General features: G+C 42.9%; 3 protein-coding genes across 3 annotated transcripts in view; 1 reads left to right on the top strand and 2 right to left on the bottom strand.

Annotated features, from left to right (window-relative positions):
• The first annotated feature begins 28,686 nt into the window (after positions 1-28,686).
• LOC114642121 (oocyte zinc finger protein XlCOF6-like) lies at positions 28,687-48,291 on the top strand. Its single transcript, XM_028791103.2, has 3 exons — positions 28,687-28,787; positions 39,493-39,861; positions 45,613-48,291. The coding sequence occupies exons 2-3, from the start codon at positions 39,567-39,569 to the stop codon at positions 47,472-47,474; spliced, it is 2,157 nt and encodes a 718-aa protein (XP_028646936.2). The 5' UTR covers positions 28,687-28,787; positions 39,493-39,566; the 3' UTR covers positions 47,475-48,291.
• Positions 48,292-76,900: 28,609 nt separating this feature from the next.
• Positions 76,901-131,304, bottom strand: LOC114642127 (zinc finger protein 91-like). Its single transcript, XM_051927793.1, has 8 exons — positions 131,192-131,304; positions 118,566-119,049; positions 110,005-112,271; positions 108,576-108,625; positions 103,803-103,988; positions 88,700-88,796; positions 87,506-88,067; positions 76,901-78,692 (listed from the first exon to the last, which is right to left on the bottom strand). Exons 2-8 carry the CDS (start codon positions 118,924-118,926, stop codon positions 76,921-76,923), a joined length of 5,295 nt encoding a protein of 1,764 aa, XP_051783753.1. The 5' UTR covers positions 118,927-119,049; positions 131,192-131,304; the 3' UTR covers positions 76,901-76,920.
• A 6,427-nt stretch (positions 131,305-137,731) lies between these two features.
• The window catches only part of LOC114642126 (oocyte zinc finger protein XlCOF6.1-like), a 12,801-nt gene continuing 6,353 nt past the window's right edge, over positions 137,732-144,179 (bottom strand). Inside the window, exon 3 of the mRNA XM_028791109.2 lies at positions 137,732-140,186. Within this exon, the coding sequence (XP_028646942.2) occupies positions 139,315-140,186 (872 nt within the window). The 3' untranslated portion in view covers positions 137,732-139,314. The remainder of the gene's footprint in view (positions 140,187-144,179) is intronic.

Genomic DNA, 144,179 nt, shown 5'->3' with positions numbered 1-144,179 from the left:
TTGTGTCCTGAGTCTGTCTGTGTCAGGTTTGAGTGGCAGGAGCACCCTCCTATATATATATATATATATATATATATATATATATCTCATATATAAATGTCTACACGTTGATATGTGTGTGTCTGTTTGTCCGGCTCAGAAGTGAGAGGTGGAGTCGGGGTAAGGGCTCCACCTCTGAGGATACGCAAGCGAGGTCAGCACATTGGCAAAACGAAACCACTGAAGAAAGACAAAGTTGCTTAGCCGCTAATGCACAAGCGATGTGAGCACATCGGCAAAATGAATCCTCTTAGGAGAGAGAGACGCCCAGAGGAGTTCCATTCAATTACCTGACATCTCGATATTTCGATTTTTCAATAGTTTCAAGGACCTGGGCTTTTTGTAGCAGGAGCTTACACAGCTTTACTGTATATATATATATATATATATATATATATATATATATATATGTGGATTTTTACCTGTGTGATGTGGTGTGGTGTGTCTTTGTGGGAGTAGGTGTGAGCTTTGGACCAGGCTAGATGGTGTCCTAAAGAAATAAATGCTTTAAACAATATAAATCTTGGCAACCCAGTATTGCTGTTCCCCGACAACTTTTATAAAACGTCTAAATGATGCAAAATGAAATAAACTTGACCCTAATGAATTTCTATTACTTATTTATTTCAAATCAGGATTGTGGAGGCCGGGAGCTCATTAATAAAATAGTGAATCGCACACTCGAGGACACGTGTGAGGATGTGTAATTCAAGAGTTTTTCAAACAAAGGTTATTGGAAATGTAAAAATTCGGAGCAGGTCCCCAGGCAACAATTAGAAAATATCTAAATTATGCAAAATGACACAAACTTGGTTCGAGTGAATTGACTCACTTGTGGACACTTGTGCATTCAAGAGTTTTTCACAAGAAGGTGCTTAGAAACTTTTGATTTGGAGCAGACACCCTGGCAACTTTTATCACATGCCCTGATGAGATTATTGGATAACTTAACTGTCATCTAACCAAATGAGCTCGATGGGTAGGACATTTTGTTATCACATTATCTTGTATTGTCATGTTTTATCCCAAATACAGAAGTTGTCGAGATTTGCCACACAGACATCTTCCCAGGGACCCTGACTAGATAAAGGAGACTTGGTAACCTACTTTCAGGTTAACCTCCAGGAATTGCTTTCTCAGACGTTTAAACTCCTCTTGATAAAACAGGGTTTCCTCTTTGAGTTTCTGAACTTCTCTTCTCAGCTCTCGTTTTTCCTAGTTGAAAGAAGCACATAGCACCAGAGAGGTCATCCTCTATTTATTCCAGCCCATCATCCTATTACAGGGTTAAATCCATCAAAGTGACAGCCTTACCAAAAGGTTCATTGTCAGTTTCACGGTGAGCTGCTTCACTTCCAGGCTTTGAACATCAACGTCAGACACAAAACCGTGAATATCAGAACGCAATCTGCAAAGTAAAAGGAAGAATTTCAAGAGACACACAATTAAATGTGGGGATTGAGAGGGGCAAACAGCACACTGAAGTGTGTAATGACTTAGGTGGACTATTAATGGGAACTTTGGTCAGGAGAAACTCATCGGTCAAACAGATGGCATCTCATTTCCCATTATCTTTAATTCAAGAGTTTAGAACAGAAAGCCATTTGAGAACATTTTTCTACTATTTAGGCACATTTGCATATAATGTGAAAAGCACCTACTGTCGTTGTCATGCCTGTCTGTGTGAAACAACTCCCAGCAAAAGAATTTTATTGAAATTTGGCACTTGCTCATCAAGAAAATTTGTCAGGACAGTTCCATTTTGGTTGAGGTATCTTGAAACAGAACACGTTGGAGAAATGGTGAATTGTCACACTACAATGTGTCACATTTGCATATAATGTAAAAAGCACCTACTGTTGTTGTCATATCTGTCTGTGTTAAACAATTCCCAGCAAATCGATTTTGTTGAAATTTGGCACGTATAAGAAAATTTGTCAGGACAGTTCAATTTTTGTTCAGATATCTTGATGCGGAACATATTGGACAAAGTTTTGAAAATTGGAACACATTGGCGAATTGTCACACTTCAATGTTTCACATTTGCATATAATGTAAAAAGCACTTACTGTCATTGTAATGTCTCTCTGTGTGAAACAACTCCCAGCAAACCAAATTTTGTTGAAATTTAGATAGACAGACAGACAGACAGATAGATAGATAGATAGATAGATAGATACTTTATTAATTCCAAGGGGATCTGACACTTATTCATCAAGAAGTTTTCAACAGAACACTTAGACAAAGTTTTGAAAATTGGAACACATTGGCAAATTGTCACACTTCAATATGTCACATTTTCATATAATGTAAAAAGCACCTACTGTTGTTGTCATGTCTGTCTGTGTTAAACAATTCCCAGCAAATCGATTTTGTTGAAATTTGGCACTTTTTCATGAAGAAAATTTGTCAGGACCATTCAATTTTTGTTTGGATATCTTGAAACAGAACAATTAGACAACGTTTTGTAGTTTGGAACACTCTGGCAAACTGTCACATTTCGATGCCTCACATTTGCAAATTATGTAAAAAGCACCTGCTGTTGTTGTCATGTCTGTCTGTGTGAAACAACTCCCAGTGAACCAAATTTTGTTGAAATTTGGCACTTATAAGAAAATTTGTCAGGACCGTTCACTTTTCGTTCAGTATATTTTGGTACAGAACACATTGAACAAAGTTTTGAAAACTGGAAAGCATTGACAAATTTTCACACTGTTGTTGTCATGTCTGTCTGTGTTAAACAATTCCCCGCAAATCAATTTTGTTGAATTTTGGCACTTATAAGAAAATTTCCAAGGACCGTTCGATTTTAGATGAGATATCTTGAAACAGAACACACTGGAGAGAGTTTTGTAGATTGGAACGCGTTGCTGAATTGTAACACTTCAATGTGTCACATTTGCATATAATGTATAAAGCACCTACTCATGTTGTCATGTCTGTCTGTGTTAAACAATTCTCAGCAAATCGATTTTGTTGAAACTTGGCACTTATTCGTGAAGAAAATTTGTCAGGACCATTCATTATTGGTTGAGATATCTTGAAACAGAACACACTGGAGAGAGTTTTGAAAATTGGAACACATTGGCAAATTGTCACACTTTAATGTGTCACGTTTTCATATGATGTTAAAAAGCAGCTACTGTTGTTGTCATGTCTGTCTGTGTCAAACAATTCCCAGCAAATCGATTTTGTTGAAATTTGGCACTTTTTCATGAAGAAAATTTGTCAGGACCGTTCAATTTTTGTTTGGATATCTTGAAACAGAACAATTGAACAAAGTTTTGTAGTTTGGAACACTCTGGCAAACTGTCACATTTGTAAATTTTGTAAAAAGCACCTACTGTCTTTGTCACGTCTGTCTGTGTGAAACAACTCCCAGTGATCCAAATTTTGTTGAAATTTGGCACTTATAAGAAAATCTGTCAGGACCGTTCACTTTTCGTTCAGTATATCTCGGTACAGAACACATTGGAAAACTGGAAAGCATTGACGAATTGTTACTTCAATGTGTCACATGTTCATATAATGTAAAAAGCACCTACTGTTGTTGTCATGTCTGTCTGTGTTAAACAATTCCCTGCAAATCGATTTTGTTGATATTTGGCACTTGCCACATTTGTTGAGATATCTTGAAACTGAACATGCTGGATAAAGTTTTGAAGTGTCACACACATACACATGGGAGGGAGCTAGAAGGACCAAAAGAAGGTAATTCCACATCAGGCCAGGGGGTGGCGGGGTGCAATAACCCTCTCTCTGTTATCCCTGCAGACTAATTCTGCCAGGAACTGCTGACATCACTTCCCCTGACCTGCCTTCAAACCCAGCTAACTCCTTTCTGTGAATCAGTTCTGTTTTGGACTCAATCTGTACACCACTGTGCAAGCAAATTTCCACTTCTGCAGCCTTTATTCAAGTATATGGGTGGCTGCCCCAAACCTTACAGAAGATTGGAACACATTGGTGAATTGTCACACTTCAATGTGTCTGGGACTTCAATGACGGATTAGCTTACTGCTTCAGATTTCCCTTGGTGAAGTTCACTTCAGCGTGTGTATTTTGTAGATTTTGATCTTTTACTTGTTTGATGGCAAAACATTGAAATGTCTACAGGGCTGCAGGCTGCAGTGTCTTGTGCGTGATGTGCAGCCCTCAGAAATGGCATCAATTATTTTATTCAAATGTATCACTAACTGCCTTGTTTTATGGTTTTACCTTGAAAATCATCCTTGAGCGTCTAGAAAGCTGTGATTAAATAAAATGTATTATTGTTATCTTCGTTATTAGCTGACTCAGTCCATGACAAATCATGGCTTACTGGTTTAGTGCAGAAGCACCAGTTCATTGAATTCAACAGAGTGGAACTGCAGCCTTCCATACTTGGGATGGCACTCGCCACACACTCACTACAGCAGCGGTTCTCAAACTGTGGGGGCGCAAATGTTGCCATATGTGGCATCATTTTGCTATTCGTAGGAAAATTTTAAACTTGTAGCGGTGTATCGGCAGCAAAAAATATAGGAATAAATTCTATTAGGGTTTCAAAAAAATGTTGGGGGGGGGGGGGGCGCGATTAAAACTGTTATGAAAACTCGGGTCGCAAATGCTTAAAAGGTTGAGAAACGCTGCACTAGAGGGTGTCATTCTCTACAACAGCCATTCCAAGATATTAGTTGCACATACTAATAACATGCATTGCAGTTTTCATTCCAACAGATGGCGCATACAACTGACTATAGATAACCTAATAAAGGAAATTTCAATGAAAAGAAAATGTTATGAAACAAAAAGGCTGATGGAGGAAGTACATTAACTGTCATAATGATGGCTTCAGCACAGTGGTCTCAAATTTGGGTTTACGGTGTCCAGGGTGCCCTCTTTAGAGCAGTTAATAGAATTAATCTATTTACACTTTCTTCATTTCTGCTTTCCTTTTGCAATATTAATGAGGGCGGATCACCGGAAAGTTTAGTGGACTCAACTAAGCTTTGTACTCCTATCAGTCTTTTTCATTCCCTATATTATTACTATTGACATTTGTCTTTGTTGAAGCAATACTCTACCCAAAAATGATCTTTTTATATGTCATATTGCTAATATATTATTAATCTAGGGGGCTCCGCCCCCTGCTTGCTTCGCTCATCCACCCCAGGGTTTGGTTTACCGGATATACAATTTAAAGAGATTGTTATTTTCATGGGAATTGTTACATATGCATTATTTTCACTTTTACTTTACAACTTTTGTAAAAACAATACTTTATTTCCAGCCCCGGGTGTGGTTAAATCTCTTCCTCAGAGGACGTATAACGCTGATCACGTTGTGAAGGGGGGTGCGGCTGAACACAAGCTAAGGAGATGCGGTCGGATCATCTGCTGGCTTGCTGCTGCTGGCGAGCTGCGTGTTCTGCTTGTCGCTTGTCGTAGTTTTAAGAGCTGGGAGCACATGAAGTGTGTCTGCCAAAAGCATTCCAACAACTGCGAGGTTAGATGTCCATGAACTTGTTTTAAATGTTGTCTCACTGCCTTGTCTCACGTGACTTTAAAGTGTCTCTCATGGGACTTCAAATTGTCTTCCGAGAAGATCAAATCTCGTCTCCCTCCCAAGATTTTTTTTATAATAGAGAGATAGATGCATCCAGAAAAGTCAGCACACATCATAAACAGGAAATACAAGTCATATGGGATTGATTTTCTAAAATGCTCAAGAGTCGAATCTTCAATTCAAAATCTCAGTCAGTGTAATATTGGTTTGTATGTGTCCACAGTTATACAGCATTTGCACCACCTGTTGGAATGTCATGTCATGTTGGTTGGTGAAGTCTATCCCAGGTAGCATAGGGGGCAAGACAGGGTCAAACCCCAGAAAGGGTGCCAGTCCGTTGCAGGGCAAACACACACACACCCACCCACACACCCGGGAGAATTTAGCATCACCAATTCATCTGACATGCATGCCTTTGGACAGTAGGAGAAAACCAGAGCACTCAGAGGAAACAGACACAGGGACAACATGCATGCTCCATGTAAGAAGGACCTGGGACATGGATACCACCATGCTGTCCACCTGTTGGAATGAAAAAATATGATGTATTTTATTACTACATGCAATACAATGCACTATACATTCCAACAGATGGTGCAGACATTAACAGTGAAACAGAGCATAACCAGAGAGAAATTGGGTATTTTATATAGTTAGTTTTTTTTTTCCTATTTACATTTCCTTTTACGTTATAGTGTCAATTAATCTGCTGCTTCAATGTTTCAGTGTTTGCTACAGGATTCTCAAGAGCAGTGCTAATGTTTGCAATGCACCATCTGTTGGAATTAAAAATGCAAACCATTTTATAACTACATGCATTCCAACATACTGTATATTCCAATAGATGGTACAGACATTAACACTGAAACACTGCATAACCACTGGGCAAACAGAAATTGGATATTTTATATATTTTCTTATAATTTATAGTGTCAGTTAATCTATTGGTTCAATATTTCACCATTTACTGCAAGATTCTTAAGAGCAGTGCTAATGTTTGCAATGCACCATCTGTTGGAATTAAAAATGCAAATTGTTTTATTAATACATGCACTACAATATACTGTACATTCCAACAGATGGTGCAGTCATTAACACTGAAACAGTGCATAACTACCAGGCAGAGAGAAACTGGGTATTTTATATAATTCGTTTTTTTCTATTTAAATTTTCTTTTAAGTTATAGTGTCAGTTTATCTGTTGCTTCAGTATTCCTGCATTTGCTGCAGGATTCTCAAGAGCAGTGCTAATATTTGCAATGCACCATCTGTTGGAATGAAAAACGCAAACCATTTTATAACTACATGCATTCCAACATACTGTATATTCCAATAGATGGTGCAGACATTAAAACTGAAACACTGCATAACCACCGGGCAAACAGAAATTGGATATTTTATATATTTTCTTATAATTTATAGTGTCAGTTAATCTATTGGGTCAATATTTCACCATTTACTGCAATATTCTTAAGAGCAGTGCTAATGTTTGCAATGCACCATATGTTGGAATGAAAAATGCAAAGCATATAACTACATGCATTCCAATATACTGTACATTCCAACAGATGGTGCAAGCTTTAACACTGAAACAGATTGTAACCACCGGACAGACAGAAATTTGGTATTTTATAGAGTTAGTTTGTTTTTCTATTTACATTTCCTTTTAAGGTATAGTGTGAGTTTATCTGTTGCTTCAGTATTCCAGCATTTGCTACAGGATTCTAAGAGCATTTGTTTATGCTAATGTAGTGCTAATGTTTGTAATGCACCATCTGTTGGAATGAAAAATTCAAAGCATTGTATTACCACATGTATTGCAATATACTGTACTTTCTAATAGATGGTGTATACATTAACACTGAAACACTGCATAACCATCGGACAGACAGAAACTTGGTGTTTAATATATTTTCTTTTAAGAAATTGGGCGTTTTATATATTTTCTTTTAAGTTATAGCATCAGTTTTTTAGTTGCTTCAATATTCCGCCATTTGCTACAGGATTCTCAAGAGCAGTGCTAATGTTTGCAACGCACCATCTGTTGGAATGAAAAATGAAAAGCATTTTATTACTACATGCATAGCAATATACTGTACATTCTAATAGAAACAGAGTGTAACCACCAGACAGACAGACAGAAATGGGGTATTTTATATAGTTAGTATTTTTCTATTTAAATTTTATTTTAAGTTATAGTGTCAGTTTATCTGTTGCTTCAATATTCCTACATTTGCTACAGGATTCTGAAGAGCAGTGCTAATGTTTACAATGCATCATCTGTTGGAATGTAAAATGCAAAGCATTTTAATACTACATGCGTACTACATGCATTCCAGTATACTGTGCATTCCAATAAATGGTGCAGACATTAACACTGAAACACTGCATAACCACCGGGCAGACCGAAATTGGGTATTTAATATATTTTCTTTTAAGTTATATTGTCAGTTTATCTCTTGCTTCAGTGTTCCTGCATTTGCTGCAGGAGTCTCAAGAGTATTGCTAATATTTGCAATGCACCATGTGTTGGAATGAAAAATGCAAAACATTTTATAACTACATGCATTCCAACAGACTGTACATTCCAATAGATGGTGCAGACATTAACATTGAAATTGGGTATTTTATATAGTTAGTCTTTTTTTCTATTTACATTTTCTTTAACGTTATAGTGTCAGTTGTATCTGTTGCTTCAATATTCTGGCATTAGCTACAGGTTTCTCAAGAGCAATACTAATGTTTACAATGCACCATCTGTTGGAATGAAAAATGCAAAGCATTTTATTACTACAGTACATGTATTACAAAATACATTCCAACAGATGGTGCATTGCAAATGACAATGCTGAATACAACAGACAGAGTGAAACTTCTGGATGGACAGAAATTGGCTTATATGATATAGATAGACTTTCTTCTATTTAAAGTTTTCCTTTTTTATGTTAGGGTAATTTTTTTTGTTGCATCAATGTTTACGGCATTTTTCTTCAGGATTCTCAGCAGCGGTGTAAACGTTTGTGATTGACTTTGTTTTGCCTTTTGATTTTGAGAGACGTCTTTTGCCCGTTTTATGTCGTGGTGACCTTGTTATTGTAATTTCACAGTTTTGACCCCTAGTTTCTCCAGTCCATGTCCGGGCCATTCTTGATCACCTCTTGTCTTGTTTTTGATAATCCTCAGACAATTCACATGTCCCCTAAACCATACCTTTTCATCAGACGTAGATAATATTGAAGACATTAGGTACTTGGAATGGTGGGGCTGGCCAGTGTTTTGGTCCTCAAACCCCTGCAAGTCTGTTTTCACCACCGTCGTCCTCAGCTGGAGGTTTTCCTTTCCACTGACTATTTTAACTATTAGATAATACGGGAATTCTATTATAATTTAATTTGATTTTTCCTACCTCTTATTAATACGACTGTCATTTTTCTTTCACTGCATGGAAACCTAGATGTGAAAATTCCTTACAGAAGTAAACATTGGCTGAGATGGTGCACCAAGCCGACTGAATCCTGGGCGGAGCCTTTGCAAAGTGGGCAGGGCAAAAATTGCCAAAGAGGAGGAGTCACAGTCAAGTCAGAAGTGGTCTTGATCAGTGACATCCTAATGAGGGACCATTGACTGGTAAGAGAAGAGCAACACACCTGAGGTCACTTTGAGGGTCTCACTGCTCTACTTGTGCCAGGACAGTCCCATGTTTGAAGACACTTGCAGCCACTTTACCACTTTATCTTTGGAAGTTCATTTTGGCCTTTTGTCTTGTGTCTTGAATTTATTCAGCCTGCCCCCAACCCCAAACTGGATGCCTTTAACTTAAGGTCCTCTCCCAGCTTTCATTTTGCCCACCGTTTTTTAATGCAATGCAGTTAATAGGAATATGCATTAGATTTACCCTACCGTTGGACCCACTCTTTTTGCAAGTCTCTCGCATTTTCCATTTCCTCCAATTTTAAATCGTGAGCCTCTTCTAGTGTCAACTCTTCCACAACCTGTGATAAGGCAAGCCAGAGAACACCATTGGGTTACAAAATTGATTTTAATATCCAAATAACCAGGATTTGAAATAAAACAATTACTAAATTAGTGGGCACTACCCCAAAACTGCAACAAGTGACAACAACTAAACAATGTAATGGATTAATCCAGGGGTGGGCAAAGTCATTCCTGGAGGGCCGCAGTGGCCGCGGGTTTTTGTTCCAATCCAGTTGCTTAATTAGAAAACTATCCTTGCCAATAATTACATTTCATGGCTTGTTAGTGCTTTAACTCTGCTATGTCAAGTCATTCTCATATCCTAGATTTTTTTTTCCATTCTAAGGATATCATCCAAATACTTTGAAGTGTAAAACGGACGGGTAATTCTCAATCCTTCACTTTTTTCTCTTCTCTTTCCTTCCAAGTATTTAATTAAACCAAATAGTGCAGGATAAATACACACAGGTGTAAAGGGTAACAAGCAAAATGGATAACTGCTGGTTTCTTTTGTCATTTGTATCTTATTGCTAATAAGGAGCAATTAAAAACCGAGAATGCAGCTGTTTAAGACTTAAATAAGCAATGAGGGTTCAAAATCTTAACGAGGGAGATAACTAAAATGAAGCAGAAGTGTTTCTAGAGCAATAAGTGCTTCTTATTAAACAATTGGGTTGGAACAAAAACCTACAGCCACTGCGGCCCTCCAGGAATGACTTTGTCCACCCCTGCGCTTAATCAAACAGTGGCATCTCCGCATTAAGAGCAAATGAGGCCACTGCCCCCATTCCCCAGTAGATGGCGATGTTGTGCTAAAATTAAAGCAGTTTTAAACTAATCACAAAAATGGAACCATATTGTTAAACTATTTTTTTTTTTAAACTTTATTAATCCCGAAGGAAATTACTTAATTTTCGCATACTCCTTGGGGTCAGAGTGCAGGGTCAGCCATTGTACAGCGCCCCTGGAGTAATTACAGGTTAAGGGTCTTCCTCAAGGGCCCAGCAGAGTAGGATTTCTTTTGGCAGTGACGGGGATTTGAACCCGGCAACTTTCTGGATGCCAGCGCAGATCCTTAGCCTGAACTTGTTATCATATTTGTCACAAAGCAGCACACAACTGAATGCAGGGATCCAAAGTCTCCCCCCCAAAAAAAAACAAAAAAAAAAAAACACACACACACACAAACAAACAAATGTCCAGAATAATCCCAACTCAAGAACAAGCCTCAGATCAGGCAGCCTAACCCCAGACTCTTCAGACAGGCTTTGGCATTCTTGGGCCCAAAATGGTGCAACGGCTGCTTTTAAACTTCAAAAAATTCTCATTTTTTTAGCTAGGGTCCCTCCCTTGGCAGGATTGTAATGTCTTGTTTCGTGTCTTTTTTGTGCCATTTATTTATGTTAATGCTGCTTTTGTTAGCACTGCTGCCTCGCAGCTGGGAGATCTGGGGACCTGGGTTCGCTTCCCGGGTCCTCCCTGCGTGGAGTTTGCATGTTCTCCCCGTGTCTGTGTGGGTTTCCTCCGGGCGCTCCGGTTTCCTCCCACAGTCCAAAGACATGCAGGTTAGGTGGATTGGCGATTCTAAATTGGTCCTAGTGTATGCTTGGTGTGTGCTTGGTGTTTGTGTGTGTGTGTCCTGCGGTGGGTTGGCACCCTGCCCGGGATTGGTTCCTGCCTTGTGCCCTGTGTTGGCTGGGATTGGCTCCAGCAGACCCCCGTGACCCTGTGTTCGGATTCAGAGGGTTGGAAAATGGATAGATGGATACTTTTGTTAATTATGTGCATTGTTCTTTCTTGCTGATCTTGTGTCATGTCCTGTGTGTGTTTTTTTTTTTTTTCGGTGGTCCCCCAAGAGGAGGAGCCACCTACCAATCACCACCAGTAGCTGCTCTCTATCCTATCAAATCCATATCCCCATAGTTCCTGCTGGTCCATTGTGAATGCACTCTGGAGTTCATTGTGTTTTGCTGTGCCTTGTGCTTTTCTTTTGATTTTCTAGATTGTTGAACCTCTGCTCTGTTTTCAAACTTGGCCGTTGGGTTGTGTATTAGGACTGCACAGGATTGCCTCTTGTGTCTTACGCTCCATGAAGCATCACTGTGTGACAGATCACCCTTTCTTTCTTTTTATACAGATGCTGTGTTTGCCTGAGGTTTGGTGTCGGTATTCGGCCCTCTAGTGGGCATTTTTATAAGTGCTTTACGTGCCTTGGAGCTCCTAGTCCACAGCAGGACGAGCACCGTTTAATTTCAGGCCCACACTAAGTTCCATTAGAATAAAAGTGCTTATTTTAAGGAAGAGCAAGGCCATGAAGGGAAACCACTATTAAAGATGAACAAAACGAAGAACAAAAATCTATTACTTTGAATGATAGCAGCGATCAAAACCCAGGAAATCCACAGGGAAGAGCAAAATTCACAGAAAGGTGAGTTTCAATCAGAAACATAAAGCTGAAGCTGCAGTTCAAACTGAAAGCTTCTCCTTCTGTAGAGCTGGGGCCGTTCCAGGCTGCATCATCTGCTGGCCCCGCCCAAAATATCAAATATCAGCAAGCAGAAAAGACTGGATTGCTCTGTTCAGGAAGTGGGTGGGGCGTTGGGGTGGAGTGGGTGGGGCGTTGGGTGAGGTGGGTGGTGCATTGGAGTGGAATGGGTGGGATATTGGGGAGTAGTGGGTGGGGCGATGGGGTGTTAGGGGTAGGTGGGTCATTTGGGGTCAACTGCCCTTATTGGAGGAGTTCAATTATCCTGGGACCTTGTTCACCAGAGGTGGAGAAAGGGAAATGGATTGACACAGAGGTTCTGGCCTGTGGTGTCAAATGGTAGCTGAGCACATACTGTACAGTTGTGGCCAAAAGTTTGGAGAATGACACAAACATTAATTTTCACAAAGTTTGCTTCCTCAGTTTTGATGATGGCAATTTGCATCGACTCCCAAATGTCATGAAGAGAGATCAGATGAATTCCAATTAATGGCAAATTCCCTCTTTGCCATGAAAATGAACTTCATTCCCCTCAAAAAAAACATTTCCACTGCTGTTGTGAAGAAGGCTACAGGACACCCAAGAAAGTCCAGCAAGCACCAGGACCATCTCCTAAAGTTGATTCATGGCTCGGGACTGGGGGGCACTACCAGGTCAGAGCTTACTCAGGAATGGCAGGGCAGCAGGCAGGTGGGAGGGAATCTGCACGCACAGTGAGGGAGGATGGCCTGGTGGGTGTCAAGAAGGGCAGTAAAGAAGCCATGAAAAACATCAGGGACAGACTGATATTCTATAAAAGGGACAGGGATTGGACTGCTGAGGACTGCTGGGGTGAAGTCATCTTCTCTGATGAATCCCCTTTCTGATTAAAAAAAGAAAAGATGAGCGGCGCTGCCATCAGTCCTGTGTCATGTGTGCCAACAGTGAAGCATCCTGACCATTCATGTCAGCCAAGGCAGTGGGCTCACTAAGAACACAGCCATGAATAAAGAATGGGAACCAAAACATCCTCTGAGAGCAACTTCTCCCAAACATCCAAGAGCAGTTTGGTGATCAATGATGGACAATCCAGCATGATGGAACATCGGGCCATAAGGCAAAAGTGACAACTAAGTAGCATGGGGGAACAAAACATTGAAATTTGGGGTCCATGGCCAGGAAACTCCCCACTGAGAACTTGTGGTCAATCCTCAAACAAAACCCACCAATTCTGACAAACTCCAAGCATTGATTATAAAGAATTGGCAGCTGCCATCAGTCAGGATTGGGCCCAGAAGTTGATTGCCAGCCTGCCAGGGTGAATTGCAGAGGTCTTGAAAAAGAAGGAAGGGCCAACACTGCAAATATGGACTCTGCACATAAACTTCATGGAATTGTCAATAAAAGCCTTTGAAACTTCTGAACTGCTTGTCATTCTACTTCAGTGGAGCACAGAAACATCTGACACAAAGATCTCAAAACACTGAAGCTTAGTGAAAACCAACACTTGTGTCATTCTCACAACTTTTGGCCACGACTGTAGACCAGTGTCCTCCCATATGGTCATGAGCTACAAATAACGACCTAAAGAATGAGATCACTGGCGCAAGCGGCAGAAACGAGAGGTCTTTGTCAGTGTGGCTGAGCATGAGAAGATCAGCGCACGGAGTACTGCAGAGTCGCTTCTCTTCCGGATCACAAAGGAGACAGCTGAGGTGTTTGTGGGTCTCTCATAATGATGGCCACCACTTTGTGGCTCCACCAGAACTGTCCCACTGGATGGAGACCCTGCAGCAAACCCGGGACATGCTGATGGGATGGTATCACTCAGCTGACTTGGGGATGCCGGGTAATTTCCCACGAAGAGCTGGAATCTGTAGCCAGTGAACAGAGATGTCTTGGCTGACCTGCTTGGCCTGCTGCCGCCATAACCCTCACCAGACAATGGGGTTTCAGATCAGATGAGATTAAGATCTTGAACAGCAACTGCCCAGTTATTACTTCATGGTCACTCATGTGGCGGTGCTGTTGTAAGTCATATTAAGACCAAATGAAGCCTGTTCTTAGCATTTGTGACATGGCACCTAACTGACCAATAGGTCTGCCCCAGTTCCAACGTGTCCTGGGTGCTTTCATGAACTTAAAAGACTTCATGCATCCTTTGTGAGACTCTTGTCCTACTGCAGTAACTGACCAACAGGCACATCAAGGTGTTCATTTTGGTGGATGTGTCATCTTCAGCTTTATAACTTATGACGGATGGCCGGATGCCCACCAGGAGAGAGGATGGTTGGAACATTATCTCCCCCAGGATGCTAGAGGGCTTGCTGAGGCACCATGGATTCCTGCAGGGCATGCTGGGAGTTGGAGTTTGGAGCAGCCCTGTTGGGTTCTGTGGGCACCGCAGCAGAAACAATGAAGCCCTTTGAGGCAGCGTTTCCACCACACCCGGAAGGCCTGCCGGAAGAAGGTCAAGGAACACATCCTGGAGCCATCTCACTCTAGTCAAAGAGCCGGAGTCGGGAGGTGGTGGACAAAGCTTGCTGAGGTGGAGTGGAGACAAAGATGGAGATGGAGAGAGAAAGAGACAAGAAGAGAAGGAGGGACTGTGCTGTTTTGGTGCTTGTATTGTGCTGTGTAGCGGAGAGCTTCCTCACTTAAATAAAAGTGTGCTGTGTGGCCAGAGTGGCCTCTGTGTCTATTGTGACTGGGTTTGGGGAGCTGTACGCCCCCTGGTGGTCCACAGGCTCTAAATACGACCAGCACACAGGCTTGGGCAAATAAAATATAATATCAGTAAATGTAAAGTGTTACATGTAGGAAGTAAAAATATGAGGTTTGAATACACAACGAGTGGTCTGAAAATCGAGAGTCCACCTTATGAGAAGGATTTAGGAGTCATAGTGGACTTGACGCTATCGACTGTCAGACAATGTTCAGTAGCCATTAAGAAGGCTAACAGAATGTCAGGTTATATAGCGCCTTGATGTGTGGAGTACAAGTCACAGGAGGTTCTGCTCAAGCTTTATAACATACTGGTGAGGTCTCATCTGGAGTCCTGGGTGCAAAAAGGACATAGCAGCACTAGAGAAGGTCCAGACTAGGCTGGTTCAGGGCTACAGGGGATGAGTGATGAGGAATGATTAAAAGAGCTGAGCCTTTACAGTCTAAGGAAAAAGAAGATTAAGAGGAGACCTGACTGAAGTGTTTAAAATGATGACGGGAATTAGTCCAGTGGGTCGAGAAGGTGACTTTAAAATGAGATCATCAAGAACACAGGGACACAGTTGGAAACTTGTGAAGGGGAAATTTCACACAAACATTAGGAAGTGTTTCTTCACACAGAGAACCACAGACACTTGGAGTAAGAGACCAAGTAGTGTGGTAGACAGGAGGACTTTAGGGACCTTCAAAACTGGACAGGATAGGCCTGGCGAGCTTTGTTCTTCTAGATTGTTCTAATGTTCAAATACAGTACAGCCTCCTTTAAAGACTTGCCTTGTAGCAGTAGGTGGCTGATAGATTAACTGCAGCCGCAGTCTAAAGTGCTCTTGAAGTGCTGTAAGCCTCAAGTAGACCACGTGAAGCCATTCCTGAGATCTTGCTAAGAGGTAGTAAGGCATCACCTGTAGGCAGCCCCATTGTAAAGTGTCTGTGGGGTCTTGCAAGTCCCAATAAGTTCAAGCAAAGCCTTTGTTGGGGTCTTGTTACACAATGCAGCAGTGACTGACTGACACACTATAGGTAGCCGTATTCTGAAATGTCATTGGTGCTTTAAAAATCTTCTTAAAATGAAATAAAGCTTACATTAAGGTCTTGCTGCAGTGGGTTGGCACCCTGCCCGGGATTGGTTCCTGCCTTGTGCCCTGTGTTGGCTGGGATTGGCTCCAGCAGACCCCCGTGACCCTGTGTTTGGATTCAGCGGGTTGGAAAATGGATGGATGGATGGATTAAGGTCTTTTTAAATAACAGCAACTGGCCACTAGGAGCGCTGCAGGTAGCCCTGTGGTGTTGCTGTTAGTGATGGATTGTAAGTCCCGTTAAGAACAAGTAAAGCCTTTTCATTACACAGCAGTCACCAACCAATGGATGTGCCAAAGTAGCCCCCATTCCAAAGTGTCAGGACCTAACATGGCCTCAGGTTAAGATCTTGATATATTTCCCCCAGTGTGGTAGCCCTAATTGAGTTGTGAAAGGGTTCGTTATCAATTTACATGGTTCTCTTTTGTAATTTAAGAGGTTGAGTACTTGGTTTTGGGGTTTCCAAAGCCCCAGGTTCTGAAGCTCTAGTTTTTTGACTGAAAGCTTAACTTTCCATTTTCCATCCATCCATCCAACTTCCAAGCCCGCATTATCGTGAGTAGGGCCATGAAGAAGCTTACTTTTCTCATTTTGTGCCGTTTTCACCACTACTGTTCGGAAAGCTGCATGTTATCATGGGGGGCTGTCAGCCAGAGGTTGTGAACTTTTATAATGACGTGAACACGTTTTGGGGTTTTTTTGATGCCCCAGATTCTGAACCTCTAAATAGTTTTTTGATTGAAAGCTTAACTTTCCATCCATCAGTCTACCCTTCCATCCATCCACCTACCCACCCATTCATCCATCCATCCATCTTCCAAGCCTGCAATATCCTGAGTAGGGTCATGAAGAAGCTTACTTTTCTTATTTTGTACTGTTCTCAGCACCATTATTAGGAAACCTCCACATTGTAACGGTGTGTATCAGCCAGAGGTTGTGAACAGTAGCAATGACTTGAGCACAATTTGGGGGTCTCTGAAGCCCAAGATTCTGAATCTCTAACTAGTTTTTTGATAGAAAGCTTAACTTTCCATCCATCCATCCATCCATCCATCCATCCATGCATCCATCCATCCATCCATCCATCCATCCATCCATCCATTCATCTTCCAAACCTGCATGATCCTGAGTAGGTCATGAGGAAGCTTACTTTTCATCCATCCATCCATCCCATCCATCCATCCATCTTCCAAACCTGCATGATCCTGAGTAGGTCATGAGGAAGCTTACTTTCCATCCATCCATCCATCCATCCATCCATCCATCCATCTTCCAAACCTGCATGATCCTGAGTAGGTCATGAGGAAGTTTACTTTTCATCCATCCATCCATCCATCCATCTTCCAAACCTGCATGATCCTGAGTAGGTCATGAGGAAGCTTACTTTTCATCCATCCATCCATCCATCCATCCATCCATCCATCCATCCATCTTCCAAACCTGCATGATCCTGAGTAGGTCATGAGGAAGTTTACTTTCCATCCATCCATCCATCCATCCATCCATCCATCCATCCATCCATCTTCCAAACCTGCATGATCCTGAGTAGGTCATGAGGAAGCTTACTTTTCATCCATCCATCCATCCATCCATCCATCCATCCATCCATCCATCTTCCAAACCTGCATGATCCTGAGTAGGTCATGAGGAAGTTTACTTTTCATCCATCCATCCATCCATCCATCTTCCAAACCTGCATGATCCTGAGTAGGTCATGAGGGAGCTTACTTTTCATCCATCCATCCATCCATCCATCCATCTTCCAAACCTGCATGATCCTGAGTAGGTCATGAGGAAGCTTACTTTCCATCCATCCATCCATCCATCCATCCATCTTCCAAACCTGCATGGTCCTGAGTAGGTCATGAGGAAGTTTACTTTTCATCCATCCATCCATCCATCCATCCATCCATCCATCCATCCATCCATCCATCCATCCATCCATCTTCCAAACCTGCATGATCCTGAGTAGGTCATGAGGAAGCTTACTTTTCTTGTGAATTTTTTTGTACCATTTTCACCACCATTCTTAGGAAAGCTCCATGTTGTCATGGGGGGCTGTCAGCCAGACGTCATGAATTCTAATAATGACTTGAGCACATTTTGGGGGTTTCTGAAGCCCCAGATTCTGAATCTGAAATTAGTTTTTCAATTGAAAGCTTAACTAACCATTCAACTCATCCACCCATCCATCCTTCTACCCTTCCATCCATCTTCCAAGCCTGCATTATCCTGAGTAGGGTGATGAAGAAGCTTACTTTTCTTATTTTGTACCGTTTTCACCACCATTGTTAGGAATGCCCCATGTTATCATGGGGGGCTGTCAGCCAGAGGTCGTGAACTCTTGTAATGACCTGAGCACGTTTTGGGGGGTTTCTGAAGTCCCAGATTCTGAATCTCTAATTACTTTTTTGATTGAAAGCTTACCTTTCCATCCAACCCATTCATCCATCCATCCATCTCCCAAACCTGCATTATCATGTATAGGTCATGAGGAAGCTTACTTTTCTTGTTGTGAATTATTTTGTGTTGTTTTCACTGCCATTGGTAGGAAAGTTCCATGTTATCATGGGGTGTGTCAGTCAGAGGTCATGAACTCTTCTTGTAATGACATGAACAAATTTTGGAGTTTCTGAAGCCCCTGATTGTGAATCTTTAGTTTTTTGATTGAAAGCTTAACTTTCCATCCATCAATCCACCCATCCATCCATCTTCCAGCCTGCATTATCCTGAATAGGGTCATGAAGAAGGTTACTCTTCTTTTTTTGTACCATTTTCACTGCCATTGTTAGGAAAGCTCCATTTTGTCACGGCTTGGGTATCAGAGGTCGTGAACTCTTGTAGTAATGTGAGCACATTTTGGGGGTTTCTTAAGCCCCACATTCTGAATCTCTAATTAGTTTTTTAGATAGATAGATAGATAGATAGATAGATAGATAGATAGATAGATAGATAGATAGATAGATAGATAGATAGATAGATAGATAGATAGATACTTTATTAATCCCAGGGGGAAATTCACAAATTTTTGATTGAAAGCTTAACTTTCCATCCATCAATCCACCCATCCATCCATTCATTCTTCTTCCAAGCATACAGTATCCTAAGTAGGGTGATGAGGAAGCTTACTTTTCCAATTCTGTACCACCATTGTTAGGAAATCTCCACTTTGTCATGGGAGGAGGGGTGTCAAAGGTCGTGAATTGCAGGAATGAGGTGATGGGTTAAAAAAAGGCTGCCATTCCAGGCTTTCCTTCATCTGAGTTTGCAGATTCCAAAACCTTTTATGACCATCGGTCTTTTGTATAGAGCAACCGTTTTTCTAAAACTGCTTTTTTTTTGTGACTTTGACTTGTGCCTTGACCAAGATTTAATAGTGTGGCAGTCTTCTTGGTTTAACACCCTTTCTTTTCCCTGGCTGTGATTACGTCTTTTCTCCTAATCTCTGTTTAAGAAAACCTTCCTAGCTTGTGCATAGTAATTTGAAGTGTTTATGTTCATACACCTCAATGAAGGCTGAGTTACACAGCAGTTACGTGACTCAGAGCTGTAGGAAGCCCCCATAGTAAAGCTTCGCTGGAGCGTTGTGAGCCTTATTGAGATTGGAGAACTTTCCTTGCTATATGACAGCACCTGTCTAAACACTCTGGTAGCCCCACGTTAAGGTGTCTCTTGTGTTTTATACATCTTAATTAGAGCAAATAAGGACATCTTACACAGCAGTAAGTGTTTATCACAGGTTGACTGTATGTAGGTCCATCATAAAGCTTCACTGCAGTGTTGTGAGCCTTATTGAGATTGAAGAACTTCCCTTGCTATATGAGGGCACCTGTCTAAACAGTTTGGTAGCCCCACGTTAAGGTGTCTCTTGTGTTTTATACATCTTAATTAGAGCAAATAAGGACATCTTATACAGCAGTAAGTGTTTATTACAGGTTGACTGTATGTAGGTCCATCATAAAGCTTCATTGGAGTGTTGTGAGCCTTATTAAGATCGCCGAACATTCCTTGCTATATGACGGCACCTGTCTAAACACTTTGGTAGCTCCATATTAAGGTGTCTGTTGTGTTTTATACATCTTAATTAGAACAAATAAGGACGTCTTACACAGCAGTAAGTGTTTATCACAGGTTGGCTGTATGTAGGTCCATCATAAAGCTTCATTGGAGTGTTGTGAGCCTTATTAAGATCGCCGAACATTCCTTGCTATATGACGGCACCTGTCTAAACACTTTGGTAGCTCCATATTAAGGTGTCTGTTGTGTTTTATACATCTTAATTAGAACAAATAAGGACGTCTTACACAGCAGTAAGTGTTTATCACAGGTTGACTGTATGTAGCCCCATCATAAAGTGATCACACAAAGCCTTTGCTGAGGTTTTGTTCCATTGCCTAACAAATGCCTCAGGTTAGACCCAACCACCCCCCCAAGTGACATCTGATTTTTCCAAACTTTGCCCAGGCCTGATATTCAGACACTGCTCTCCAGACAGACCACCTCCAAACCAATGCTTCTCTGATGCCAGGCTGTTCCTCAAGATCAGAAAGCCCCCTCACACCCCCCAAGCTGTACTGCGGTTTAAACAGTAGGAGGAATCCCCACATCACTGGCCAACATGCTGTAGGAGTTGAATCCCATTTAAGCTCCACGGGGAGAAAGAACAGAGCCTCACCTTTTTGGTGTCTTGATTTTGGGCAGTGATCTTCATGCTGTCTCCAACCATGGAGACCTCATGCAGCTTCTGTGTACCCTCTCTCTGCAATACAGCTTCATCCACCATGTTCTGCAGAATAGGCCTGAAGTGGTCACCGCAGTACTAGGAGGAAAAACATGAAGGGGTGGGGTGGGGGGAGAACATGCTAGAAACTACAGGTGCTGGGATGGTAATGTGACCACACTGCTGGTCAGAGGGATCTGTAACATTGAGTAGCCAGAGAGAGAGAGAGAGAGAATATACTATAACTTTCTCAAAGCCCCTTAATTGATTTGAGGGACAGAGGGACCATTCAAAGTCCAACTTGGGATCACCGTATGCAGAGCACTGGGAGAAAACCCCAAAAACTCAAAGGAAGAACATGCAAAGTTCATATAGATAACACCCTGCAGTTATGCTGGATCAGTGAAGCAGCAGTGCACCAAGTGTTAGAAAATGAGCAAAACTCTATTTCCACTCCTTGTGGCCCAATTATTGAAAGCACATAACAAGTCTTGATGCACATGTGAGCGGGCAACCAACCTTCTTTGTAACGGACATCGACTGCTATTCTAACCTTTGCATGCTTGGATCTGCTGACCATTTCCTCCAAGGTGAGTTGGGCTCCTGTGCCAGGCTTCAGTCACGTCTGGGGGGGGGGGGGGGGGGGGGGGGGGGGGGGGGTTTGGCACCTAGCCTGGTTTGTGCTCCTCGATGCAGCTGGCCCACAGACTAGTAGTACCATGCTAGTAGCTTCTTGAACCGTATCCACCCAAGCTCCCACAGTGTAAGCTGACTCACCTGTGCAGTCATCTGCTCGTAGAACTGTCTCGACGCCTCCTGCTGGTCCATGATGTAGGTGCAGATGTCACTGCGGAGTGCCGTAAGCTGATGATGGAGACGGAGAGCCACCTCCCTTCGAGCCATTGTGGCTTCAACTAGGCCTTTGACCAGGGTCTCCATTTGGATTAACGAGTTCTGAAATAAAACAAAGAGTGAAATGAGGGCATCAAGTGAAACATATTAGGGGGTCTGATCAATAGGGTTAGGGTTGGGGTGAGATAGATTTTAAGTAAAGTACATGGTGAAGAGGACTTGGACTTTAGAAACAAAATCCAGATTGGATTCAGGGACTCCTCTCAACCAGCTTTTAAAAGCTAATTACAAGTCTATGGTGGTCTAGGTTTGACCATGGAACTTTCAGTTATATTGAGAATCGATTATAAACTAATATGCAGTATGCTTAAAAAATATAATTATGGACATATGCATTTTCTGGAAAATCATTTTTACATATCTATCCTTTGATCGATAGTGGCATTTATGGAAGTGATGTTATAATTTGGGACTGACTGGAGAAAAATGAAAATTTGACTTTCACGTAATCAATGAACTGATTTGAAAATAATAATCATAATCATAATAATAATAATAATTATTATTATTATGATTATTATTATTATTAATATATAAACTGATTTTTGATGCATCAGCAACACATTTGGTAATGATCTGAAGAACTGAATAATCTAAAGTCCATGGGAAGGGACTTGAGGAAATTAAAATTTGTTCTTCATATGAGAGACACATATTAGATGGTGTTTAGGAAAAAACGTCTTTTTGAAATTAAAGCAACATACTGGATCGTGATTTGAGGAAGAGTTACCGAAAACTCTTAAGTTTAGTGGTCGAAATTATTAAGAAAATGAAAATGAAATGTTATATTTGTGATACAGCATCTGCCAAATAATACAAAGAGTACACGACACGTCAGTCAGTCAGTTATTACCCAACCCGCGATTTCCTAACACAGGGTCACGGGGGTCCGCTGGAGCCAATCCTAGGGCACAAGGCAGGAACAAATCCCGGGCTGGGCGCCAACCCACCGCAGGACACACAAACACACACACTAGGGACCTAACCTGCATGACTTTGGACCGTGGGAGGAAACCCACGCAGACACGGGGAGAACATGCAAACTCCACGCAGGGAGGACCCGGGAAGCCAGGTCTCCTCACTGCGAGGCAGCAGCGCTACTACTGCACCACCGTGCTACCCTAGACGACACTTGTTTCGCCCTAATTGAGGCTTATCAGTTGTTCGCTCTTATGGGGATCGAATATCGGACATCAGCGCCTGAGGCGAAACCTCTGATGTTGCGCCACAGCGGCTGGTTCGCTTATTTCACATAGTGAAGATCGGAGAATTACATTCTTCTGATTATTTAGGTGATTATCTACCTGGTAACGCTCGTGGTTGCTGATTGCCAGAGATATCACTGCAACATTGTTTTCTCCCGACTCAGGGGACGCAGATGGTTAAGGAGTAACACTTGACGTTTTTGAGAGAGAGAGAGAGATCAGAGCTACGTCTGTTTTAGGGGGTCGCTGCTGATTGGCAGAGATATCACGAGGTTTTCTCCCCACGCAGGGGATGCTTTCCAGTCAGAGCTGAACACGATCAGATACAGTGACAACGTTTGACATTGGAGCGTACCTACCTTCCGCTTGGCCAGAATTACTGTTTTTTATTGATTTTTAAAGTGTTTCCTGAATCACTAATACGTGGGCGGAGTCGCATTCTGATTATTTCAGTGATCATCTACCAGGTAACGCCTGTGGTTGGTTGGTCACTGCGCCGACCAATAAATAATCCGATTATTTAGGGGGTAACCTACCTGTTAACGCTTGGCCATAAGGCAACCATCCGCCACGTCCTTTCAGTTGTGAGAAGCAGTTCATAGATATGTGATACAGTACCTGCCAAATAATACAAAGAGTACACGACTCGAGTTTCGACGTAATTGGTGCACCTTTGCTTTCCCTTATGGGGATCGAACCTCGGATGTCGGCGCCTGTGGCGCAGCCTCTGTCACTGTGCCACGGCAGCTAGCTTGCTTATTTTGATTTTGTGACGAGTCCCTAGTAGGGTAAAACATGTGTCGTGTACTCTGTGTATTACTTGGCAGATGCTGTATCACATATATATGAACTGCTTCTCGGAACTGAGAGGACGTGGCGGATGTTTGCCTTATGGCCAACAGGTAGGTTACCACCTAAATAATCAAATTGCGATTCAGACCTAAGAACTCCGCCCACGAAATAGTGATTCAGGAAAAACTTTAAAAACAAAAGTAATTCTGGCCCCGCGGAAGGTAAGTACGCTCCAATGTCAAACGTTGTCACTGTATCTGAGCGTGTTCAGCTCTGACTGGAAAGCATCCCCTGCGTGGGGAGAAAACCTCGTGATATCTCTGCCAATCAGCAGCCCCTAAAACAGACGTAGCTCTGATCTCTCTCTCTCTCTCTCAAAAACGTCAAGCGTTACGCTTTAACCATCTGTAGATTATAATGTCTGCCGATCAAACAGGTATCACTAGCCAAGCGGAGGCAAGATGCACTCCAACACATGGCGAGAGGGACAGCGACTCGGACGGAGGAGAGCTCCGCCCCCTTCCCTTTGGTCCACAGCTGCTCTCTGGGATTTGCACAAATAAATCGCTGCCGCAAGCGAACTATGATACTTAGCGCGATTAGAGAAGTCACAGAATCAACCGGAATGTTCAGGCAAATTATTAAAAAAAAAAAAAAAAAACCCGATCTAAATCCGTTAAGTAGAGCTCTCATGAAAATCGGAGGAAATTTGACAAATTATCTTTAATATGCTTTGGACATGTTATTGAGTTGATAACAATACATTGGAAGTTAATGCAATTATTTTGGAAGAGTAGTGAAGTAAAAAATATTTGTAGACCACTACAATAGATGAACCTGCGTGTTTAGCAAGATGCAAAGCTATGTGCACACAGTACTGGAAAATTAAAATGTGCCTTTCGCATAATACAAACAGACAAACACATGTCGGAACTACTGTACTGTGCATTGTCAGGAAGGAAGGAATCCATTATTGTCATTGTACTAGTACAATGAAATTGTAGAATATGTGGAGAAAAAAAAAGCATTTTTTGGGGGGGGGGGTCTTAGTGCCAGTTTCATAAATCCTCCCCATTAATGATTTTTAGATTCCCCACACTTATCAGGTCTGATTGCACCCTCACCCTGGTTGTTGTGGTGCCAACCACCATCATAACTTGCAAGGTTTGGAGGCAGAGATGCATTTGGGTGAAAATTGCATTCTCGTACAGGTTTTATGATGCCAAGGGCATAATTTTGGGTGGAAATCGCATCCTTATACTTGCTTTGTGGTGTCAAGGCTGTGACTGTAAGATTCAGAGGCAGAGAGAGATAAAGACTTCTAGGTAAAAAAAAACAAATCCCTACAATGGTGTTGGAGTGCCAAAGCCAACTACAAGCTTCAGAAGCAGAAACACGTTTGGGTGGAAAACACATCCTCCTAATGATTTTGTGGTGCCAATGCCATGACTAGAAGGGTAAAGGCAGAGGCATATTTGGGTGGAAACTGCATCGTCTTACAGGTTTTGTAATACCAAGGCATAATAATAACCAGAGACATTTGGGTGGAAATCGCATCCTTATACTTGCTTTGTGGTGTCAAGGCTGTGACTAGAAGGTTCAGAGGCAGAGAGAGACTTCTAGGTAAAAAGCCAAATCCCTACATTGGTGCTATAGTGCCAAAGCCAACTACAAGCTTCAGGAGCCGCAAGACCTTTGGGTGGAAATCATGTTCTTATGCTGATTTTGTGGTGCCAAGGCCATGAGTAGAAGGCGTAAAGTCAGAGGCACATTCGGGTGGAAATGGCATCATCTTACAGGTTTTATAATGCCAAGGCAGTAACCAGAGGCCTTTGAATGGAAACAGCATCCTTATACTGGTTTGGTGTTGTCAAGGCTGTGATTGTATGATGCAGAGGCAGTGAGAGAGACGTCTAGCTAAAATTCTGAATCCCTATAATGGTGTTGGAGTGCCAAAGCCAACTACAAGCTTCAGAAGCAGAAAGACATTTGGGTGGAAAACACATCCTTCTACTGATTTTGTGGTGCCAATGCCATGACTAGAAGGGGTAAAGGCAGAAGCATATTTGGGTGGAAACTGCATCCTCTTACAGGTTTTGTAATACCAAGGCAATAACAACCAGAGACATTTGGGTGGAAATCGCTTCTTTATACTGGTTTTGTGGTGTCAAGGCTGTGACTACAAGGTTCAGAGGCAGACAGAGGGATTTCTTGGCAAAAAAACTGAATCCCTACAATGATGTTGAAGTGCCAAATCCAACTACAAGCTTCAGATGCAGATTAAGACATTTGGGTGGAAATCGCATCTCCGCACTAGCTCTTTGGTGCCAAGGCCATGCTTACAAGGTGCAGAAGCAGAGGCACGTTTGGGTGCAAACTGTATCCTCTTACAGATGTTGCAGTAGTGTGGCTCTAACTAAAAGGGTTAGAAGCAGGGAAACTTTTGGATGAAAATGTGCATCCTCACTTTGGTTTTGAGTGCATGGCTACAAGGAGTAGAGGCAGAGACATGTTTGTGTGCAAACCGAATCTTCTTGCAGGTTTTGTGCTCCCAAGGCCATAACAAAACATTTCAGAAACAAGGGAGACTATTGGGTGGAAATCACATCCTCATACTGATTTTTTGGTGCCAAGGCAAAGACTACAAGGAGTAAAGCCAGAGACACATTTGGGTGGAAATTGCATCTTCATATGGGTTTTGTGGCTCCAAGGCCGTAAATGAAAAGCTCAGAAACAAAGAGACCTTTAGGTGGAAATCGCATCCTCACACAGGTTTTGTGGAGTCAAGACCATGGCAAAGACACATTTTCGGGGCAAACTGCACTGTTGTGTATGCTTGGTTTTGCCACAGCCATAACCAAATTGCCAAAAGGCTTAGAAAGACTTGGGTGAAAGACAGCCATACTAAGTTTTACATCTGCCTGGCATAAGCAAAGAAGTCATCCATACAGAACATCCATCCATCTGTCCATCTTTTCTTTTGTAAGCTGGCCATTTAGTTCAGAGTCATGGGCTGCTAGTCCAACTCACTAGCACAGTAAGCTACATGTCTTTGGTTTATTCAGTAGGAAACCCACCCAACCCCTGGCAAGACTGTGCAAATGCCACACTGGTAGTTCCTCAACCTGAATTTGAACCTAAATCTGGGTGACAGCAGAAATGGTCACATCACTGTGCCACCCAGAAGACTTCATTACTGAATGTAAACTTTGTACATTTTAATTTAATAAACAGCTGTCTAGCTATTGGCCACATTTGCCAACTATCTTAAGCACTGGACACATGTATTTTAATGGGAAAACACTACCGATGGGTCTTCCGGATTCCTCCTCCTCTTCCTTGTCACTCGTATTGTCTTTAGCTTTTTCTGTAAGTAAAGAGAAAAACAGTCACAGCTTGCAGGCAGTAAAGCCTAGAGAAGCACGTGGCACAACTGGCACAGGTGCCTGTCCTTCCTAGAGTTAATCGGGATGATGGTCTATGGGGCCACAAGGTGGCAGCCTCACCAGTAATCCCATTTTAATCACTTCAGGCTTGATGGTTGTCGTTGTCCACAGACTCAAATGCTTGTCCTACTGTCTCTCTGATGCATGTGACCATGAAGGCCATGGAGACTGACCTGTCTGGTTAAGTTTAAATGGGCCACTACCAATGGCAGGATATGGGACCTTGTTCAAAGGGGGACTCATCTACTGGACATCCCATTCATACCACACACAGAGGAACCCACGTCACATTAACCTTTATGGTTAAAAAGGTGGAGTGGGGTGTAATTGTGCTGAGGTAGCAGAGGAGGGGATTCACCACATGCACCCCCAATCCAACCCCCCCCCCCCCTTCTATGAGATGAGTTCTGCTCTTCCAGATCATCCACACAGCATTAACTCTTTGATTAGCAGAAGGTGAGGGGTGGATGAACCTCCATGAAGCGTTTGCAGTTTCTCCCTCTTTGAGATGATTTGCTGTTTTTAACCTGTGATGGGCAGTGGGGCAGTAGAAGCATCTGCTCAGTTCAGGGCATTATGTGTCCCCATCATCTGTCATCGCCACTGTTACCCCAAAATCCCAGGGACCAGACCCTCCAAAGACACCCCTGCCCAAGTGGACTGCACTGATGGCAGCTGCTGCCCTAATTTACCAGTCAGTCTCACTGTTAATTGTCAGCATTTGAATACTTTGTTCAGAGATTTAAAAGAACTTGGAAATCAACGCGTTATTAGAACATCAGAGCAATCTAGACGAGAACAGTTTAATTTACTTGGGATCAACAGTACACAGTAATGGAGACTGTGGAAGAGAGGTGAAGAAGAGAGTGCAGGCAGGGTGGAGAAGAGTGTCAGGAGTGATTTGTGACAGACGGGTATCAGCAAGAGTGTCTACAGGACGGCAGTGAGATCAGCTATGTTATATGGGCTGGAGATGGTGGCACTGACCAGAAATCAGGAGACAGAGCTGGAGGTGGCAGATGTTAAGATTTGCATTGGGGGTGACGAGGATGGACAGGATTAGAAATGAGGACATTAGAGGGTCAGAGAGGCGAGATTGTGTTGGTTTGGACATGTGAAGAGGAGAGAGGCTGGGTATATTGGGAGAAGGATGTTAAGGATAGAGCTGCTAGGGAAGGGGAACAGAGGAAGGCCTAAGAGAAGGTTTATAGATGTGGTGAGAGGGGACATGCAGGTGATGGGGGTGACAGAGCAAGATGTAGAGGACAGAAAGAGATGGAAAAGATGATCTGCTGTGTCAACAATGCATTTTATTTATGCATAGCTTTGCTGTGATTTTCCTGGAAAGAAAAACAATTGCTATTGTGTGCTTGTCTGTGACTGTACATTCACTTCCAGATGTGCCCACAGATGTACTGAGATAAACGATTTTCTTGCTAAACTGTTTTCAACTTATTTGCTTAGTAATAAAAGTAATATATACTATTAATAAAAGGTAATGTTTTGAACACTTATTATTGTTTTTTTAAGTAATAATAATGAAAAGGATACACTGAAACCATTGCTTGCAAATTAACAGGAAGTAGAGCTGCTCGTCAATCTTCTGAGTTTTATGAAACGAGCCTATGAGCGATCAGCAAGCGTTGCACGGGCTGCTGGGAAATGAAGTTCTTTTTTGACGGAAGCGCGTATAGAGACGGAGAGTTCAAACCCCCCCCCCCCCCAAAATATAACACAATTATGACGCAGCCGGAAATCGACAGGGGAACTTTTTTTTTTTTGGTAAAGTGCCGGTGGAGTCCATCACAAGTCTTGTTAATCGCGTGGCTGCCAGCCGAGTGAGGCACTGAGTCTGAAAATCGTTACGTCTACAACTTTGGGTCCATGGTAAGTATGCTCCGTGCCTCTGAAATGTAATCTCTTCGGTTCAATTCGTTGTTTGGACACCCAGACTGTATCGATCTGCCAAACTGTTTATTCAGTATTTTAGTTACATTTATTTATTTTCTGTTCGCCGTGTTGGGCACGCCACATGGTTTGCGCTTGCACCGTGACCTCTGTCTTTCTTAAACCCATGATATATGACTGCCTGGCTCGATTGTTAGTCTTGATAAGAGTATTTCGAGTCGACGTCTCCAACCCATGCTTTATTTGTGGTGTGGCATGTGAATATACCGTCGCCTCTCCAGGCAGCAGAAACGAGCTGGCCAGTCTCGGCTTAACACAGAATGACAAAGCGCGTCATTATCGCGGCCCTTGCCAGCGCTGACCCAATGACTTCACGCCGTTTACATCGCTTTTCTAAGGCAGCTCGTTATATTCGGGAGAATCACGCGCTATAGACACGCGGAGACCAGGCGACTGTGACGGGCTTTTCCGGTTTTGTAGACAACTCTGCGGCTGCTAATTTGTACGCTAGAATGCCACACTGCTGGTGACACTTCTCCAGGGTGCCATTTCACTGCCATCCTGGAGACAGACTGAAAGCTCTTCTATAGGGTCCGGCTTGTACGTTTTTGTAGGCACATCTGCGACTGCCACTTTGTACACTATGCCAGCTCACACTGCTGGTGACACATGTCCAGGGTGCCATTTCACCGCCCTCCTGGAAACAGAGCGCAAACTCGCGATAGGGTCCTCATGTCCGCTGCGGTGGTCTTCAGCGCTGTATTTTCAGGAGGCGTAGCAGGGTTGTGTTTGACGCTGCACTTCCAGGCGGTCATCTGTCTGTTATACAGTATGTGGGCAGCAAACTCATACGGGACACGTTTGTTCCGTTCCATTTCCGAGCACCCCTCTGCCTACTCCCCTGCTGGCCTGCACTCACACTGCGCTTAACGCTCTGGGCCCGGGCAGGCTATCGCCATGACCATGCGACTTTGTGTAAAAGCAAAATAAGATTCGAACACGGAGTGACGGGAGGAGGGGGAGGTCGTTGCATGTATGTCAAAATATTTCTGCTTATTTTGTGTGCGTCGTGTAGGCAGGATAGCGCTGTACCCTCGTACAGTTATTAGATGTGCAGCACAGCAGGTAAGGTTAGGGAGCATGCACTGGTACAACGCGTCATTGTACCCACTACACAACGAAACAGCACGGGATCCCGGTTGGCATCCCCGCAGGCAGACACGCGGTCTAGTCGCACCCATTTATCTGCCCCATAGAGGTGTTACGTGGGTGTCCCCTTGGCCTGGACCAGCCGTTCAGTTGCGAGCCAAGTCACCCTTGGGTGAATCGCGCCGTATAGTGCAGTAACTGACGCTCCCTCACAAAACCCCACTTTGAGCGTTTTATGGCCTTTATTTAGCTTATCTTTTTATTTTATCATTTGTTCCAAAAGAGATTTTTGATTGTTATTTGTTTTGTTTTATTTTCTGTTATTATGAGGATGCATCGTTTCCCACGAGGTACTGCATCCTGAATCCCGTATTGCAGTATTGTGTGTGGTTCAAGTGTAGTGTCTCTGGATGTATCTGCAGCATGGTAATGTGATAAAAATGGTATAGCATTATATTTCACATTCCACTCTGCCTCCAATAACTTAGAAACGCCCAGAAAGTCCGTTTTGGGGTCTAAACAGCATGTGGTGCTTTCCGAGTTGGATCCCAGGTCTGTTCCTTGTGCTGCTCCTCATACCAATGTAGCTCACCTTGGTGCTTGCCAGTGCTGAACCAATGTATTCAAATGAAATCAAATTTGTCACATACAAATTATACACACTGTACTATATGTAATGGAATGCTTAGTGGTTAAAAACAATTTAAAAAGACAATAAACTAATATATTATAAAAAAAGAAGAAATTTCAGAATATTAGAAATAAGACTTCTTCCTGATAGGTTACAACCTGCAGATGTTCTGCAGCAATTATATATAGAATAATATATAGTACTAGCCGATGCCCACCGTAGCATACGGCGGTGTAAGAATAGGAACGAAAAACAATGAGAAAGGAATTCAGAAATCAAGAAGAAATTAATACTTCTTGAAAGACTCAGTTGTGAATAGGTGTTTTGGTGGAGAAGACAGATGATCAGTGGAAACATCTAACCCTAGAAAAAGCCACGTACAACTGACCGTGGCTGAAGACTGGTATCAGGTCTGTGCTCTGGTGTTTGGGTATTCGATAGTGCGTGTAGAATTTCCGGCCAAGCAGGATTACATGTGAAAGTGATAAATAAATCAGGCTTTCTGAATTTACGTACTATGGCCATGGCATCCTGATAGTTTTGTTGCATGCATCTTGGACTTCCTGGATATGTGGACGGTAATATGATCATTTTGCCTACATTTTGCCTATTTTCAGTCTTTGCTTGCAGTGCGTCTGATAGTCCTTTGTATTGTTCCACGTGCAGATCTTGTTGATGTAATCTGAGATAGTTGAGACGCATGCCCTCTGTTTTAACATTCGCATCTACAACGTACTGTTGGAATAGTTTGCCACTGGAGTGCAAAATACTAAATGTATTCCTCGTTGCTAATCTGTACGCGTAAAATTGGCATTGAGTAAGCCTGATTCGCTTGGCGGTTCTTTTACCGGGAACATGTTGTAAATCTTTGTGCCAGCCAATGTTTCCATAAGGGAATAAAAAGTGGGAAAACCATAGGATCGCAATTCATATTGAGCGTGGAAATCTGTTTACAGGAGTTGCCTCTGGGATAGATGCAAATGTCCCTTTCGGCAGGCAGTACGCCATGTTCTCCGACTAAAATCGGTGTGACATGTCGGGGCATTGTATCATCGTAAATCCTGCCGAGGATGCTGTTGGATTGGACTGAGCAATTTCATACATGTGTTTGTATGATTTAGCGAAGGGGTTGATGGTTCTGAGCATGGAATCTAGCTGGAGAAGTACATTTTCACTGCATGCAGAGTTTGCTTTATTTTGTAAGCGTACTTCAGTAGCTTGCGCTGTGTCAAAAAACATACAACTGTCCATATCCTGGAAAGGTAGAAGTGTTAGCGTATAGTGGAGAGATTTGTTGATAAATTTGCCCGTATATTTTAAAACAGTATGGTCCGCGGCCAGGAGGTTGAGTTATCTGTGCACCCATGGAAGCAAACGCTAGAGAAGGGTTGTATTCTCAAATGTGTTCACAATAATTTTTAGCTTCTGATGTTTGCTGTGTAAGAAGCTGTTGTAAAGACACAGGAGCCGCAGGCAGCGTGGGGAAGGGTTTGGAGGAGGACGAATAGGAATCAAGAAATGCCGTGTGGGCGGGACTGGTTTTGAAGTGAAAGCAGGACGAACCAGAAGAGAAATTAATATAAGAGATATGAAGCCTTGCAAGATGAAGCATACAATTTGCTCAGGTGTCCCAACTTGTGTAGATTATTTAACCCCTTAACCGCCCTCTGCCGGATATATCCGGCATCGTTGTTTTATTGCTAACGCCATACTGCCGGAATTATCCGGCACATTTGCCTATGGTTCTATGAATGCCTGGCGCGTAGTATAACTGACGGTTTGGCATGGGTATTATTACTACATTGTATTTCGACAACTCTGTGATTGTTTTGGCTGGTTATGTGACATGATTCGGAAGTGACAGCTGTGAATATGGCGAAACGTAAACTGACTTCAAGTGAGGCTTTGCAGGCGATTTTGGACAATTCTGATCATGATTGTAGCAGTTCTGAAGAAGATTTTAGCGACAGTGATGAGCAGCAACGTGCGCTGCATGATACTGTGAATGAAGACGCATCGGATGACGGCGATGAGTGGGTGTATCCCCAGTATCTCAACTGGACTGCTGCCCGAGGTGAACTACCTTTTCTGCATCCGTTTGAGGCAACGTCTGGCTTTACTGTTGATGTAAACAATTGCACTGCTGAGCAGTTTTATGAGCTGTTTGTGTCACCTGATTTGATCAGACATTTTGTTCATCAGACAAATCTGTATGCAGCACAGTTTATTGAGAAAAATCCCAATTTACCTCCACATTCCCGTGTTCGTGCTTGGTTTGACACTGATGAAAACGAAATGAAAAAATTCATTGGGATTTTGATGTTGATGGGAATAATCAGAAAACCAGATATTGAGATGTACTGGTCTACAGATCCTATGTATGCAACACCTATTTTTGCAGCTGTCATGACACGTAACCGATTCTCTTTGCTGCTGAAATTCTTTCATTTGAATGACAACAGAAATGAGCCAGATAAGAAAGATCCAAACCGTGACCGCTTGTTCAAGCTACGTCCTTTGATTGATCATTTATTTGAAGCATTTCAGTTGCCCTACATGCCAGGACCGTCAGTTGCAGTTGATGAAAGTTTATTGTTGTGGAAGGGCCGCTTACAGTTTCGACAGTATCTACCATTGAAAAGGGCACGGTTTGGTATCAAGATGTTTTGCTTAGCTGAGAATTCAGGTTACATTTATAGATTTTGTGTATACACTGGCAAAGAGGATCCTATGAGTAGTATTTCAGCAGTGTTGCCAGATGAATGTAAGGACTTTGGACTTTCAGAGAAAATTGTTGTGTACCTTGCCCTACCACTATTGGACAATGGGTACACCATTTGGATGGATAACTGGTACTCCAGTTGTATGTGTTTGCCCATTTCTAGAACTTGCACAACATTTAGTGGTCAATACTGTTTGAATAAATGTAAAAAAGTAAAAAAACGAAAATTGTTTAGATTTCGCCTGGTGTGGGGAATATTTAGGGAGTTGGCGATTAAAGGGTTAAATACCTTCTGTCTCTGTTAAAGCAGACGCCCTCTGAAAGTGCTACTTGGACAAAATCTTTCGAGACTCCAATTGGTTCAAAATGCGGCTGCAAGGCTTTTAACTGGAAGCAGCAGAAGCCAACACATTACACCAATTTTAAAAACCCTACACTGGCTGCCGGTTAGCTTCAGAATTGATTTTAAGATACTCCTCTTAACCTATAAGGCACTAAATGGTCTAGCCCCTGCCTACTTGAGTGTCTTGCTCCATCGTCACAATCCCCCTCGTGTTCTTAGATCCGCAGATCAGCTGCTCCTAACCGTTCCCAAGGCACATTTTAAAGTTCGTGGTGAAAGGGCTTTTTCCGTCTGTGCACCCAGATTCTGGAACTCCTTACCTTTAGTGGTTAGGCAAGCCACTTCAGTCACCACATTCAAATCAAACCTAAAAACGCACTTCTTCACATTGGCTTTTAATTCTTAACCTGTCTTATTTCCACTTGCTTTTTGCTATTTCTCTGTTTTATTGGGTCCCCTGCCCTGTTTTTTAGTGTCTCTGTTTTAATTCTCTCTTAATGTTTGTTTTTAATATTTTGCTTTTAGTCTTGCTTGTTTTAACTGTACAGCGCTTCGGTCAGTTGTAATGCTGTGTTTTTAAGCGCTTAACAAATAAAAATGGTATGGTATGGTAAAATTTCACAGTAGAATGACAACGAAATGGCAATTAACACATGAAGAGAGACACAACAGCAACATTTATTTCTATCGCACATTTTCATACAAGCAATGCAGCTCAAAGTGCTTTACATGACGAAGAAAGAGAAAAAAGACAAAATAAATAATTCAAATTAGGGAACACTAATTAACATAGAATAAAAGTCAGGTCCGATGCCCAGGGAGGACAGAAAAAACAAACAAAAAAAAAAACTCCAGACGGCTGGAGAAAAAATAAAATCTGCAGGGGTTCCGAGGCCATGAGACCACCCGGCCCCCTCTAGGCATTCTACCCAACATAAATGACCTCAGTCAGTCCTCATTGTATTCAGGGTTCATGTGGAAGAATTTGATGATGACGGTCAATCCAGCAATGGACAGACATCACGGTGCTTTGATCAGGTGGTGGGGGCGCAGATCAGCATCACAGAAAACTGGAAAAAGAACAGCAGAGAGAGTAGGGGAGGGCGGCACGGTGGCGCAGTGGTAGCGCTGCTGCCTCGCACTTAGGAGACCCGGGTTCGCTTCCCGGGTCCTCCCTGCGTGGAGTATGCATGTTCTCCCCGTGTCTGCGTGGGTTTCCTCCGGGCGCTCCGGTTTCCTCCCACAGTCCAAAGACATGCAGGTTAGGTGGATTGGTGATTCTAAATTGGCCCTAGTGTGTGCTTGGTGTGTGGGTGTGTTTGTGTGTGTCCTGCGGTGGGTTGGCACCCTGCCCGGGATTGGTTCCCTGCCTTGTGCCTTGTGTTGGCTGGGATTGGCTCCAGCAGACCCCCGTGTTCGGATTCAGCGGGTTGGAACATGGATGGATGGATGGAGTAGGGGTTAGTATGGATTTTGGTGCCACCATGAATAGTCATGATAATTAATTGAATATACAATACAATACAATACAATGCAGTTTATTTTTTGTATAGCCCAAAATCACACAAGAAGTTCCGCAATGGGCTTTAACAGGCCCTGCCTCTTGACAGCCCCCCAGCCTTGACTCTCTAAGAAGACAAGAAAAAACTCCCAAAAGAAACCTTGTAGGGAAAAAATGGAAGAAACCTTGGGAAAGGCAGTTCAAAGAGAGACCCCTTTCCAGGTAGGCTGGGCGTGCAGTGGGTGTCGAAAGAAGGGGGTCAATACAATACAATACAGTACACAGAACAGAACAATTTCTCAATATAGTTAAGAAATAAAAAATATAAATTTTTGACGTACAGAGCAGAATTTAACAGTAGATGATATATCCCATAATAAGATTTGGATTTGTGTAGAGTCCTGGAGACCTCATCCTTCAAGCTGCCTCCCCCAATTGGCCATTCCACGGCTGAAACAGTGCTGGGCCAGCCAATCCGATGAAAGGACCCCTATATACAGAGTATCAGGATTAAACTAAGATGAAGTTTTGAGAAGGTCATGTTAAAGTAATGAGTGTTTATCAGTTTTTTAAAGTGCTCCACCATATTAGTCTGATGAATTTCTTTCGGTCAGCTATTCCAGATTTTAGGTGCCTAACAGCAGAAGGCCACCCGCCTCACCACTTCTTTTAAGTTTAGCTCTCGGAATTCTAAGCAGACACTCATTTGAAGATCTAAGGTTACGATTTGGAGTGTAAGGTGTAAGACATTCTGAAATATAAGATTAAGCGAGATTATTGAAGGCTTTGTAAACATTAAGCAGGATTTTAAAGTCAATTCTAAATGGCACTGGTAACCAGTGTAGTGACGCTAAGACTGGGGTGATGTGCTCAGATTTTCTTTTCCGAGTTAAGATTCTTGCAGCTGCATTCTGCACTCATTGTAATCGATTGATGTCTTTTTTTTGGGTGGTCCTGAGAGGAGTGCGTTACAGTAATCTAGCCGACTGAAAACAAAAGTGTGAACTAATTTCTCAGCATCTTGCAATGTTATAAGAGGTCTAACTTTTGCTCTGTTTCTTAAGTGGAAAAAAATGCTGTCCTAGTGATCTGATTAATATGTGATTTAAAATTCAGGTCAGAGTCAATAGTTACCCCTAAACTCTTTACCTCCGTCTTGACTTTTAATCCTAATGCATCAAGTTTATTACAACATTATTACCCTTAGAAGTGTAGGCCTTTCATTGTGAGGACTTACAAACAAATGAGAGTGTCAGTAAGCACCATGGTGTCCAACACAATCCAAAGGCAACTGGGAGAAGCTCTGATAGGAGGAGATCTAGCAGAACCACAAAGCCACCAGCCAATCAGAAGTCAAGTTTCTGAGGGTCACCAGCAGGTGTGGTCACAGGTGCCTCACAGCACCACAGCTTCAAGCACAGCTCAAGTCCTTCAAGTCCATATTTAGTAAATGGCAACCTTGTGTCTGTGCTCACCACTCTCTCGTTCTCCGATCTGCCATCAAACTCCCCCCCACATTTCTTCTGCTTGGTAAAACTGTTCCAGCTCTGCCTGGGGTCATGTCGATTGTGACAGTCACAAATTCTCCATTGGTTTGAGATCCAGACTCTGACTTGGCCACCCCAGGACATCCACGTTGTTGTTTTGAACCCATTCCAGTATCTCTTTGGCTTTCTACTTCCAGGGTCTGCTGCAGAGAGTTGCCTGATGTCACCACCAAACTTCACATTAGGGGTCAATTTTTGGCAATGTACCGTGTTCTAACATGAGATTTAGCCTGATGGCCGGAAAGCTCAAAGCTTTGTTTTTTTTTTTTTTATTAGACCTTAGCACCTTCTTCCAGCATACCTCCGAGTGTCCCGTGTGCCTTCAGCCAAGATCTCCATTTATGGTTTCTCTCTTTGCCCCTCTGCATAAAGCTGGCACTGGTGGAGCACCCACCCAACACTTTTTATATGCCCAGTATCTCCAGTCTCTGAAGCGGGTGACTCTTTGGAGGTCTCTTGGTGGTCTCCCTCACCCTTCTTCTTGGGTTGTTGTGGATGGCCTGCTCTAGCAGATTTACGGCTGTGCCACACGCTTTCCATTTTTAAACGGTGACTTGGATTTCTTTCTTGTCTCCCTCTCCTGGCTTGTGCTTTTCATGGAGTTGCTTGGAGTGTTCTTTTGTCTTCATTGTGTGGGTTTGACCACCATAACGAATCCCCACAAGCTGGTCCTTCCAAGTTGAGCTCATGAAGTGAATTTTAAAACCAGTGGGCTGCACTAGCGATGATTTAGGGGTGTCCTAATAGGAGGAGAATATTTATTCTATTAATTGTTGTGTGTTTTATATTTGGTAATCATTTTGAGAACTTGCAGAGCTCTGTTTTCACTTTGACATTAAATTCAGTGGTTCAGTGTTGTATGACAAGAAAATGTGAAGGGGTGAATACTTTTTATAGGTTGTGACCCCCCAGGGGGTGCTGCAGCCCCCCAAACCCCCGACACAACAGGCTCTGGTACAAGTTCCAATGAAACAACAAGGTTTTTATTGTGTGAAACTCTTACTAGTAAAGTTTCCCACGACCACAACTCTGTTTCTTCCACTCTCTGTAACTCTTCCTCCGCTCCTCTCGGCAAGCCTCCATGTCCCGATTCTGGCTCCTTGAGTTGAGGCAGGCTGTGCCCCTCGTCTACAAAACCCAGAAGTACTTCCGGTGTCCCAAGACTGCAGCTTGGGGTTACTTGTGGGAGGGGTTGGAGCCTGACAAAGCAGGGCTCGCTATTCCCCTCTGTGCACCCATGAGGCACCCACAGAACCAATCAAGGGCTGAGCCAATGAACTCCAGTTCTCAACGTGCCCTGTGGGAATCCAAGATGGTACCGTATCACGGGAGGAAAGTGGGGTGCTAGTGTTTCGGGGGGAGACAATGCTCCATGCAAAATGTCTGCACCTGTCATTCCATGTCCTGTGCAATCCCAGCTGGGTAAGGATTCTCTATTCAGCTCTGGCCGGGATGCCAGTCTCCATGTGGCATTCCTTACAAGGCACTATAAATGAGTCAATTGTGAAAAAGCATAATTAAGTCCCCTCATTATTATGGAATACAATCTCTCCATTTTGTTTCAAATCAATAGTACATTTACCCCAGTTTTGGCTACAGTAAATGTTATGTCAAAATGGGGTGACTGTTAAAAGCTGCTTTTATTAAAAATGGGGCTTTACCAAGTGACATGTTTCCGAATGGCTCTTTTAAGGCCAGTGGTCTTCATCTCAGAAAGCCTCTTTTCATGTTGGTTTTGTCACCTGTCAGTCCACATCAACACCCTCAACCTTTTCCTATCAGTTAATCGTTTCATGCCAATTACTTCTGCCTGATTTGTAGGCGGCAGACTGGCAAAGCCGTTAATCCCAGCTTTTCTAACATTCAACACTGAGGCCATAAGAGTTTGTTTTGCAGAGGATACACAGAGATGATTTAACATTTCGTAACATGTACCAGACGATGGGTGATGTAGTCATGCAAGATATAATATCTTGGGTCAGCTTGGGTCGGGGAGCATGCACTGGTACAGAATGCCACTGCACTCACCACACAATGAAACAGCTGAGGATCTGGATTGGCAACAACAGGGTAGACACATGCGGTTCAGTCCCACCCCTTGGAAAATGACCATCTATTTGCTGCTGCCAGGTGTCACATGGGTGTCCCCTTGGCCTGATCCACCCACTTGGGTCCTCATCAGTTATGGCATTATGGCCAAGTGGCACAATTCCCAGAGGTTTGGTCTAGCTGAGAACCAGGCCAAGGGGATGCCCACTGTAACACCTGGCTATAGCAAATAGATGGTCAGTTCTGGAGGGTGGGACCAGACTGCATGTCTGCCTATGTGTTTGGGGGGTGCCAACCAGGATCCCAAGCTGTTTCATCATTTGGTGGGTGCAGCAATGCGCCATATTAGTGCATGGCCCCCAGCCTGACCTGTGTCATCTGCCATCTTTGTCCTTGCATCTCCCTGTGGCTTCAGTAAACACCTATTTTAATAAACTAATGTATATAGAATTACCCTGACAGACCACAGTGGCACACATTGGCTACACCAGGGGTGTCTAAACTTTTGCACGGAACTCTGTATGCAGCTAAGCCTGTTGAAAAGTTTCATAAGTCGTTTTAAAAACAAGGTGGTTTGTTTAAAATAAATAAATAAAAATGCATCAAAATATCTTGACATTTTTCATTTTATTTTTGTGCTTAGTCACTCTTTGGGAAAGAGTTTTTGATATTCAGTTTATTGAAAAGCTGTATTTTTTAAGATAATAATAATATGAAATTCTTGACATTTTTGTTTTTTCAGTACGAAACACCTGTCGGTTTAATGAGTGAGGAACCGTCGCCAGTCTGGAAACGAACCCGTCTGTAGCAGAAACTATGGCAGAGAGCCTGGACTGCATTAAAGAGGAGGAGCGTGAAGAGGTCCCTGTCCAGGTAAAGGAGGAGACAAAAGTAATCCTTGTCTGCGTGAAGGAGGAGTTAAGTGAGGAATTGGTCTGTGGCAGAGAGGAAGAACAATCTGTGCACCTGAGAGCATTCCCTGATCGGGAATGTCATGGTGGTTTGAAGATGGAGGACTTGAAATCAGAAGAATTGGGTCCAGAAGCGAGCAGTCCGGATAACCTGAGATCCTCTCCATGGGCACTGGATGAGAAGCCGTCGTCTTCTGTCTGTAAGTCTTCATAAGAGAGTGAAATGCATTGGAGCCCCTTATTTCCCTAAAAAAAAAAAATACATTTAAATGTTAAGAGAAGGAAGTTGTCACTGGTTTGTCACAATCTCGTTAGGACATTTTCTGTTTTTATTATTTTTTAACTCTTCTTCAGGGAGGATGTCGACTTTTGTCCAGAGGGAGGGGTTAAAGGTGGCAATCAACTGTAAGCGGTGACCAAGCCCACCATTTTATGTTTTAGTTTGACTCTCTTTGCTACAAGGAAAGTTAGCTTCACTGGTCTGACCGAGGCTCCCTGTGCTCACGTGAGTAGCGAAGAGCAAACAACAGGCAAAATGTCATCTGGCGAGAGATTAAAGTGAAATGCTCCGTGGATGACATTTTGCATATTATTGCTGAATTGGACTCTTGACTTCTCAGACTCCATTACTGATGCAAGTAATCGAAAACAAATGTGAGGTACCAGCATCAGCTGATCGTAGTCCTGAACACATTCATGTAGCTGACACACCTACAGCAACGTTTGCCCGGGAGGACCACCACTTACAATGACGACAACAACAGCAACATTTATTTCTATTGCACATTTTTATACAAATGATGAAGCTCAAAATGCTTTACGTTATGAAGAAAGAGAAAAAAGACAAAATAAATAATAATTAAAATAAGGGAAAACTAATTAACATAGAATAAAAGTGAGGTCAGATGGCCAGGGAGGACAGAAAAAACAAAAAAAAAACTCCAGACGGCTGGAGAATAAAAATAAAATCTGCAGGGGTTTTGAGACCACCCGGCCCCCTCTACCTAACATAAATGACCTCAATCAGTCCTTATTGTATTCAGAGTTCACATGGAAGAACTTGATGATGACGGTCATGTGGACTTCTGGCCTTTAATCCATCAATGGAGGGACATCATGGTGGTTTAATCAGGTGGTGGGGGAGCAGATCAGCATCACAAAAAAACGGAAAAAGAACAGAAGAGAAAGTTGGGGTTAGTATGGATTAAAGAGCCACCTGAATGATAATGATAATTAAATATACAGAGCATCAGGATTAAACTGCAATGAAGCTCTGAGAAAGCCATGTTACAGTAATGAGTTTGTTAAAGTGCTCCACCGTGTTAGCCTGATGAATTTCTTTCGGTCAGCTATTCCAGATTTGAGGTGCCTAACAGCAGAAGGCCTCCTCACCACTTCTTTTAAGTTTAGCTCTTGGAATTCTAAACAGACCCCGATTTGAAGATCTAAGGTTACGATTTGGAGTGTCAGGTGACAGGCATTCCACAATCTGAGATTGTTTAAGGCTTTGTAAACCATCAGCAGTATTTTAAAGTCAATTCTAAATGACACAGGTAACCAGTGTAGTGACGCTAAGACTGGGGTGATGTGCTCAGATTTTCTTTTCCTAGTTAAGATTCTAGCAGCTCCATTCTGCACTCGTTGTAATCGATTGATGCCTTTTTTTTTGGGTGGTCCTGAGAGGAGTGTGTTACAGGAATCTAGTCAACTAAAAACAAAATCGTCATCTAATTTCTCAGCATCTTGTAATGCTATAGGAGGTCTAACTTTTGCTATATTTCTTAAGTGAAAAAATGCTGTCCTAGTTAATCTGATTAATATGTGATCTAAAATTCAGGTCAGAGTCAATAATTTCCCCTAAATTCTTTACCTCTGTCTTGACTTTTAAATCTAATGCATCAAGTTTATTTCTAATAACCTCATTATATCCATTTTTGCCAATCACTAAGATTTCTGTTTTCTCCTTATTTAGTTTGAGAAAATTACTACTCATCCATTTGGAAACACAAGTAAGACATTGGGGGGTCAGTGAGACAGGAGAGTCGGGGTCATCAGGTGCTATTGATAAATACAGTTGTGTGTCATCAGCATAGCTGTGGTGGCTCACGTTATGCCTTGAGATAATTTGACCTAACGGAGGCATGTAAATCGAAAAGAGCAGCAGACCCAGGATAGAACACCATATAGAATATCAGGGGTCTCTGAGGTATAATTACCACAACTAAGAAAGAATTTTCTACCTACCAGGTAGGACTCAAACTAATTTAAAACCCTGCCAGAGCAGCCCACCCATTGACTAAAGCGATTTCTAAGAATATTGTTATCAATGGTATCAAATGAGGCACTCAGATCTAAGAGGATGAGAACAGACAAAAGGCCTCTGTCTGCATTTACCGCAAGTCATTGACTACTTTAACGAGTGCAGTTTCTGTGACTTGTTCTGAAACCCGACAAGATTTTCAAACTAGATTGTGTTGCACTGCGCCCACAACCGTCACTGCCGTAAAGAGCAAAGACAGCCTGCCGCTCATTCCTGCCAGCCATTGTGCCACCCGTGAGCAGCTCGAGTTGCAAAAGATGGCAAACTGGTGGCCACAGCATGCAGCAACAGATGTTTAATGCTGATTTACATGTGAAACCATTGTTTTGTGAGCTTTTCAGAAAACTGTGTTTTTTAGAAAGTATATTCAGCCCTCAAAGAGTTAATAATGGCTCCAGTGCTGTGATTTCTAGAATTACTAATTATAATCTGATTTAGAATTGTTCTTACCCTGTTTGTTACTTCAGATCGCTCTTTTCATGACTGCTTTCCCCTCCTGCGATGGCACTGTTTGTTAAAGTGTGTCTCATACAGCCTTGTGTTTTGATTTTTGAAAACCAAAAAAAGGCCCACATTCACACGATGGCTTTATTTCCATTTTCTTCACTCCTATATGACGCAGAACTGATCTTTGTAAAGACCTGTGACTAGCAAAAAATGATACAGAAGCCCAGCCTTTCAGAAAGAATTTAAACGATTTTCTTTGCCACTGGTAATAAGTGAAACGGGCAACTTTTGATTTGTATATAGTTTCATGAAACGGACAGTGACATTTATTTTTCAGGCAGTTTTGCAATTAAAAAATACAAAACTTGTTAAGAGTTTTTTTTTTTTATATATAGATAGATATGTTGAATAGTTTTACTGTCAAATAATGCAAAGAGTACGCGACATGTGTTTTGCCCTAATTCTGGGCTCATCAGGCGTACACACTCACTGCACCCCCTCTTGGGAATTGAACCTCGGACGTCCGCGCTAGAGGCGAAGCCCCTAATGTTGCGCCACGGCGTGTGGTTCGTTCATTTGACAGCATGTAGATCGGGGTAATTACATTCACGGCATTCGTAGTCTGAATCACAATCTGATTGTATGGGTGGTATATATATATATATATATATATATATATATATATATATATATATATGATAGTGAACAGGGGGGCTGAACGTACCCCTAGGAGACATGGCCGCTCCTCTGAAACCCCCTCCTAAACGGTGATACAATGGGAAACAAATACAGGTTTTTTTTACCTCCTCTTTGCTCGAGTAGCTGCTGGCTTGCTGCTGCTACTGAGCTGCTTGATCTGCATTTCACTCGGTACTTCGAACATTTAAAATCCTGTACAGCAGTTGTCCTTTTGTCACACTGCCTTGTCTATCTTCCCCCAGATGTCCTCTGCTTTATTCTTTATGCATTATCCTTTGTTTCTTGAAAACCCTGAATGAATGTGTGCAACCATGTGACCCAAGTGTCACAATATATATGCAAATACACACACTTATTTATTTATTTATTTATTTATATATATGTGTACATGCAAACATATATTACGCATGTGGAAATCGAACTTCAGAAGTTTTTTTTCCTTCTTTTGGCTGCTCCCGTTAGGGGTCGCCACAGCGGATCCTCTTCTTCCATATCTTTCTGTCCTCGTATCTTGCTCAGTTACCCCAATCACCTGCATGTCCTCTCACCACATCCATAAACCTTCTCTTAGGCCTTCCTCTGTTCCTCTTCCCTGTCAGCTCTATCCTTAGCACCCTTCTCCCAGTATACCCAGCATCTCTCCTCTGCACATGTCCATCCCAACACAATCTCACCTCTCTGACTTTGTCTCCCAACTTGAGCTGACCCTCTAATGTCCTCATTTCTAATCCTCTCCATCCTCATCACACCCAATGCAAATCTTAGCATCTTTAACTCTGCCACCTCCAGCTCTGTCTCCTGCTTTCTGGTCAGTGCCACCGTCTCCAGCCCATATAACATAGCTGGTCTCACTACCGTCCTGTAGACCTTCCCTGTCACTCTTGCTGATACCCGTCTTTGACAAATCACTTCTGACACTCTTCTCCACCCACTCAACCCTGCCTGCACTCTCTTCTTCACCTCTCTTCCACAATCCCCATTACTCTGTACTGTTGATCACCAAGTATTTAAACTCCTCCACCTTCGCCAACTCTACTCTCTTCATCCTCACCATTCCACTGACCTCCCTGTCATTCACACACATGTATTCTGTCTTGGTGGTCCTACTGACCTTCATTCCTCTCCTCTCCAGGGTCTCTCACCCTGCTCCCTACTCTTGTTACAGATCACAATGTCCTCAACAAACATCACAGTCCACGGGGACTCCTGTCTAATCTCGTCTGTCAACCTGTCCATCACCATTGCAAATAAGAAAGGGCTCAGAGCCGATCCCTGATGTAATCCCACCTCCGTCACTCCTACCGCAGACCTCACCACTGTCACACTTCTCTCATACATATCCTGTACAACTCTTACGTACTTCTCTGCCACTCCCGACTTCCTCATACAATACCACAGCTCCTCTCTCCTCACCCTGTCATTTGCTTTCTGCAGGTCCACAAAGATGCAATGCAACTCCTTCTGGCCTTCTCTAAACTTCTCCATCAACATCCTCAGAGCAAACATCGCATCTCTGGTGCTCTTTCTTGGCGTGAAACCATCCTGCTGCTCACTGATCATCACCTCACTTCTTAACTGAGCTTCCACTACTTTTTCCCATAACTTCATGCTGTGGCTCATCAATTTTATCCCCCTGTAGTTACTGCAGTCCTGCACATCCCCCTTATTCTTAAATATCAGCACCAGTACACTTCTTCTCCACTCTTCAGGTATCCTCTCACTTTCCAAGATTCCATTAAACTATCTGGTTTTAAACTCCACTGCCATCTCTCCTAAACGCCTCCATGCTTCCACAGGTATGTCATCTGGACCAACGGCCTTTCCATTTTTCATGCTCTTCATCTCTGTCCTTGCTAATCTGTTACACTTCCTGATTCATTATCTCCACATCATCCAACCTCTTCTCTCTCTCGTTCTCTTCATTCATCAGTTCTCTTACCATCTGCTCATCACTCACTTTTGAGTATGTTTCCATCTTTATCCTTTATCACCCTAACCTGCTGCACATCTTTCCCAGCTTGGCCCCTCTGTCCAGTCCATCTCCTTGTACTCTTGTCGTCTTTCTGCATCTCTCTGACTATCCCACTTCTTCGCCATCCTCTTCCTCTGTATACTCTCCTGTATTTCCTCATTCCACCATCAGGTTTCCTTTTCCTCCTTCTTCTGTCCAGATGTCACGCCAAGCACCCTTCTTGCTGTCATCCTTACTACATCTGCTAGATAGATAGATAGATACTTTATTAGTCCCAAGGGGAAATAACCTGATGGATTGTAGTTGCCCAGCTGTCTGGTAACTCTTCACTGCCACCCAGTGCCTGTCTCACCTCCTCCCTAAACTCAACCTTGTGCCTGATCCATGTTTTTTCTGTGTGTCCACTTGCCACAGACAATGACCACAAAATACACTTGACAGTTGTTACTGGGGGGCAGATACTTTTGCACAGCACTGGGTTAACATACAACCTCTTCCTTTTTTCTTTTTCAGTCCTTGTGGAATCCCAACAAAAGATCCACCTTCCTGTGGCCTCCTTAGACCCTACTGAGGTTTTAATTAAACCTGGATCCTTGCTACCAGATCAAGACAGAGAGTCAAGGGACAGTCAGGAGAAGACCACCAATCAAGAAGCTGGGAATAATCAGTTGGAAACTTATGAGTGTTCTGAATGTGGAAAACAGTTTTCAAGGAAGTACAATCTTAAGCTGCATCAGTCCATTCATACTGGGGAGAAGCCCTATTGCTGTCCTCAGTGTGGGAAGAGGTTCAGACAAAAAACATATCTGCAGATCCACCAGAAAGTTCACAGTGGAGAAAAGCCATTCTGCTGCTCTGATTGTGGAAAGAAGTTTACAGAGGAAATTAACCTTCGTTTGCACCAGAAAGTCCACTCGGGTCCCATTCCGTATCATTGCGACACCTGCGGGAAGAGTTTCACACAGCACGGTAAATACAGACGTCACCTTAAGACTCACAATGGAGAGAAGCCCTATTGCTGTACTGAATGTGACAAGTCATATGCTGACAAAAAGTCTTTCAAACGACACCAGGAGACTCACAATGGAGAGAAGTCCCATGTGTGCACTGAATGCGGGTCGAGTTTTACCCGAAAGTACCATCTCGTTCTTCACAAGAGGATTCACTTAGGAGAGGAGCCGTTCAGCTGTGCTGAATGCGGAAAGAGATTCTCGCATAAATATAAGCTCACGAGCCATCAGCACACTCACAACCGGGAATATTCATGTGTGAAGTGTGGACTGCACTGCAAGGACAAAATGAATCTCCTTTTACACCAGAAGGTTCATGCTGGAGAAAAGCCCTATTCCTGCACGCTTTGTGGAATGAGGTTTTCTCAGAAACACAAGCTCACACTGCACATGCGGATTCACACTGGAGAGAAGCCATTTTCCTGTGGCGGATGTGAAATGAGGTTTACTTGCAAAAGGTACCTGAAGATCCATCAGGTTATTCACACCGGAGAGAAACCTCACCGCTGTCCGCAATGCGGGCGGGGTTTCTTTCAGAAGCATAACCTTAAATTACACGAGAGAATCCACACTGGAGTGAAGCCGTACTGCTGCCGAGAGTGCGGAAAGTCCTTTTCACTTAAAATCTCTCTTCAGCGCCACCAGATGATCCACAGCGGGGAGAAACCCTACTGGTGTAGTGAATGTGGGAAACTCTTCAGACTGATTGGGAATTTGCGAGAGCATCAGAGGGTCCACGCGCAGGGTGCGCCATACTGCTGCAGCGAGTGTGGGAAGCCTTTTACAAACAAGAAAAAATTTCAGAAACACCAGACCATTCACAGAGGGGAAAAACCGTTTGGCTGCTCACAGTGTGGTAAGCGTTTCTCACACAAGCAAAAGCTTCAATTGCATGAGAAAATTCACACGGGCGAGACGCCCTACCACTGCCAATGGTGTGGGAAGGCCTTTGCAGATAAAAAATCCCTTCAGCGCCATCAGAAAGTTCACGGCAAGGAGGTATCCCATTCCTGCGCAGAATGTGGACAGCAGTTCAGGCGCATTGGAAAGCTGCGCGAGCATCAGAAGGATCACCGAGGTGAAATGGCCTACTCCTGTACTCACTGTGAAGAAACATTCTCACACAAGCATACGTTTCTCCTCCATCGGAGAACTCACACTGGAGAGAAGTCCTACAGCTGCAGAGAATGTGGGAAGAGTTACGCATATAAAAGTAGCCTTCAGCGCCATCAGCTGGTGCATGGCGAAGAGAAGCCTTATCACTGTACTGAATGTGGGAAGAGCTACACCCAGAAGTACAATCTTCAGCTCCACCAGAGAACCCACAGTACACCTGTAACAAGCGTGGATTCCAGTTTGACTTGAAATGAGAACGGCCCTTTGACAAATGGAAAGCCAAAAGGAAGGAAACACCAGGGATGTTTGTTTGCCATCACTCCTTCTTAATAGGGTACCCAAAGTTAATTACCTCCATAGCTTCAATACAATAACAGCAATCCTCTGGTTTGATCGCAATCTTTGACATTGCTGTTGAGAAATTTTCAACCACTCTTTTGTGATGAACTGCTTTAACTCGGATAGATAGATAGATGCGAGAGGCACTATATAATAGAGAGTGGTGATAATTTTTCCCCAAGGGGAAAATAATAGTGGAAGGTTTTTGACTTTGTGTAACTGTATCTCTCCAATAGACAGAGCTGTGCACTTGTAATCTTGTGTTTTGTTTTGATTGTACTATCGAATAATCCAATGATGCCTCAACTTCATGCCACACAGATGATTGGACCTTCTCCTTGAGATTTTCTGGTTTTCTGGTGAAGTTTGCAAATCACGGTCCCTTCTATGATGGCTAGTCTTCCAAAGCATCTCCACCCTCTCACAATGGCTCTTTTTACAGGAATCCCAGTTTGATTCGGTCTCACGCTGTCCTTCTGGAATTCTATGTGACTTGTTGAATGACATTACTGTATCCTTGGGGTCATTTTGGCTGGATTGCTTTTCCAGGTATCATTCTCCAATATTCTAGATGTTCTCCATTTGAGATAATAGCTCTCATTATAGAGTCCCAGAGCCACAGCAATAGCTTTGTAACCCTTTCCGAGTTGGGAAGTTGCAACAACATTTCTTTCCTTTATCTCTGCTGGAACGTTCTTTGATTTAGGCCTAGTGTTCTTCTTGAAAGTATTGGGGGTTAAAAGATGGCTTGATCATAGATTCTTCTTCTTGATCCCTGGCTCATGTTAGCAATACTATACAAAGGCTGTCCGCATTCTACGAATTATACAAGAAATGTATTTAATAAAGACATCTAAGGAGCAGGCCTGTGGTGGGCTGGCACCCTGTCCGGGGTTTGTTTCCTGCCTTGCGCCCTGTGTTGGCTGGGATTGGCTCTAGCAGACCCCCGTGACCCTGTAGTTAGGATATAGCGGGTTGGATAACGGATGGATGGATCTAAGGAGCATACTAGGCAAGACGTCCTCCTTGCATTGTAATCGCAGATATGCTAACAATTCTTTAAGACGTAGTTTGTATAGATATGAATATACAAGAGCATCTTTGGCATGCAAGGTCTGTCCGGAAAAAGTCCAGCCATTGTTAATTGTCACAAGCCACCAGGGAGTGTACAGCCACCCTAACCTGGACACACACAGGCAGGACACAGGTTCAACTCAACACCCGTATTTATTTACAGCAAAACGTGCACACATTACCAACACCACAACACATCTTCAGTAGATACAGTCCCTTCTTGCCGACAGTCCATCCACCTCCCTTCCTCCTCCTCAAGTTTTGTCTTCTTCCTCCCAACTCTGGCCATTCAATGGAGTGAGGTGGCTCCTCTTATTCGGGTCCCAGGAGTGATCCAGGCAGCTCATCACTGTCAGGTGTGCTGGAGGTCCTCTATAGAGCTCGGCGGCCCCCCTCGGAACCCAACAGCGCTTCACCAAACTCCAGCTCCCGACATGCCCTGTGGGAATCCGTGGTGCCACAGCTGCCCAGGAGGGCTGCCCTCTAGTGTCCCAGGGGAGGTATTGCCTCACCAAGGCCCTCTCCCCTCTGTCGGGGTCCCAGCCAGTTAGTGGCCGTGGCCACCCATCACATAATATAACGAGAACGGTTTGCGCAGCATCGATGTAACCTGGCAGCCAAGAAGAGTGGACTGGAATGGGCACGCGTGAACAATGACGACTTCACTTGACTAGTCAGTGGGGGGCACCAGTGGCCATTGAGTGAACATTTGTACCGGGTGGCCGTCACATTCAAAACGGCTGAGCGGGCAGAGCAACAAATCTGCATCAACTTTTGCGCTAACCTCAAACTATTCGCATCATTCAGAAGGTCTTCTGGTTCTCCACTCCCAAAGAAGGTGAGGCAAAGTTACAGTAAGATCGAGACCATATTTAACCGTCTTTTTTGATATGGAAGGTGTCATCCATCATGGGTGAGCACCTCCAAGCCAAACAGTCAATAAGGAGTACTACTACCTCAGTGTTCTTTGTCAATTGAGAGATGCAATTTGATGAAAATGACTGCAGTTCCAGGTAACTGGTGAATGGAAGCTTCATCATGACAATGCGCCCGCCCATCCGTCACACCTTGTGCAGAGTTTTATGGCGAATCATCAAATCACCCATGTACAAAGTTTCTTGTATCTTCTTCAATAAATGAATTTATTTTTTTCAAATTACACGGCTGGACACTTTCCGGACAGACCTCGTCTAACTTACAGCATGCAGATATTTAGGTGAGCCTACTTACTTTAAAGATAATGAAGGATGATCTCAACTTAATCATCGGTTATATTTATAGTTCTGAAACTCCGGGGCAGTGACTGCCTCTTGGAAGAAGTTTCTGCACACTTTAAACCGAGAGACATAAGTCAGTGGGCGCAGCTTTGTTATAATAATAACCTTGAGGCATTGCTTCAAGGATGTGCTCCATGCAGCCGTATCTCTTAGGTCAATGTTTGCTTATTTAACAGAGCTGGTAAACCCTGGTGACTCGAATATTCTAAGATGCTACAGGATTCATAAAATGATTTTCTCCAGCCAAACCCTGCTGGTGACAACTTCAATGCCATGGTAAGAGTCGGTACAGGAGTTCTTAAGGGGCTGTCTGGCTGTGCTCAGGTCACTTGTTTGAGGGAGTAACTATGAGGGGGATTCGTTTTCCACACCGGCTATACAGATGTTGGGGAACTTGTAGCAATTTAAAAATAGTCATATATGTTTCCTCTGGTTCCCTTCACCTAATTTTGCCTTTTTCTAAAGATCTGAAGCCATGTGTTGTGATAAATAGACACAAATAGACGAAGGGCACAGCTACTTCTTCACACTGCTCTGTTTAGAGTTTTCACAGTTCGATGGTCCAGCTTCCCATCCATTTTATTTGGTCCGTCTTCTCTAGTGCAAGGGAACAGCAAGCTGTGGACGTGACAGTGTGCACTCTCGTGTTTAAACCAGCTACGTTTTAAGCCACCGCTCCAGTGAAAATATGCAGTTGGAGTTTGAGACAAGACCAAAACCATGACCTGAGCAGGAAATGAAGATTAGAATGCAATTCATCACTGTCCATTCATCTCATTGGCAGTGTGATTATTTTGTTCTGTACACTTTGTACATTCCATTGACCAATGAGTCTTTGTATAAATCGATTTTCACAGCGTGCATTTTTCATTTGCTTTACTTACTTCCCCGGTTCCATTGACCAATGGGTCTTTGTATAAATCGATTTTCACAGCGTGCATTTTTCATTTGTTTTACTTACTTCCCTGGCTTTACTTACTTCCCTGGTTCCATTGACCAATGGGTCTTTGTATAAATCGATTTTCACAGCGTGCATTTTTCATTTGCTTTACTTACTTCCCTGGTTCCATTGACCAATGGGTCTTTGTATAAATCGATTTTCACAGCGTGCATTTTTCATTTGCTTTACTTACTTCCCTGGTTCCATTGACCAATGGGTCTTTGTATAAATCGATTTTCACAGCGTGCATTTTTCGTTTGCTTTACTTCCCTGGTTCCATTGACCAATGGGTCTTTGTATAAATCGATTTTCACAGCGTGCATTTTTCGTTTGCTTTACTTACTTCCCTGGTTCCATTGACCAATGGGTCTTTGTATAAATCGATTTTCACAGCGAGCATTTTTCATTTGTTTTACTTACTTCCCTGGTTCCATTGACCAATGGGTCTTTGTATAAATCGATTTTCACAGCGTGCATTTTTTGTTTGCTTTACTTACTTCCCTGGTTCCATTGACCAATGGGTCTTTGTATAAATCGATTTTCACAGCGTGCATTTTTCATTTGCTTTACTTACTTCCCTGGTTCCATTGACCAATGGGTCTTTGTATAAATCGATTTTCACAGCGTGCATTTTTCATTTGCTTTACTTACTTCCCTGGTTCCATTGACCAATGGGTCTTTGTATAAATCGATTTTCACAGCGTGCATTTTTCATTTGCTTTACTTACTTCCCTGGTTCCATTGACCAATGGGTCTTTGTATAAATCGATTTTCACAGCGTGCATTTTTCATTTGCTTTACTTACTTCCCTGGTTCCATTGACCAATGGGTCTTTGTATAAATCGATTTTCACAGCGTGCATTTTTCGTTTGCTTTACTTACTTCCCTGGTTCCATTGACCAATGAGTCTTTGTATAAATCGATTTTCACAGTGTGCATTTTTCATTTGCTTTACTTACTTCCCTGGTTCCATTGATCAATGAGTCTTTGTATAAATCGATTTTTTCACAGCGTGCATTTTTCATTTGCTTTACTTAAATTCCCATATTGCCCATCACCCATGCTGTGCTCCTCCTCCAAACCAATTTTTCACTTTCAGAAGGTGACAGGCTGCTATTGGCCTTTGTTACATCTGTACAGAGCAGGTTAAGTTATGGTCTTCTGCTACTAAATTAGTAGAAGATTGGCAGTGTGAAGCAAATTTCATGTAAGATGCAATTATATTGTCTGATAACAAAATTGAATGATGGGTCACCAATCTGAAATTGTTGCTGTTATGGGCAGAATGAGAGTGAAGCCAAAAAAATGGGGGGAGGGGTTATTGGTGGTGGAGACAACAAGTACAAACGGGACAAGACCAGGCATGATGGAAAACAGTTCTGTTCAAAAACAGAAATGGCAGCAAACAGGTCATGCTTTACATTTACAGGCAAACAATCAAAGCGGCCATTGTCTGGGATTGGGGGGGTTGGGGTTGGGGCGGGCACTTGAGCACTTCAGAGACAGCTGGTTACATTTTCCAACATTCACACTTGGTTACATTTGTTGATGGGTTTCTCTTTTTCCATTTGGTGCACAAGCAGGTGAAGTGACGTACCGATGATCACACAGTGTTAGCAGGGGGAGTTGAACCCACAACCATGGGGTGTGAAGTCCAAACTCCTTACCTGATGCAAATTATCGCCTCTTTTTGCTAATAAGCACTAGACATACTTTTGTAAGGGGTCTTTGATTCAGCTGGGGGATGTCTGACCCTGTCAGGTGCCACCGTTTTATAACAGAAGCCCTGGTGGCATCACTTCCTGCTACAGAGCAACATGGTGGACAAACTGGACATTATGCTTTATTTGTAAATGTACAGGAACAAAAGAAAATGAGCAAGCAATTATTGTTAATTGTGCGAAAATGATTAAAACCCAGAATTCTAACATTTATTAATAATTGTTTTGCAGCATTCTGTTCATTATTTTGACTTGTTATTGGGGTTCTGGTTTATTTTTATTAGCATTTTCACGATGTCCGCACACTGAGATTTTCTTTCATGTTTTTCTAGGGGCTGTCCATCATCTCTCTTACTTTTTCATATTTCACTTGAACCCCTTTCTCTTGCTTTCAATTATTATTTCCACACTTCTTTTAACCGGACCTGCTTGTTGTTTGGTACAAATCTTGTAATTGATATTTAACCCACTTCCTACTGTCCAAATGACTTAAAATTTGGCACACTTACTCACTTCTGATGATCATACATGAATTAATCAGTTTCACTAATTGTTCAATTAATCCATGTTAATTAAGAAATTAAAATTTTCATATGAAGAATAGTTAAAGATATCACCAATAGATGGCGCTAGTAATGATAGAAATATTAACCCTTTAACCGCCAACTCCCTAAATATTCCCCAAGCCAGGCGAAATCTGAACAATTTTTGTTTTTTTACTTTTTTACATTTTTTTTTACATTTTTTACATTTATTCAAGCAGTATTGACCACTAAATGTTGTGCAAGTTGCCAGTGTATACACGAAATCTATAAATGTAACCTGAATTCTCAGCTAAGCAAAACATCTTGATACCAAACCGTGCCCTTTTCAATGGTAGATACTGTCGAAACTGTAAGCGGCCCTTCCACGACAATAAACTTTCATCAACTGCAACTGATGGTCCTGGCATGTAGGGCAACTGAAATGCTTCAAATAAATGATCAATCAAAGGACGTAGCTTGAACAAGTGGTCGCGGTTTGGATCTTTCTTATCTGGCTCGTTTCTGTTGTCATTCAAATGAAAGAATTTCAGCAGCAAAGAGAATCGGTTACGTGTCATGACAGCTGCAAAAATAGGTGTTGCATACATAGGATCTGTAGACCAGTACATCTCAATATCTGGTTTTCTGATTATTCCCATCAACATCAAAATCCCAATGAATTTTTTCATTTCGTTTTCATCAGTGTCAAACCAAGCACGAACACGGGAATGTGGAGGTAAATTGGGATTTTTCTCAATAAACTGTGCTGCATACAGATTTGTCTGATGAACAAAATGTCTAATCAAATCAGGTGACACAAACAGCTCATAAAACTGCTCAGCAGTGTAATTGTTTACATCAACAATAAAGCCACACTTTCCCTCAAACGAATGCAGAAAAGGTAGTTCACCACGGGCAGCAGCCCAGCTGAGATGCTGGGGATACACCCACTTAGCGCCGTCATCCGATGCGTCTTCATTCACAATATCATGCAGCGCACGTTGCTGCTCATCACTGTCACTAAAATCTTCTTCAGAACTGCTACAATCATGATCAGAACTGTCCAAAATCGCCTGCAAAGCCTCACTTGAAGTCAGTTTACGTTTCGCCATATTCACAGCTGTTACATGCGAATCACGTCACATGACCGGCCAAAACAACCACAGACTTGTCGAAATACAACGTAGTAATAATACCCACGCCAAACCGTCAGTTATACTACTTGCCAGGCATTCATATAACCACAGGCAAATGTGCCGGATAATTCCGGCAGTATGGCGTTAGCAATAAAACAACGGTGCCGGATATATCCGGCAGAGGGCGGTGAAGGGGTTAAAGGAAGTGTTAAAATATTGATTACAAAATTATACTAAAACAAACCCAAGACTAAAAAGTTGAAAATGATATATATATATAAAGAAATACTTTTTAAAAACCATGCTTATATTAAAGTTAAAAAGTGTAGTAAAAAATAAGTCTCTCATACGTCACTCATAAAGTAGAAGGTGGGCGCTTTTCATCAATCAATAAAATCTTAGCACAGGGGCTCAGACGGACGTTTACTAAGCATAATGGGGTTTGCATTTGTGTGAAAATTTTCCACAGTAATCCTTTCCCACAAACCATTAGCTCTGCTTCTCACAAACAGCACTCTGTAGCTCTCCTGTCACTCTTCCTCTGCTCCTCTGGCAAGTTTCATCATCATCCTCCTCCTCCTCCCCACTATGGCTCTCCGATTGAATCAGGGCGGCTCCTTTTATGTAACACCTGGACGCACTTCCATTGGCTTGAAGCTGTGGCTGAGAAGCCCTTACAGATAAGCACACAGAGAACCCAACTGGTCTGAGCTGACAAACTCCAATTTCCAACATGGGGGGAACCTGTGGGGGCTTCCATCTAGCATTCTGAGGACACAGTGTCCTGCACAAGCTGTCTCCCCCTTTCCTTCCACACTGAGCGTCCCGGCCTGGCAAGGTTCCTAATATAGCTCCAGCCGGGTTGCCAGTTCCCACGTGGCATCCCTCATACTATTCACAGATGAATACAAGGCAGAGAAAACATATTAAAAAACCTGAGCATGGTAAGAAGATCCCAAATAGAATGGTAGTTAGGTTACACTAACAAGAAATCACATCTGTTCTGATCCTGGGAAGCGATTTTCACATACTTTCAGCATTCATATGCACAGAAAAAGACATGGCAGACACTTTATTAACAAGCTGGTTGTGGTAAATAGTTACAGAAAGATACTTGGATTATTATACCAAGAAATCACAACTGCTCCAAATGTGGCAAGCAATTTTCAAATAATCTCAGTCTTTGTATACACAAATTAATTCTAGGCAGGCCAACTGTACTAATGAACAGAGTGTGGTAAGTAGTTCCCACAGAAAGGTACTTAGAGTATAATAGATAGATAGATAGATAGATAGATAGATAGATAGATAGATAGATAGATAGATAGATAGATAGATAGATAGTATAGCAATCAATCACAATTCAGTTGTAACGGCCGACCCCTTACCCAGCCAGCAGCTACACTTTCAAGACCTGTGGCCTGGATAAATTACTGAGGCTAATCTGTAAATACCAAGCCGTACCTCTGACAAATAAAATTTTCCCCACAATCGACGGTTTAAACATAAGCACAAAAAAGCAGATGTGTAAAAATAGGTGGAGAAATATATTAAACAATAACAAAAAAACAAATTTCAAACGTAGAAAATTAGATATAGATATGTATATCCCTCCACCAAACTAACAACAACATATATACAATAACAAACCCTTCCCTTATCCCAGTAACATATAATGAACACAAGACACGAATAACAATGAATGAATACGGAAAATGCCAATGATAGTGAACTTGAGTCCAAGTATACAACTGTCCTGAATACAGATGAGTGGTCAACAGATAAGTGATGTTTGAATTTCACGGAAAAAATGGATCAACCTCACCGTGAATCCTCGGCATGTGGTGGATGATGTAGTCCAACCCTGGGGTCTCTGGTGATGATTGATTTGAAGCAAGTCCGGCGGAATGAAAAAAACAAACTTGTTACAAAAGTGCGATGTGGAAAACAGCAGGTAAAGTTGGAACGTTGTCGTGAAAATGTAATCTCCATCTTTCTCCTCCCTCTCGCCCTGGGGGGAATTTTCCGTACGTCATTTAAATCATTCGAGATCAGGTGCCTCATCTTGGATGAGTTAATGCCAGTGAAACTCATCCAGATAAGTCGGTTTTTCAAGTGCAGAGGTATAGTAGATTAGTCGAGCTGGATCTAATCATCCGAGATGAATGCGCGCGCCCGTGCTGAGTGAAAAGCCCATATATATTGAGTCTAGAAAACATGATCAGCAAGTCTTTGATAGGCTGTAACAAAATGACGAAAGAACGGGCGCATTTTTTTCACACAAGCGGAGAAGGACCTTTTATTCGAAGGACATGAAGAATTTCAAGATTTAATATGCACAACGGGTAACACTGCAAAAGCAGCCCAGGCCAGAAAAGACGGCTGGCAAAAAGTGGCCGACAAATTAAATGCATGTGCATTGTACTTACTGAAAGCAGCGTTTCATTTTCTATGTGTCAGATTAATTATTATTTAATATGTCATAATTTCAGATCAAACGTGAGCACAAGGGGAAGACGGGAACAGATTAAAGTGAAGTACAAGAATATACTTCAAACTGGTAAATATTGGTATATAACTATTTAAAGAATTGTTGACATAAAGAATCATATATAATGTAAAGAACATTAATTGTAAAGCTAATAAGAAGGCAGACAAGCAAAAAACAGCTGGAGGTCCACACGGTCCAGACCTAACCCCTGAAGAAGAGTTGGCTCTCCAGCAAAATGCCCATCGCCCTGTTTCTGAGGGCATTCCAGGGTGAAACTCCTCTTTAGAACCAGTGGCAGGATGCAGTGGTCACTTCATTTGAGGTAAAGGATGGTCATTGCATAGATTTGTCCTCCATGTGTGCCATAGGTATGTTCCATATAGCCCTCTCTTTTTGTTGGGTCAGTTGCAGGGAATGTCATATCCCTTGAACCTGTCTGACCAACGAGATATTAACGAAGGTCAAATATTTGATGAAGACACAGTGTCTGATTATTCATCAGGAGGAGAGGTACATTTTCCAAATAATGTTTGATCAAACTCCACTCTGATCAGTCCCATGTGCCCCAATCACATTTGGAAATCCTGGTAATGAGAATGTTAGGCTGATTGTGAGATTCTTCACAGAACTGTTGGTGTTTTAGCCTGTGTATTACCTACCTGCAATGGCATGAAACGCCTCTTTTATTGTCTGCACACGCAGGTGTCCAGGAAACACAATGAAAACCTGAAGGAAATGTTTCAGAGCCAAACAGACTTTACGAATTGCCTGGCAAACTGCCCTTTTAGTTAGATTTTCTGCATCGCCTACAGTATATAAAAAAGTGCCACTTGTAAAAAACCTCAAAGCAATGCCTACTGTCTGTGTGGTTGTGAGAGCCCGACTTCACCGAGTTTGACTTCGAATATAAGGTGCTAATAAATCTTTGAGGTACAATATTCCCCCTCGGCTAAAGCGGTATCTTTCGAAAAGAATTTCCTCCGGGAGCAATAAACGATCTTGCCGATCGCGCAAAACCCTCTCTATATGAAATTTTCTTCTTATAATTTGCGTACTGATATCAATTGCTCGCTCTTTCGTCATTTTGTTGCAGCCTATCAAAGACTTGCTGATCGTGTTTTCTAGACTCAATATATACGGGCTTTTCACTCAGCGCGGGCGCGCGCATTCATCTCGTATGATTAGATCCAGCTACACTAATCTAACACGGCTGAGTTTGAAAAACCGACTTATTTGGATGAGTTTCACTGGCATTAACTCATTCAAGATGAGGCACCTGATCTCGGATGGTTTAAGCGACGTACGAAAAATAACCCCCTGCTCGGAGCAGGTTTGTTCTCTGTAAACAAGGATTAGTTTACACACGTGATCAGTGACGGTGCGTGGAAGTCATCCAGTCATGGCTTCACCGTTCATGAATGAGCGACCAATTGATATCGGTGCGCAAATTATAAGAAGAGAATTTCATATAGAGAGGGTTTTGCGCGATCGGCAAGATCCTTTATTGCTCCCGGAGGAAATTATTTTCGAAAGATACCGCTTTAGCCGAGGGGGAACATTATACCTCAAAAGATTTATTAGCACCTTATATTCGAAGTCAAACTCGGCAAAGTCGGACTCTCACAACCACACAGACAGTAGGCATTGCTTTGAGGTTTTTTGCAAGCAGCACTTTTTTTATATACTGTAGACGATGCGGAAAATCTAACTAAAATACAAGGGGGTACGCAGTCTCTTTCCATCATCCGTACCCCCCTGTATTTACGGGGACGACATTCACTGACGCACACAAACAGCAAACTTGACGATGGAAACAAAACGCACTCAAGTAGAAACATTGAACAACACTATTACTACTATGTAGCCCCGCTACACAGTAAAGTCACTGTAAACTAAAGCTGGTAGTGTAATGATTTTGAATGAACACTCACACTTCGTCTTAACAGAGCTCTGGGCTCACTTTATTTACACTCGGGCGTAGCACATGTGAACAGAACAGCTAGTCGTGTTTCCGACTTACAAAAAACGCACGTTATGACGTAATGACGTTTTCTTAAAGTTGTACACTCATTACATCTCCCCTTTTCAGTTTTTCTTTTTTTTTTTCTTAACAGAACTGAATTAAACATTAACGTTCCTGGTTACTGATAAATTATCAACACCTTTCAACAAAACCTTATTTCCCAGTTTTCTCACTGCTTACTCTAACCCCATAGAAGAACATTGTTACTTAAATCTGTAAGCCCTTATAACCAATATATTGTTCTTCATCTTTCACCATCTTTTTTTTTTTTTTTACAAATCTAATCTGTCCACTGGTCTGCTCAGTCTGCCAGATCTAGTCACGACTAGTCCTTTTTGGGTCTTTGGGGCCTGAGACAAAGTTGTCTCCATATGCACTGTAGACGTAGGCAGCTGTTCATATATTTGTTCTGGTTGAACTGGAAGTTGGTTTCCTTCCGCTGGGGCAGGGCAGAGCTGTAAGTGACGACGGTTGCGTCGCAGCGTTGCTCCTTGGTGTGTCTCAATGACAAAAGATCGAGGAGTTGTACTCTCGCCTCTGACCACAGCGGCTGTTCCCCAGGTCTTTTGATGATCCAACTTTGTGAGCACCGCATCACCTGACCTTAGCGATGGTAAAGGTCTAGCTCCATTGTGACGATTAAAGTAGAAAGCTTGCTTTTGCTTTTCCATGGAATCTTTTCTCCTCACATCTTCAAGATTTGGCCACTGAGGCTGAAGAAGTGTCTCAAGCAATGGAAGTGTAGTTTTAATCTTTCTGCCCATAAGGAGTTCAGCTGGGCTGACCCCCGTTGTGATGCAAGGTGTGGCCCTGTAACTCATCAGAGCCAGAAGAGGATCTTTCTGTTGCAGAATTTTCTTCGCAATTTGCACCCCTCTCTCTGCATGTCCATTTCCTTGAGCGTGGTGTGGACTGGATGTGATGTGCAAAAAGTCAAATTCCTTTGCAAATTCCTGGAACTCAGCACTCACGAACCGAGGACCATTGTCCGAAACTATTTCATCAGGGCAGCCAAACCTGGCAAATAGTGCCTTCAGTTTTAACACTATTTCTGAGGTAGTGGTTGCTGGCATGTGAAGGATCTCAAGAAATCGAGAGAAATAGTCTGACACAACAAGGTAAGTGTGCTTATTATACTCACACAAGTCAATAGCTAGCCTTTTCCAAGGTCTGTCTGGAAGGGGCGTCGAGATGAGAGGCTCCTTTTGCTGTGTCTGTTTCATCTCAAGGCATATTTGACAGGACTGAACCTTTTGTTTTATTTCTGACGAGATGCCTGGCCACCACACCGATATTCTGGCCCGCTCCCTACACTTTGTCAAACCTTGATGTCCATCATGTATCTTGTTTAGGATATCTTCTCTCAGGACATCTGGAATTAACATACGGCTTCCTCTTGTCAGTATGCCATTGTGCTCAGACAGCTCGTTCTTGAAATGGAAAAACTGTTGAATTGCCACTGGAACGTTGTTTATGTATTTTGGCCATCCTGACCTGATATACTTCAGTACAATTTGCAGGTTATTGTCAGCTTTTGTAGCAGCCCTAATGGCTACAAGTTTTGGTGGGCTTGCAGGCATGCATTCAGCAACATTAGCAATGTAACACTCCACATCGGTGTGTGTGTTGAGATCATTTTTCTTGTATGCTAGTGGGCTTCGGGATAGTGTATCAGCCACCACCAAAGTGTTTCCTGGAGAATATTCTGCTGTCAGTTTAAATCTCATTAGCCTCATAAGTAGTCTCTGACATCTTAATGGAACACTATCCAAGTCCTTCTTATTCATAAGAGGCACTAACGGTTTGTGATCTGTTACCAACTTGAAATTTTCAAGACCTATTAGGTATTTTTCAAATTTTTCACAAGCCCAGACGCTCGCCAGACATTCTTTCTCAATCTGGGTATATCTGGATTCTGCCTCAGACAAACTGCGTGAGCAGTATGCTACCGGTTTCCAGTCTTTCTCATGCAGTTGCAATAGTACACCACCTATGCCATAACTGCTGGCATCAGCTGACACAGCAGTAGGTAGAGTCACATCATAGAACTTCAAAACTGGAGAAGTAGAAAGGATGTCTTTAATGTGCTGAAATGCTGTCTCCTGGGGACTGGCCCAGGTCCATGTAGCTGTTGATCTCAACAAGTCATACAGTGGTTTGCCTTCTGTTGACAAATTAGGAATGTACTTGCCTAGTTAAATTAAATTAAACATCCCTAGTATCCGTTTTAACTCCTGAACATTGTATGGAGGTGACAGCTCACGGATTGCTCTGACCTTCTCAGGATCGGGTCTCACACCTGATTTGTCGATCAAGTGACCAAGGAAGTGAAGCTGATGTTGTCTCAGCAGACACTTTTCACGGTTCAACTTCAACCCTGCAGACTCAATTCTCTTCAATACATTGGTAAGCCGTTTGTCATGCTGTTCCATGGCGTCTCCATACACCAATATATCATCCATATACACCGATACTCCACCAAGCCCTTGTAAAGTTTCCATCATCTTCCGCTGAAATATTTCTGGGGCACTGGTGATGCCGAAAGGAAGACGTTTAAAGGAGTACCTTCCAAACGGTGTTATGAAAGTGGTTAGTTTGCTGCTTTCTGGGTGTAATGGTATCTGCCAAAAACCTGAGGCAGCATCCAAAGACGAGAAGACTGTTGCACCACTCAGTTTTGCAATTATCTCCTCTGCAGTTGGAAGAACATATCTTTCCCTTTTTACAGCTTCATTCAACTTTTTCAGATCTACACAGATGCGAACCCTCCCGTTCTGTTTAAGCACCGGCACCATGGGTGCGCACCAGTCCGTAGGGTCTGTCACTGGCTCAATGACCCCATTCTCTTCCATGCGCTGAAGCTCCTCTCTTACTTTTTGTATAAGAGGCAGTGGAACTCTGCGCGCTGTGTGTACCGCATATGGCTGAGTATTGTCCTTAAGCTGGATTTTAACAGGTTCTGTTTTAAGAGTTCCATGCTCACCAAATGCATTGTGAATTTCCTCAATGCGTTTCACCACTCCCATTGAGGATGCAGTGGATCGGCTTAACAAATTGTTCACATTTTGTCCATGGATAACATACACTGGGAATGAGTACACACTTCCTTTATATGTGGTACTGACTTGAAATTTCCCCAAGCACTGAAGTCGTCCTCCAGGACTACACAGTGTAACACTAGACCGCTCCAGCGTTCTCCTGGGATTAAGCGTGCAGAATGTTTCTTCGCACATGATGTTTGCATCTGCACCAGTATCAATTTTAAATTTAACTGGTGTCTTTCCGATGGAAATTTTTACAGTCCATTGCTCATCATTATTTTGTGGATTTGTAACAGCTCCCAGGAAATATGGAGTCTGTGCAACAGTTTCTGTCACTTCTTTCACTGATTTACTGTGGCACATTCTTTCCCAGTGACCCACTTTTTTACATTTATTGCATGTTGATTTTATTGCTGGGCATTTTTCCTGATACTTGTGTTTAATCTTCCCGCATCTCCCCCATTTTGGTTCTCCTTGCTCTTTATCAAATTTTCTTTTAGGTTTCCATCTCTGTTTTCCTCTGTCTGGTGCTTTCCCTTGTGCTATCTCTTGTACTGCAGCGCACGCCTCCCCCTGCTGGTGAACTTGGAGCGCTACCTCTTCACATTGGCGCACGCTTTGAATAGTTTGAGCTAACGTGAGGTCGGACATTAACTGCAGCCTGCGCGACAGTTCTTTATCGAGTATGCCCACAACTATCCGATCCCGAATGTGTTCATCTCTGTATTCTCCGAAGTCACAATGTTCCGATAAATCATACAGAATTCTAATAAAAGTTTCTGCCTTTTCACCCGGGCGCTGTACTCTTTGATAGAAACAGGCTCGCTCGTGAATCACATTCCGTTTAGGGAAAAAGTACTCGTCATATTTTCTTAACACAACGTCGAATCTCTTCTTGTCACCTTCCTCATCAAAGGCGAACGATTTAAATATGTGTTCGGCTTCGTTACCCCCATTGGCGTAAATTAATGAACTGACCTGGACTTCACCGTCTTCTTTGTCCAGTTTGGTAGCACCCCTAAAACGCTGAAAACGTAGCTTCCAGTCAGCCCACTCATTCGGACGATCAAATGAAAAACATTCCGGAGGATTGAACTTCTCCATATTTTCGAGGCAATGCGCTCGTCAAGCACTTCTGACACAATGTAATGATTTTGAATGAACACTCACACTTCGTCTTAACAGAGCTCTGGGCTCACTTTATTTACACTCGGGCGTAGCACATGTGAACAGAACAGCTAGTCGTGTTTCCGACTTACAAAAAACGCACGTTATGACGTAATGACGTTTTCTTAAAGTTGTACACTCATTACAGGTAGCCTGCTAGTATATCGGGACTGACCACGGGGGTATTTTCCGTATGTCGCTTAAATCATCCGAGATCAGATGCCTCATCTTGGATGAGTCAATAGCAAAAAAATACAGTTAGTGACTCTGTTCACCACAACCAACCCCCGACGCTGTCAAAAAAAAAAATCTCAGGAACTGTTAATGGTTCACATGAGCCTGAAGCCGTTCCTTAACATCAACCAGATGCTCAGCCTCCATGCACCTCACACAGGGCCGTATTAAAACGAAATTGGGCCTGATGCTGCAGCGCAAAAAAGGCCTATTTTTTTCTCGGCATCATTGGTGCATGTGCATTCGACACTCACTCGTCTTTTTTCATATGGGCCTAATCCTGCAGCATCAATAGCACCCACCTTAATCCGACCCTGACCTCGCACACTTCTCAAATCCCCCCTACCCTTGCGGCCATAACTGTACTTAATAAAGGCTTCCCGATTCCCCCGCTCAGCTTGTCCACCCACAGGGAGATACCATTTCGGGCCTGCCGGGGGAAATCACACACATCGAAGAAAAAAAAAAAAAAAAAAAGTATATATATATATATATATATATATATATATATATATATATATATATATATATATACACACACACACGAGGTGACACAAAAAAAGAAAACATTACCGCACACATGCCCTATTACAGGGGTAGGCAACGTCGGTCCTGGAGTGCCACAGTATGTGCAGGTTTTTGTTCCAACCCAGTTCCTTAACGAGAACTCAATTATTGCTGATGAAGCACATATTGCTTAAGTGACATTTTAATGCTTCATTTTAGTGGTCTCGCTTGTTAAGGTTCTCCAACCTTAATTGCTTATTTCAATCTTAAACTGCTGCATTCAGTGTTTTAATTGCTCCTTATTAGCAATAAGATGTAAAACAGGGGTAGGCAATGTCGGTCCTGGTGAGCCGCAGTGGCTACAGGTTTTCATTGCAACCCAATTGCTTAATTAGAAACCAATCCTTGCCAATCTCAGACCTTATTTAATTTTATGGCTTGTTAGTCTGTGCAATGTAAGGCTTTTATATCGTAGATTTTTTTCCTTTCCAAGGATATCATCCAAATGATTTGAAGCCTAAAACAGATCATTTTCAGTCTGTCACATTTTTCTATTAAGTGTTTTATTAAATCAAACCGTGCATGATGAACACACACAGATGTAACTGGAAAAAAGCTAGCTGGAGAACTGCTGGCTGCTTTGTCTTTTACATCTTATTGCTAATAAGGAGCAATTAAAACACTGAATGCAGCAGTTTAAGATTGAAATAAGCAATTAAGGTTGGAGAACCTTAACAAGCGAGACCACTAAAATGAAGCATCAAAATGTCACTTAAGCAATATGTGCTTCATCAGCAATAATTGAGTTCTCGTTAAGGAACTGGGTTGGAACAAAAACCTGCACATACTGTGGCACTCCAGGACCGACGTTGCCTACCCCTGCCCTATTAATTCAAAATGATGTCCCCTATAGCTGTCTTTCGGCATTCCCAGACACCCGTGACTGCGCTTAACTCGGCGCCACCTTTAAAACACCGGCCGGTGAACTTGAAAAACTACGCGCGAGGATCGCAGCTGGAATGACTATCAGAATATCTGAAAAAACAAAGAAATAACCTGCCGGTAAGTCCCGAACCTTGTCAAGTACCGTTTAGTTTTTTTCGCGCTGTAAACTTACTGACATATTGCTTATTGCGGCTATCTGTGAGTCTGGCTGTTCAGTATGTGTCTGCACTTTCCTATGTTAGCATCCCGGCGAGGCTATAGCGTCACAGTCACATTTCCATTCTTAATGTTGTACATATGTTTTCCAAGAAAAGCCGCGTTAGCGGACACAATAAAGAACAAGAACATATGGATCATGAGAACTGATCATGAGCAAGTCAAGGATAAAACATGGCTCAGAAAACAAACAAAAAAAAAGTTTAAGTCTGTTTATCATTCCGCTACACAAGAATGGCTTGCAATGCAGACATTATGCCCAGTACTTCTTTTAATTATCAAATTTTATTAGAAAGTGGCACAATTAAATAACAGGCCTATCCAATAGAATGTCAATCAAAGATTAAACAAAAGACCCCCCCCCCCCCCCCCTATATAAAATAGCCTTCTAGCCACATTGCTGGCAGATCAAAGTGTTACAAGATTTCACTTAACACCATAAGGTCACATATGTCTTGCTATTCGTGTCAGATGCCAATAATTTTAGTTTGAGTCTTCAGTAGAGATTTTAACTGTCCAGCATTTTAAAAAGAAATGCCATGTTTAAGAATGTTGAATATCATCGGTTTGCCACAGACCAACCAATGCCATTTTTCCATCCCTTGAGCTGACTGTTGATACATCACAAGCCAGTCTGGGCTGCTTTTATAACAACATGATGTTGTAAAGTGTTGCTAAAATGTGCGGAGTTGATGTACTGCACTAACACATGTAATTACGTTCTGTTACTGCTGTCATTTCTTTCATTTGACTAATTGTTATAAATTATTTAATAAATGTGGTAAATAACTTTTTGATGAAGTCATTAGGAGATTTAATAAAAAACAAAAAAACAATAAACCAAACTGGGAGGCACAGTGGCGCAGTGGGTAGCGCTGCTGCCTCGCACTTAGGAGATCTGGGTTCGCTTCGCTTTGTGTAGTTTGCATGTTCTCCCTGTGTCTGCGTGGGTTTCCTCCCACAGTCCAAAGACATGCAGGTTAGGTGCATTGGCGATTCTAAATTATCCCTAGTGTGTGTGTGCCCTGTGGTGAGCTGGCACCCTGCCTAGGGTTTGTTTCCTGCCTTGTTCCCTGTGTTGGCTGGGATTTGCTCCAGCAGACCCCCGTGATCCTGTGTTCGGATTCAGCGGGTTGGAAAATGGATGGATGGATAAACCGAACTTGTAAATTGGCTAAGCCAAGTCCCTGAAGTCCCGTTATGGACGTTTCCTTCCTTATCTCCCAAATGTGTCAGCAGAGTTAAATGGCTGGCAGGGAAGAACAAAATGACTTGAATGAAGCTGTTTACGAGTAAAAGCAACTGTTAAGGGTTCTAAATGTTAACAAACTAGGGATCAAAAGTTGTGACAACAAGTAGCAGCTAACTGACTGACTGGAATGAAAACCTCCAGCCATTCAGCAATTGAGACCCCCCTGCTGTTCCAGTGTGGTGCTGAGGTGTCACCCACTGTGCTCGGGTCCCAGTCCAGGTGGTTAGGCGGAACATCAGCTATTAGGTAGTGAAGTGGTGGGAGAGACAGAGAGAAACGTTTAGAGACGTGAGGTGATTAGGGGGGCCCAAATGACCAGGCTGGGGTGGACATTTTAGCCTGGACATCGGGATGCACTGTACTCTTTAACCCTTTCGGCCCTGGGTTTTCTGTTTTTGTGGGAAAAATTATTTTGTGAGATATTTTTGATATCACTGTTATTATACAATAGCTGCCAAATACTTCAATCTTCTTGAGGAAAAAAAACTGAAAGTGGAGCTACTTACCATGTGGTGCGCACAGTCTGGAAGCATGCATTTTCACTTCTGTGCCAGTCTCGCCAGCCTGCGCTAATAGTAGCATGCCCGGTTCCAACGGCTGCAAACGTACCTGTGCTTTACGAAAACGTCTGCGTATTTATGTACTAGTAATAGGATGTCAGGGCTGAAAGGGTTAAAAAAAGAAAGGCCCAGGTTTCTTTTATGACCACAAAGAGTCAGAACCTCGGTTTTATGTCTCATCAGGAGGATGGCACCATTTTGTACAGCACAGTGTCCTCATCGCTGCACTGAGGACAGTGGGATCCACACACAGAGCACAGGGCAGGCGCCCCCTGCTGGCCTCACCAACACCTCTTTCAGCAGCAACCCAAGCTTTTTCTAGATGGTCTCCCATCCAAGTACTGGCCTTGGCTTCAGGTGGATGAGCTCTTCTGAATTTCACGTGATACGGCAGCTGCCTAGTGACACAAGTGGCGCTGTGCACTACTTGCAATATGCTGTGGTACAAACGCAAGGCTCAGTCCAGGGTGGGCAAGGCAGATGGGCAGAGCCATCTGGGCACTTGACTTTGTGCAGTCCGCTCAGTAACAGCAATGAGGGACCAAGGGACACCAACATAAAGAGGATTTTAAACAATGGAAGATGAATGAAGGAAAAGGTCGACCAACAAAGCTGTGCCATCATGAGGGCAATAGATGTGTCAGAAGAGCACAAGAAGGTAAGAGTTCGAATTGCAGATTACAAGTCAGGTGAGAACTAAACTATCGAGGATTTCACGGTTTAAAGCCAAAGAATGAAGGCAGTGAAATTGGAATCTGAAGTGCAGAATCTCATCTGGCAGCACGGTTTCTGTGGCCTGTCCAAAATCAATCATTAAAGGATGCACTGTAGCCTCACCCATCTAGCAGACCGGCACCAACTCATACCAGCCTGGCAAGGAATCTGTTAGCGGTTACCACACTGGTTACCCGTGTCATTTAGAATTGACTTTAAAATGACAGTTTACAAAGCCTTCAACAATCTCAGGTTGTGGAGTGCCTGCCACCTGACACTCCAAATCGTAACCTTAGATCTTCAAATGAGGGTCTGCTTAGAATTCCAAGAGCTAAACTTGAAAGATGTGGTGAGGCGGGTGGCCTTCTGCTGTTAGGCACCTGGAATAGCTGACTGATAGAAATTGATCAGGCTGATACGGTGGAGCACTTTAACAAACTCATTACTGTAACACGGCTTTCTCAGAGCTTCATTTTAGTGTAACCCTGATATTCTGTATAGAATTATCATCTTTATCAGATCTCTGCAATCTATACTAACCCCTACTTTCTCTGCTGATGATTTTCTGTTTTTCTGTGGTCTGCGCCACCACCACCTGATCAGAGCACCGTGCTTTCCTTACATTGATGGACTGAAGGCCAGAGGTCCATATGACCAGGGAATTCATTCCTGGGAATTTTAGAATCCAGCATTTCATTCCTGGGAATCCCAGGCTCCCGGGGATGACACAGTGCACAGGCATCTCACGTGAACAGTTTTAGAACGACCGACACTTATTTTTAATAAAACTACTGCAATATGTTGACACAAATAAAAGACTAACCTTAACTACAAGTAGTTCATGCCATCCTATAAGTACATGTATCTTTAGTTGTGGTAATAGAAAGCACAACATTCTCACAGGTGGCGCAGTGGTAGTGCTGCTGCTTTGCAGTAAGGAGACTGTGGAAGATTGTGGGTTCGCTTCCCATTTCCTCCCTGTGTGGATGGCGCTTTGAGAACTGTAATGAATTATTATTATTATTAACGTGTCCAGTTTGCAGCTGTCCGTGTGAGAGCGCACCTTCGTGCAGAGTACGCCAGCCGCTAAGAGAGCACACTCTGCCTCCACTGAAGTAGGCGGCACAATCATCAGATACTGATACGCTTGTTCTGAACAACGCCCACACTTGCCGTTGCGCTGAAACACCGCCATTTCAGCTTTTACTGATGCATCCAGTTTCTTGTCGTCATTCTGTGATGGCAAGTTTCTTGGCACAGATAATGCGGATGCGACAGACTGACTGACACATTGCAATTTCAAGTTGCTGTTCAAAGCTGTTGTCTGATGAAGTGCAAGCTGCAGCAATGGCGCCACCTTCATTATTTTCAACTATAACTCTGTTCTTTCTTGATCGATTTTTACACTTTTACACACTATATATGCGAGCTTGGCCATTCCCGTTTTCCCAGGAATTACAGCAGATTCATTCCCGGGAATGCGGGTTGGACCCCGGGAATGGATTCCCTACACATGACCAGCATAATCTAAATTATAGGTTCCCAACCGTTTTTTTTGGGTCAGAGCTCACTTTTTCAAAGGGTGATTCGATAGCAACCCCCCCCCCCCCCCCCCCTTTGGGTGAACGATACTATACTATACACCATGCTTCAAATTATTATGCAAATTGCATTTAAGCATCATAAAGAGTCAATATTGGTGAGGAAGTGACAAACTGGTGAGGAAGGCAGGCTCTATTGTTGGCATGGAGCTGGACAGTTTAACATAGGTGGCAGTGCGACTGGCGCTAAGCAGGTTCCTATCAATTATGGAGAATCCACCGCATCCACTGAACAGGATCATCTCCAGACAGAGGAGCAGCTTCAGCAACAGACTGCTGTCACCGTCCTGCTCCACTGACAGACTGAGGAGATCGTTCCTCCACCACACTATGCGACTCTTCTACAAAGTTATTATCTGTCTGTTATACCTGCATTGTCATCAATCTTTAATTTAATATTGTTTATTGTATCAGTATGCTGCTGCTGGAGAATGTGAATTTTCCCTTGGGATTAATAAAGTATCTATCTATCTATCATATAGTGCCTTTTTTTTTTATCTATCTATCTATCTATCTATCTATCTATCTATCTATCTATCTATCTATCTATCTATCTATCTATCTATCTATCTATCTATCTATCTATCTATCTATCTATCTATCTACCGCAATATGTTATTAATTTTGCATACTAAAGCAAGCAGAGTGGGAATTAATCTGGACTCAGTCTTCTGGTTACTTGAAGAACCAGTAGTATGGAATCCAACCTTGGAGTTTGACTCGGTTAGTTTGAACTCCCTGCTTATGAGCAAAGGCTTTTCTAAAGTAGCTGACTTTATTGATCCGGTCAGCAACCAGTGGAAGTCTGAGGCAGCTGTGACACATGAGCTCGGGATTAGGTCTGTCCGCTTTGGGGGGTCGATTATTAACAAACTAAAAGTCTCTTTAGTGCAATTGGGTGCAGGTCCCCTGTGTGAGGAGTTTTTCTCTGGTGATCTCATAAAAGAGGCGGAACCTCCTGAATGTGATATTAGAATTAAACCAAATGTAAAAGATTTTATCAAGCCTAAAAACTCAATTTTAAAAATTAATCACATAAATGGAATTTTGTTCCAAGATTTGTCAAAAAAAGAATTGTATGACTGGTGTCTTAAAGTGTTCCATTTTATACATTTGAAGGAAATGACTGATACCCTCTGGAGGAACACTCTGTGTCTGCATGACACAACATCTCCAGCATGGAGGACTTTATATAAACCTCCCATTGAGAAAAGAGTTGGGGACCTGCAGTGGAGGATTCTACATGTAGCAGTAGCTACCAATTCATTCTTAAAAACCATTGGCGCCAGCACAACAGATCAGTGTCCATTTTGCCTTCAGAAAGAAACTATTTATCATTTATTCCTGTATTGTACCAGATTACAACCATTGCTGACTTTCCTTGCTTTATTGTTGTTGAATTTGGGAATTGTATTTAATGAACTCATTTATATTTTTGGAATGTCGGTGTCGAGAATTCATAAAAGAGAATGTTTACTTTGCAATTTTTTGTTAGGCCAGGCCAAGATGGCAACTTTAAAAACAAGAAGAAATAGAGATAAAGGTCTGAAAACCACTGACGCTCTATTAATGTTTAAGGTCCTCCTTCAAAGGAGATTGAAGATTGAATTTGCATATTTTAAACTAATTAATCAATTAGATGTATTTAGAGAAATCTGGGCTGTAAATGATGTTTTATGTTCCATGGAAAATGAATGTCTGGTACTAAAGTCTGAGTAGGAAAACTTTACTTTTAAATGTTTTTGAATGTTGGCTGTTAATTTGACTGCAGTTGTATTATAATTGTTAATAAAGGTCATTTTAAAATTTAAAAAAAAATTATCTATCTATCTATCTATCTTGTTTTCAATTAAACTCATGGATGGTGTTGTGTCTCAGGACTCTTTTGATCACTGAAATCAAATCTCGAACATCTGTGCGAATGAGTTTGCCAGGTGAGCCCAATTAAAGGAAAAACTACTAAAGGAGGATGTTCCACATTATTAAGCAGACCACCATTTTCAAGCAGTATGGGAAAGAAAAAGGATCTCTCTGCTGCCAAAAAGCGTGAATGCCTTGGACAAGGTATGAAAACCTTAGATATTTCATGAAAACATAAGTGTGATCATCGTAACGTTAAAAGATTTGTGGCTGACTCCGAGCACACATAGATTCATGCAGATAAAGGCAAAATGAGGAAGGTTTCTGACAGACAAATACATCGGATTACTGTAAGAGAGCAGCTGCTAAAATGCCATTACAAAGCAGCAAACAGGTATTTAAAGCTGCTGGTGCCTCTGGAGTCCCACGAACATCAAGGAGCAGGATCCTCCGGAGGATTGCAGTTATGCATAAACCTTCTATTCGGCCACCCTAAGCAACGCTCACAAGCAGAAACGGCTGCAGTGGGCCCAGAACTACATGAAGACTAATTTTCAAACAATCTTGTTTACAAATGAGTGCCGTGCAACCCTGGATGGTCCAGATGGATGGAGTGGTGGACGGCCACCATGTCCCAACAAGGCTGCGGTGTCAGCAGGGAGGTGGCGGAGTCATGTTTTGGGCCGGAATCATGGGGAGAGAGCTGGTCAGCCCCTTTAGGGTCCCTGAAGGTGTGAAAGTGACCTCTGCAAAGTATGTGGAGTTTCTGACTGACCACTTTCTTCCATGGTACAAAAAGTAACAAAATCACCTTCACGCGTGACAAAACACCATCTCATGCTGGAAGGAATACCTCTGCATCATTGGCCGCCATCGGCATAATAATAATAATAATACATTTTATTTATATAGCGCCTTTCCCATGCTCAAGGCACTTACAGAATATAGTAAAGAACGGCAGCGTATACAGTATATAGCATTGTACAAACCAGATAAATAAATAAAGAAGATTAAGACAGTGAATTCTGGAAAAAAAAAAAAAAGAAACAGACAACATCATTGATGGTCTCGCACACACACACACATACAGATTACATGAGCATCTTGACAGAGAGGGGTAATAAAGTCAAGTAGAGCTAAAAGCCTTCCTGAACAGATGAGTGTTGAGTTGTTTTTTAAAAGAATTCATGGAGTCCGCTGACCGGAGTCATTTCGGTCGGTCATTCCAGAGTCTGGGCGCTATACAGCTGAAGGCCCTGCTGTCACCCATGGAGTGTAGATTAGTGAGGGGTACAACAAGATTACCAGAATCAGAGGACCTTAATGGGCGGGCAGGCACATAGTGATGGAGAAGGTCACTGATGTAGTTTGGTGCGAGGTTATTTAAAGCTTTGTAGGTTATTAGTAGGATTTGATATTCGATTCTGTAGGACACAGGGAGCCAGTGAAGACGGAGCAGGATGGGTGTGATGTGCTCGCTGCTGCTGGTCCGTGTCAGGACTCTTGCAGCTGAGTTTTGAATAAGCTGGAGCTGTGATATAAGATTAGAAGGGGCACCTGCCAGCAGCGAGTTACAATAATTGATGCAGGATGTGATAAAAGCATGGACAAGTTTCTCAGCATTAGAGAAGGAGAGGAAGGAGCGAACACGAGATACGTTACAGAGGTGAAAGTAAGAAAGTTTCTTAATGTGATTTATGTGGGCGGAATAAGAGAGGGAGGAATCAAAAATGACAGCAAGATTCTTTGCAGCAGAGGCAGGTCTGATGAGTTCACTGCCAAGACGGACTGGTGAAGGAGCTCATTTTATTAAGTTGCACTTTAGTCCCAATTTGCAGGAGTTCAGTTTTATTGCAATTTAATTTTAAAGAGTTCTGCTCCATTCAGGTTTTAATTTCACTGAGGCAGGTTGTGAGCTGAGAAAGCTCTGATGAAGTTGCACTTTTAACATTGAAGTAGAGTTGAGTAACATCGGCATAAAAATGATAACCCAGTCCATAGCTACAAATAATATGGCCAAGGGGAGGCATATAAATACAGAAGAGAAGAGGCTGAGGACAGAGCTCTGAGGGACTCCTTGTGTGACTGGCACCGAGTTGGATCTGCTGTTGCCAAGACTAACAAACTCTCGCCTATCAGTCAGATAGGACTTGAACCAGTGGAGGGCAGTGCCAGAGATACCCAGCATGTTCGCCATTCTGGACAGTAGGATGTCATGTCTAACAGTGTCAAATGCTGCACTGAGGTCTAACAGAATGAATATGTTGGTTTGTCCAGAGTCCACTGCCATAAACAAATCATTGGTTACCCGTAGCAGAGCAGTTTCACAGCTGTGCCACACCCTGACACCTGACTGAAAGGATCCATCAAATTATTAGAGGTTAGGTAATTGGTGAGTTGGGAGGCTACAACACGCTCAAGAGCTTTTGACAGAAAATATAAGTGGGAGATAGGCCAGAAATTGTTAAGATTGTCAGCATCAAGACCTGGCAGTGAGACAGTGAAAAATACTGCTTCATGGTCAGAGAGTCCCAAATCACTGCTGTAAATGTGAGAAGCATCCACTTGCAGAGCCACAGCACCATACGTCACCGCAGTTTCAGACCCGCAGTTGTAGACCCGCAGTTTTAGACCCGGAAGTGATGTTGTATTTGTCTGGATTATTGTCTTTTATTCTATTTGAATGTTTTGTATATCCTGTATTTACTGTATCTTTATTTAGTGGAGATATTTGTAGCCAATGTTATATAGGTCTTGTTGTTCTTTCTGAATGTTGGGCATAGGAAGGGTGCTATATAAATAAATTAGGGTTATTAATTGTATTTTTTTGGTGGCTTATAATAATAAGTGACAAAAACTAGATCAGTTCTATGTAAGGCAATTAAAATATAGCATAATTCAGTGTATAACATGTATTGCCGCTTTCTTCACATACATGTTTAAAAATATTAGGTTGGCTTAAATGTTTATTCTAAATTGGTTTAGAACAATATTGCACGCATGCATACTACATTTTAAAAAATGTAATCACTTTTTTTATTAACGTTTTACTAAAATCTAATGTGGTGCAAACATTGTAATTATATTGTTATTTTCAAATAACACAAATCTTAATGATTTTAATTTTGTTGACATGTTAAATGGTTTCCACACACCCGAACACAACGTAAATGTTAATAGTGTATTTCACAGAAACGATCCGTATTGTTAAGTTTGATGTATGACACGACGTGATGGCAGAAACCCTCTGAACTTCACAAGGATGTGTATTATTTAGTTTGTTGTACTGTTTTTCCTTCTCAGTTTTATCTTTTAATTTCTGAACGGGTCCTTGACCCGACGTTATTTTCCGGGCTTTGCTGAGACCTGCCGAAACCTTCCGAAAGTAATGTTACGAAGTCAGTCCTGAAACGTCACTTCCGGGTCTACAACTGCGGGTCTGAAACTGCGGTGACATATGGTGCTGTGGCTCTGCAAGTGGATAGTATTGGTAAATGTTGGCAACAGATAGTCCAGAAGTGCAGATCAGGTCCAGTATATGACCACCAGAGTGGGTGGGAAAATCAACATGTTGTGTCAGGTCAAAACAGTCCGGTAAGGATAGGAATTCATTTCTCAGTTTAGATGTGGGGGTGTCAATATGGATGTTGAAATCACCAAGAAGGATAATTCTCTGAGAGTAAGAGCTTAGGTGGGTCAAAAGTTCAATCAGATCAGATAAGAAGGATGCATTGTATTTTGGGGGACGATAAAGAACAATGAGTGAGACGGGACCTGATTATGTTATTAGTTTAAGAGCCAGACACTCGAAAGACAATGGACAGTCAATCGGGATTCGTTTGATGTTTAAGTCTGCTGTGACAATTAGTGCAAGTCCTCCACCATGTCTTGAGCTGCGAGGCTCTGTGTGGAAAGTGAAACCAATTGGAGTCGCCTCTGTGAGAGACATAAATTCGTTTGGTTTTTGCCAAGTCTCCGTTAAACACAGAATATCAAGTATTCATAAAAGGAGAGAAACGCATGGTGTGGCCCCCCATCCTCCCCTGACCTCAATCCTATTGAGAACCTTTTGGAGCATCCTCAAGCAGAAGATCTAGGAAGGTGGGGGGCAGTTTACATCCAAACAGCAGCTCTAGGGGGCTATTCTGAAATTCAAGCAGAAACTCTCCAAAAACTCACAAGTTCAATGGAGGTAAGAATTGTGAAGCTGCTATCAAATACGGGGTCCTGTGTTAATACGTAACTTGACCTGTTAAGATGTTTTTGATTTGAAAAAGCTTTTGATTTCAGTAAATACGACCTCCTAATGCTGCATATTCAACAAATGACCATTTTCAGTTCTTTACAACCTATAAAATGTTTTGAAACTCTGTTGTGTGTAATAATTTGGAACAGTGCATTTTAAGTTTTTGACATACCGTTATCATTAGGAGGTTTGTTCAGTAACATTCGAATTATACTCTAATGGTTGATGACTCAAAAGTTATGCTGACTGCCACTTGCATCGACTAATGAGAAAAATATCATTTGCATAATAATTTGGAATGGGGTTTATATTGAAAAACAAGGACAGATTTTTAAAATTTATTTTATTAGAAGATATTAACAATATTGGTGTATTGCTCAAAGTATGAATAAAAAATATATCCATCCATCATCCAACCTGCTATATCCTAAGTACAGGGTCACGGGGGTCTGCTGGAGCCAATCCCAGCCAACACAGGGCGCAAGGCAGGAAACAAACCCCGGGCAGGGCGCCAGCCCACCACAGGGCACACACGGGACAATTTAGAATCGCCAATGCACCTAACCTGTATGTCTTTTGGACTGTGGGAGGAAATCCACGCAGACACGGGGAGAACATGCAAACTCCACGCAGGGAGGACCCGGGAAGCAAACCCAGGTCTCCTTACTGCAAGGCAGCAGTGCTACCATGGCTCCACCATGCCACCCTTAAAAAAAATATATATATTATTAAGAAAACTGAATATAATATTATTAGTGAGAGGGCTGAGCTTGGTGTGATGCCACAAATTTTTCGATGCTTGGTGCCATTTTTGTCATCAGCAATCTTTAATCGCCACAATCCACTATTGACAATCGGTTTCTTTTCTTTTGGTAATAGATTGTTGACCATACTAAGTCCTCTTTCGGCTAAATATGGTGATGGGAGACCTGCAGATCGTCTAATTCGTGTCGCCATCAGGGAACAGTAGTGTTTCTTCCCAATGAAGAGGCCGATCCGCGAGCGGCAGAGATGCAAAGTGGTTGGTGTGTAGCGCAGGCCCGGTGGGGTTGGCGAGTCAAGCGAGCAGAGGGCAAAGCCCCCTAGTTTTTAATAAGTAGGTCCACGTAAGTTGTCCTTTTGGATATGATCTGTAGGTTTACACTTGCTCTGAAGGAATTCCGAAACAATCTGGAGGTCCTCCAGTAATAATCACTGTAGGCCATCTCCTGGTGTAAAACTAAGCTCATCTAAATATGACTTTACAAAGGTAAAAAAAAAACCTGCTCAGAGCAAATTTTGCATAGATCATAGAAGTGTTTTCCTCACACAGATAACCATAGAAATTCATTGAGTGGATTAGTAGAGAGTGGGACTTGAGAGGCCTTAAAAATTGAATGTAATTTCTGAGCGATTAGCTGGATAAGCATTAATGAGCAGTTTGGGCTGAATGGCCTGTTCTTCTCACAATCCCCCTGATAGGAGAGAAGGAAAACTCATACGTAAGTCAGAGTTGACATTAATTTATTGGACACCGTTAGGGTTAAATACAAATGCAATTTGAATGTGTGGAATTGCAGCTGTACCTGTAAAATAAAGTGGAAAATAATGCATCGCAAATCTTTGGAATAGCACTTTAATCAAAAGAGCAAAGCCCCTGATCAAAGTCGACTGCAGTTTTCTAGCTATAGTTGAAATTATGGTCTATACTGTCATTTGATTTATGTTTTTTCAGAGCTGCATTGATAACCTTAATAAACCATATTGAGTCAGAGGTGGATTTTGTACATTTAACAATCAATGAAACAAGGAAAATAATATAGTCAACCCATGTTAAGATTATCTTTATTAAATAGCAGCTGCTCCTTCATACTGTATGCTGTTCTCTCCAGTATGAATTCGTGTATGTTTCTGAAGACTACTATTATGGAAGAATCGCTTGCCACATTCTGAACAACAGTACAGCTTTTCTCCAGTATGAATCCTTGTGTGACTCTGAAGACCACTTATTTGTGAAAATTGCTTGCCGCATTCAAAACAGCAGTATGGTTTCTCTCCTGTGTGAATTCGTATATGGCTATGAAGGCTGTTACTGTGAGAGAATCGTTTGCCACATTCAGAACAGCAATACGGCTTCTCTCCGGTGTGAATTCTCATGTGGCTGTTAAGACTGCTGCTGTCTGAGAACCGTTTTCCACATTCAGAACAGCTGTGTGGTTTTTCGCCAGTGTGAATTCTTTTATGGCTATGAAGGCCACTGCTGTGTGAGAATCGTTTACCACATTCAGGACAACAGTACGGTTTCTCTCCAGTATGAATTCTAATGTGGCTTTGAAGATGACATATTTGTAGGAATCTTTTTCCGCATTCAGAACAGCAATGAGGCTTTTCTCCAGTATGAATTCTTGTATGATTATGAAGACTACTACTGTGTGAAAATCGTTTGCCACATTCTGAACAACAGTGAGGTTTCTCTCCAGTATGAATTCTGATGTGACTCTGAAGATGGCTAACTTGTAAGAACCGTTTTCCACATTCAGTACAACAAAAAGGCTTCTCTCCACTGTGAATTCTTAAATGGTTATGAAGCCTACTTAAAAGTGAGAAACCTTTCCCACATTCAGAACAGCAAAAAGGCTTTTCTCCCGTGTGAATTTTTGCATGCTTTTGAAGACTGCTATTATGGGAAAATCTTTTGCCACATTCAGAACAACAATGTGGTTTTTCTCCAGTGTGAATTCGTGTGTGGCTATGAAGACTGCTTATTTGCGAAAATCGCTTGCCACATTCAGAACAATAATATGGCTTCTCTCCAGTGTGAATTCTTAGGTGTTTCTGAAGACTGCTGTTATGGGAGAATCTTTTGCCACATTCAGAGCAACAATGAGGCTTTTCCCCAGTGTGAATTTTGGAGTGGCTCTGAAGACTGCTTATTTGTGAAAATCGCTTGCCACATTCAGTGCAGCAATATGGCTTCTCTCCAGTATGGATCCGTGTGTGCTGCTGAAGAGTGCTACTGTCGGAGAATCGCTTGCCACATTCGGAACAGCTATATGGCTTTTCTCCAGTGTGAATTCGTATATGTCTTTGGAGACTGCTACTATCAGAAAATCGCTTACCACATTCAGAGCAGCAATAAGGTTTTTCTCCAGTGTGGATTCTAGTGTGGCTCTGAAGGCTGCTTATCTGTGAGAATCGTTTGCCACATTCTGGACAGGAATGGGGTTTCTCACCAGTGTGAATCCTTTTATGCTTGTGAAGACTGTCACTGCGGGAAAAGAGTTTACCACATTCAGAACAGGAATATGGTTTCTGCCTTGTGTGAATCCACTTATGATCTTTGCAGTCAGATTTGTTCTTGAAAGTTTTTCCACACTCTCGACAGGCATACAAAGTCTCTTGATCTTTATTATGCACTTTTTGTTGATCGGTGCTGATGGCTTCTAGGTGTATGAGTTCAACAGTTGTGAGAGAACTACACTGCAAAGAGACTGCTGTCAAATTCTCTGGTCCTTTTGTTGATTTGTCCATCTTCTCCTTGTCCTGTTTCTGTTGTAGTCTGCCCTGAAGAGATGGCTGAGCAAACAAAGATGTTGAGAGGCTGTCATCCTTCCGAAAATCTGCAATAACACAAATGATTTAGTTAAAATTAAAAAAAAAAGAATATATATATATATTAAAAGGAAACAGGTGGTACACTTGGTGCTGCTGCCTCATGCTGAGGTTCTATTCTTATTCTGTTCAATGTGTGTTTTGGCTTTTCATGTTCACTAGACGTTTACAGCATCTGGATATAGCCCACAGATTTGTCTGTTTTGTGTGCCAGTGTGCAGTGGACTGTCCTCCATTCTCTGGTTCATTTCTGCCTTACTTCAAAAGCTGCCAGAGACTACAGGTTAAGAAAGTGAGGCTGATTTAGAAAAGGATCTGAGGAACTGAGGCTTTCATGTGGATTCAGTCAAAATAAAATTCAAGCTCTTCCATGTTGAGTTATCACTGTTGCCCCCTCACTCTTATTTATTTGAATTAGTCCAGCTCCCTCATACTGTATAGTCCCGGGGTCAACTTCTTCACCGAGTCTTTGGTCATGTAAACCTGGTATGTTCTCTGAAGGTTTGCATGGGCTTTCCTTAGGAGTCTCCTTTTTTCTCCTATTTACTCAAAAATGTGCATATTAGGTAAATTGGTCACACTACATTGACTCTGTGGGGGTGTGTGGCTGATTGGACCTGGAGATGGAGCATTAGAACATTTGAACAATCTGGATGAGAACAGGCCATTCAGCCCAACAAAGCTCACCAGTCCCATCCACTGAATTCTTCAAAAACAAAACAAAAAAAAAAAAAAAATTGAGTCGAATTTTGAAAGTCTCTAAAGTCCTGCTGGAAGCTTCTTCAAAAAGATCAGGATTGGAGTCAAGGGCACAGTCTAGTTCTGTTGACCAATAGGGAGGTGCCATTGGCTTTTCACACTTTGATTTGTTGTATTAGAACATTAGAACAATGTGGAGGAGAACAGGCCATTCAGCCCCACAGAGCGCGCCTGTCCTATCCACCTAAATCTCCTAAAAAAACATCAAGTTGAGTTTTGAAAGTCCCTAAAGTCCTCCTGTCCACCACACTACTTGGTCTCTTATTCCAAGTGTGTGTGATTCTATGTGTAATGAAACACTTCCTAATGTTTGTGTGAAATTTCCCTTTCACAAGTTTCCCACTGTGTCCCCGTGTTCTTGATGAACTCATTTTAAAGTCACCGTCTCATTCCACTCCACTAATTCCCTTCATAATTTTAAACACTTCAGTCAGGTCTCCTCTTAATCTCCTTAAGACTTAGCTCCTACTGTCATTCCTCTTTGTTCATCTCCTGTAGCCCTGAATCAGCCTAGTCGCTCTTCTCTGGACATTTTCTAGTGCTGCTATGTCCTTTTTGTAGACCCAAACTGCACCCAGGACTCCAGATGAGGCCTCACCAGTGTGTTATAAAACTTGAGCAGAACCTTCTGTGACTTGCACTCCACACATTAAGGTGCTATATAACCTGACATTCTGTTAGCTGTCTTAATGGCTACTGAACACTGTCTGCCAGTTGATAATGTAGAGTCCACCACAACTCCTAAGTTCTTCTCATGAGGTGGACTCTCGATTTCCAGACCGCCCATTGTGTATTCAGACCTCACATTTTTCCTTCCTATGTGTAATTCTTTACATTTACTGACATTAAATTTCATCGTCCACAAATCTGCCTGAGCCTGTCTGCTGTCCAAGTCCTTTTGTGATGATATAACAGATTCCAAATTACCTGCTATGGCAGACGACCAGGGACCTTGCCCCACCGGGATGCCTGAAGAAGGGGAGGACCAGGCGAGGGGCAATATCTTCCCTGGGGCGCAAGAGAGCAGTCCAAACCCCGGATTGCAGCAGGGCCACGGATATGGAGCTGGGAAGCTCAACCCTGTTCAGCACATCCACCACACCAGGAAGTGCTGCCGGAAGATCATCACTGAGCACCCGGAGCACATGCAGGGCATTATAAAAGGGGCCACCTCACTCCATTCGGAGAGCCGGAGTCAAGTAGTAGTGGACAGAGCTTGCGAGAGAGGAGTGGAGGTGGCAGAAGGAAAGAAAAAGAAAAGGACTGAGCCGTGTGGCTGTGTCGTGCTGTAAAAATGAAGGTGTGTCTTTGGACTTCTGGATGTCTCAGTGTCTGTCTGTGTCCGGGTTGGTCTTTCACACTGCTAATACACCTATCTTGGTGTCATCTGTGAACTTAACCAGCTTGTTATTTCTATTCCTATCTATGGCGCAGTGGTAGTGCTGCTGCTTTGCAGTAAGAAGATTGTGGGTTCGCTTCCCGGTTCCTCCCTGTGTGGAGAGCGCTTTGAGTACTGAGAAAAGCGCTATATAAATGTAATGAATTATTATTATTATTAAATCATTTCTATATATTAAAAATAGCGGCGACCCCCACACTGCCCCCCGCTAGACGCCACTCATCAACAGCCAATTCTGATTTGGTTCCTCACATCCTCATCACTTTCTCCTTCCTGAGTCTGCACCAATTCTGCAACCCACCTACACACATCACTCTGAACTTCCACTTCTTTTAGTTTGATGCCCACCCTCTCATGTGGCATCTCATCAGATGCTTTCTGAATGTCCAGATCAATAATCTCATCTGCTCCACTTTGATCAAATCCCTTTGTGTCCTCCTCATAGAATTCCAGCACGTTAGTCAAATACGACCTCCCTCTTCTGACCCCATGCTGACTGTTCAGTCAAACTCCTCTCCTTGCCAGGTGTTGCTCAATCGTATTCTTAATAATTCCTTCAATTAATTTTACTGGTATGTAGTTGTTTGAATCTGCGTGGTCACCCTTTTTATATAATAACATAATATCTGCCATTTTCCATTCCTTTAGAACTGCGGTGTCAAACTCCAGTCCTGGAGGGCCGCAGTGGCTGCAGGTTTTCATTCTAACCATCTTCTTAATTAGTGACCAGTGTTTGCTGCTAATTACTTTTTTTAATTAACTTGACTCAGGCCCTCTGCAGTGGGTTGGCATCCTGCCCGGGATTGGTTCCTGCCTTGTGCCCTGTGTTGGCTGGGATTGGCTCCAGCAGACCCCCGTGACCCTGTGTTCGGATTCAGCGGGTTGGGAAATGGATGGATGGATGGACTCAGGCCCTTTAGTTGTTTCTTTTTCCTTAATTAGCAGCCAAACAATAATGAGACACAAAATAAGCTGCCACGTCACACAATATCTGAAAATAAAGAAAGGTGAAGGTCTCGGTAAGGTTGATCTCTCAACTCACCAAAACACTTTGACGATGTTCTTATGAAAAACAGAACATCAACAGTTTTGGAAATGTCTGCTGTGGCAGAATGAGAGCAGCAACGAGCTGTGGAATTAAATAATGGGTTTAATTAACAGCAAGCATTGGCTTCTCATTAAGAAACTGGTTGGAATTTGAAGCCCCAGTTTAAGCTGGTCACCTGTCGGCTCGTTTCACATCTCATTTCTGTTTGGCTGTCAGTTAATGAGGAAACGAATCAATTTAGAAGACTGAATCCTTCTAACATGGCTGTTAAAATAAAGGAGGAAAAGGTGAATTAGCAGTGAAAACTGGTCACTGATTAGGAAAAGGGTTAGAATGAAAACCTGCAGCCACAGCGGCCCTCCAGGCCTGGAGTTTGACACCCGTGCGTTAGAATATGCACCAAGGGTTCATGTACAGTTTGTACTCGCTAACCTCCTGAAAAACTTGAGGGTAAATATTATATGGTCCTGGACTGGCACCTAGCGCAGAGCTGGTCTCTAAGGCATGCATGGTGCTGTTTTGGAGAGGTTGTTGTCTCCCATATATGACCCTGCATTGGATTAAATGTGTTTGACAAAATTAGGATGATGATGATAATATACAGTGCGTCTGGAAAGTATTCACAGCGCTTCATCACTTTTTCCACAATTTGTTATGTTACAGCCTTATTCCAAAATGGATTAAATTCATTTTTTCCTCAGAATTCTACACACAACACCCCATAATGACAACGTGAAAAAAAGTTTACTTGAGATTTTTGCAAATTTATTAAAAATAAAAAAATGTAGAAAGCACATGTACATAAGTATTCACAGCCTTTGCCATGAAGCTCCAAATTGAGCTCAGGTGCCTCCTGTTTCCCCTGATCATCCTTGAGATGTTTCTGCAGCTTCATTGGAGTCCACCTGTGGTAAATTCAGTTGACTGGACATGATGTGGAAAGGCACACACCTGTCTATATAAGGTCCCACAGTTGACAGTTCATGTCAGAGCACAAACCAAGCATGAAGTCAAAGGAATTGTCTGTAGACCTTCGAGACAGGATTGTCCCGAGGCACAAATCTGGGGAAGGTTACAGAAAAATTTCTGCTGCTTTGAAGGTCTCAATGAGCACAGTGGCCTCCATCACCCGTAAGTGGAAAAAGTTCGAAACCACCAGGACTCTTCCTAGAGCTGGCCGGCCATCTAAACTGAGCGATCGGTGGAGAAGGGCCTTAGTCAGGGAGGTGACCAAGAACCCGATGGTCACTCTGTCAGAGCTCCAGAGGTCCTCTGTGGAAAGAGGAGAATCTTCCAGAAGGACAACCATCTCTGCAGCAATCCACCAATCAGGCCTGTATGGTAGACTGGCCAGACGGAAGCCACTCCTTAGTAAAAGGCACATGGCAGCCCACCTGGAGTTTGCCAGAAGGCACCTGAAGGACTCTCAGACCATGAGAAAGAAAATTCTCTGGTCTGAAGAGACAAAGATTGAACTCTTTGGTGTGAATGCCAGGCGTCACGTTTGGAGGAAACCAGGCACCGCTCATCATCAGGCCAATACCATCCCTCCAGTGAAGCATGGTGGTGGCAGCATCATGCTGTGGGGATGTTTTCCAGCGGCAGGGACTGGGAGACTAGTCAGGATAAAGGGAAAGATGACTGCAGCAATGTACAGAGACATCCTGGATGAAAACCTGCTCCAGAGCGCTCTTGACCTCAGACTGGGGCGACGGTTCATCTTTCAGCAGGACAACGACGCTAAGCACACAGCCAAGATATCAAAGGAGTGGCTTCAGGACAACTCAGTGAATGTCCTTGAATGGCCCAGCCAGAGCCCAGACTTGAATCTGATTGAACATCTCTGGAGAGATCTTAAAATGGCTGTGCACCGACGCTTCCCATCCAACCTGATGGAGCTTGAGAGGTGCTGCAAAGAGGAATGGGCGACTGGCCAAGGATAGGTGTGCCAAGCTTGTGGCATCATATTCAACAAGACTTGAGGCTGGAATTGCTGCCAAAGGGGCATCAACAAAGTATTGAGCAAAGGCTGTGAATACTTATGTTCATGTGCTTTCTCAATTTTTTTATTTTTAATAAATTTGCAAAAATCTCAAGTAAACTTTTTTCACGTTGTTATTATGGGGTGTTGTGTGTAGAATTCTGAGGAAAAAAATGAATTTAATCCATTTTGGAATAAGGCTGTAACATAACAATAGGTGGAAAAAGTGATGCGCTGTGAATACTTTCTGGATGCACTGTATGTTGGACTTCTTTACAGATTATTTAATGACTTGTTTATTATTTTGCTTTTGTTCTAATGAATGAGCACTGGTGCACTTTGACCTTTCAAAACTGTTGGTCTCTCACTCCCTTGCTGTGCCCATTTTGGTTACAAACCACTAGGAGTTCATGCAGATGGGGTTATGATGGGTAAAGCGACTGCATTACATTATTCAGTGATCCACTAAACCCACTTCTCCAGGGCAGGAGGCACAGCTGGAGCCTGTCCCAGCAAGCAGTGGGCACACGTAGAAACAATCCATGGTTAGTCAGAGCGTCAGCCCATTGCAAAGTGAACACACGCATGGGCCAGTTTAGCATTGTGAATTTATCTAACCGGCATGTCCAGGTTTGTGGAAGAAAACCAACATGCAAATGCACCACACCAGGCACACCTGGGACGCTACCCACCCGACTTCCTTACTATGAGGCTGCACCAACACTACCTCTGTGCCACCATACTGCACATTCATCGATTGACTGACATATTTACATTACATGTGGACTTCAAACACATTTAACATCGAGTGAGGGTGTTCAAGAAGCAACACCTTCATTTCGATCTGCGTATAACCTGCAGGAAGAAAGGGAAACAACTGACAGTGTTGGGGGGGCTTCCTATAAGTGCATAGTGAATCACCTTCCTGCCATATTCTGCACTGTACATCTTCTATAGCAGGGGTCCCCAACTCCGGTCCTGGAGGGCTGCAGTGGCTGCAGGTTTTCATTCTCACCCTTTTCTTAATGAGTGACCTGTTTTTGCTGCTAATTAACTCCTTTTACATTCCACTCAATTTAATTCACTTGCTCTTGAAAACTCGGACCCTTTCATTGTTTCTTTTTCCTTTATTAGCAGCCAAATAAGGAGATACACAAAAGGTGCCAAAACAACTGGTGTCCATCATGCAATTTCTGAAAATAAAGAAAGATGAAGGTCTCAGGAACGTCGATCTGCTCAGGTCATCAAAACATTTGAACGGTGCTCTTAGAAAAGAGAAAGTCAACAATTTCAGAAATGTATGCTATTGCACAGTGAGAGCAGCAACAAGCCATGGAATTAAAGAACGGGTTTAATGAATGACAAGACTCAGCGCCTAATGAAGCAACTGGCTGGAGTTTGAGGCCCTGACTTAGCTGGTCATCTGCTGGCTCCCTCGCTTCCCATTTCATTTCTGTTTGGGTCCCATTTCACTCTTTTAGGGCGGACATCTGGACAGATGAAGGAGGAAAAGGAATCCTGGTGGTGGAAAATACAGGAGAGTATACAGAGGAAGAGGATGGCAAAGAAGAAGTGGGATTGTCAGAGAGATGCAGAAAGTAGACAAGAGTACAAGGAGATGAGGCGCAAGGTGAAGAGAGAGGTGGCGAAGGCTAAAGAAAAGGCGTATGATGAGTTGTATGAGAGGTTGGACACTAAGGAGGGAGAAAAGGACTGGTGGGCTACAGAGGGGCCAAGCTGGGAAAGATGTGCAGCAGGTTAGGGTGATAAAGGATAAAGATGGAAACAAGTGAGGAGAGTGTGGTGAGCAGATGGAAAGAGTACTTTGAGAGGCTGATGAACGAAGAGAACGAGAGAGAGAAGAGGTTGGATGATGTGGAGATAGTGAATCAAGAAGTGCAATGGATTAGCAAGGAGGAAGTAAGGACAGCGAGGAAGAGGATGAAGAATGGAAAGGCCGTTGGTCCAGATGACATACCTGTGGAAGCATGGAGGTGTTTAGGAGAGATGGCAGTGGAGTTTTTAAACCAGATTGTTTAATGGAATCTTGGAAAGTGAGAGGATGCCTGAGGAGTGGAGAAGAAGTGTACTGGTGCCGAAATTTAAGAATAAGGGGTGTGTGCATGGACTGCAGTAACTACAGGGGGATAAAATTGATGAGCCACAGAATGAAGTTATGGGAAAGAGTAGTGGAAGCTCAGTTAAGAAGTGAGGTGATAATTAGTGAGCAGCAGGATGGTTTCATGCCAAGAAAGAGCACCACAGATGTGATGTTTGCTCTGAGGATGTTGATGGAGAAGTTTAGAGAAGGCCAGAAGGAGTTGCATTGCGTCTTTGTGGACCTGCAGAAAGCATATGACAGGGTGACCAAGAGGAGCTGTGGTATTGTATGAGGAAGTCAGGAGTGGCAGAGAAGTACGTAAGAGTTGTACAGGATATGTACGAGGGAAGTGTGACAGTGGTGAGGTCTGCAGTAGGAGTGACGGAGGTAGGATTACATCAGAGATCGGCTCTGAGCTCTTTCTTATTTGCAATGGTGATGGACAGGCTGACAGACGAGATTAGACAGGAGTCCTCGTGGACTGTGATGTTTGCTGATGACATTGTGATCTGTAGCGATAGTAGGGAGCAGGGTAAGGAGACTCTGGAGAGGTGGAGATATGAGAGGAGAGGAATGAAGGTCAGTAGGAACAAGACAGAATACATGTGTGTGAATGAGAGGGATGTCAGTGGAATGGTGAGGATGAAGAGAGAGGAGTTGGTGAAGGTGGAGGAGTTTAAATACTTGGGATCAACAGTACAGAGTAATGGAGATTGTGGAAGAGAGGTGAAGAAGAGAGTGCAGGCAGGGTGGAGTGGGTGGAGAAGAGTGTCAGGAGTGATTTGTGACAGACGGGTATCAGCAAGAGTGAAAGGGAAGGTCTACAGGACAGTAGTGAGACCAGCTATGTTATATGGATTGGAGATTGTGGCACTGACCAGAAAGCAGGAGACTGATTTGGAGGTGGCAGAGTTAAAGATGCTAAGATTTGCATTGGGTGTGACGAGGATGGATGAGATTAGAAATGAGGACATTAGAGGGTCAGCTCAAGTTGGACGGTTGGGAGGCAAAGTCAGAGAGGTGAGATTGCGTTGGTTTGGACATGTGCAGAGGAGAGATGCTGAGTATACTGGGTGCTAAGGATAGAGCTGCCAGGGAAGAGGAAAAGAGGAAGGCCTAAGAGAAGGTTTATGGATGTGTTGAGAGAGGACATGCAGGTGATGGGTGTGACAGAGCAAGATGACGAGGACAGAAAGATATGGAAGAAGATGATCCGCTGTGGCGACCCCTAACAGGAGCAGCTGAAAAAGCAGAAGATTAAATATAACCCAATATTAGCCTGCAATGTGGTATTTCAAAGGCTTAAATCACAGCTTTATGTAGGGAAACGTTTACATTTTGCTACAATTTACTGTTTAGGCCAGCTAACGTTGGTCGTCATGCACCAGAGCACCTGGTCTCTAATCAAATTCAATCAAACATTTGTTGAGTTCTCATTTCCACTTGCTGAAAACATCCAGTAAATCACTATTAGGCTCTGCATGTGTTTCCAGTTTGACTTTCTCCTGCAGTGCATTTAATCCCATTACTTACTTATTTCGACGCTCTGAGCTGGCTGCTGCTCTTCTGCTTCTCTCCCATCTCCTTCAGCAATTTTCTCTTCCAACACAGATGTGTCAGTATTCACTTCCGCAGAATTCTGCTGGGTAGCCAGTTGACCAGCATTAGTGACCCAAGGCTGTAAGCCACAGCGAGATTCTTCACTGATCTCATACCCAGTTTCGTGGTTTTGTCGTTGAAGAGTGGCTGAGAAATCTTCCGGATCCTCAACTTTAACGTCGACAATCTCCCCCTCAGATGACTCCTCTTCCTCCTCCTCTTTAAAAGCAGAAACTCTTCCCGCACAGTCCTCCAGCTTCACGCACAAATCCAGAGGGGCACCCCACTCGCAGTCCTCTTGTTTAATGTGTGCTAGTCTTTGATCTATGACACCATCTGTGGTTAGGGCCATGTTCTGTGTGAAACTCTTCTCTTCCCCCAACGTGTTCCCCTTTCTCTTCCAGGATTCCTTTCTCACATGGACAGTCCTGTCCTGGAGGCCATTAGACACCTCACCGTATGGCCGTGTGAACTGGCAAGGAGGCGCCTTTTCTCCCTGTCAAAATAAAAGTGATAGAATTACTTCATAAAGTCATCAAAAGCACTTGATGTCTTGTTGATTGAAATAAACCAAGGAACATATGGAAACGTTTGAAAACGCACACTTTTTTTCCCCACTTTGACTCATTAGGGTTCTAAATGATTATGGTGGTCCAAATGTAATGACGAAAGATCTGGAGGACAGACGTGACCTAAATTAAAACCACCATTTTAAAGAGACGAGGTCTGTGAAGTACTGATGTGAAGCACCTCGATTACAGTGAATCCAACAGCGATACCAGTGAATGAGAACACATTTATCAGGTAAATACATTGTGTCAAGTTTGACAACATTGCAAAACATTAATAAACCAATTGGCAGTCTCAGTGGGCCTCGTCTCTCCTCGTCTGTTCTACCCACCCAATGCTCCTTTCTCTAAAGCACTCCTCTTATCACTCCTCTTTGTACTCCACTTTCCCTCTCTTCCTTTCTGCCTGTTGACCTTGGCTCCAGCTTACCTCTGCAATAAATGGACATCCACCATGGAGACAGCTTTAAGGCCCTCCAGATGTCTCTTCTATCTAAATACCAAAACTGATTTTCTAGCTTGGGGTAGCCCAACGTTATCTCCTTGTGATAATGCACACCATGTTAACTGACCTCATCAGCGTCATTTCCTCAGACTCCTTTTCTTCTCTTGCACCTTCAATGAAGTCTTCTAGATGTTCGTGTGATTCAACAACTCTTTTGGAGGTTGAAGCAAACATCTCTCAAATCCGGATTCCTTTGTTGGTTTATGATACTGAAAGGAGAAAACACAGATGTTGTACTAAACAAAGGCGGTGTACTCAGTGTTGCTGTTTACCACACAAACTACACACAAACAAATCCAAAAATGTAAATTACTTTGGGATGGCACTTAGCAGAAGTACTGCCATCAGCTGTTATGAAGAGAGAATTCTTCTTAAATGTTTCCCTGATCCCACATATTTGGTTGGAATACCCCCACCTGTTGCTATTCGTGTGCTGATTTTGTATATTCTCCCTATATGTCTGATTGGTATTTCCTCAGGTACTTCATTCTTTATCCCTTCACAACCCAAAGACGTACAGTTAAGTCTGAATGGTGATGCCGCAAGTCCTCAATCATTGTTCTGCTGCCGAAAAAATCCATCACGAACAGTCTGAATGATTTCCACCCAGTGGCACTCACATCTGTCATCATGAAGTGCTTTGAGAAACTGATGCGGAGTCATATCATCGCCTGCCTGCCAGCAGACCTGGACCCATTTCAATTTGCTTACAAAGCAAAGAGATCCACGGAGGATGCTGTGACCACAGCCCTTCATGCTGCCCCTGACCCACCTGGAACAGCAGGGGAGTTACGCCAGACTGCTCTTTGTAGACTTCAGCTCGGCGTTTTTAACACCATCCTCCCACAATGACTGGTGTCCAAACTGGCAGATCTGGGACTTCCATCACTCACCTGCAGTTGGATACTGGACTTCTTGTCTGGTCGCTCCCAGAGGGTCAGGCTGGTTCTCCACACATCCACTGCTCTCAGCCTCAACACCGGGACGCCGCAGGGTTGGTGTGCTCAGCCCGCTCCTCTACACCCTCTACACATATGACTGTGTCCCCACTCACCATAGCAACAAGATTATAAAGTTCGCGGATGACGCGACGGTGGTCGGACTCATCTCGGGCAAGGAGGGTGAGCTGGCATACAGGGATGAGGTGGAGCAGCTGTCAGAGTGGTGCAGAGTCAATAACCTGCTCCTCAACACCAAAAAAACAAAGGAGCTTGTTATTGAATTATTATTATTAGTAGTATTGACTTTAGGAAAAACAAAACTGACATCCAGTCACTCATCATTGGCGGGGCCTGTGTGGAGAGGGTCCCGGTGTACAAGTTTCTGGGCATTGAGCTGGAGGATGACCTGACCTGGAGCGCCAACACCAAGGAGCTGCTGAAGAAGGTGCAGCAGAGACTGTATTTTCTGAGAATTCTCAGAAAGAACCTTCTCCCCAAAAAATCTGCTCCTTGCCTTTTATCACTGTTCCATCGAGAGTGTGCTCACGTATGGACTGTGTGTGTGTGGGACGGCAACTGCACTTCCTCAGAAAAGAAAGCGCTCCATAGGGTCATCAGGACAGTGGAGAGAACAATTGGTTGTACCCTCCCCACTCTGAAACAAATCTACACCTCCCGATGCCGCAAAAAAGCAATAGACATTTCCCAGAATTCATCACATCCCGGTCATTGCCTCTTCCAGCTTTTGCCATTGGGCAAGAGATACAGAGCAATGAAAACCAGGAGAAACCGCCTTAAAAACTCTTTTATCCGAAAGCAATCATGGCCCTGCACTCAGAATCAAACTGCTCCGAATCATTCTCCCAATGTGCAATACAGACCTTAAGTCAACCGGTGCAATTTGTATATTTTGTAAAGTACTTTATTACTATTCGGTTTGTTATTATTTTCTCTCTTCTTGTCTTTTTAACTCTTATTCCTCACACTAAGTCGACTGCACCTTCAATTTCGTCGTTCCTTTGTAAAAGTGACAATGACAATAAAGATCTATCTAAATTATAAAGCCATGTACGTGTAATCAGAATATAAGCTTATACAGGTGCTGGTCATAAAATTCGAATATCATGACAAAGTTGATTTATTTCAGTAATTCCATTCAAAAAGTGAAACTTGTATATTAGATTCATTCATTACACACAGACTGATGTATTTCAAATGTTTATTTCTTTTAATGTTGATGATTACAACTGACAACTAATGAAAGTCCCAAATTCAGTATCTCGGAAAATTAGAATATCAATTAAGACCAATGCAAAAAAAGGATTTTTAGAAATGTTGGCCAACTGAAAGGTATGAACATGAAAAGTATGAGCATGTACAGCACTCAATATTTAGTTGGGGCTCCTTTGGCCTGGATTACTGCAGCAATGCGGCGTGGCATGGAGTCGATCAGTCTGTGGCACTGCTCAGGTGTTATGAGAGCCCATGTTGCTCTGATAGTGGCCTTCAGCTCTTCTGAATTGTTGGGTCTGGCGTATTGCATCTTCCTCTTCACAATACCCCATAGATTTTCTATGGGGTTAAGGTCAGGCAAGTTTGCTGGCCAATCAAGAACAGGGATACCATGGTCCTTAAACCAGGTACTGGTAGCTTTGGCACTGTGTGCAGGTGCCAGGTCTTGTTGGAAAATGAAATCTGCATCTCCATAAAGTTCGTCAGCAGCAGGAAGCATGAAGTGCTCTAAAACTTCCTGGTAGACGGCTGCGTTGACCTTGGACCTCAGAAAACACAATGGACCAACACCAGCAGATGACATGGCACCCTAAACCATCACTGACTGTGGAAACTTTACACTGGACCTCAAGCAACGTGGATTCTGTGCCTCTCCTCTCTTCCTCCAGACTCTGGGACCTTGATTTCCAAAGGAAATGCAAAATTTACTTTCATCAGAGAACATAACTTTGGACCACTCAGCAGCAGTCCAAAGGCGAGACGCTTCTGACGCTGTCTCTTGTTCAAGAGTGGCTTGACACAAGGAATGCGACAGCTGAAACCCATGTCTTGCATACGTCTGTGCGTGGTGGTTCTTGAAGCACTGACTCCAGCTGCAGTCCACTCTTTGTGAATCTCCCCCACATTTTTGTTTCCCAATCCTCTCCAGGGTGCGGTTATCCCCATTGCTTGTCCACTTTTTTCTACCACATCTTGTCGTTCCCTTCGCCTCTCTATTAATGTGCTTGGACACAGAGCTCTGTGAACAGCCAGCCTCTTTAGCAATGACCTTTTGTGTCTTGCCCTCCTCCTTGTGCAAGGTGTCAATGGTCGTCTTTTGGACAACTGTCAAGTCAGCAGTCCTCCCCATGATTGTGTAGCCTACAGAACTCGACTGAGAGACCATTTAAAGGCTTTTGCAGGTGTTTTGAGTTAATTAGCTGATTAGAGTGTGGCACCAGGTGTATTCAATATTGAACCTTTTCACAATATTCGAATTTTCCGAGATACTGAATTTGGGACTTTCATTAGTTGTCAGTTATAATCATCAACATTAAAAGAAATAAACATTTGAAATACATCAGTCTGTGTGTAATGAATGAATCTAATATACAAGTTTCACTTTTTGAATGGAATTACTGAAATAAATCAACTTTGTCATGATATTCTAATTTTATGACCAGTACCTGTATGTTTAATATCTCACTGTGCTCTGTACAAAAAATATTTTATAAATCTGCTTCTTTCTCACATGTACAGCTAACACAAGGCCAGATTTGGCACACTGGGGCTCATCATTTAGAACTGCTAGGCAAGCATTTGGAGGGACAACTACGAAAATAGGCATTGTACTATTCCTGTGTGCATGAAATTGAATTTTCTCTTTGCCTTGTTTGGAACGGCATGATTTATCTAAGTGAGGGTCTGCATGTGGAGAAAGAGTATAAAGCCTTTGAAGCCGACGACCAGATGGGAGATAACGTCATCCGATCCTGAAAATCCTTTCCAGTGCAGCGATGAAAATGGCAGACTGTATACATTGAGATCCCACCTTGGTAATTGTCTTACTATTTGGCTTCCTTCGTTTGTAATGCAACATAAGTCGTCATTAATTCTTTGAGGGCTGAATATGTTTTCCAAAAACCTCAGTTTTCTGAAAAACACGCAAAGCAATAAATTTCACACATAAATCAACTTAAAAAGTCTGTTATATCTCTGGTGGCTAGGGGCACCTCAATGGACAGCAGGAATGCACAGTGGGCCTGCTGCATGGCTGTCTTTGCACAGCAGGTGGGTTGTGGTGGTGTTTGCAGTGTAACGCAATATGTGGTGGCCCTCCCAGACGAACGCTGCTATAGGAGCATCAGCTAAATGAAAGTGTTCAGCCCCACGATCATCTGGGGACCAATCAGATGATGCTGGTACCTCACTTTCGTTTTCAATATCCATCTTCTGATCACTTGCATCAAACTCGGAGTCCGACAAGTCAGAGTTCTACTCAATGAAATTACGTAAAACGTCCATGGAGTATTTTGCTTTGCACAAATTTGCATATGGTCTCTCGCCAGATGTCGGTGCCATTTTAGAGGTTGTTTGCTCTTCATGCACGCATAGGGAACCGAGGTTAAATTAACAAAGCTATGTAACTTTCCTTCTAGCAAAGAGAGTCGAAATAAAATGTAAGGGTGAGTTTTTTGCAGTTTACCAGTGATCACCGTCCTCTACCCCTGAATTTTGACAAAAGTCGACATCAGCCCTGAAAGAGTTAAAGAAAGCTACATTATTTTCTGTTATGTGATTGCTTACCGCCGTATCACTATGGGAGGGGTATCACCTTTTATTATTATACAGTGGTGTGAAAAACTATTTGCCCCCTTCCTGATTTCTTATTCTTTTGCATGTTTGTCACACAAAATGTTTCTGATCATCAAACACATTTAACCATTAGTCAAATATAACACAAGTAAACACAAAATGCAGTTTGTAAATGGTGGTTTTTATTATTTAGGGAGAAAAAAAAATCCAAACCTACATGGCCCTGTGTGAAAAAGTAATTGCCCCCTGAACCTAATAACTGGTTGGGCCACCCTTAGCAGCAATAACTGCAATCAAGCATTTGCGATAACTTGCAATGAGTCTTTTACAGCGCTCTGGAGGAATTTTGGCCCACTCATCTTTGCAAAATTGTTGTAATTCAGCTTTATTTGAGGGTTTTCTAGCATGAACCGCCTTTTTAAGGTCATGCCATAGCATCTCAATTGGATTCAGGTCAGGACTTTGACTAGGCCACTCCAAAGTCTTCATTTTGTTTTTCTTCAGCCATTCAGAGGTGGATTTGCTGGTGTGTTTTGGGTCATTGTCCTGTTGCAGCACCCAAGATCGCTTCAGCTTGAGTTGATGAACAGATGGCCGGACATTCTCCTTCAGGATTTTAGACAGTAGAATTCATGGTTCCATCTATCACAGCAAGCCTTCCAGGTCCTGAAGCAGCAAAACAACCCCAGACCATCACACTACCACCACCATATTTTACTGTTGGTATGATGTTCTTTTTCTGAAATGCTGTGTTCCTTTTACGCCAGATGTAACGGGACATTTGCCTTCCAAAAAGTTCAACTTTTGTCTCATCAGTCCACAAGGTATTTTCCCAAAAGTCTTGGCAATCATTGAGATGTTTCTTAGCAAAATTGAGACGAGCCCTAATGTTCTTTTTGCTTAACAGTGGTTTGCGTCTTGGAAATCTGCCATGCAGGCCGTTTTTGCCCAGTCTCTTTCTTATGGTGGAGTCGTGAACACTGACCTTAATTGAGGCAAGTGAGGCCTGCAGTTCTTTAGACGTTGTCCTAGGGTCTTTGGTGACCTCTCGGATGAGTCGTCTCTGTGCTCTTGGGGTAATTTTGGTTGGCCGGCCACTCCTGGGAAGGTTCACCACTGTTCCATGTTTTTGCCATTTGTGGATAATGGCTCTCACTGTGGTTCGCTGGAGTCCCAAAGCTTTAGAAATGGCTTTATAACCTTTACCAGACTGATAGATCTCAATTACTTCTGTTCTCATTTGTTCCTGAATTTCTTTGGATCTTGGCATGATGTCTAGCTTTTGAGGTGCTTTTGGTCTACTTCTCTGTGTCAGGCAGCTCCTATTTAAGTGATTTCTTGATTGAAACAGGTGTGGCAGTAATCAGGCCTGGGGGTGGCTACGGAAATTGAACTCAGGTGTGATACACCACAGTTAGGTTATTTTTTAACAGGGGGGCAATTACTTTTTCACACAGGGCCATGTAGGTTTGGATTTTTTTTTCTCCCTAAATAATAAACACCATCATTTAAAAACTGCATTTTGTGTTTACTTGTGTTATATTTGACTAATGGTTAAATGTGTTTGATGATCAGAAACATTTAGTGTGACAAACATGCAAAAGAATAAGAAATCAGGAAGGGGGCAAATAGTTTTTCACACCACTGTATCTGCATAGTTTCGGGTTACTTGAGATGCCGCAATTGCAAAACAACTTATTCCAACAAGGGAGCTAGCGACTCCTAGAGGAAAACAGTGAGTGTGTTGCGAGTGACGGATTGGTGCTTGATGCTGGTGGGATAGATTTAGGACCCTAGATTGGACAAGCAGGTTGAGAAATGAATGGAAATGTTAAGCTGCGGGACTTTTAAGTTATCTTCGGTAACATACCCGCTTAGTCCAATTCAGTGCTGTGGGGGGCCATATTCTGTCCTAGCAGGTGACAGGCAAGAAGCGACCCTTCTCATTCTCTCTCTTTCTTTCACACACACACACTTTCAAATTCATCCATCATCCAACCCACTATATCCTAACTACAGGGTCACAGGGGTCTGCTGGAGCCAATCCCAGCACGCAAGGCAGGAAACAAACCTGCAGGGCACACACACACACACACTATACCCACACACATTAGAGACAATTTAGGATCGCCAATGTACCTAACCTGTATGTCTTTACCCGGGAAGCGAACCCAGGTCTCCTAACTGCGAGGCAGCAGTGCTACCCACTGTGCCACCGTGCCGCCCCCTTTCAGATTCATGCAATGGCTAATTTTGAATCACCAGCTAACCCGGCCTGCAAATGACTGGGTGCCATAGGAGGAAAAAAAAATGAAGAAACCCAGGAGGAGACCCACAGAGACATGGAGAGACCATGCAAGCTTCACAAAGGCAATGAGTGGGCAATGGATACAAGTGAAGAATGTTGGATTGGTGATGAAGCAGAGCTACCAACTGGGATATTGTGTGGCTGGGTTCATTAAGAAAAATACATTAGAACAGGAAAGCATTCATTACGTGGCAACGTTCAAAACATTTTATTGATAGCAGTTGTCGTAATCTTTCCAAATTCTCTTGCCCCATTTGTCTTTCTCCTACAGAGTGATAAAAGTTATCCGTTTATTACTATACATCCGACTGTTCACCAAAAGAAACCAATGGGGCTGAGTTCATTTAAGTTTCAAAAGCCGGCCCGGACACTCCCTCTGTGGAGCCTGCATGCTCTCCACGTGTCTGTGTGGCTTTTACTCCCACATCTCAAGGACACGTAATGTCAGGCTAACTGGTAAATCAAACTGACTCAGTGTTTTTGAACATGGGGGGGTCTGAAAATTGAGAGTCCACCTTATGAGAAGGATTTAGGAGTCATAGTGGACTCTAAGCTAAGCTTCCTCACTTAAATAAAGGCGTGCTGTGTGGCAACAGTGGCCTCTGTGTGTATTGTGACTGGGTTTGGGGAGCTGTACGCCCCCTGGTGGTCCACAGGCTCTAAATACGACCAGCATACAGGCGCAGGCAGATAAAATATAATATCAGTAAATGTAAAGTGTTACATGTAGGAAGTAAAAATGTGAGGTTTGAATACACAACGGGTGGTCTGAAAATCGAGAGTCCACCTTATGAGAAGGATTTAGGAGTCGTAGTGGACTTGACGCTATCGACTGTCAGACAGTGTTCAGTAGCCATATCCATGGCCCTGCTGCAATCTGGGGGGGCTGCCCTCTTATGCCCCAGGGAAGGGATATTGCCCCTTTCCTGGTCCTCCCCTTCTTCACGCATCCCGGTGGGGCAAGGTCCCTGGTCGTCTGCCATAGCAGTTAATTTGGAATCTGTTATATCATCACAGAAGGACTTGGACAGCACACAGGCTCAGGCAGATTTGTGGACGATGAAATTTAATGTCAGTAAATGTAAAGAATTACACATAGAAAGGAAAAATGTGAGGTCTGAATACACAATGGGCGGTCTGAAAATCGAGAGTCCACCTCATGAGAAGAACTTAGGAGTCGTGGTGGACTCTACGCTATCAACTGCCAGACAATGTTCAGACACCATTAAGAAGGCAAACAGAATGTCAGGTTATATAGCGCCTTGATGTGTGCAGTACAAGTCACAGGAGGTTCTCCTCAAGCTTTATAACACACTGGTGAGGCCTCATCTGGAGTCCTGGGTGCAAAAAGGACATAGCAGCACAAGAAAAGGTCCAGAGAAGAGCGACTAGGCTGATTCAGGGTGACAGGGGACGAGTTATGAGGAAAGATTAAAAGAGCTGAGCCTTTACAGTTTAAGGAAAAGAAGATTAAGAGGAGACCTGAGTGAAGTGAATTAGTCCAGTGGGCTGAGATGGTGACTTGAAAATGAGTTCATCAAGAACACGGGGACACAGTGGAAAACTTTTCAAGGGGAAATTTCACACACAGACATTGAGATGTTTTTCTTTAAACAGAGAACCACAGACACTTGGAGTAAGTGACCACATAGTGTGGTGAACAGGAGGACTTTAGGGGCTTTCAAAATTCGACTTGATGTTATTTTAGAAGACAAGCTTATTTGGGCTGAATGGGCTGTTCTCCTCCACATTGTTCTAATACAACAAATCAAAGGGTGAAAAGCCAATGGCACCTCTCTATTGGTTCACAGAACTAGACTGCGCCCTCGACTCCAATCCTGATTTTCTTGAAGAAGCTTCCTCCGCATCTGCTTTGGGGTTTGACTGAGGCGATCAACCAACCCTTCCATTAGCAGCTTATAAGAAAGACGTGTTGTGGTGCTTACTTCAGATTTTGATGTGATTGTTCTAATGTGCGTAGACCCCGTGATAAACAGACCAGCATATGCACCTGACCACAGTTTGGAGCTCCACGACAAAGGCTCTGAATTAACAGGGGAATGAGAGAGTACAGGTTTTGAGTTTTTAATACATTTTGAAATCTTTCGTGTCTTCACTTTATTATGTTATGTAGATTGATGGGCAAAAATGGCAAACTAGTTCATTTAAAATTAAAGCCACAACACAATAAAGTGTGCACAGAGTGAAGGGGTCTCAATGCTATATGCTATAAACTCATAGCACCTTATGAAAGCATTCAGACCCTTCACTTTTTTCACATTTTCTTATGCTATAATTATTTAAATTATTTTTTTGCCACACTCCATAACGCAGAATGATAAAGGAAAAACTAAAAAATAAACATCTAATACAAATGCCTGTAACTTATAGTCCAAGTCGATGATCTCAAAGTGGTTGCGCCGGAGCGACTCAACTCGTCTGTTAAAAGCGGGTGGAGTGCCGAGAACCCCGTCGGAATACATGATGTTGCAACTAGTTAACTCCAAAATAAATGAATAAATAAAACATACATATATTACACTCCTAGTTCTGAATCACAATCTAATTATGGTGATTACCCATCAGGTGACGCTTGTGGTTGGTCGGCCAGCCCACAGACATCCGCCACGTTCTCTCGGTTGTGAGAAGCAGTTCATAGATAATGTGATACATACCCTAACCAAATAATGCAAAGACTACACGACACATGTTTCTCCCTAATTGGGGCTCATCAGGTGGATGCACTTTTGCAACCCCCCAAACCCCCCCCCGTCCCGCCCACCCCCCCAGGGTTCGAACCGCAACTCCTGAGGCAAATCCTCTAATGTTGCCCCACAGGGTCTGCTTCACCTATTTGACAGGTCTGAATCGCAATCTTAATTATTTAGGTGATTACCTACCAGAGGTGTGACCAGAACATCATGTGTGGGTGGGCATTTGGCTTGTCTGGGGGGGGGCAAAAAATATCCATCCATCCCCATTTTTGTAGGGGGGTCAAATAATAATAACAACATAGTTTTATATAACATATAAAAGCAAAAATTGTGGCATAAATCATAACCTATTGTTCAATAAAATTAACAGAGGCAATGGAACTTGTATTATTATTTTTTGTGAACAAATATAGAACTACATCTACAAGGTAAATATCAATAAAGTCAAATGTATACAACATACGAGAGCAAGAACAGAAACGTGGCTTATTGTAGTCATGGGAGGCTATAGGACATCAGTTTCCAGTGTTTAACCTGGATATTATCTACAGGACCAGTCTGCGGTCTGGGCGGGGACCGGATGTGCGTCACCAATCCACCGATAGGGGGCGGGATGCATCATTCAAATCCACCAATCAGAGGAAGGGGGCAGGGACCGGATGTGCGTCACCAATCCACCGACAGGGGGCGGGGCTTAAGGTCATTAATCATTTTGACAAACACCCCAGGGAAAGGGGGCGGGGCTTAAGGTCATTAATCATTTTGACAGAAAGTGCCCGCATATAATTACTGGGGTCAAATAATAATAACAACATAGTTTTATATAACATGTAAAAGCAAAAATTGTGGCATAAATCATAACCTATTGTTCAATAAAATTAACAAAGGCAATGGAACTTGTATTATTATTTTTTGTGAACAAATATAGAACTACATCTACAAGGTAAATATCAATAAAGTCAAATGTATACAACATATGAGAGCAAGAACAGAAACGTGGCTTATTGTAGTCATGGGAGGCTATAGGACATCAGTTTCCAGCGTTTAACCTGGATATTATCTACAGGACCAGTCTGCGGTTACTCTTGGCAAATTCTGAAATAAATTCATTCATGTCTAGATTTTCTGTGATGTTTTTCTCATGTGTCAGAAGGACTAAATTTCTCTTCCTTGAATGCAGCATTGTTCGGCGGAGTGGAGTGAGAATGCGGTTCAAAGTTGAGAAAGAGCTTTCACATGCAGCTGAAGACACGCCAATGATGAGTGCTGTGATCCAGACATGGCTCTGACGTGCCACCCACGCGTGTTTGTGGAAGCCGCCACCGTCTTTTTCTACAGCTTTGTGTAGCCGTATTTGGTGAATATGTCCTCGCGGTCCGAATTGGAAACATTAAATTTGCGGCAGGCAAAGCAAAAGCTTCCATCATGGACAACAGAATATTCAAGCCATGGTCGAGACTGATACCAGCTTGCACTAAAACATCTTGAGTGTCTTTCCGAATGCGCACTTGGGATAATTAATTAAAATGGGCTGGGATGGGCTATCCATATTTAAGTCAGGCAGACCAGACTGTATATTTTGTTGAAGGCAGAGGTTTGGAGTACCGGACACGGGCGCAGAGCTAGAGGATTGTGTAGGCTTGTCTACATCTTTTGGAGTTTCAGTTCCCGACATAGGTGCTCTGTGCTCCATGTTGGTAGCAGCAGTGCTGGGCTCAACCGTGGAGCCAGCAGCTTGCGGATGGACAGAGGTTGAAGGTGTCTGCTTTTTAATAAGCCACCTATGCATAGCCTTTGGTGTTACCAACCAGAAAGTAAAAGAAGAATGGAACGTATACACTGTTTTAATTAAAGAATGCGGTCAACAGGTTCAAAACCTGCTGCAAAATGTGCGATGAAGTGAACTGTGAGCTTCACGGTGTCTGTCTAGTGGAGGAGACACTGACGGGTACGCCGCAAATTCAAACGGGCCGATTGGAAAGCAACTCAGTTTTGAAAATCAAATGTTATTCTTCTCCAGGGTTTTCACTGGACAGACAGAGAATTTTGCAGGGTGGGCACGGCTTGTCTCAGCGGGGGGAGGGGGGCAGTGCCTAACAGGTAATGCTAGTGATTGGCCAGCCAATCGGCAAACATCCGCCATGTCCCGAACCAGCCGCAATGTCAGACGTGTGAGGTTCGATCCCCGTAAGGCAGTGGTTCTCAAACTGTGGGGCGGGCCCCCCTAGGGGGGGGGTGTGAAGATGTGAAAACAAGAAAACAAGACTCGAAAATATGAAAAATACATCTATTGAAACCGAAACAAATTAACTTAAACTACATTCTGATACTAGAAAAATAAATATAGAGTTAGATAAATGTCGATAAAAGTTAAGTAGGTATAATAAAATATGCATCTATGATATATCATTAATTAAAAAAAGAACAAATTGGTATTAGTGGGCTCCTTTCAAAAAAACGTTGGGGGGGGGGGGGGGCAATTAAAACTGTTATGAAAACTCGGGTCGCAAATACTTAAAAGGTTGAGAAACGCTGCCGTAAGGTAACTTATAGTCTAAGTCGATGATCTCAAAGTGGTGGCACCGGAACGACTCGACTCGTCTGTTAAAAGCGGGTGGAGGTCTGAGAATCCCGTCGGAATACATGATGTTGCAACTAGTGAACTCCTAAATAAATAAAACATACATATATTACACTCCTAGTTCTGAATCACAATCTAATTACAGTATGGTGGTTACCTATCAGGTAACACTTGTGGTTGGTCGACCAATCGGCAAACATCCGCCACGTTCCGAACCAGCCGCTACGTCAGACGTGTGAGGTTCGATCCCCGTAACGGGATGCAAAGGTGCGACACCTGAGGAGCCCCAATAAAGGTGAAACACGTGTCGTGCATTCTATGTATTATTTGGCAGACAAGTAAGCCCGCGATTCTCTAGAGAATCGTAAATCCAAGAATGGCAATCAGTTTCTGTTCCGTCCGATATTTGGATGGATGACATATCATGGAGGGTGGGTGCGTCTGGGGAAATGTCATTTAATTAAATAAGCATATCTGTACTAAGGCGGTTTCGTTTTGTGGAGACGTGATTCCGTTGCCTTTGCTGACACCGACTGCTGGCAGAGTGGAGCACAGCAAGTTTAGTTTACAGGTTGTGGTGTTCGTGTGCCAGCCGCTGAGTCTGGGAAGCCGCTGGGTTTGAGTCTGTGACCGTTATGTGATCTATATTACTGGCACAGTGGATTAGGGTAAGTGTAGTGTACAGGTTGTGTTGTGTGGGCGCCACCTACTGACTCTGGGAAGCCGCGGAGTTTGACTCTGGGGCGTGTGCCACAGTGCAGTACGTATGCGCCTCGGTGGGAAGCCGCTGCGTGATGAAATATCATGGAGGGTGGGTGCATCCTGGGACAGTTCATTTCAACGCGCTTCTGTTATTGTCCTTCTTCATGCAGTCTCGTTTTTGTTTTTTTATGGCTGTGTCGTCGGTCGCGTCCGGGTGGCTGTAGAACCTGGCGTGCATGCTTTACCTCAGGTTTAGTTCACAGGTCGTAGGCATGGTAAAGTTTCCATTTAATTCAATAACCCTATTTGAACTAAAGCGAAGCCGCTGCGTTTGACTCTGGGGCGCCGCGGCGCATTTGTACTACAGCGGATTCTTTGTGTGGGCACCTTCGTTCATTGTTGTTGCGTTCGTTCATTGTCTATCCATACAGGCTCCTTTTGTATTTCTGTTAGTTGAGCTCTTTCATTGTGGAGCCGTGACGTGTTTGCTTCTGGTGTGTCTGAAGTGGGCGCCACCTACTGACTGTGGGAAGTGCTGCGTTGGAGTGCAGTGCGCATGCGTTTCGGTGCGTCCGTGCATAAATTAAACTGTGGTTTAGTAATACAGATACTGTATAATAAATAAATATATACACACACAAAAACACATATTTATATATATAGCCAAAAGCTGTTTTTGTGAAGCTGAGTAAGCCAAAATGGGATCTGATGGGCCAAAGATGCAAATAATTCCCTAATGCTGTTTTTTATTTTTATTTTTTTTATTTTTGAGCAGGGCTAGACTTTGTCTGCTCCAGAAATAAAGATTTGACGACAAGTCTCTCCCTTCCGGGATCCGGTTCAGCGATGCTCTGATGACCTGATTCAAGACATTAAAGGTCAGTGGTCAGAACGTCTCTGACGGGGTGAAAAGTCCGCACGGCACTGCAGGTGAATCAGCCGATATAAGAGGGTCTGTTCTGCTGCGTGTATTCATGGAAAAAGTGTTTTGATTCATTTTAATTCCTACAGCTGCTAAATGTCAGGAGACGTAAAGATGACGTTCGGGTGCCAAAGCGCAGTGGTAGCGCTGCTGCTTCGCCATAAGGAGAGCTTGGGGTTCGCGTCCCGAGTCCTCCCGACGGAAAAAGGGCTTTGAGTAGCAAGAAAAGCACTATCTAAATGTAAAGAATTATGACCTTCATGATTTCATGATACATGGTCCTCCCTGCATGGAGTTGGCATGTTCTCCCCGTGTCTGCGTAGGTTTCCTCCCACAGTCCAAAGACATGCTGGTTAGGTGCATTGGCGATCCTATATTGTCCCTACCCGGGGTTTATTTCCTGCCTTGCGCCCTGTGTTGGCTGGGATTGGCTCCAGCAGACCCCAGTGACCCTGTAGTTAGGGTATAGCGGGTTGGATAATGGATGGATGATACAAAACAAAAGTTTGAGAACCGCGTGTCTAACTGGCCAATTTCAGAACAGCCCCTCAAAGTTATTTCTATGGCATTTATTTGTCCCGTACAGCAAACTGCCATCATTTTTTCCACAGAAAGACACAGAGATGGGACAGCTCATTTAACCTGGCCTCGTGTATATACAGCATGTTGCACGCTAAATGTAGTTTTCCCTTTGCTTGTGCGTTTTAACTGATATAGTCAACTGTCCAGAGTGGACGCGCCAGTCAGAATGTCACTGTACTACATGCACTATGTAATTGGCGGATGGGACAAGACATGTGAACTTGAACTTAAAATAACGAGTCTGTGAAAGTAATATGAGCATGCACGTTAACAAACGGGAGAATGTTCGTGTAGAACTTCCAACATGGAAGTCCATAATTAAGCTAAACTCAGACTGAATGCTAATCCCGGGACAGGACGGGCGGCCTGTGTGAATGCAAAATGGGCGAATGAAAGCAAACGGGGGGCGCGGTGCGTCAAAACTGAAGGACCTTGTCTAGTCTTCTCTCTTAGCCCATTCACGCCCCCTGTATATCTCTGTGTGTCTTTCCGTCCCGCCCCTTCCACTACCTCTCATATCATCTCTCTCCTCTAGAGATTCCCAGCCCAATCCTGTCCTTGTGTCCCCCCGAGATCCATACCCTGCTCCTCTCATCTTACCTTCCGTCTACTGTCGTCTCGTCTCGCCCTCGACATTCCCGCACTGGCCCGATACCCCCGTTGCTCACCGACGCTCCTCCTCCTCCTCTTTCTCTCATTTCTTTTCGCTTTTCCCGTTTCTTCTTCTGCTCCCTTTTGTCTCTGAAACTACAGACACGCGCCTCGTATGGCAGCCCGAGCCATCCGCTGGTGGAATTAAACAAAGAGAAACAAAACGAGTCATCAGCCTGCGACTCGGAGGTGAGCAGTTGTTGCTGCATGGGTGTCATTTCCAGTTTTTTTTCAATCGGGTGAATACTGTCATCTAGTGTACGGAGGGAGAACTTTTTTTTTTCATACTAGACATTAAGCCCGTTACAATAACGGGCGCTAGAATAGTAGTGCATAAACATTAGTAGAAACAGTCTATATTAAATGGCAAAGGACCGTCTATTTTCTGTTACAGTAACACTGGCTTGTATGTGGCTGTAATATGCGTCACTGTACTGTGTGCCTTTAATTTTCTCTCACAGTAATACATCTCTCCAGCAAGTATTTTAATCTGTGCTGGCATGCAGCTGATTATTGTATGTATGGCGTCTCCCAAGCAACGGATTTTATGTGCGCGAAAATAAATCTACTTTTAAAAGTCATCCTATTGTAATATCATGAAAATTCGTATATTTAGGAAAACACTTTACACTTTATCGGGCCAAGTTTGTTAATCGCAAATCTGACATCCTCAGAGTGAACAACAAACACTAATCCCACCTCTTTGGGGAAGCTGGTCTCCGCGTCTCAGTACCCGATTGGATTTTTCGTGCGTTATGTTTTAGGTCTTACCTCATTTACCGAAATCCGATTGGATCAGCCGCGCGATATTTTATAGGTCCCGCCCTCTCTGTTTTGTGTGACGCGTCAGGCGGCCTTTGAAGCATGCGCACTTCACCAGAAGACACACAAACACACACACGGACACATGGACGCACACAGGGATTTCCAGAGACATAATTTTGTCTATTTTTCCAGCGCATCGCGCACAAAAGCAAGGGAACGATGGGAGCACCAGAACTCTGCTCACATCGCGTCGCTTCGTACCGCAAGCCACAAGTAGTAAGTCTGTGATAAGCGGAATAAACGTAATACACATACACGTAGTGATAATGAAAATAGAATCATTACAAGGAACTCCGGACCTAAACTGGATTAGGTGTGTTATGAAGGAAGGACTGAGAGACAAGTTCAAAGTGAAGTTCACGTTAATGTTTCTATGTATGGGGTCTCCCAATGACTGGTGACAGGAAGACAGCAAACCTTTGCATTGTTTCAAGGGGTCTCTCCCTGTCTATGAATTGAACTGCTTGCAGCGGTAAAAAAAGCCTGGTCCATCCACTACTCTATCTATCTATCTATCTATCTATCTATCTATCTATCTATCTATCTATCTATCTATCTATCTATCTATCCATCCTTCCGGCCAGGTAAAAGTCCTGGCTGTCCATCACAATGTATATTAGGGACGCATTCAGAGTGAAAGGACCAGAAGAGAGAACAAGCATATGGCATAATCTCCCCCGGATTGCTAGATGGTAGGTCCCCTGGAGTGCTGCAGTGCCATGGATTCCCACAGCTTCTTCATAGGAGGTTTGGCGCTACCAGGGGATGCAGCAGGGGCTGCAGAGCCCTACTTTGTTGGTCTCCCATCTCACCTAGAAGTACTTCCTTCTGGACCATGCTAACTGGCCACCTGAAGCATTTCTGGGAGCAGGATAAAAGGAGCCAGCTGCCACTGGTCCAGAAGCCAGAGTTGGGAGGTGGTGGAGGACAAAGCTTACTGGAGGAGAGTGGAGGTAGACAGAGGAAGAGAAGAGGCAGAGAAAGGAACAAAAAGCCAAAGTGCTGTGTGTCCTTTATAGACTTATTCTGCTTTATACTGTGCATTGTTTCCCACAGCAAAATAAAAGCATTTGTTGTGCTGGAGCTTGTAACTGCATTTGTCTGTGTCAGGTGTTGGGGAGCTGTGCGCCCCCTGCAGGCCACTATATATATATATAGATACATATAAATATCTATTTATATTCATAGCATTCGTAGTCTGAATCACAATCAGATTGTATGGGTGATTACCTACCAGGTAACGCTTGTGGTTGGTCTGCAAGTCGGCAAACATTTGCCACGGTGCCCTCTTCATTTGCGAGATTCAGAGCATTACCCTGATCTCCAGGCTGTCAAATAAATGAGCCACACACCGTGGCGCAATGTAAAGAGGCTTCGCCGCTGACGTCCGAGGTTCGATCCCCGAGAGGGGGTGCAGTGAGTGTGTACACCTGATGAGCCCAAATAAGGGCAAAACATGTGTCGCATACTCTTTGCATGATTTGACAGTAAACTATGCAACATATGTATATATATATATATACACACATATATATATAAATATATATAATATACAGTCATATGAAAAAGTTTGGGACCCCCTCTCAGCCTGCATAATAATTGACTCTCCTTTCAACATTAAAGATAACAGTGGTCTGTCTTTCATTTCCTAGGAACATCTGAGTACTGCGGTGTTTTCCGAACAAAGATTTTCAGTGACGCAGTATTTAGTTGTATGAAATTAAATCAAATGTGAAAAACTGGCTGTGCACAAATGTGGGTCCCCTTGTCATTGTGCTGATTTGAATGCCTGTCACTGCTCAATGCTGATTACTTGGTGGGATGAGCTCGTTAACCCTTCATAGACTGGTGTGTCCAATCAGGAGATATAAAGGTATTTAAGGTGGTCAATTACAAGTTGTGCTTCCCTTTGACTCTCCTCTGAAGAGGAACAGCATGGGATCCTCAAAGCAACTTTCCAAAGATCTGAAAACAAAGATTGTTGAGTCTCCTGGTTTAGGGGAAGGCTACAAAAAGCCATCTCAGAGGTTTAAACTGTCAGTTTCAACTGTAAGGAATGGAATCAGGAAATGGAAGGCCACAGGCACAGTTGCTGTTAAACCAGCAGGTCTGGCAGGCCAAGAAAAATACAGGAGCGGCATATGAGCAGGATTGTGAGAATGGTTACAGACAACACACAGATCACCTCCAAAGACCTGCAAGAACATCTTGCTCCAGATGGTGTATCTGTACATTGTTCTACAATTTTGCACAAAGAACTTCTGTATGGCAGGGTGATGAGAAATAAGCCCTTTCTGCACTCACACCACAAACAGAGCCGCTTGTTGTATGCCAATGCTCAATTAGACAAGCCAGATTCATGGTGGAACAAAGTGCTTTGGACTGATGAGACACAAATGGAGTTATTTGGTCAGAACAAAAAGCACTTTGCATGGCGGAAGAACACCGCATTCCATGAAAAACACCTGCTACCTCTTGTCAGATTTGGTGGAGGTCCCATCGTGCGGTGGGGCTGTGTGGCCAGTTCAGGGACTGGGGCCCTTGTTAAAGTCGAGGGTCAGATGAATTCAACCCAATATCAACATATTCTTCAGGATAATGTTCAAGCATCAGTCACAAAGTTGAAGTTACGCAGGGGTTGGATATTCCAACAAGACAATGACCCAAAACACAGTTGGAAATCTCCAAAGGTGTTCATGCAGAGGGAGAAGTACAATGTTCTGGAATGGCCGTCACAGTCCCCTGACTTGAATATCATCAGAAATCTATGGGATGAGTTGAAGCAGGCTGTCCATCAAATTGAACTGAACTGGAGAGATTTTGTATGAAGAATGGTGAACAATACCTCCATCCAGAATCCAGACACTCATCAGAGGCTATAGGAGGACAGCGTCTAGAGGCAAAAGGAGGCTCAGCTAAGTATTGATGTCATATCTCTGTTGGGGTGCCGACATTTATGCACCTGTCTAATTTTGTTATGATGCATATTGCATATATTCTGTTAATCCAATAAACTTAATGTCACTGCTGAAATACTGCTGTGTCCATAAGGCATGTCGTATATTAAAAGGAAGTCCAGCCAATGAGAAACAAAAATCCAAAGAATTAAGAGGGGGTTCCAAACTTTTTCATATGCAGCGCTTGAGGGGAAGTCTCAGAGCCCACAATTTATTATTTAAATATTTATATCTGGAAGTTGTCCATGATTCCACTCAGATACATAAATAAATAAATATCTCTAATTAAACTTCTATTCTTTGCCTATAGTGCTACACCAACAACCTTTATATTAATAATTTTTCTCACCTTATACCATTTCTTATAATGATTTATAAATAATAGGTATTCTCAGAGGATATCCACTATATTATTTTTAAATATAATTTTATGAAGGTGTTTAAATATTTTTTAAAAAACATTATTTGTAAAGCACTTTAAAACAAAATTAAAACAATATATTTTTTTTCTTTAGGACTGCTGTACACTCTGACCACAAACTTATCATCACCCTTTGCGGGGATGAGACCTCGGATGTCAGCACTTGAGGGGAAGCCCCAGACGTTGAGCCACGGCGGCCGGTTTGCTTATCTGACAGGCTGTAGATGGGAGGATTACATGTAGAGGTCTGATCAGTATCACACGCGTTACCTGGTAGGTAATCACCCAAATGTGATGTGATCAGACCTATGCATGTAAAACTCCGATCTTCACCCTGCCGAATAAGTGAACCAGCTGCCGTCACCCAGCCTCAGGCACTGACATCAGAGATTTGATCCCCATGAGGGGAAGCAAAAATGCGTACACCTGATGAGCCCCCCAAATAAGTGCAAAACCTGTGTCATGCAGGCTTTATATTATTTGGCAGGTTCTATAAGACATGGGGACTGGGATTCTTACCTGGCATGGAAGGACAGGGCATTGTTTAGGACATTGTCTTCTCCGAGGCACTAGATGGATTACAGGACTCCCACAGGGCACATTGGGAACTGTAGTTTGTTGCCTCAGCCTTACTGGGTTCTATGAATGCCACCAGGGGACGCAGAAGGGACTAGCATGCCCTACGTTGCTGGGATTCAGCCACACCCAGAAAGACACCAAAAGTACCCCGGGCTTTAAATAAAAACAGCTGCCAGCCTTAACCCCAGGTGGCAGAGTCTGGAGGAGGAGGACAAAGCTTGCCGGGGGAGACAACAGAATCACCTAGTGTAAAAAAGTGTGGCTGTGGTGTGGGAAACATTAGCCGTAAGAGTTTTACACAACAAAACCCTTTCTTCACCATAGAACTCGTGTCTGAGCCTTTGTGTTTTGGGAGTTTGGGGAGCTGGAGCGCCCCCTGGGGCCCACAATATATATTACACATCTCAACACTACTTTAGCATTCGAAGGTTTACTGACTTTGAATTGGAACTTTTTATAACTGAAGATTTTAACATTACTGGACACGCCCATTTTTAATGAACTTTTTTTTTATTATTATTCTATCTTTTTCTGTTGTCTCTCACTGAAAAAAAAATGGGGATGGTGTAATATTTTAAATGTAATCATTAATTCTAGTCATTTTTTCAATAAACATATAGATTTTAATATCTTATCACTTGGCAACACACGTCAGATTCATTTAAATCATAGTGTTATGATATATGCTAAGAAATCCTGTCAGTGACAGGAATAACATCATTTAAAAATTGCTCATCACCAATCACTAGTTTATCTTAGCTTCATAATGAACATGTCAGACTGTTTTAAATGAGCATTCAACAACATTAGATATGCTACAACATTTCTGCATGGTTTTGTTTCTCTTTGAGTGGAAATTTCATGAATTCACAACACTCCACTAAGCTCCATCTTCATGGAGGTATGGGCCAGGCTAAGACATGAGGCTTAGTTGCCTTGGTTATCAAGCACAACTTATTGCCGTTGGTGGAACCAAAACCGCCTCAGATAAGCATGGTGTTTCGATTTAAGAGTCCTTCTTGCTAAGCGAGCTTCATGGAATACCCCATAGATGTTACCCTACAGAATCCTCTGATATCCAGTTGATTTCAGGGTTCCTTCGATGGCAGCAACCTGTTCAGATCCTTCATTTAAAAAAACAACAAACACACAACCATTTGACCTTTGGAATACGGGTCTTGCTGCAAAATGCATGTTAGCTCTTCTTGTACAATATCGGGATTCGCCTTTTCACTCCGCACCTTGTCTAATACTCTTCCAGAATCCATGAGCATCATCCAAGCTGAAGGTGAGCATTCACACGTGTTTATTAACAAGAACACGGGTACACAGGTGGACTGTTTCTAAAGGAAAATTATTATTAAATAGCAGTCGGTCCTTCATGCTGCATAATTTTGTGAGTTCTTGTGTGGTTGTTCAGATGGCTTATTTGTGAGAATCTCTTGCCACATTCAGGACAGCAGTGTGGCTTTTCTCCTGTGTGAACTCTCTTATGTTTCTGAAGATAGCTATTACAGGAGAATCTTTTGCCACATTCAGAACAATAATAAAGTTTCTCTCCACTGTGAATTTTTGAGTGGATCTGAAGGCTGTTTCTTTGGGAAAATCGTTTGCCACATTCAGAACAGCTAAATGGCTTCTCTCCAGTATGAATTCTTATGTGCTGCTGAAGCGCACTACTCCCAGAGAAGTGCTTGCCACATTCAGTACAGCTATATGACTTTTCACCAGTGTGGATTTTTGCATGTCTTTGGAGACTGCAACTGTCCGAAAATCGTTTGCCACATTCTGAACAGCAATAAGGTTTTTCTCCCGTATGGTTCCTTGTGTGGATCTGAAGACTACGTCTTTGTGAGAACTGTTTACCACATTCTGCACAGTGATAGGGCTTCTCTCCAGTGTGAATTCTCATGTGGATATTAAGACTGTTGTTGTTTGAGAAACACTTGCCGCATTCAGAACAGGGGTGAGGTTTCTCACCAGCATGGATTCTTTTATGTTTACGAAGGCCACTATAGTTTGAGAACTGTTTACCACAGTCGGGGCAACAATATGGTTTTTCTCCAGTGTGAATCCGTATGTGGCACTGAAGATGGCCTATTTCTGAAAATCTTTTCCCGCATTCTGAGCAGCAATAAGGTTTCTCTCCCGTATGAATTCTTGTGTGTTTATAAAGAGTACTTCTGTGTGAGAACAGTTTGCCACATTCCAAACAACAGTGAGGTTTCTCTCCAGTGTGAATTCTGATGTGGCTCTGAAGTTGACTAATTTCTATGAACTGTTTGCCACACTCATTACAACTAAAAGGCTTTTCTCCAGTGTGAATTCTCAAGTGCCTTTGAAGCCTATTTAGAAATGAGAATCCTTTACCACACTCAGAACAGCAATACGGCTTTTCTCCAGTGTGAATTTTGGCATGTTTACGAAGACTACTACGAAGGGGAAATCCCTTGCCACATTCAGAACAGCAATATGGCTTCTCTCCAGTGTGAAGTCTAATATGTGTGTGAAGACTGGTCTTACGGGAGAACCGTTTTCCACATTCTGAACAGCAATACGGCTTCTCCCCAGTATGAATTCGTGTGTGTTGCCGATGAGCACTACTGTCAGAGAATTGCTTATCACATTGAGAGCAGCAGTAAGGTTTTTCTCCAGTATGGATCCTTGTGTGGGTGTGAAGACTGCTTACTTGTGAGAATCGTTTGCCACATTCAGAACAGCAATGAGGCTTCTCTTTAGTATGAATTCTTTTATGCTTCTGAAGATTGCTGCGGTGTGCAAATTGTTTGCCACATTCTAAACAACAGTGAGGTTTCTCTCCAGTGTGAATTCTGATGTGGCTCTGAAGTTGACTAATTTCTAGGAACTGTTTGCCACACTCATTACAACTAAAAGGCTTTTCTCCAGTGTGAATTCTCAAGTGCCTTTGAAGCCTATTTAGAAATGAGAATCCTTTACCACACTCAGAACAGCAATAAGGCTTTTCTCCAGTGTGAATGTTGGCATGTTTACGAAGACTACTACGAAGGTGAAATCCCTTGCCACATTCAGAACAGCAATATGGCTTCTCTCCAGTGTGAAGTCTAATATGTGTGTGAAGACTGGTCTTACGGGAGAACCGTTTTCCACATTCTGAACAGCAATAAGGCTTCTCCCCAGTATGAATTCGTGTGTGTTGCCGATGAGCACTACTGTCAGAGAATTGCTTATCACATTGAGAGCAGCAGTAAGGTTTTTCTCCAGTATGGATCCTTGTGTGGGTGTGAAGACTTCTTACTTGTGAGAATCGTTTGCCACATTCAGAACAGCAATGAGGCTTCTCTTTAGTATGAATTCTTTTATGCTTCTGAAGATTGCTGCTGTGTGCAAATCGTTTGCCACATTCTAAACAACAGTGAGGTTTCTCTTCAGTGTGAACTCTGAAGTGTTTTTGCACTTGTTGATTAACTTTGAGGACATCTGTCTCTGTGTGCTTGCCATGAGTAACAAAACTGCACTGCGAAGAGGCTGCTGTTAAATTCTCTGATCCACTTTGTGATTTCTTCATCTTCTCCTTGTCCTGTTTCTGTTGCAGTCCACATGGAAGAGAGGGGTGAGCAAATAATGGTTTGGCAAAGCTTCCGTTCTCAGGCAAATCTGAAATAACAAAAACAATTTCAGTTACTGATTCAATTTTTTTTTTATTAACAAGGACATCTGGCACATTAGTTGGTGTTGGTAACTCACTGCTCAGTTCCACTCCTGCTCTGTCCACTGCATGTGTGGACTTTTCCTGCTCGCCTCCCATCTGTTTAGCTTCTAAATCATCCTCTCCTATTTCACAGATGTGTCTGCTGTGTCACTCACCATCTGGTGTGACAGAGTTTGGAGGTGTGTGCCAGTGTGCCCTACAGGGGGCTGTTACCCATTCGCAGGTTGATGTCTGCCTCATTTCGAAAGCTGCCCATGACCCTAAGGTTAAGACATTGGGTGAATTGGATCTGACAAGTGGAGCTGATGGAAGTTTTCAAGTTCAGGCTCCTCTGTCATGTTTAGCAATTCTTCTCCTGGCTTATGTTTAGATCAATTTTTAATGCTTTTGTTCCTTTTGTGCAATTAAATACTGTTATGTATTGGTATCATTGGTCTTGTTATGCATTCTGTGTTAAAATTATTTTATTTTGTGATATCTCAGTGTCTACGTGTACAGTTTTCTTCTACCATACTCCTTGGACTTAAGGGTGGAATTGCCTAGAGGGAGGGACACCTTTACCTTATCATTAGGGGGCTGCTGCCCTCCCAGCCTGTATATTCACGCGAGAACTGCAAGTCCCTGCCATTTATTCAAATACAGTCTGGTGGATTGTGGTGGGTCACACAAGTATTGTTTTGCCTTATTTTGCTCTGTCACTTGGATTGTTCTAGTACATTTTGATTTTAGACTCAATTGACTCTTTGACAACTTCGGGTTTTCGTTCTAGTGGGACGCACTTCAAGGTACTTTCAGACTCATTCCCGTTGTTCTAAATTTGAACTTGAATGCCTAATCTCCATTCTGAGACCGAGTCAGGCCTGAAGAAGCCTTCTGTTTTATGGGGTCAGGTTTAAAGTTAGGGGATGAGGGCCCAAAAGGCAAGGCTCTGGTACACTGATCCCATAAACAGTTTTCAACTCCATGTTATATGTACCCCAAAACAATTTATCAACCATAAATACTCTAAACGTTTCTTTAACCTTCACTAAATATAGTCGTGATATAATGTCTAAACCGAATCTAAAAAATTTGCCCTGTCATGCAATAAAAATTCAGATATAAAGTAAGGGGTCTAAGAAGACTGCACCTTACTGTCCAAACTTCAAATTGCATTAAGAACAGATAACTGAGTTCTGTTTCATAGGACTAGGGGTTTACATCCCTAATGGCACACATGAGACCTTCAGCTTTGATTCAGTGGAATTGTCAAATGAGTGATGGCACCATTCTGGGTGAACATTAGAACACTCTAGACGAGAACAGGCCATTCAGCCCAACAAAGCTCACCAGTCTTATCCACTTATTTCTTCCAAAAAAACATCAAGATGATTTTTGAAAGTCCTTAAAGTCCTACTGTCTTCCATACTACTTGTTAGCGTACTCCAAGTGTCTATTGTTCTCTGTGTAAAGAAAAATCTCCTAATGTTTGTGCAAAATTTATCCTTAAGTTTCCAATTGTGTCCCCGTGTTCTTGATGATCTCATTTTAAAGTCACCATCTCGATCCACTGGACTAATTCCCTTCATTATTTTAAACACTTCACTCAGGTTTCCTCTTCATCTTCTTTTTCTTAAACTGTAAAGGCTCAGCTCTTTTAATCTTTCCTCATCACTCATCCCCTATAGCCCTGAATCAGCTTAGCCGCTCTTCTCTGGACCTTTTCTTGTGCTGCTATTTCCTTTTTGCACCCAGAACTCCAGATGACGCCTCACCAGTGTGTTATAAAGCTTGAGCAGAACCTCCTGTGACTTGTAGTCCACACATCAATGTGCTACATAACCTGACATTCTTTTGCCTTCTTAATGGCTTCTGAGCACTGTCTGACAGTCGACAGCTTAGAGTCCACTACGACTACTAAATCCTTCTCATAAGGTGGACTCTCGATTTTCTGACCACCCATTGTGTATTCAAACCTCACATTTTCACTTCTTATGTGTAATCCTTTACATTTACTGACATTAAATTTCATCTGCCTGTATGTTGCCCAAGTCCCTCTGTAATAATTCAAGTGATCTGAGATTATCTGCTCTCAATGTCCCTAAAGTCCTCCTGTCTACCACACTACTTGGCCACATACACTTGTCTGTGGTCCTCTGTGTGAAGAAAAATGTCCCAATGTTTGTGTGAAATTTCCCCTTCACAAGTTTCAAACTGTGCCCCTTTGTTCTTGATGATCTCATTTTAAAGTCACCGTCTCGATCCACTGGACTACTTCCCTTCATTTTAAACACTTCAGTCAGGTCTCTTCTTAATCTCCTTAAGACTCGGCTCCTACTGTCATTCCTCTTTGTTCATCCCCTGTAGCCCTGAATCAGCCCAGTCGCTCTTCTCTGGACCTTTTCTTGTGCTTCTATGTCTTTTTTGGAGCCTGGAGACTAAACTTCCAAATGAGGCCTCACCAGTCCTATCTCTACTTAATTCTTCTAACAAAACATCAAGTCGAGTTCTGAAGGTCCCTAAAGTCCTCCTGTCTACCACGCTACTTGGTCACTTATTCCAAGTGTCTATAAAACTTCCTAATGTTTGTGTGAAATTTCCCCTTCACAAGTTTCCAACTGTGTCCCCGTGTTCTTGATGACCTCATTTTAAAGTCACTGTCTCGATCCACTGCACTAATTCCCTAATTGTATGCGTGGGATACTTAGGGTGGAACCCTCCAAAGTTATAATTAGAAAATGATATCCGACTCTGTCACCGTTGTGAGTGATTGCGCGGACAGTCAGAAAAGGTCCAGCACACCATTTTATGATCGCGTGAACTTCAGATAAGGCGTGCCACTCATACCCACCTCTCAAGCTCAACTTTTAGCTCCCTAGCATGATCCATATTGGTTTAAAGGACAATACAGACTGGGAGATGAAGTGATCAGCCAGCCCACCCGACATCCTAAAGATCAGACATATCACGTCAACCTATAGAAGTCAATGACATGAGGTTGTGGTGTGAAATTTTACATGTAATTTGATAAATATTTTGTATGTCTTTATTTGTATGGTTAAGTACTAAACACACACACCCTTTGAGGTTTACAACAGAGTTGGGGAGAAGTGCCTCAAACCAGTTTGGCAGGTGATTCTCTGCAGGAGTCTATCAGTGAAACCCCCACAGAAAAGCCAGACTGGCAAACTTCAGCTTAACTTATGGTTTGGAGGGTAGGTGTGAAGTTATTCTGTGCCCCATTGGTCTGAAAAGTATGGCTGTTTGGAATTGGCTTGTATCGGAAGCCTCTAAGTACCACACCACCCTATTGGCTGTAGGGGTTTGGACAGAGAGCCTATGAATTTGCTTGCTTTACCCCTCCCTCTCTCTCTCTCGCACCAAATGGTGAAGGAGCGTCTCACACACCATGAACTGAAAAGGACAACACAATGAAGAGCTCATCTCGGCAGCCATATTGAGACAGGCATGCGGCCTGTTCTGAAGAAAGCTGACCACAAATGAGGACTTCATTAGAGACATTCAAAGTAACTAACAAGTCTGTGTGCCGTCTGAAACTGCACATCAACATTTTAGCAGGTTGTATGGTTGCCAGTGCTCACTTGAACTTTGCTTATTGTTATTATTTATGAATATTATCAATAATACATTAATTACAGTAAATTGTAACTCAACTCCTGCTTGTCTTTTACTACACCTAATTGCCTGAGGTTATAAATGTAGAAGGGAAGGTGGGGAGAAGTTATATGGTACAATACCTTATAAACAGTGGTAAGTCTGGGAGATTTGAAGCACTCTGAGAAAGGCTACATATTAATAATACAAAAGTGGAAAGGCGAGTAATAGAGAACTCCACCAGGACAAAACAGACGAAGAGCCCAGTCAGGCAGCTCAGGCACGGAATTTGATTGCCTGACTTTGGGGGAAACAGTTGAACATTTCAGTTTGTCACTGTTGTGATGTGAGATTTTGCATATAACTTGATATTTTGTATGTCTTTATCTGTAACTTAGGCAAAGCAATGTAATATTAGTATTACATTAGTGAAAAGCATTCATGTTTACAACCCCCCAAAGGACTGAGCCTCTCTGAATTTCACGACACAGTTGGGGGGTTGTGCCTCAGACAAGTTTGGCTAAAGTTTTTCTGAAGTCTCTCAACTCCCACACAAAGCCAGGCTGCCTAACTGGCAAACTTTAGCTCAACAAATGGTTTTGGGGGATGGCAGGTGTGAAGATGTTTTCTGTTCCCCCCATTGGTCTGAAGTATGGCTGTTTGGAACTGGCTTGTATCAGAAGCCTTTAAGTACCATGACGTCCTATTGGCTCTAGGGGTTGGACAGAACATCTATAAATTTACTTGCGTTACCTCACCCTCTCTCGATTACCAAACTGATGAATGACCATCTCACACCATGCACTAAGAAGGACAACACAATGAAGAGCACAGCTCGGCAGCCATATTGAGACAGGCATGCGGCCTGTTCTGAAGAAAGCTGACCACAAATGAGGACTTCACTAGAGACACTTTAAGTAACTAACAAGTCTGTGTGCCACCTGAAACTACACATCACCATTTATCAGGTTGTATGGTTGCTAATATTCAAATGTACTTTTCATATTGTTGTTATGTATTAATATTATCAATAATATTTTACTACACCTAATTGCCTGAGGTTATAGATGTAGGAGGGAAGGTGGGGAGAAGTTATAAACTATAATACCTTATAAACAGTGGTAAGTCTGTGAGATTTGAGGCATTCTGACAAAGGTTACACATTAATAATACAAAAGTGGATTGCTTATTGTTATTATTGATGAATATTATCAGGAGTACATTATTACATTAGTTAAAGTGTAACTTCACTCCTGCTTGTCTTTTACTCTGTGTAATTGCCCGAGGTTATAAATGTAGAAGGGAAGGTGGGGAGAAGTTATAAAGTATGATACCTTATAAACAGTGGTAAGTCTCGGAGATTTGAGGCATTCTGACAAAGGCTACTTATTAATAATACAAAAGGGGAAAAGAGAGCAATATAGAACTCTACCAAGACAAAACAGTCATTTATTACAAATGTTATTTTGTCTCATTTACATACACAGGGAAAGTAGTGCAATGGGGTCAACATTTCAAAAAATTGCCCTTCCACTGTTTACGTTTCCGTAACTTTCAGGGTAAGGAAGGGCTGTCTGTGCGAGTCGGGATGGGACCAAGGGTGGCACGGCAGTTTAGTGAGACTCGGGTTCACGTCCTGGGTGCTTTCTGCGTGGATCACATGTTGTGTGTTGGTTTTCCTCCCGACAGTCCAAAGACATGTAGGTTAAGTGGTTTGCCTTTGTTACATCGGTCCGCGTGAGTGTGTGATCAACCTGTGATGGATGTGCCCAGTCCTGGGGAAACTGTTCCTGCTTTGCACCCTATGCATGCTGGGCTAGGCGTCAGCTTCCCTAAACTGGATTAGCGGTTAGAAAATGATTGATTTTGAGCAAAGTCATTCCTGTACAATTAACTGCTGAGTATTAAAAAACAATATCATGCCTTTGTTTCATTAAACAGTACAATATTAGCCAGCAATATTTCACTGCAACAATCACGGCTTTATGTGGGAAAAGAATTTTTCTTTTCGTTCAGTCAAAACTTTCCTAATTTGTTACTTGTTACACATCAGGCACCCAAACGGTGGATCTCTGCTCAATTCTCATTAACACTAGAATTACCCAAGCCTATGAAAAAAACCTGCAATCCCGGCCCACCTTAAATCTGTTCGCACCTCTCCGTCAGCGTCTTTTGTGTTGTAAATGTGTCAATAAGCAAAAGCAGCCCGATATCTCATCCTCTCACCGCTGCAGGAAGGGCAAAAAAGCTCTTCCAGCTCAAGCCTTATATAAAAGCCAGGTCGAATGTTATTTAAAGTCACAAGAAAACTGCAGAGCTCCCTGTGTTTGATCGACAGGGGCTTGCTGACACAAAGTGACTTCAGCTACAGGTGGAAGCTGCTGTCTCACCCTACACCACTGTGTTTGATCTCATTCATGAAAAGATTCCAGTCGACCCACAGGAGAAAGACTTTCTGAGACTAAGCTCCATGTAACTGTTGTTACCGTTCTGCCTTTGTCCAGAAACGGTTCCATAAGCTTTATGACCTTAGTCTAAAGTCACTTCAGTACGCATGTACTTTGTCAGCACGCCAAGACAAGCAGCGGTGGAATCCGTACATGTTCTCAGCGTCGCTTTCTTTTACATTTAATCCCTTTACTTACCTGTTCCAGCATCGCCAGGTGACTGCAGCTCTTCTGCATTCCCCACTTCAGATTTCAGCTCTAGAGAATTCCGCCGGGTAGCCAGTTGTCCCGTATTAGTGACCCAGGGCTGCAAACGGGGATGAGGTCCTTCAGAAACCTCTTGCTTGACAACATTCCCACTTTTTAAAACTGAGAAATCTTCTGGGTCCTCAACTTTAATCTCAACAATCTCCCTCTGGGACTCCTCCTCCTCCTCCTCTTTCAGCACTTCACAGTCTTCTTCCTTCAAACACAGATCCTCCGGGGCATCCCACTCCCAATCCTCTTGTTTCATGTGTGCCAGTTTTTCGTCTGTCATAAGGTCATGGCCTGAGGCCATTTTCTGTGTTAAACTCTTCTCTCTCCTCAGGTGTCTGCTTTTCTGTTCTCAACCAGCCAGAAGGGGGTTTAAGACCCCTCACGGCATCATCTCGTGAAACTATCAAGGAGGCTCCTTTTGTTCCTGTGAAAATTAAAAAAAAAAAAAAGTGATAGAGTGACAAAGTAACAAAGACACTAGAGATCTGGAATGCTGTGAACCCCCTTCATGTGAGCCCTCTCGGGCAGATGTGGAGTGACAATGTACTTGAAAATAAAGAGAGACTATGGAAGATCAGCCCCGACACAGACAGACACCGAGACACAACTCCAATAAGCACACACAGTTTTATTTTTTCCTTCTTAGAGTACAAACCACCCACAAGTGCTCAGTCCTTCAGCCGCCTCCTCCTCCTGACCCAGGCTCCATGAATGGAGTGAGGCGGCCTCTTTCGTATTGCACTCCAGGTACTCCCCGACAATCCTCCTGCAGCACTTCCTGGTGTGGCAGAAGTGCTGCAGTCCAGGCGGTTGTGCGGTGCCACAGGCCCCAACAGGGTTGAGCTTCCAAGCTCCAATCTCATGGCCCCGATGCAAGCCAGGGGTGGGGGGTTGCCCTCTCGTGTCCCGGGAGAGATATTGCCTCTCTCCCGGTCCTTCCATCCTCCAGGCGTCCCTGCTGGCCAAGAGCCCCACAAGATAAAGAGCAGCCAAGTGAGAAAACACCACAAATTCGGAAAGGTGACAAAGGATCAAAATCCTGGCTCTTATCACCTTCACCCATTCCGTATTGGCAAAACAGGATTTCTCGAAAGCCACAGTGACAGATCCAAAGACCAGAAATGACTTCAGCTAAGCCCGCTTGGCCACCTCTCGATTGCAAAGAAAGCAACAGAAATGGTAACAATGTTGAACACAAACACACATTGGATCACATTTGACAGCCATTAAAGATATCAATAGATCAGTCTACGGCCTCAGCGGGCCTTCCTCAACGGCTTATGATCTCTGCCTGTTTGGTCCGGTTAGGTCAGGTCTGGTCAGGTACACTTTATTACCCCAGAGGGAGAAAACATAATATTCTCAGGCTTACATAACCAAATGCAGGGTCACAGTTTTTCGGGGGGGCAGCACTGGACAGTGTCAGGCAATCACGAGAAGGCAGAGCTGTTAAACGTTTACAACCAGGAGACTGAAGACGAAAAGACAGACGAGAAATTAAAGTGAAGAAACTGTCATTAAGGTGACCAGCTCTTTCTTTGTCCTTTACTTGTTGGAGAGCAGCTTCTCAGACACCTGCGGCTGTTCACTACACCTCGTGGCAGCTCATGGGACAGCATGGGGTGGGGCTTGACACCCTATGAAAAAGTTTGGGACCCCCTCTCAGCCTGCATAATAATTGACTCTCCTTTCAACAAAAAGATAACAGTGGTCTGTCTTTCATTTCCTAGGAACATCTGAGTCCTGGGGTATTTTCCGAACAAAGATTTTTAGTGACGCAGTTGTATTTAGTTGTATGAAATTAAATCAAAAGTGAAAAACTGTCTGTGCACAAATGTGGGTCCCCTTGTCATTGTGCTGATTTGAATGCCTGTCACTGCTCAGTGCTGATTACTTGTAACACCACATTGGTGTGATGAGCTCGTTAACCCTTCATAGACTGGTGTGTCCAATCCTGAGATATAAAGGTATTTAAGGTGGTCAATTACAAGTTGTGCTTCCCTTTGACTCTCCTCTGAAGAGTGACAGACAGCATGGGATCCTCAAAGCAACTCTCCAAAGATCTGAAAACAGAGATTGTTGAGTCTCCTGGTTTAGGGGAAGGCTACAAAAAGCCATCTCAGAGGTTTAAAGTGTCAGTTTCAAATGTAAGGAGTGGAATCAGGAAATGGAAGGCCACAGGCACAGTTGCCGTTAAACCCAGCAGGTCTGGCAGGCCAAGACAAATACAGGAGAGGCGTATGAGCAGGATTGTGAGAATGGTTACAAACAACCCACAGATCACCTCCAAAGACCTGCAAGAACATCTTGCTGCAGATGGTGTATCTGTACATCATTCTACAATTCAGCGCAGTTTGCACAAAGAACATCTGTATGGCAGGGTGATGACAAAGAAGCCCTTTCTGCACTCACACCAAAAACAGAGTCGCTTGTTGTATGACAATGTTCATTTAGACAAGCCAGATTCATTTTGGAACAAAGTGCTTTGGACTGATGAGACAAAAATGGAGTTATTTGGTCAGAACAAAAAGCACTTTGCATGGCGGAAGAAGAACACCTGCTACCTCCTGTCAAATTTGGTGGAGGTCCCATCATGCTGTGGGGCTGTGTGGCTAGTTCAGGGACTGGGGCCCTTGTTAAAGTCGAGGGTCGGATGAATTCAACCCAATATCAACAAATTCTTCAGGATAATGTTCAAGCATCAGTCACAAAGTTGAAGTTACGCAGGGGTTGGATATTCCAACAAGACAATGACCCAAAACACAGTTGGAAATCTACAAAGGCATTCATGTAGAGGGAGAAGTACAATGTTCTGGAATGGCCGTCATAGTCCACTGACTTGAATATCATCAAAAAATCTATGGGCTGATTTGAAGCAGGCTGTCCATCAAATTGAACTGAACTGGAGAGATTCTGTATGAAGAAGGGTCAACAATACCTCCATCCAGAATCAGACACTCATCAAAGGCTATAGCAGGACAGCGTCTAGAGGCTGTTAGATTAGCAAAAGGAGGCTCAGCTAAGTATTGATGTCATATCTCTGTTGGGGTGCCCACATTTATGCACCTGTCTAATTTTGTTATGATGCATATTGCATATTTTCTGTTAATCCAATAAACTTAATGTCACTGCTGAAATACTGCTGTGTCCATAAGGCATGTCAGATATTAAAAGGAAGTTGCTACGTTGAAAGCTCAGCCAATGAGAAACAAAAATCCAAAGAATTAAGAGGGGTTCCCAAACTTTATCATACGACTGTAAGTGTCACACACGTGCGAATAGGAGACAACCAAAGGGCCTGAATAATTGTAATTCCATGTCTGACCAGGGGGCAGCGAGGTGTGCACTAATTGTCTCCCTCAATCCCTTACAGGTCATTCTCGGGAAATCCCCCTTGGTTCCGGCACTACTGATGATGTCACTTCCGGTTTTGGCCCCGATGACATCACTTCCTCCACTGGCCTTTAAAGTGAAGGAGTTCAGTTCAATTGTGGACTCCAATCTGTTAAGATCTGTTTATTATTTTTCAAAAGCATTTTGCAGAAAGGACACAATATACGGGTGGCTGCCCCTAACCTTTATGATGTCTCAGAGTCATCCTTATCACACAAGGAAGGGTATGACGTACGATGTGCGTGGGTTTATTTGGACTGCTGATAAGGCTAGTGTTTATTTATTCAATACGCAAATAATGACATCATTTATTGATTCATCACTGTCCCTTCCTGTACGGAGGCAGCAGTGGGTTTCACGATATACTGACCATCTGCTTCTTCCTCCACCTCATCCCGTGGCTGTGCGTGGCGACGCTTACTTCAAAACGCTCCCTGAAATCAGAGCCGGTAAGTGTGGAAGGGGATCTCCGAGGAAGACAGGAATAGTTCAGTCATTCAGCTTTTAATTCAGTCACAGATGAGTACACGGATTCTACGTTGCAAGGCAGAAGAGCAAAGTTCTGCGTTTCAGTTGGCGTGTTATAGTTTCTCCTCCCTTCCCCTTACTTATATATTGTGCACATCGGGCAACCGTTTCTGTTTTGTGTACGTGTCAGATGGGGTCCCAAAGAAGGAAATGTCAGCTTTCCTGTGTCTAACAGAGACGTTCCTAGAAAAGGAAGTTGTCCCCGGTTAGCTTACTGCACCCCGTCTTACGACAGACACCTCTATGAATACCCTGCCATTAGACCAAAACAGCTTCATCAGCTTTTAACCCTTAGTAGCTTGCAAGTAGTGTGTTTTTCTTTCACATTTGCCACGTCTTGCCTGCAAAACAGAACAGGGGAGAGTCCCGAGGCTTTGGAAAACATCTTGCATCACCCCAGTCCCAAAGGTATCACATGCTAGTGAGCTGAATGACTTCAGGCCTGTTGCTCTGACATCACATGTGATGAAGACCATGGAGAGGCTGCTGCTTCACCACCTGAGGCCACAGGTTCAACACGCCCTCGACCCTCTGCAGTTTGCATACCAGGAGAAGGTGGGAGCGGAGGATGCCATCATCTATAAGCTACACTGATCAATCACCCACTTGGACAGAGGCAGTGGTGCTGTAAGAATTATGTTTCTAGACTTCTCTAGCACCTTCAACACAATCCAACCTCTGCTCCTTAGGGACAAGCTGACAGAGATGGGAGTAGATTCGTACCTGGTGGCATGGATCGTGGACTATCTTAAAGACAGACCTCAGTATGTGCGTCTTGGGAACTGCACGTCTGACATTGTGGTCAGCAGCACAGGAGCACCGCAGGGGACTGTACTTTCTCCGGTCCTGTTCAGCCTATAGACATCGGACTTCCAACACAACTCGGAGTCCTGCCACGTGCAAAAGTTCACTGATGACACTGCTATCATGGGCTGCATCAGGAGTGGGCAAGAGGAGGAGTATAGGAACCTAATCAATGACTTTGTTAAATGGTGCGACTCAAACCACCTACACCTGAACACCAGCAAAACCAAGGAGCTGATGGTGGATTTTAGGAGGACCAGACCCCTCATGGACCCCGTGATCATCAGAGGTGACTGTGTGCAGATGGTGCAGACCTATAAATACCTGGGAGTGCAGCTGGATGATAAATTAGACTGGACTGCCAATACTGATGATCTGTGCAAGAAAGGACAGAGCCGACTATACTTCCTTAGAAGGCTGGCAGCCTTCAACATCTGCAATAAGATGCTGCAGATGTTCTATCAGACGGTTGTGGCGAGCGCCCTCTTCTACGCGGTGGTGTGCTGGGGAGGCAGCATAAAGAAGAAACACGCCTCACGCCTGGACAAACTGGTGAGGAAGGCAAGCTCTATTGTTGGCATGGAGCTGGACAGTTTGACATCTGTGGCAGAGCAACGGGCGCTCAGCAGGCTCCTATCAATTATGGAGAATCCACTGCATCCACTAAATAGTATCATCTCCAGACAGAAGAGCAGCTTCAGTGACAGACTGCTGTCACCGTCCTGCTCCACTGACAGATTGAGGAGATCGTTCCTCCCCCAAACTATGCGACTCTTCAATTCCATCCGGGGGGGGGGGGGGGGGGGGGGGGGGGGGGGGGGGGGGGGTAAACGTTAACATTTAACATTATACAAAGTTATTGTCTGTTTTTCACCTGCATTATTATCAATCTTTAATTTAATATTGTTTATTGTATCAGTACGCTGCTGCTGGAATATGTGAATTTCCCCTGGGTTTAATAAAGTATCTATCTATCTATCTGTCTATCTATCAAAAGCAACTTAAAGCATCATTTAAAATGTCCACAGCCTACCTGAGTATTGTTGCTGACCACATCCATCTCTTTATGACCGCAGTGTCCCCATCTTCTGATGGCTCCTTCCAGCAGGATAGCACACCACATCACAAAGCTCAGATCATCCTCAACATGACAATGAGTTCACTCGACTCCGATGGCTACCACAGTCACTAGATCTCAACTCAGTAGAGCACCTTTGGGATGTGGTGGAATGGGAGACTCGTATCATGGATGTGCAGCTGACAAATCTGCAGCCACTGCATGATGCTATCATGTCAATGTGGAGCAAAATCCCTGAGGAATGTTTCTAGCGCCTTGTTGAATCGGTGCCACAAACAATTATGTCAGATCTGAAGGCAAAAAAAGGGGTCCCACCCCAGGTGTGCCTAATAAAGTGGACAACGAGTGCGTGTAGAAATGTACGAGAGATGGCTTGGGGACTGTGACGAGTGGTCCGTGGTGCTGCGCTGATTTTAAATCAATAAATAAATTGGACGCTCTCACACTGGTGGAGTGAAGCGGGGGTTGAGCGATTGTCCGAGAAGATGGTGGCTCGTCTCCGGGTTGGTGCGAGGTGGTCAGCCAACCGTGCGTTGCCCCACTAGCACATGCGGGCAGTTTGATTGTCTCTTTATCAGCCTGGGGCACAAATCAGGCGACTGCACCTGCAACCGCTTCCCCAGCATATAAAAGGAGAGCATAAGAGAGGAACGAGAGAAAAGCAAAAGGGAACAGAGAGAAAGAAAGCCACGGCAGATCATCTTCTTCCATACCTTCCTGTCCTCGTCATCTTGCTCTGTGACACCCATCACCTGCATGTCCTCTCTCACCACATCCATAAACCTTCTCTTAGGCCTTCCTCTGTTCCTCTTCCCTGGCAGCTCTATCTTTAGCACCCTTCTCCCAATATACCCAGCATCTCTCCTCTGCACATGTCCAAACCAACACAATCTCGCCTCTCTGACCCTCTAATGTCCTCATTTCTAATCCTGTCCATCCTCGTCACACCCAATACAAATCTTAACATCTTTAACTCTGTCACCTCCAGCTCTTTCTCCTGCTTTCTGGTCAGTGCCACCGTCTCCAGCCCATATAACATAGCTGGTCTCACTACTGTCCTGTAGACCTTCCCTTTCACTCTTGCTAATACCTGTCTGTCACAGATCACTCCTGACACTCTTCTCCACCCATTCCACCCTGCCTGCACTCTGTTCTTCACCTCTCTTCCACAATCCCCATTACTCTGTACTGTTGATCCCAAGTATTTAAACTCCTCCACCTTCACCAACTCTACTCTCTTCATCCTCACCATTCCACTGACCTCCCTCTCATTCACATACATGTATTCTGTCTTGGTGTTCCTACGGACCTTCACTCCTCTCCTCTCATATCTCCACCTCTCCAGGGTCTCCTCAACCTGCTCCCTACTCTCACTACAGATCACAATGTCATCAGCAAACATCACAGTCCACGGGGACTCCTGTCTAATCTCGTCTGTCAACCTGTCCATCACCATTGCAAATAAGAAAGGGCTCAGAGCCGATCCCTGATGTAATCCCATCTCCGTCACTCCTACTGCAGACCTCACCACGGTCACACTTCCCTTACATATCCTGTACAACTCTTACGTACTTCTTTGCCACTCCTGACTTCATCATACAATACCACAACAAATACTAATAAACCATTAAATTCAAACCAGACAGGAGGAATAACTGGAGACCCTGGCCACAAAATGTGATTTGCTTTAATAATAATGATGATGATGATGACAATGACAATAATACATTTTATTTATATAGCACCTTTCCTACACTCAAATGCTTTGGCCTTTCCTTCTGTTTGTCACTTGATGTCTCCTGCTCTTCTTCTTCTTTTCCATTCAGTACTTGTGCAGTTCCTAACTCTGTTACACCACATTTTCATTTTGGGCACCCTCATTGTTCCTCTGTATGCCAAACATGGGCACCGTTGGGGTGATGCCACCTCTTAGATTCCCAGACCCTGACCCTACGCCTGTCCCAAGATGCCCTCATTATAACACAACACACCTTATTTCTTGTATGAGTGCAGGGCCAGAGCGCTGTGAAAAACTCTTACATACCAATACAAGGACGGCTCCTACGGACTACTAAACATAGAAGTGGTGCACGTATAACACAGATTTGTTAAAACACACTGCGAGGTGCACACGGTCCCACAGCGCTTCACGTCCTGCTTCAACGGTGACTTTGCAGCCCTGTCATATAGCGCGTCCATCGGCCATAGAAGGCTCATCACTGCAACATCGAGTTCACTCACAGCCCCGCCACGCAATGTGTCCATCAGCCAACCCGCAGGGTACTTTAGTTCACCCAATGACCTGGCCCACTTTCTCTTTGTCCCCTTTCCTCCAGGACGACCTGATCTTAGCCATGGGGACCAACCTGACGAGGAAGACTATCAGCGTCTGGACTGAAGGAGGGAGCCGAGGTAGAAGGAGTAATGAAGTCACTGCTCGTTTGCTGTGCTTGTCTGTCATGGAGTGGCGTCAATAAATACGCTTGCTGCTCCTGTTTGAAGTTAATTAATAAAGCTGGTCACCCTGAAGCCTCGTTTATCGGGTGCAGGACAGTGAATCATGCGTCACAACACAAAGAAACCGATTCCACATAAATGGAGACCAACAATGTCACTGTTTGCATATCAATCAGCAGTAGGGGTGGGCGGTATGACCAAAATTCTATATCACGGTATTTTTCTAAATTATCCCGGTTTCACGGTATTTGACGGTATTTTTTTTCCCATGCATGAGTGGATGTTAAACACATTTTCCACTGCAATTACTGGCTAAGAATAACCTATTCCACTGTCAAGAGCATTGTACATTGTACAAAAAAAAACATTTTAATGTGCACACAAGTATTAATACAGGTTTGCATGGCCCCATAAAGTGATAGTTTTCAAGGGGGTGGCACTAATGAAGAGAAGGAAATCACATCGCATGACAGATGCAGTCAAAATATAGAACCTTTTTATTTAACAAATTTTGCAAAAACTTAAATTATAATTTTGACAACATATTTTCAACCATCCAAAGAGGTATTTAGACTTAGGAAAATATCCAGAAGTGCTTGTCAAAAGTTGTATTGCACTGAACATGTCTTAGAAAAGGAATAAATAAATATTTTTTGTAAAACAAGTACAGTTTCTGTTAATGTTAACAATCTCTGTCCACTGACATGTTAAAGTGACTTTTTAAACAACTTTACCATCATTAAACTGCATAATATTTAAACAAATAATAACAATAAAATAAATAACTGTATTATTACTGATAGTTGCACTATTACTTCAAGGCTTCAAAAGCCCAGGTGCATTACACAGTATTCACCAAATTAAAATAAAATAAAACAAGTGCAATCTTGGTGATGACAGAATTCACTGTCTTAATCTTCTTTATTTATTTATCTGGTTTGTACAATGCTATATATTGTATACACTGCAGTTCTTTATTATATTCTGTAAGTGCCTTGTGCATGGGAAAGGCGCTATATAAATAAAACGTATTATTATTATTATGACATCTTTACCAACTGAACTATCATTTAGGCAAACTGCATTAATATGGACCTTGCTTCAAGCTAAGCTATATACATAAATAATACAACTGCAACTTGCATTTATGATTGTATTTGTGGTATAGCCCTACGGAATCGTATTAGGGCCACGGTGAAGAAAAAAAAATACGGACACAGGGAAGAAAAAAAAAACTATACGTGGAGAATAAAGTCGACATTTCCACTCTATTCTCATAGTTTATAATTAAAGTAGAATGTCGTAAACTAAACTTCATCCTAAAATCATTGTTTAATTTACTAGATTTTCTCAAACCCCGTCATAAGTTAATGTAGCACATTAAATGCTTTGTGTTGTGTTCCCCGACCCAGTTGTCCCAGATATTCCTGCTCTCTGAACATTTAGAATTTATATCAAGTATTTATTTATATCAAGTATTTCAAGTATTTATTTATATCAAGTATTTATCTTGGCATTCTAAATGTTCAGAGAGCATGAATATCATGTGAATGGATTCTGTGCGGCGATCGCTCCCGCTGCCGGTGCCGGTGCTTCCTCTTAGTGCAGAGGAAGTCAGTTTAAGAAGCTCGGGGAACACTTAACACAAAGCATTTAATGTGCTATATAACTTATGATGGGGTTTGAGAAAATCTAGTAAATTAAATATTCATTTCACGATGAAGTTTAGTTTACGATGTTCTACTTTAATGACAAAGTACGAGAATAAAGTCAACATGTCGTCACAATATTACACAGTACCCAGGTACATTACACTGTACTGAAAACAAATAAAAGTACAACTTGGCTTGCAGTATTATCCAGTACTATAGAAACAGTATTTACACATCTGACCTTTTAAAACTACAGCATCTCCAGGTGACAGACGTGACTCATTTTTTTCAGCTCTCTGTCCATTTTCACCACGCAGCATTCCTATGCTACCGCCCACTATTTGGTGGTGTAGCAGTGAAAAAGAGCCCTAGTGAAACAAATCTGTGTTTAGCGGTGTAGCAGTGAAAAATGTCCCCACTTGAACAGTTTCCCGCTGCGCCACGTTCCGAATGTCGTTTAGGCAATTTAAACCGGTGTTGCGGTATAAGAAAAATCCATTTCATAAAAAAAATAAAAAACGGTTTTCGGTATGAACCGGTATACCGCCCAGCACTAATCAGCAGCCTTAATTCTTAATCTCCACCAAATTTCTGCCTTGTGCCCGCTATAACCAAGGCCTTTATCTTTGATATGGCATCACATACTGGGCCCTCCATAATGTTTGGGACAAAGACCCCCTCTTTAATAATTGATTCCCCCCCTCCCCCAGCTCCACAGCTTAAAAATTACAAATCACACAACTCGGCTCTGATTAAAGCGCACACTTCAGAGGATTTGCACACATTTCGCTCACACCGTGTACAAATGACAACACTTTTTCTTAGTGGCCTCCCCCCCATTGGTAACAGCGTTGCCTTGTTTGCCTTCTTGTTGGAGTTATTTTAGTTCTGTTTTTTTTCCCATATCCTGATATTTTCAAATGTTACATATGACGTATTCAAACACGGCCCATGTTCATAGGCCTCTTGGAATAATTTGGACCAAATGAGTCCTAAGATTAACTCGGGGGAAAAAATTGTCGATACGTTTGCAAAATAATCATCGGTGGCGGGCCAGCATTTACTGACGGAGAGCTCCTCATTTCTTTATCAGAGTAAGCCTGTGTGTCACTTTATACTTACAGTAAGTGTAGAAATGACCTGCAAGACATTATTAAGAAGACAATGACTTAACTAAAGTGGGGGGAGATGGTGAACTCCACAAGAGTCACTTAATTTAACAAGCTGGGTTTATGTCGGCCATTTTCTTTTTCCATTGAAGGGGATTAGTGGCAACTCGTGATCGGTAAGTCACGAACATAAGAGTCGGGTCTTAGTCTGTTCCTTGTATGGATAATGATGAAGATGATGATGATGATGATGAAGTGTTGTGGCCTGAGAGTCCATGAAAGCTCCAGCTCAATGAGAAATAAAACCTTGGAGAAAGCTGGCAACTTTTTAAGAACATCAAATGTCGCTGTAGTCCCAGTTACACCACCATTTAAATTAATCTCAGGAGTTCATTACTAAATAGTAAATCACCGTCTGGTGAAAATGTCAAGAACTGTTATAATGTCACATCTTAATGAGGTCATTCCCTATTGATTTTTTTTTCTTCTAATTTTGTCAATGACAGACAAACTGCCCTGGAAAAACATAAAAATAACAAATGGTGTATTATATAAAGATATAAACCACACAAACTGTGAACCTCGAGTTTCTTCAGCCTTGGTTCTCTTTTACTCCCCTGTCTTTTTTTTTCCATAGCATTATATGAAATCGGCCATCTCTTTAGTCAGACACATGTCACGCTGTGTACTGATCTGCCGTTTTTAAGGAATACCCGTCTTCAGGCTTTTACTCCCAGAAGATGGCACCAGCAAATGCACAGAATAAATAACGCCACCTATGCTGCCATGCTGTCACTGAGCCCGCTGACCAGACTGGCAGCTTTACGGCCTCATTGCCCACACCTGTGCCCGCTTTACCCTGCCGTCCTGGCTGTCCTACTCACGCATAGAACACATGGCATGACTGGCACCAAAATTGAGGAACTGGGCAAACTGTTCCCGAGGAGATCCAAAACTTAAGAGCAGCAAGGGAATCATGGGAACATCCCGACAATAGACCCTTCACAGTTAGTCAAGCCGTCACAGCCACTTTAAGCATTTGGACTAATACACTGAATAAGAGTTTCTACCCTTAGGGCACTGAATGCCACCTCATCACCTCCAATGCAGCAGTGCAATAGATGACATCTTGTGCAATAGTGTTCATGTGCAATTAAGGTCTCATGTTGAATGTTTGTGTTCTACCTTATTTTTTCTTATCCTTTCTTTAATTATATTTTATTTATATTTTGACACCGCAGGGACTGCATCTAATTTCGTTGTATTTGTTACAATAACAAAAGAGATATTCTGATTCTGAATGAATTCGTGTCTTGAAATCAAGTTAAGCTGTAAGTACAGATTTTTACTTTTTTATTTTCCCCTTTTGCCAGTTCAGAAAGAATACACTGAAAGCAATTGATTAGAATTAAAAAAAAAAAAAATCGCTATAAATTAAATTAAGCCTGCGAACATGTCAAGCGCGTGTGATTTGACCGGGTATCAAACGGGCGCAGACAGCTCGACACCGTTAAGTCCTGCTGTCCTCTCCCCCATGGTACTCACCGACACCCCTTTCTTTTCCGTCTTCTCGCCCCTCTTTCTCTCTTCTCTTCTATAACTCCGCTTGCTTTTTATTTCAAAAGGAAAAGATATTGCGGGCACGCGACTCGTACGGCACGCGGCAACAGAACGCGCCACCAGCGCGCGACTCCATTGAAAGCCCGACGACGGCAGATCACGTCATCAACGCGCGACTCTAAGGGAAGCCTTCGCTCCTGCGAGCTTTTTGGAAAGAGATACTGCCACCTGCACCTGGAGGGAGAATTTTTAATTTTAAACCTTTCTGTTTCCTCTATCACATTGAGGAGTCAAGCAAAATGACACCTTTAATCGGCTAACTGAAAAGATTACAATATGCAGGCTTTTGAAGCTTCAGGCAAGATGTAAGGGGCCTGAGTTACCGGGAAAGCTTACATATTGTAATCTTTTTAGTTAGCTGATAAAAGTGTCATTTTGCTTGACTTCTCATTACACCCATAATGGCTAACACGGTACAACACCCTTGTATTCTAACCAGATTATATTCTTTGGAATGTTATTACACACTCTACATCAGGGGATTCTCAAACTCAGTCCTGGGGATCCTCTGTGGCTGCAGGCTTTTGTTTCAAACAGATTCGCAATCAATGATAACAACTGATCTCATTAAATTAGCTGATCTTTTTTTCTTCTCTTATTCTGCATTCAGAAATTTTTACATTTATAAAATATTTATATTTCAAATATTTCAATTTTTTTTTAAACGTTTACCCGATTTTTTTCTATTATTTTGACCCTTTTTCCTGCGTTGTTGACTTCTTTTGTTGTATCCTAATAATGACAATTAAAAAGTAGCAGAGCAGAGACCCGGGCAAACAACACTGAATGATGAAGGCTGCAACTACTTTAGCGTCAGACTCACTAATATGTAAATAATGGATCAAATAACCAGAAAACCTGGAAAAGAACAATGGAAAGCAGGATGAAAACATTGTAAAAAATACATTTCCCATAAAACTGCTTTTACTAAAAAAGATCCAAACTTCCATCCATCCATTTTCCAACCCGCTGAATCCGAACACAGGGTCTGCTAGAACCAATCCCAGCCAACACAGGGCACAACGCAGGAACCAATCCTGGGCAGGGCGCCAACCCACCGCAGAAGTACCAAACTTATTTTCATAAATTTTACATTGGATCCAAAACGAAGAAACAGGGTAATAACAGATCACTTCATTAGACCAGCAGGCCAATTAAAAACAAAAGTTGGTCGGATCGAAAAACAGTTGTAGGGGGTCTGCAGGACCGAGATTGAGAACAACTACTCTGTATTAGGTGGATTGGCGATTCTAAATTGGCCCTAGTGTGTGCTTGGTGTGGGGGTGTGTGTTTGTGTGTGTTCTGTGGTGGGTTGGCATCCTGCCCGGGATTGGTTCCTGCCTTGTGCCCTGTGTTGGCTGGGATTGGCTCCAGCAGACCCCCGTGACCCTGTGTTCGGATTCAGCGGGTTGGAAAATGGATGGATGGATACTCTGTATTAAGGGTGGTCAGCGTCGGTCCTGCCATGGTGGGCCGCACTGGCTGCAGCTTTATGTTCCAGTCCAGTTGCTTAATTATAAAACATTCCTTGCCGATAGCAGCTCTTATCTAATACTAGCTGTCCCACCGCGGCTCTGCCCATGCAATTGTGAAACAGGACAAACTTTAAAAAAAATAAATGTAATTCTGTCCAAGCGGAAGGTAGGTACGCTCCAATGTCAAACGTTGTCACTGTATCTAATCGTGTTCAGCTCTGACGTTCCCTGCGTGGGGAGAAAACCTCGTGGCCGTGATATCTCTGCCAATCAGCAGCTACCCTCTACAACACACGTAGCTCTTATCTCTCTCTCTCTCTCAAAAACATCAAACGTTACTCCTTAACCATCTGTAGATGATAATGTCTGCTGATCAAACAGGTATCACTAGCCAAGCAGAGACAAGATACACTTCAACACGTGACGAGAAGTACAGCGACTCGAACTGAGGCCGGCGGGTGAGTGAGGAGGGCCCCAGCCGCTCTCTGGGATTCGCGCAAATAAATCGCTGTCGCAAGCGAACTATGTAACTTAGTGCAATGAGAGAAACCGCAAAATCAACCGGAATGTTCAAGCAAATTCTAGAAAACAGCCCGATCTAAATCCGTTAAGTAGTTCCCTCGTTCGCTAACCAAGCGGCGGTAAGGCCACTCCCCGAGGCTGGAGCGTGAGTGTGGAGGTCCCCGCCCCTTTGCATGTCATTCTGATTCGAGCGAAGAAATCGCTAAAGCAAGCGAACTATGTAACTTAGTGCAATGAGAGAAACCACAAAATCAACCGGAATGTTCAAGCAAATTCTAGAAAACAGCCCGATCTAAATCCGTTAAGTAGTTCCCTCGTTCGCTAACCAAGCGGCGGTAAGGCCACTCCCCGAGGCTGGAGCGTGAGTGTGGAGGTCCCCGCCCCTTTGCATGTCATTCTGATTCGAGCGAAGAAATCGCTAAAGCAAGCGAACTATGATTCTTAGCGCAATGAGAGAAATCGCAAAATCAACCGGAATGTTCAAGCAAATTATAATTAAAAAAACAATGTAAATCTGTTAAGTAGTTCTCTCGTGAAAAGCGGACTGAAAGACAGATGTTGGATTATATCCATCCATCCATTATCCAACCCGCTATATCCTAACTACAGGGGGTCGGCTGGAGCCAATCCCAGACAACACAGGGCGCATGGCAGGAAACAAACCCCGGGCAGGGCGCCAGTCCACTGTAGGGCACACACACCAGAGACAACTTAGGATCGCCAATGCACCTAACCTGCAGGTCTTTGGACTGTGGGAGGAAACCAGAGCAGACTCGAGGAGAATATGCAAACTCAATGCAGGTAGGAACTCAGGTCTCCTAACTGCGAGGCAGCAGCGCTACTCACTGCGCCACCGTGCCGCCTGGATTATATCTATATATCTACATATATCATGACTTGTCAATGTAAAGTCAATCGTAAATCGAAGACTTTTTTTTTTCTAATGATATCATCTAAACGATTTAAAGCCTAAAATGGATGAGAAGATTTCACTTCTTCATTTTCCTTCTGATTAAGAAATTCTTTCTTGAAGTATATCCTGGCATGACATGAGAATGATAAGTTTGGTTGGTATATTGTGAGAGGATTTATGGGTAATGTAGTTATTTATGGGTAACATATTTTTTGAATATGAAGTGCTGAGGTATGCAGTGTGCATTGACAGTAAGATACAGTATGGCATTTGTATTAGAAATGGAGACTGCAGCAGTGGTTATGTAAAGAGACAACTGGAACAATCTGCTCTGGATAGGTGTAACAGCAGACATGTCTGACAGCATACCAGCTGTGAAGGAAACATGGTGGTGGAAATGTTCTGGTTTGGAGTTGTGCAGTTGACCAGGGCAGATCTAGAAGAGAAAAAACTCCCATATTGACTGGTGGCAAAGTTGTCCTCTTATGGCAGGTGCCACATTTCAAGTCAGCACTTCATTGTATGCAGCTGTTAACAATGAGACACTTGAAACTCGGGTCATTTGGAGGGGACCTACATGCATTTGGCCATTTAGTACAGTTTAGCAAGGTGTCACACATGTGCGATTAGGAGGCAGTCAACAAGCCTGGAGGTGAGTGAAAAATGGCGAGACGAGAGTTAATCTGCGGTACTAACGCCCCCCCCCCCCCCCCCCCCCCCCCCCCCCCTCTCTCTCTCTCTATCAGCCAAAAAAAAGAAAACAAAAACGCATTACCTTACTTCCAGGTTCCAAGATGGCCACTGAAGCATCACCTCCGACATTCTCTGATGACGTCACTTACGGTCACTTCTTGATGAAGTCGTATTCGTCTACCCGTTTCAACGTCATTTCCTGCCAACTCATATCCGTTCACCATTACTTGTTGTAATAATTCTTTGCACTTATATAGCGCTTTTCTCACTTATCAAAGCGCTCAGCAATTGCAGGTTAAGGGCCTTGCTCAAGGGCCCAGCAGAGCAGAGTCCCTATTGGCATTTATGGGATTCGAACTGGCAACCTTCCGATTGCCAGTGCAGATCCCTAGCCTCAGATAGAAAAATAGATAGATAGATAGACAGATGTGAAAGGCACTATATAATAGATAGATTGATTGATAGATAGATAGATGTGAAAGGCACAATATAATAGATAGATTGATTGATAGATAGATAGATGTGAAAGGCACAATATAATAGATAGATAGATTTGAAAGGCACTATATAATAGATAGATTGATTGATAGACAGATGTGAAAGGCACTATATAATAGATAGATTGATTGATAGATAGATGTGAAAGGCACAATATAATAGATAGATAGATTTGAAAGGCACTATATAATAGATAGATTGATTGATAGACAGATGTGAAAGGCACTATATAATAGATAGATAGATTTGAAAGGCACTATATAATAGATAGATTGATTGATAGACAGATGTGAAAGGCACTATATAATAGATAGTTTTGAAAGGCATTATATAATAGATTGATTGATAGATAGATAGATGTGAAAGGCACTATAGAATAGATAGATAGATAGATTTGAAAGGCACTATATAATAGATTGATTGATAGCTAGATAGACAGATGTGAAAGGCACTATATAATAAATAGATTGATTGATAGATAGATTTGAAAGGCACTATATAATAGATAGACTGATTGATAGAATAGATAGATGTGAAAGGCACTATATAATAGATAGATTTGAAAGGCACTATATAATAGATTGATTGATAGACAGAAGTGAAAGGCACTATATAATAGATAGATTCGAAAGGCACTATATAATAGATAGACAGATGTGAAAGGACTATATAATAGATAAGATATGAAAGGCACTATATAATAGATAGATTTGAAAGGCACTATATAATATAGATAGATGTGAAAGGCACTATATAATAGATAATAAAAAAAATAATTCTTTGCACTTATATAGCGCTTTTCTCACTACTCGAAGCACTCAGAAATTGTAGGTTAAAGGCCTTGCTCAAGGGCCCAACACAGCAGAGTCTCTTTTTGGCATTTACGGGATTCGAACCAGCAGCCTTCCGATTGCCAGTGCAGATCCCTAGCCTCAGAGCCACCACCTCCACCTTGTGTAGAAAAGCCACCATTTGTAAAACTCCTGTGTTATGTGCCATAAAGTCTTTTGATCACCAATATTGACCACTCGTTTTCATTTTGTCCGTTGGTCCTTATGCAGGGATGGTCCCCAACTCTGTTCCGTTGTGGAAATTCTCTCTTTATATCACAAAGGAATAAACACACGTAAGTAAGTAAGCATAAATAGTCAACCACTCATCAAATCCTGATTAGATATTGGACCCAAGTTCACTCTTCAAAGTCCCAGTTCTTCAGTAACGCTTTACTGGCCTGTGTGGTTCCTCCCAGAACCATCGCTTGATAATGAGCCATTTCATTCTGTGAAGAGATCTTTGCTTATGAAGTTTGAGGAGGTTCATAACATGTGGACAAAACGGAACAATTTAATGTGAGGTACGATCAAGAAGACCTGAACTGGGCCAATGCCAGCGTATGCAGGGAGAGTCCTTTAAAAATCAGGAGACCCTCTGGAATTTCACAGATCTGTTGTTCATAACTATTTATGGAGCCTGTTTCTCATCTAAATAAATAACAGTTCTTTCTGGAACCTTCACGTGGATGGCCCATTTTGGAAACCAAAACTGGTTCCCCAATGGCGTTGCTGTGAAAATCCACTCGAGCCCCTTTAATTTAAAGAGTGTATGTGCACTACAAGAGTATTCCTTCACCTTCCATTGCACACCCACTGTTTGTGATGTCACAATGTCTCCACCAGACTAGTTACAGGAGTGCATCAGATGTTTGAGATGGGGAGGCAAACACAATCACATGGGAGCTACCAGTTGTGGGGTATTCATGTCAAACAGGGGACAGTAAATGGAAGGGTGGGGACAGAGAGACGCCATCCTCGCTGATCTGTCCTCAAATGATATTCCCTTAAGATTCTAAAGACGAATGCTTGATAATCCAGACAGAAACCCTGAACTGGAGAGGACATGTGTGTGCGTGTGAGTGTCAACGGGACAATCTGCCAGAACAACAATTGAAGGTCTTCATATGAACAAAATGGGTGGCCCAGTTGACCATAACCCAGAGAACCTCTGTGGTGAGGCCTAAAAACTGCTGCCCAACTCACCTGGCACAGCGTCAGTAATGTGCTGAGAAGAATCGGGCAAACGCTGCTCCATCCTGCTGTGCAATGTGAAGAGAGAACTACCAGAAAAGACAACTTGGCAGTAAGAGGTGAGAGCGGGCGGTCAGCCGAGAGCTCAATACTTACAGGCTGGCAACATTTTAAGTTTTCATAATTCAATTTAACGGCACAGCATGTGGCAAAGAATATTTGATTTACAAATGAAAATTCCAAGTCATGTCACAGGTTGGGACCACCATTGGTGGGATGGGGGGGGGGGGGGGGGTTTGTGTGAATTCTTTTTCAAGCTGATTTATTATTTTGGAAATCACAAACCACCTCAAAGAAATGGCAAAGACAGACAGGTTGGTGTGGCGTAACATTGAGGTGCGTCCAGAGACCGGCTAAGCTGCTTTGAAAGTTGGCACACTTCTGGTCACCTCATCAAAGTGTCTGCTGCATATTTTATTAACAAGTTGTGTTATAATTAAAAACAACAGCGTTAATAGAATGTCCTGGGAGCCAAGTTGTTTCATGCAGACAGACAGACAGACTGGCCTATCACAGCAGTCGATTGCCACGCTACACGTACAAACCATTGCTGTTATAACAGAGAAATAAAACAAACACAAGTCAACTATAAAACAAAATGCTAAGGTCTGTGTGTGTGTGTGTGTGTGTCTGAGTGTGTCCAGTCCTTCAGAGCAATCAGAGCAGCCAGTTTGGCTTTGGTGACTTGAACTAAAGAGGAACTGCGAGTGTGAGACACACAAGGAGGAGTGAGAGGGTCGGAGGCTGAGAGTCGCATTCATAGATGGGGAGTTGAAAAGCAGACAGCAGGCAAGCTGAGCTCCTGGAGATGATGGGCTTTATGGGAACGGGACTTAGTTTGGCTGCCGAGACCTTCAGACGGGCACACATACCACTGGGCACCAGATGAGGTCCTCCTTGTCTCTTCATGCCACGTCTTCACCAGTTCTGTTCTCATGACTTGAATTTGTCTCTTCTATTATTTCATCTTTTGCTGTTCTTCTAATTTCTCTTCACTTAACTGCTTTCTTTATACTACTTAGCAATTTTAAGTTTGCATCACTTATCTTGGATCATTTGCCTGGATTCCAATTATGAGCGAATCCTCCCAGTATAACAACACTTTGTTGGAAATTGACAATTTATTACATGGAAGTAGCAGGCCGTGATCTCCTCTTCATCTATCACTGACCACCGTGTCGAGTCTTTTCGATTTTCTGCTCACCTTACACTTTGGTGGTCTCATCTGTTCCACCCACCATCTTGAATGTCATCCACACTGAAGGTCCTCTTGTCTTCATCTGAAGATAGTGTGATATCACTGCCACCATCGCCCCCAGTGCTTAGGCAGGAGTAGGGACATTTCTATCCTGAGAGACATGCAGCAGGTATGAATTACTGCTTCTGGATCAGGATATACAAATAGTTTGGCTTTGATAAGGTTTTGTAATGAAACCCTGTGAAGATATCCATCAAGATTTGAGTAGCTAGGTGGGCTTACATGGTACATACGTTTTGACTTCTTTTTACATTCTTTACCTCCCACCTTCAGGAATTTCTCTCTGGGTTAAATTATTCACATTTTCCTGGTGTGCTTACTGACAGGAGTGATGCTCACTCTTCAGTCATGGCAGTTCTGTTGTACGGCTGTATTTCTTACTTCATTAGGTTTTCAGCGAGGGTTCAGGGTAACACTGGCACCAATATGCCTCCTTTAGATAGATAGATACTTTATTAATCCCAAGGGGAAATTCACATACTCCAGCAGCAGCTACTGATAAAGATAAGGAGTTATGCTAATCAGTAGTATATCAAGATGGGTCTGAAAGTTCTTCATTAGTCCTGTTCTTCCCAGCACAACTTGCAAAATTACTGTTTTTAAATTCAAGTGTGAATTCTTAAGTGTTTCTGAAGATTGCTGTTTTGAGAGAATCGTTTCCCACATTCAGAACAGCAATATGGCTTCTCTCCAGTATGAATTCTTGTGTGCTGCTGAAGTGTGCTGTTACGGGAGAATCGTTTGCCACATTCAGTACAACAATAAGGTTTCTCTCCAGTGTGAATTCTTCTGTGTTTATGAAGGCAACTGCTGTTTGAAAATCGTTTCCCACAGTCAGGACAACAGTAAGGTTTCTCTCCAGTGTGAACTTTGATGTGCCTTCGAAGGAGGCTGACTTGTAAGAACTCTTTACCACATTCAGAGCAACGATAAGGTGTTTCTCCACTATGAATTTTCGCATGTGTCCGAAGACTGCTTTTATTAGAGAATCGCTTGCCACACTCAGAGCAGCAATAAGGTTTTTCTCCAGTGTGGATTGTTTTGTGGCTCTGAAGATGGCCTAACTGTAGGAATCGCTTGCCACATTCGGCACAGCAATGAGGTTTTTCTCCAGTGTGAATTTGTTTGTGTTTATGAAGATTGCTGCTGCAGGAAAAGAATTTGCCACACTCAGTACAGACATACGGATTTGGTTTTGTATGAAGCCATTTATGGTATTTATAATCCAGCATGTTTTTGAAAGTTCTTTTGCATCCTTGACAGGCATACAACATCTCTTGATATGTATTATGCTCTTGATCACTTTTGATGGCTTCTCTCAGTGTTTCATTGTCAGCGGTAAGAGGGGCTGCTGTCACATTCTCTGACCCACTTGTTGATTTCTTCCTATCCTCATTGTCAGGGGTCTGCTGCAGTCTGCACTGAGGAGAGGGCTGTGCAAAAGAAGATGAAGAGAAGCCACCACTTTTCTGAAAATCTGTAAAAACAAGAAGAGTTTAGGTAAATGTCTGAAATCAATACATTATTATTATTAAAAGACAGGTGATCCACTGGTTGTTGGTGCTCAATTCCTTTACATGTCTGTCTAATGTGAGTGTGGACCTTTAACATTCTCCTCTCATGCACTCAGTTCCTCATCTTCCTCCTATATCCCTGAGATGTGTCTGCTGTGTTAATCGCAGTCCGATATGGCCGAGTGTTGATGTGTGTGCCATCGTAATCTGCAGTGGATGGGCATCCGTTCTCAGGTTGGTATCTGCTTTGGCTTAAGAGCTGTCTGTGATCACCGGTGAAGAAAATGAAGGAATGGGACCTCACAAGAGAGGACAATGAAGTGCGTCTGTCATATGGATTCACCCAAACTCAATTACAAGCCCCTCCAGGTCCAATGGTCACTACTGCCCCCACACTCTTTGTGACTTTTACTGCACTTACTTGTACTGATCCTCACTTTCTTTCCTCTCCTTTGTCAGGACCTTGCAGTAGACATGTCATCTTTAGTGATGGACTCGGCCTTTGAGCTTTGTCTTATTCTGCTGACACTCACCTTTACCGGGATGCACTGTGGAGTCAGAGAAGAGCTGACATACAGGAATTGGCATAAGGCAGCGGATTTGGCTTTCTCTTCGTCATTGTCATTTCTTTAACTCTTTGAAGGCTTGTTGTGGTGTGCAAAATCTGCACATTTTTGCCAATATTTTGATTATATTTTGCTCAAGACAACACTAGATGAACTTAAATACAGGACACGTCAAAGCACATCCTGTTCCCGAATTGTACCTCACTTTTAAAACAGCTGTTCAAACAAAGAAATTGGAAGACATGGTGATGCCTCAGGCTATCAATTACTTTATAACCTGAGAAAGGATGAGCATCTGGGACAACAAGTTGCTAAATGGATTTACAGCCCGAGAAAGGAAGGCATACTAGTAGGTACTAAGCAACAACAAAAAGTTTAGTGTTTGAGGAAATAGGACGTGCAGAAACTGAAGAAAGAGTCTGAACAAATTCATTTGTCACAATGACAGCCAGCCAATCAGGTGCATGTTGCAATCACTTCTTGCGAAACCCCTGGGTACAATGTTATAATAAACTAGCTGTGTAAGCCCGTGCTGTTAAAAGCCCGGGGTGCTAGAAACTCCTGAAATCATCAGGAAAAAAATTGAAATGTAGAGATGTCAGGCAACTGAAAGGAACTCCTCTGGGCGTCTCTCTCTCCTGGGAGGATTTGTTTTACCGACGTGCTCACTTGTGAATTAGCGGCCGGAGGAAAAGTAAAAGGGATAACGTGTTGCCGATGTTAGCGGCTGTGCGACGTTGTCTTGCTTCGGAGGTTTCATTTTGTCGATGCGCTCACCTCGTTTGTGTGATTAGCCGCTAAGCAAGTTTTCAGTTTCCTCGGAGGTGGAGCCCTTACCCCCGACACCACCTCTCACTTTCGGGACGGACAGATAGACACACTCACTTCCACACATAGACTTTAATATATAAGGTACGGTCGCATTGGGTTGACCCGGTGGACTCTGCCCATTCTCTATGTAATCTGCATGTGCTTCTCCAAAAAAACTTCAGATCTTCACTCACATCCCTGTTGTGGGGTACAAAATCTGTACATTTTTGGTTTATATTTTCATTATATTTTGTTCAAGACAAGACAACAGATGAACTACTTTCAGGACAAATCAAAGCATGTCCTCTGTCCAGTTACACCTTACTTTAAAACAGCTGTTCCAACAAAGAAACAAAGACATGCTGGTGGCTCAATTACGTTATAACCCGAGAAAGGATGGACATCTATTTTATAGCCTGGGAAAGGAAGACATGCCGACACCTCAGAGAACATAAAAAGTATTAATTATTTGGGAAAACGGACAGTGAATTCATTCATCATATTGACAGCCAAGCCAATCAGAATATCTAACAATTACAACTTGCAAAACCCACCCTGGTACAATTTTAGAATAAATATGCCTCGTCTGAAGACCGATATAGTGAAGAAGTATGGAAGAAGAAGGGATGAAGATGTCAGAGGAGGACAGAGCGACGTCAACGTGCAGCCATTTCCATCTGGTCGCCAGAAAAGCATCATGAGCAACTACGAGTGCCAAAATCACAAGCCGCCAGCAACATTCATCCTGGTCATCTTTACTTATCGTAAGCTCTTTCTAAAGACTATACATATCCAGACTTTACTATCATTCCTATTTTCTATTATTCTTTGTTCCACTGGTTTTATTATTCCTGTAATAAATACCATGCTGCTTTTAACTTTCTATCCTTTGTCTTCATGTCTAGAGTGATTGAAGTAATAACGTAGATTTTTTTGGGCACCTGGTGCAGCCGGAGGTTTACCATACTCTCTGATCTGCGAAGTTTATTAAGGCTGAGGGTGAGAGCTCCACCCAATAGTAGGGAACAGGACGTAAAGTAAGGCATTCTAGTCAAGGGTGCTGAGCCTTTGTATGTTTAAATGTATGCTTTAAGACGAAAAGTAACATTTAGATCTGAGATATCATTAAAAAATCGTATGTTGTTCATGCCGATAATAATTAAGTCTCTTGAAGTGCTGAGTGACAGGCTGTGTTATTCCTAAAGCACTTGTGTGGTTTAAAGTGCTAGAGGTTAACCAACTGTGTGTTTGTCATTCACTGGGCACTGTTGAGTTTCAGTGTGTATGCATATAGCTGTGTGTGTGTGTTAATCTTAAAGTGCGACAGAAGACCAATCCGGTAATGAAGTTGACGAGTGCACTTACCCTTGAAGAAAACGGGTAAATACTACGATAATACAATCCCCAAAGCTGAATAGGGAAGGTGAGCTGGTGACTCTGAGGGTGTCCTCACACTGGCAATTCTTTCCATGCCCGAGCACGTTTTGCCCACATATAACCTCCTCCAAAGTCTAGTTCAACTGATTAATGTGATCGTTTTAGGCCGGACCAACTGTACCGTGCGTCCTGGCCAACTTGGAAGTGGTGGTCCCGAGCACTGTCTAGTAGCATTCGGGAACAGTGTGATCACTAAACGTGCCCGAGCACAGAAAACAGATGTGACGTCAATGATGCGACAAGTCAGACGGTGCAATTCTCACATCATTCAATGCCATTTGAGTTTAAAGAAGGTTTTTATTCTCATCTGACACATGAACATGAATTGTGGTTGGCAACAAAAAGCTGCAAACTCCTCCCTGAACATCATTTGATTGTCTCATATGTGCAGCACAATTAACAGCGAAAGGCAGCGCTGAACACTCCATATATCTGTAACGGCGCAGAGCGTTAATCTGCCCAGCGTGACTCCAAAACAACCACAAAATAAGTAAAATTACTACGACGTGCCTGCTGTCACTCCATGTTAAGATCTTGTTTTGGCTTTACGCAAAGTCACGTGGTGATGACGAAAGTGTGCCTGGGCCCAGAATGTGAAGCGCAGTGTGAGTGCAGGAAATCAGGGGGAGAAGGGAGGTGGGAGGCAATCGTGCTTGGGCACAGTACGGAACAAACGGGCCTAGTGTGAGTGCACCCTTAATTGGCTCAGAGTGAGGGAGTGAGTGGGCCTGACAGGGACGGTGGGATTCAGCACTACATTTGATGATGCTGGTATACAGTAGGAATTGTGTTTGTGAATATGATGTTACATCACATAAATATCAAATTCCAAAGTGCATACTGAACCTCTGAACTCTACTCACAAATTCTGTAGGTGCGTATTATAAAATAATCAGGGAAAGAACGTGTTGTGCACTGGGCAGAATTCAGGTAGGTTCACACGTTACAGGAATCACAGTAGGAAGATAACCTGCAGGAATTGGCATATGGTAGAGGAATTGACTTTCTTTTCGTCGTTGTCATTTATTTAATGCCATTTAAATGTTTTGAAGTACCCAATCTTAAGCAAACCTGCCTTGATAAAGATACACGGTGGCATTGGGTTGACCCGGTGGACTCTGCCCATTCTCTACATTGTCCTCA

Source organism: Erpetoichthys calabaricus, chromosome 5, assembly GCF_900747795.2.
Source record: "Erpetoichthys calabaricus chromosome 5, fErpCal1.3, whole genome shotgun sequence".
NCBI classification, from domain to species: Eukaryota; Metazoa; Chordata; class Cladistia; order Polypteriformes; family Polypteridae; genus Erpetoichthys; species Erpetoichthys calabaricus.
Note: the sequence above shows the minus strand (reverse complement) of the source record. Positions and strands in the feature narration are given on the sequence as shown.

Bases quoted from the DNA above. Each gene is read 5' to 3' on its own strand.
- LOC114642121 (XM_028791103.2), top strand. From the start codon at position 39,567: ATGGCAGAGAGCCTGGACTGCATTAAAGAGGAGGAGCGTGAAGAGGTC. The intron at 39,862-45,612 runs GTAAGTCTTCAT...TTTCTTTTTCAG, and splicing joins GAAGCCGTCGTCTTCTGTCT to TCCTTGTGGAATCCCAACAA.
- LOC114642127 (XM_051927793.1), bottom strand. From the start codon at position 118,926: ATGGCCTCAGGCCATGACCTTATGACAGACGAAAAACTGGCACACATG. The intron at 108,626-110,004 runs GCTATTTAATAA...TAATCCATCTAG, and splicing joins TGCAGCATGAAGGACCGACT to TGCCTCGGAGAAGACAATGT. The intron at 88,797-103,802 runs GTAAGATGAGAG...AACCTCCAAAAG, and splicing joins GAGACGACAGTAGACGGAAG to AGTTGTTGAATCACACGAAC.